Genomic DNA, 118,399 nt, shown 5'->3' with positions numbered 1-118,399 from the left:
ACTAAGAAAGCAAGTATTTAATTTTTTTTATATGTTTCATTTTCTGGTTTTTGGATTTTCTTTGCATTTTTTTTTTGAGGTAGATACTTCCTATCATGTGTGTCTAATATGAATGACAACACGCCAAATCAATTGAAACTTACTGTTATACTAATATAATCTAATACTAAATTAAGATCTTGGTATCCTAAACTCTAAATTTCAATCCCTTTTCTGTCATGTCAACTTAAAATTTCTGGTTAGATAAGATCCTCTACCCCAGGCTTCATTTCTCTGAATGGACCATATCCTCATAACAGGAATGTTGGTTCACAGCAGAAGTATTTTCAGAGCCAGATGTTTTTGATAATCCATTCTTTTGGTTAAAACAATAATTTAAAAAATATTAGTGGGATTTTATCTTAAACAGAAAGACTTCATGTTTAAGCTGATGATTTTTAACATCTCTTTTTATAGGGATGAATCAAAACTCAATTAACATGATATGCCTCTCAACTGTTTCTCAGGTAGAAAATGAGTATACAATGTACCCATAAATCTGCAGTTGAAACCCTAGTGATCCACATAAAGCATCTACAGGATTTCAGTTCACCTCTGGGCCATAGGAACATAGAATGCTTTGGGTTGGACATCTTTGCACTAGATCAGGTTGCTCAAAGGCCCATCCAGCCTGGCCTTGAACACTTCTGGGGATCGGACATTCACAACTTCTCTGCGCAACCTGTTGCAGTGCCTCACCACCCTTTCATTAAGGAATTTCTTCCTAATATCTAATCAAAACTTATCCTCTTTCAGTCTTAAGCCATTTTCTCTTGTCCTATCTCTGCATGTCCTTGTAAAAAGCCCCTCTCCATCTTTCTTGTAGCAGCCATTTAGGTACTGGAAGGATCCTACCTAAAAAAGGGCTCAAGCATTAACATAGTCTGTCCAGGTTTTCTGTACAAGGGTGACCAATTATTAGTTCACACATATTTATTAAAGTCTACCACTTCTGCCTTGTTGCACAATGAAGTTTACCTTAAAGGCATCTAAACCAGATGTTTAAAAGACAGTGCTGCCTACTCTGCTACCTCTCCAGAAAGTTCTGATCAGTCAGTTTCCATTTCCAGACTCCACTGAAACCCAGATTCCTCAACAGCTTTCCTTTGAACACCATTTGATGAGAAACTGTGGTTTTCTACAGTTTGACTCATTTTCAAAGTCTTCTAGAAATCAGATTTAGATTCTTAGGCCTTAGGAATGCTAGGTAGTTTGTGGACAGTTAAGTAATTTAGTGTGTTTAATTAACTGCACTTTTTGTGTACAAGGTAAACCCACATGCTGTACACACAAACAAAAACTATATCAGATCCTCACAGGGTCACTTGGCAATATATTTTTCACTTTTTTTGTTTGTTTGTTTGCTAAGCTCAATCCACTTCTCAGATATATTTCTGTTATTGAAATCAATGGAATTTAGGGAGGAACCTTATGGAACAGCAGGGGGACCAATGAGGTTAATTCTGAAGTGGAAAGTTTGGAAGATGGGAGCACTTGCGTATGGGAAGACGTGGACTAAAGCCAGACATGATGGATCAGCCCATGTTAGCACAGCAACTAGTGTGGCAAGAGCAGAGGAGATCATGGAAAGTTTGGGAGCATAAGTAGTCGCATGCTGGCTTGAGATAACATAACATACATGGTAAGGGGCAGCCATGTCTTCACTTTTCGTTTGATTACAGTATGTGCTTTCCCCTTTCCTGATTTTTTACTTTTGTTTGCTTGTTTAAATACCTATGTATTTTGATGGCTAAACCTAGTAGTGACTGCAAGGTCAAAGGGCACACTTAGTTTCTGCGTGTAAAAATATTTTATTTGCTTGCAACGGATGGAATAGCTGTGGCAGAAAGTAGCATATACTCCTGGACATGCATATGTTTTTGCTGCAGTTCTCATCAGAAGAACGGAGAACACCAAGGCTTCACTGTACATTACATCCTATTCTCATCCCATTTGTTCCAGTCATTGCTAAAAGTTATAACAAATATGAACCCCTTGCCCATCAAGCCTTTAGAAGAGGGCCATCATTAACCTTAGGCTACGTGACAGTTACCTATATAATTATTTCCAACGCAAATTAGCTGTGGTCACTGCATCATGATTTATGCATGCATGTGGGAGAGAAAACAAAGGTATGATGTCGGGGCATTCTGAATATAAAGAGTCCACTCAGATGTGGTCAACTATATTATTCTTCCCCTGCCAGTCCCCACCGGTGGAAGAAAAACTTCCATGGTAGAGAATATTCAGGCCAAAGATGTTTACACATGAGGCAGCAGCTTAGGTAGAACTCCCAATGAAATAACAATTAATAAAGGTGTGGGGGTGAAAACTGTTCCTCTGACAGGTCTATGATAGAAAATGTTTAATAGTATGGTTATGCTGGCAAAAATGGTTTTGGCTGTTCTTACTGCTTCCAGGACCATGAGTTTAATCAATACCAGCAAAAGCACTTCTGCCAGTTTTGTGTCACATTAGGGCTGTTGCCAGTATAAAACATGGCCAAAAATCACATTTTGAAGAGGTATTACTTATGCTAACAAACATTTCTAAAACAAAGCAGGCTTTACAAACACTAATGAATGCTCCACCCAGGCAGGAAAAGCCACTTTTCCTGATATATAGTGAACCAAAGCAATCAGAAAGCTTTTACCTGGTTTCCGGAGTGAATGATACAGTTCTGGGCAACGTTAAACACCAGAAAAACAGCTCTCAAAGCAGGCTGTTTATTAGACTTTAGTCAAGGTGAAGATTTGGTATAAGAAATGCAGCATCACATTTTAACAAATACGTAGAACTTGTGGCATGAGTACCACAGTACCATAGCAGTATGCAGTAAGATAAACTACAGCCAAAGCACAAGCGTGTACTTAAACTGCTGAAGGCAGCAGACCAAACTGAAAGAACACTGTCCAGCAATGAAGTTTGTAAGGAAGATGCTATATTGAGCAGCAGAAGCTATATCTGGACTTACTAGATCTGCTTCTGCTCTGGGAGGAAAAAAAAATAATTTCTCCATGGTAAGCTGGACCAAGAACTGAAATGTGGTTTTGTTTTGTTAAAAAAAACCAAAACCACCACCAAAACCAAACCAACAAACCAAACCAACCAACCAACCAAACAAACAAAGCACTCAGAAAGTCCTAAAGAAAAAAGTTTTTCTGATTTTCATATATCAACAACTCAAGGAAAATCATTGTTTTCCTCTAGTACTTATCTTAGTGAAGAAATGAGTATACCATGCCTCTATGTTGATTGAATATGAAGTAATATTAAATAGAGAGCATTTTGTTTTGTAATGAAAATTTTAAAGAGGATCATTTAAGCAAAACATTAGATGAATAGGTACCTGGCAAACTGGACTGAAGAATATCAGGGGAGGAACGTTCCTGAACAGTGAGCATATGGTTGCCAAAAGGGAATTGGAGAAAGAGCTCTGAAAGTGGTAGAGAAAGATCTCTTTCTCTCTTGAAAAGAAAAGTGGGTTGGAACTTGTACCCTAGGGAAAGACTCACAAGTTGTCTTTTGTACTATGAAAACATTTGTTTCCTCTCTGTAACTAAGGCTGATAGTTTGGTTAGTTGCTAGATTACTTTGTGCAAAGAGTGTTCATTAAACAGACTATTTATTTTTGTGTTTACATGATTTTTAATCTGTCGCTAGCAAACTTCTCTCTCCCACAGCTGAATCTGCTGTGCTCCGCAGGGAAGGAACACTTACTCCATTCCCACAGAGAAAAGGTACAACGAGACCTCAAAAGAAGAAAAACAAATTTGGCTTGAGCATACAAGCCTACTACCTCAGTGAGTAAGACACATGCAAAGACCCCCATGGCCCAAGCAGTGTTTTGCAGAGACTAATCCTGCAGTCCTTGCAGTGATGCCTACAGGTCCACGTACATTAGACTTGGCAAAAGAATAACATCTTTCAGGTTAGTAAAACCCTATTTTGGTCCTAGTTCCTCATTAAATCCTGCTTCGCTTATATTGCATGTCACCGAGGACAGTGTTCCATGTGACAGTAAAAAAAATTTCTGCAGGCGGGAGGAGCAAGGTAGAATAATGGGGTCCAGGCCAAAAAGTCCATGTCTTGAAGAGTAATGAGCAGCGAGGCAAGAAAAATACTGTTCTGTCTCAGATTTTATTATATTATATTTCAAGAAATTGTTAGCACACTGTACTCAGCCACATTGGCTAGAAAATAATTGGTTACTAAAGAAGCAGCAAATAAGATTCTTTTGTTGCTATTTTTAGCCTAATTTCCTCAGGAAACAAGGTCTACATGATTATGCTGTGTCTAAGACTCCAATTGATCCTCACTACCACTAGTTTGTGAATCCATGAGCCAGTTCAGCTTAATGAAGGGACAGAGAACTCAGATTGGGTATAATGCTGTAAGTTTCATGAAAAGGCTCATCCAAGTGAAAAAGAAAGCTGAGGACCTCTGTGGAGGAAAGGTTACCATATTATTAGACCGCAGAAAATCACAGCGAAAACAGTAAATGAAAGAGGGACTGATATCAAAGCACAAAATCCAGAGAAGGTTTCTTTTTTTAAGAGGTAAAAATCCAGTTCAAAACAGAAAGTTATGAGAAATTGAAATCCAAAAGGTCCTCTATTTCATACAAAAACATACACATCAAGAATCAGAATCTGATCTCATTGTAGATCCCAAGCAGCTTGTTGAATTAAGTAGTAGGTGGCTAGATTTGACCATATAGTTTGTCAACATGGACCTGTTCTTCAGCACTGACTATGTAAAGAACTTGAAAATCTGGCCACTGGTGCCTCACTGGGAGTCAGGAGATACCAGACGCTCTTGAAAGACAAGCCTTTATTTAGGTGCCCATATGGAAAGCAGCTGCTTCTAAAAATCAGATTTGAGGTACCAGGTAAGACCTGAAAAATACTTTATAGCACCATTACAGACTTAAAACTGATTGTCTCCATGTTAGACAGGGTTCAAAAAATGACATAAATAGCAAGAGTTTCATGTTCTTTGTGCCATTTAAAGCTGAAAGTAAGTATTTGCTAGCTGGGGTTTCTTCTTTTTACTTTGGGTTGATAAAAATGCAATTTTGAAAAGGCTCGAAGAAATTAAATTTTTCTTACTGACTTGAACAATTACTTACTAAATATCTATCAATTACAGCTTAAATATAACTTTTACTTTAAAACAAGTTATTCATCCCTTTAAGATAGATTGTATTTCCACTAACATAGGAGCTAATAAGCCCTGAAAAGCTAGAACCACAAATTCATTTCTTCTTTGTTATGAATCGAGAGTTAGTTTTTGGGTTTTATTCCTCCAGTTGAGAACATTTCCTCAGTTTAGTAGAAAACATTTGTCCTGTTTTAAATTTAATAACACCTTAGCCTGTATTAATAATAAACCTAAATGTGACTGATTTTCTAAATTGTGGTCTAAAAAGTAGCTAAATAAGAAGTGAGCAGTGAAGCTGTGAAAGGAGCTAAAGGCCAGTTTCTTATCCCTTCTCACAATCACCTGGCCTCCTTAATCCAACAGCATGATGCTGCTCACTGTGATGTATCCTTGAAATGTGGTCTGTTAAGCCAGGTGACTGCATATTTCTGCAGTAACTGAAGCAATAGTCTAAGCTTACTACATTTTTGACCTACCATACCCAGTACATTATGTCTAATACCTAAAGTATTAATTACTCATATTTACTGTGTGGTATAGCAGATAAAGAAGTGTAAAAGTTATCTTTTAAATGTTGCCTACAACTAGGAGTCAGGGTTTCAATAACATCTGTAGCATGAAAAACAATTTGTCTTTACAACTATGATAGAACTGTATGAGATAACTGGATTGATCACATTTTATTTATCAATTACTTACACATCATATTTGGAGATTAAAAAAGTACAGGTTTTGGTTGCATTTTTATCTATTCTCGTTAGATAATTTGATCATAATTATTTTTATAGTGACACAAATTAGTTAAGTTCTACTATGCCTTTGTCATATATTTGCGGTACAGAAATGTGGATCTGAGCTCTTACTGTCTGTGTATTCGTTACCTGGAAAAAAACACTCTGTTTCTCATCATCAGCTATATCAAGCAAAGGAAAAATCTTGTAACAATGGAAAGAAAAATACCCACACCACTGATAAAGAAACTATTCAGTTATGTAATCACTCAGGTGTTCAGTTGGGTTTCCGAGTCGGCAAAATATCAGTTAATCTTGTTGTTGTTGACATAATTCAGATGAGTATTTAACAATGTATTTTGGTGTTTTGTTCTTTAGGAATAGTATTATCATACTTACATTGCACATGTATATGTTTTTTTCTGCACCCGAATCTAAGCTGTGGAGTACATACCTCTCAGCTACACAAGCAACTGGTACTAACCAGATGCTATTACCATCCTGACAATATTGTCTCACCTTTTAATAACCGAAATGTAATTTTCCAAAAGCTCTACAAACAACCACCTGATCTGCAAAACACTGTTTCTGCAACTGAAATCTCTCTCTCCTATAACAAGAAATTTTGATGCACTATAAACCCATTAAAATTACTCCTAAGGTAGAGTGACCCCAATCCTTTCAGAAAAGGCCTGACGTTATCATCCTTACAACTGAAAAACAGGACCCGTCTTTAACTCCCAGGTGACCTCATGTGACTAATCTGAAGCACACACAAAGGCCTGGAGATGGTCTTTAATGTGCCTACCGAAAAGGAAGATCATTTCTGGCTGCCTTAGGAGTAATAGAGCTGGAACCCAAGAGTATTTCAGCTGAAAAGCCACTCCCAGACCTGGCCAGCTCTGGGCAGAGCTGCTGTTACCTCTGGGCCCCTGGTATTTAAAAGAGAACTTCTTATTCACTGATACCTCCTGTTGCCTCTGATTACCATAATGACTGTAATTAATGCCTACACCACCAGAGCAGTGTGTGCTGGTACAGCAGCCCTCCACCCATGGCTGGCACCTCCTGCAGCTTACGAGGTGGTGGCAGCTGAGCACTCCCTGTGTCTCCTGACATTTTTTACACTGAATTGCTAATGTGGGAGAAATGGTAATGCAAGACGATGATATTCTGATTTCATCTTCTGCTAATATCATTTTTCTTTTTGCTTTTAGGTTTTATCTTTTCGGGCTTTCAAAAGTTCTGACTAAAGATGGCTTCCCAGCTTAGAGAAAACCTGCAAGGTGCAATAAACAGTATGACTTAAGTACAGTGTATGTTGAGAATGCAGTTATAAAAAAGTAATAATGCTAGTTCTTCAGCTGTTAGTAATCAGAGCAACTCTGCTGAAGCAAAAGGAGTGGTTCCAGTTCACATCTTCTGAGGATCTGATACGTATCAAACTGTTAAACATGGAACATCACTTCAGTACACTAGGCCCCTGTTAAATGAAAGCTGTGGAAATAGGAGCATATTTGGTTTAGAGGTCTTTATGAGACCTGTTCTGGAAGGCAGGTCCCTGCAATGCACTGAATATTTTCAGCACTGACTGGCTCGAGGGAGTGCTCACTCAAAAATCTTGCAGGGTTTGTTCCTCTTGCCTTTATTTTGAATGCAATGATTTATCTTTGTTGACATGTACAGGAGCAGATAAGATCAAATAATGAACTGCTTTAAACTTCTTTAAATGACATGAGTGGTTTCAGTAAACATTTTCCAGCCAAATAATACAACCGATGCTTAATCTGACCTCTTCCAGTGTCCCACACATTTCTCTTTGGTTTTTAAATCCAAGGCAGTGAGGAAGCTGTGATTATTCAGAGGCATTAAAATTGCGGTTCTGCTGATTGTGGTGTTAGCAGCTGTGACTTTGATGACTTCAGACAATTCTGAGTTTAGACCAGCAGTAGTACTGCCTTGTGGCTGGAACTTCAAGCAGGAAAAATGAATAAAAAGCCGTCTCGAAATGGCAACAAAAAGTAAAAGTTACGTTTCAGTAAACACACATACCAAAGTTAGTTGGCCTAAGATGTTTTGAGCAACTGGGTCACAGAGGATCCGTGGAGATTCCCTTTGCATCCATTTCTTGCTGAAGGCCAAGATCAAAGACATACATAAATTGGGCAGTGATGCTGGTACACTTCAGCAAAACGTCCAGACTATAGTCATGCAAATGTATAAACACATAAGAAGTACTCACAAGTACTCACACATATAAACTCCTACATTTTTGCTTTTAAATTATTAGCTACTCCTTTCACTTGGTTAGTTTACTGGCACTGGACTTAATTTCTATATTAAAAAACACTTTTTGGAATAGGGAACCACTATCTCACTATTGATAGTGGAAAAATTTAATAATAGCAAAACACAAACATTAATCTTTTAAATATAAGGGAAAAGAACAACTTATAAATCTGAAAAAAGTTCAGAGAGTAGTCTTATGATGAGTGTCTTGAAATGGATTCCTCAAGAACATCTGGAAGCTGTAAGTCATAATTTTTTTCCCCTCATAAACATATAAAATTGTATACAAGTTCAGTCATGATTTTTAAATTGTGGATCAAAGCCACGGTTTGTTATAATGAAGAGTATTTAAATATGCCCACAAAGAGCATTAATTACCAGTGCCACCAGGCCTGTTGTTACTGCCTTTGCTGTTTTTAAATACAGACACTGTTACAGTTTGATTGAACAAATATACATATTTCTGATCTAACATTAACAATCTTGTTGTTACCTGACACTATCTTGCAACAGGTATGACCTGTCAAGCCTCCCACGCTGAGAGGTTGAGGCTCATGTGTGTGACTCCAGGCTCCTGCTCCCCTGTAGCTTGGGCCACATCTCACGCACTGGCAGTGCATGGCCTTCACTCTGGTTTCCTTACCAATGTTTATTTGCTGATCACCTGCACCTAGAGCATTTGATTGCATAATAGAGGAGTGTGCTGGGTTGCCCCTGCGAAACAATTTCTTCCAGGACTCATTTCTCTGGTCAATACAGTGCTACTTCCATGTCAGCCCCTTCAACTCAGATCTGTCTCACTTCCCCCTTTCCATTATGCAGAATCTTTTTCATGCATTGAAGCAGACGAATCTTGACAGGAAATATACTAATAAAGTTGTAAAATCTGTCAATCATAGTTGTATTTAAAACCATTCATCCAAAGCATGTCTGCATGCATGTTTCTATTAAGGTCATACAAATGATCAGATCTTCTATATTGGTGCATCTTCTGTTCAAAGTTTGATTGAGCACTGGACATTGTGAAATATATTTAGGAGCCAATTAAAAATATAAAATACTTTCATGAGTTTGAGTGTCTAGTTTTGTTAACCACACTTTCCTTGGAACTCTCTTCTTCCTTGGAACCTCAGGCACCTTCAAGAATTTCTAACTTCACAACTTTTTGGTGGATTTGCCCTTGACAAATCATTCCTGCCAAAATGTCTGTGGCAGTTCAGAAATTACACCCTTCACAGATTTTTATCCTTGCTTCTCTGCCAAGGATTCTGTAGTTAGAGCTCTCCTAGCATAACATATCAAATGAGTGCTCCTCATTGCATACATAATCTGAAACTGTACTTTGAAAAACCTAATACTGCAGCTCCATTCTGCCATTTGAATTACAAGCTGCTAAGCTTTGCTTGATATTTTATTTCTAGATTTCAGCAGTGTGAGTGGAGAGAAAGATTTCTCTTCTTTTGCCGCAACGTGAATTGGAAAGATTTACCATCTCTGGAATTCTTCCATGTAAATAGCATAAAAGAGGGGGATTTCTAAGGCTCACAACACTTTGCAATCAGTTCAAACAATCATTTTAAATTCTTTCTTTGCATGTCTCCCAGTTTTCCTATTGTAACATGTTCTAGTCAGTTCAGAAATTAAAATCCATGCATATGCTATCCTTTTGGTCAAAATCCTTATGATGACATCGTGACTTTTTTTATTTGGCTTGAAAAATAACATCTCGTTTGTGTCATTTGAATTAAGTTTTATAGTTTGGTAAACAACTACAGAGTTATCACATACAATATTATTACAGTCTGAAGCCATGTCACATTCCAAGTATGGGTATTACAATGAGTAAACAGAGCTCTTGCTCTCCATTTTGCTACCCAGGGTATTAAGCTCTCCATAGCATTGGAATCCTAACAGAAGTTTCCATGACAAATGCTGAGCCTCAGGACCAAATAAAATATTGTAACTTTATCACTACAACTTCTCCACATTGAGTAATCTTGTGGACTCTATATGAACTTTTTGGCATTATCCATGTGTGCTTCAATAAAGTCAATTACTTTTTCTTGGGGAATTTTGGTGTATCACAACCACTGGGTACTGTTTACAAGAAACCACTGTGAGAACAGACTTAAGATCCATGACTTCTCTTATCTCATTTTGAGTAACTGGAGTTGTGCATTTGTTTTGACCCTTTTCCAGTTGAAAAGTACCAGTATCACATATGCTTGCAAAAAAGCAGTTGCAACAAGTTGTACTTGGCTTCTGAGGGGTAGGCATGTCTTCAGCTTACTCGGTACAGTGATCTTGCAATGAAAATCTTTGCATTACAGGATGATTAATACAACTTAGAATTTTGTTATGATTTTCCTTTTTCCTTCTTTACCCTGTGAATACTGAAAGCTTACCAAGTCAGTGGCATTCTTTGTGGTTGCTTGAAGAGTAAGAGCTTTGGTGCATCAAACTTCTTTTCTGATTAGGGGACCCTTGTTAAAAAAATATTTCATCTCAGTAGTTAATCAGAAGTTATTCTCAATTAAAAGCTACATGACCAGAGAAATGGAGTGCGTGTTTACAGACTTAGAAATAGAAACCCTGAAAACATTCAAATTACAGTGAGCAGAGAAAGGGTTTTATTTCCCAGAGATGCACAGAAGGAAAGACTTTAGTGGTCTCTGATGAAATGTTTCAACTGTTTTCCTGGGATAACACGCATTTTTCCTTGTTTCAGGGGCTGATTAGTACAGGCAATTACTACACCAACAAAAAAGGTTCACTTTTTGTCAGAAATATAATTCCATTTTTCAGTTAAGGTGTTTAAAACAAATTCTATTTTATATGTATTTCATTTTATCTTCAGAAAAACATTAAACTTTGTCATTATTTTTTTCAATAAGTATTTATTACATTTCTTCAAATATATAGGTCTCCTGACATATGAAATTGTCTAGTTGAATTTGGGTTTATTTGTTAACTATTCTTCATAAAGTAATCTGAGACAGAATAGAATGTTGAAGGGACAGTCAAAAAGTTACCTTCATACTTGTCTACAGAAGAAGTGCCTTTTCCTGGTTCTGACCGGTTCTGAAGTAACTATTTGTGAACACTTTGTCAAAACAGAACTTTAGATAAAGAAAAAAAAGGTAAAAACATTTCCAGTAAATCCTTTTTTTCTTAAAAGGACTGTGAACTTCATAAAATACTTGTATTTAGAAATATTTTCAATAGCAAAAAAAAATTAGGCAGAGATTTTGACTAAAAAGTTTGATCTCTTCTTCCATTTAAGAAACATCCTAAAATCACACACAGATCTTTGGGAAAGTGATACAGATTTTTTAATCATAGTCGAACCCCACCACAAGATTCACCTTTACTTCAGTGCTTCATATGAAGTTCCCATATGACACAGGACAAACTTCTACTAAGTACCAGCCTTGCTGCTAATGCCACTTGCTCTTACTTTTTATTGGATTTTTGAAAAACAGGAAACCAAGAAAAGAGCTATATCTGGTAAAAATTTCCAAACAAACCTCCTTACTATTTATGTACTTTTGGACACATCCTACCAAATACGTCAGGTTTATTTTCATGACAAAGAGCAATATCACCAGAAGTGAAATATGTCTTTGTGGCTCTAAACATCAGCAAAACACTGATGAATCAGAGAGACAGAAGTAAGATAGAAGTATGCTGCCAAAACATAATTTCAACAGAATATTTTTGTGTCTTCAACTGAATATTTTGCTAGAGATAAAACATTATTTTGCCATATCAGAGGACTACAAAAAAGATTTCCATTAAACAAACAGAAATGAACTGTCCTTTCTTCACTCCATCACCAGGAACACACTGTTCTAGAAAGTAAAAAAGCCAGATCTAAAAATCTGGTTACATTCATGAAGTATAAAATGTATACTTTCCTCCCTGTTCCTTTCCTTCCCCTTTTGATTTATTTTTCAAGTATCCTTTCCTCAGTCAATGTTCACCGTGAAGACCAGCAGTAATACACTTGTAAAAGATAAAAAAACCTTTACATTTTTCTATAAGTTCAGGAGTTAATAGAGGTTTAGGTTTTGATTTTGAGTATTTCGATGCTACTGTCATGTTTAGTAATAAAACAAATGCTTATTTCAGCATGCATAATGACTTTATGTATACCTTAATGATGTTCTTAATATTATAAATTTTTTGGTTGTTATTTTTTCTATGGAAATTTTATTCCAATTAGTCATTGAATTCACAGCAGTACTGATAGCTTTATTATTAATTTACCCTTTGGGCATAAAAGTTCTTGATTATATATTTAACATTAAATGTTTCTATTCAATTGAAGTGCTTTTCTGATGTTGGATATTTAAACCAAAAAAAGTGGTTTTAGTCCAATTTATACAGTAACACACATCATTTTAAGAAACAAACTCCATTCTTTAACAGATATTATATGGAAAAATGCTCAAAAGATATGATGAAGTGATTTTTATCCACACTAACTTATGTTCAGATGGTTTGAATCAAGAGATTATTGAATGTGATCCGTATATAAACATTTAAAATCAGAGTTAACTGAAAATTTGAAAACAAATAATGCTCTTAACATCTTTTACAAACATTTCCACTGACAAAACACTCATGAGTCATATTTTAAAAGCTTTGCAATAAAAAAGCTGCTATAACAGGGCTCCATTCCACACGCACACACAAAAATGGTTGGAAACTCACATTAGTTTGATAGTGGAATAATTCTATTCCAGAACATGTTCTTTTGCCAGCTTCTCTTATTTTTTTTTCCCCTATGGAAACAGCAGAACTTTCCCCATGAAATACAAGGCTGGAAACAGTGTAGTAAATCACCAGAAAAGCATGTGTACTTCCATGGAGCCTCCTTGTAAAAGGATAATGCAATTAGAACTAAAAATACATTTTGCTTTTCTTTCTATTTTGGTCAATGAATTCATGTTTTAAATAAAAATGTTGTGCTTATCATTAGATATAGAATTAAATACTATTGAAGAAAACAGAAGTAAAAGAAATTTATAAAGCATATTCTAAAAAACTTAAAATTTTCAAAACCTAATGAAGCTTTGATTCAGTTTACATAAAATTCTTTTAAAACTCACCTATTAATGTACTAAAAAACCCACAATCAATCTGTCTCTGGCTTACACATTCCAATTTATTTGTAGACACAAAATTAAGAAAGCAAATGTAAATCAGGCATGTTTGTGCCTTCCAGCTTTTGTTCCAGGAACAAAGCTTTTTAAGAGTGCACAGACATGCTGCATGCTACAATTGCTTGCAGGTGATGACCTTCAGAGCACCCAGCAGTCCTGGCACCCTGCCACCATTGAGAAACCCTGCAATTTTCTACACAGATCTGTACTACTGAGATTTTATCAGAAACAGTGCCAGCAGACAAGAGCCCAGAAAGTGAAAGTATTCTATCAAAATATTTGCCTGGCATTTCTGGACAGGAAACCTACCTACAGCTGTGAGATAGGCCTGGGGCAGCTCCACCTAAGTGCAATCCTTTTCAGAGAAATTATGTGGAATGTTTTACCTGGGAGGGCAAAACAAATGACCTCAGCAGTCCATTCTACCTCTATGACCCATGAAAAATGAAGGATCCAATAAACTTCTGAAAAGTATTGAGACAAAGATATGGCCAAGCCTATGAAGAAAATGTATAGAGCCAAGAATGGCCTTATATACTACAAAGAGCAGGCCAGAGATGGTTTGTAACGCTGTGTTAACACAGCTGAACGGTTTGGGAGAAAGGGCTGAAAGAATTTTTAATGGGATGAAAGATGTAGAAAGCCCTGTTAGGGCTACGTGGTAACTTTAACTGAGTGAGATGCATCAAGAAAAGGCTTGTTATGGAGACTTCTCTTGATAACACAATTTTCATGCAGTGATTAATAATAAGGTAGTTTTTAATTTTATTTTTTTTTCTATTCAAAAGGGCCTGGGGACCCACTTTAAATCCTGTTGGTCTGCAGAGAACAATACACAACTCCAACAAATATTTGAAGGCTGATTTTTTTGCATCAGTATCATCCTGAGTATAATTTATCACTAGCTCCCACATATATCATTTGTTACCAAAGAGGGTGAACACAGAAGGCACACGAGAAGGTTTTTGCAGAAGTCATGACACTGCCATGGGCAAAGAGGTGTGGTCCAGGGTCTTGTGGCAGTGCTGAGTGGCTGAAGTAACCTCACCAGCTTCAGGAGCCAAGGACAACAAGAGCTGAGGCTCTGTTGCCATAGTACTCTCTTCCTATTAAATGGAAATGATCTGTGGGTTTTGCTAATGACATCACCCAATTATCCAAGTGTAATGTTGCTAAACATCTATAAGTTAGCAGAGTTTATGCATCTTTTGCTTCTTTTTGAGTAGTTGTCTTTGATGTTCAGACTGCATATTTTGTCTTAAGGGAGAAAGAAAATCTTTCTTCTTGTTCCAGAGCAGCTTTTCTGTGATTTCTTTTCATAATATTGACTGAAGATAAAACTCAAGGGTTCACACTTGATCATTGCCAGATACACTGCAAAAATCTGAAAGTGTTGTTCCAGAAAAACCTACAAATATTTGGGGTTACCTGTTTTAGATTTGCATCTGCTCTCTTGTCTAACAGTAATTCTACTCCAGAAGAAACCAACAGAAAAGAGGAGGATAATGAGGACACTTTTGGGGTTACCTGAAGTGTCTCTCACTGGAGGACTTATAACAGGCCCTTAAAGGAATTTGGGACTCATAAATCCCGTTGGTCAATAGGATCTGCAAAGAAATTGCCTCCTAGAACAGAGGTAAAAATTCTTTGAAATCATGTAACTGTGCACCGAAAGAAATTTAGCTGCACCGTTTCCTAACTTCTGAGCCCTTGATTTGGAACATAAATTTGTGAGTGAGCATGCACACAAATGGTCTTAATTAGGTGGAGGCAACACAGTTCTAATGAGGTATTTGCCAGGTCTCTATGGGATGTGAATTGTAGCATCTTTTCCTTGTGCTAGTGACCCTTGAGAGGAAAGTATCCCTTTCAGGTTACACTAAAGTTCTCAGGAAAATAGTTAAGATGGCTTTGGTTCTTGGTTATTCTGTTTATCCTCCACTGCTCTGGGTAAATAGAGCTTTCAAGTGCTGTTCAGGACAAGTGACTGCTGTCAGTCTGGCAAGTCTCTCATGGAAAATCAGCAGTCTTAGCACCAAAATGTGACTTGTATATATATATATATATTTCAGTGTTCAGTATGGACAGCCACCAGTAGTCTGTAGCCATAGTTCTGGAATCTGTGCTTTAAAATACTGGCAAAATTAAAAAGAACGGTAAAACTGGAATGTCTCTCATCATTATTGGCAGTAAAAAAAATGGGTTTGATTTTTATTAGAATAAACAAACAAACAAACAAAACCACAAAAAACCCCGCCTGGTTACTGTGTGCTCTGTAAGGACAGTTTGTCACTTAGAAATAGGAAGTGTTGGTCTTGAGAGCTTATGGTAACAAGTCAGGTGTACAATTAAAATGTGCAGTATAATTAACACTTTGAAATATCTCCACTTACAGGAAAATGATTCCACTTCTAGTCTTCATTTGCAGTTTTTCATCCTGCTATTTCCTTTTTTTTCCAGAAATCTCAGCCCCAAAAATTCAGTTGTCAGTTAGAGCTGCTAAAGGTTTTGAAGGTAGATCTCTGATTGAAGTATAATATTACTGTTTTGCATGAGGGCGACTGTGTTACACTTTTTACTGTTTAGAATCAGGCCACACATAAAAGTAAACTTGCTATAGACCCTGAGATTAGCTCAGTTGGTTAAAACTTGATTCTAATAACACCAAGGCCATGGATTCAATCTCCTTGAATGGGTCGTCCACTTAGGAGTTGGATTTGATAATCCTTGTGGGTCCCTTCCAACTCAGAATATTTTGTGATTCTGTAAACCCACTTTGACTAAGATTCTTACTTTCCTTTTCAAGACTGCATCAAAGGAAGTAATATACAAAATGGGTTTTCAAAGAGAAATTAAATTCCAGGTTACTTTTGTCATTGGAGTGCAAAATAATGCAGAGTGGTTTTACCTCGGAGAGAAGCTTTTGATGCTCAGGCTCCCCTGAGTGTACAAAGGAGGAGCAGTCATTCCCAGTCACCTGGATGACTACTCAGCCTGTAACATGGGGCAAGAAGAAAAGTGCATTATAATCATGAGAATGCATATTAGTGATAGTTTACAGTCATGGTGTCTGTCAACACAATGTACAATTCACAGGCTGTCCCTCCAAAATGAAATAAATGATACAAAAGGAAAGTGAAAGTTGTCCAGTCATTTGTACACAGCTTTGCACATTGCACGACCCCTGCTGCTCCTTTAGCTCAGCAGATTCAGAAGTGATAATAATCTCTCATAAGGTTTAAAGGAGCATGTTTTATAACAAAATCACAGTTATTGTTTAGAAACATAATCTTGTATATTGGGAATTTTATTAGGTTAGAACAGAATATAAAGTGAACATACTATTTACCTGGTGAATTAGCATTTGCCATACAGGTAATGTGCAGAATACCCAAGACTCTTGTGTAATTTTTAGCCCTAGAACAAGAGACTACAAATTCCCTGCATATTAAGCTTTGTGCTTTGGCCTACCATCAATATATCAGCCTCTCATACAAAAAACGGACTGAACTTCTGAGTAGTTATTAAGATTACTGTAAAAATATTTCTACTATTTAGCTTTATGTCTAAACTTTTGCATTTGCAAAACCTTGAATTCAACATTTATGTTTGTTGTTTCCTATGTTTGATTTGAACTTAAGAAAGAAAAAATGCAAAGTCAGTTTTTCTTTGTTTGTAACAGACTCAAACACATACATGTGAAAAATAGTGTGTGTAAGACCTGAGGAAGCTTTAGGATGGGGAGGCTTTGAAAAATTGGTCTATAATCAAGTGACTTGTCAAATTCTCATAAACGGTTAGAAAAACCTGGGTAGAGATTTTTCTGTTAATTTGGAAAAAATGCAATTCATATACATGAGTGACAACCTAGAAAAAAGAATGTTTGAAACCGTGATTACACTCTATAGCATCCATTTATTTGGCACAATAAAAAGCCTTTATATATTTCTAAGGACCAGCACAAGGAGTGAAGTAGACTTGTAGGTGAACAGTCCTGCAACATAATACATGCTTTCAATTCTCATCAAAATTAGTGGAAAATGAATGCAGGTTCAAGCCTTTATACACCTAACACCTTTTTTTCAAAAGGATATTACTTCTTTTCCTTTTTTTTTCCTTTTCCTTAAAAGGATTTCAGTGATTTCTTCTAGCAGTATATTACCTAGCATATTACACATTGTGTGGAGGGTACTAACCTGGAATTCAAGACCTTACTTTGCTCCAGATTCCCCCTATGACACTGAAAAAGTCAGATTTTTTTTTTCTTTTAAGGAAACTAAAACCTTTTGAAGATCAGACCTTAATCTCTCTTGTCTATCTTCTGTACTATTTTTTGGTACGTAGAGATAACAAAACTCTTCTATGTTACATATCATAACAAAAAAGAAATTAAAAAAATTAATGCAGTCAGATACTAAAGAACTTTTTTAATAAGATTGTAAATGAAACATTATACATGTAGTCTGCAGAGTTACTCTTGCTGGGAAAAAATGATGAAATTATACAAATTATAATTACAGACTTGTCAGTCTCTGTCTTTGAAAGCAAGACACTGCCAGTAAATTAAGATACTAACTTAGAATTTAATATATGATAGCCACTAAAAAACTATCCTACTTTTAATTGTCAAGATAAACCTGTTTAAACAGAACATTTTGAGAGATCTAAAGTACAATATAGGTCACTGTAAATGGAAGATTGAGAATATGTATGAAGGCATGAAAGAGTTTATATAGCTCTCTGTTATCATGGTCCCAACAGAAGAAAGTATTTTCTGCCAGACTGGCTATGGAAAACAGACATTTCGGGTGTGTGCAACTGGAATTGATTTTCCTCTGGAATTAATACATATATATGGAAAAGTAAGAACTATGCACAGACTTTCACATACTTACACTTGAATATAGAAAAGTATGCATAGGTATGTGTATTCAATTTATACATATTGAAAATAACAAAAAAAAAGCCCAAAAAACTAAAAAATTCCCAAGATTTAAAAAATGACAGGCAAATTAAAAAGATATAATTTCACAATTCAGGGAAAATGAGTCATGGTTTATTATTTTGAGGGCTTTGGTTTGACACTAATGACTCTGTAATAGAAATAACATCAGTAGTTTTCTGTGTCTTGGAATATTGCCTAGGACAAAGTAATTATGGAATCCACAGTTTGTGACAGCATTTTCTCATTTTTATGTAGCATAAGTTTAGCATTCATTTAGAGTTTACATAGTGAAAGAACAGAGCCATGTACACACGCACAAACATATGACAAAAGTATGCATGTAATATCTAGCAAGTGGAAGATGCACTGCAATTGATCCCCTGTTTCAAAGCTGTGATCCATGATGCAGATAGTTTATTGCCCTAAAAGCCCAACCCTGAATGGTGAAATAAAGGATGCCTGAAGGGCAAAAATAAGGATTTCTGATTCTAGTAACACAACATGCATTCTTTTACATACACATGCAGCACTTCAGCACTTTGCCGGCATCACACAAGAAAATAAAATACTGTTGTACCTCTCAAATTGTCAAACCTTTAACTCTGGACAGTGTTTTTTAAGTCTGATACAGCAATCTCTGATGTATCTTTTTTACGTACAGGGTTTCTCTATTTTATAAGCGTGGTTTCATAAACTGCAAAATATAATGGCAGGCACCAATTTATTGAACAGATACAGGTGAGAAATAAGAACATCTAGAACAATCAGCAGAATAAAACCAGTAGTAGAATGACCTATTACGACATGAACATTCAGATCGTATCATCTGCATGATTAGTCATTAGAGTTTAAAATATGTACTCACGAGTGAAGAATAACTCCCTTTACTCTGAAGTATATCTCCAATTAGAAAAACAAAATGATATCTCTATTTAGACTGTAAAGAATATTCCCTCTAGTATATGAAAGGGATCTTCCTCTAATGTGTTCAGATGTAAAAATAAATGTCTAAAAATCTAGCTTAAATTTAGAACTCCTGTATGATTTGTCCAGGGGTCATTTCACTTGCAAATTACTATGGAAGGGTACAAAATGGAAGGAATAGGGCAACTAAGTTAATCAAGAAAAGACAACATGACAATTTTTTGTGGAACATGAGAATAGTAAAGCTGTTGGAGATGCACAGAGAACAGGGCACGTAACAAGAGGAAGATTGTAAAAGACATTTGAGGTGTTTTCCATGAGAAAAATGAGAGGTGGAAGGACGAAAGCCACCAAAATACAGAGAAACTCTGGCTAAGAGGAAGCCACCTCAGAGTCAACTTTTCTACGTATTTGACATTTTGTTTCGTATTTGATGCTTTTTTCCATTCTCATATTTTCCATTAACTATATTTTACTTTGTGTCACACTGTGCCTTTTAAATCAGTTGACTCAATGGAGATATCCATTTATCTCTGATTTCAACCTTTCTAACCTTTCAGTCTCTCTAACCAGAAGACATATGTTAATTACGTGAAACTTAAAATATTGAAAAGGTCACAAAAACCTACAGAAGACTGAGATGTAAATTATACATCTTGGGACAGATGTGTGTGCATGTCAGCCTATCTGTATTCAGTCCAATGCCAAGCTTATATTCTTCAGACATGAACTTCACAGACTTCCATGTCACCCTTCAGCTCACTTCTCCAGCTCTTTTCCGGTCATTGCTACTTCCAGTTTCCTTTGAGTCGGTCTGACTTTTCATCCTTTTTCTAGACTATTCAGCAGACCGTGAAATAGGGAAGAAAACACAGCATAAAAATGCTAGAAAGGGATATGAAACTTGGAAAGGTTCCCCTGCAAGTGAGTCAACAGAAAAGGCAGAAAAGACATCCCCATGTTGTGTTGTGTGGGAGAATAATGACAGAGATGAAGGCAGGGTCTACTATCCAGGACATGAGGCTTGGCAGGTCAGCCCTGTCTTGTAAGTTTAAGTGCCAAGGATTCTCTCTTCTTGGCCCCTGGATCAGTTTTAAGTCAGATGGGGAGTGCCACCTGCTGGGTGACCTTTTGAAAGTGAGTCATGGACTTATGATTAAGATACTTGTAACAGGACTTTATATGAGCAAAAACACAGCAGGGGCCTAAAATTAAAGAATCAACTAATCAGATTCACTGAAAAGGACAAATTGGTCTTAAGTAGCTCCCCTACAGTTCCATGACCAGCTTGCTGCCACTTTTAGTAATCCTTTTCTGGCATGGTGGTCAAAAATCTGTAGAGCTTACCCTCTTTTAATTGTAATGAAGCTTTTCAAAAGGCAGCATGCAGATCCTACCTGTCTGCTAAATTTCTCACAGACCTTAGGGTTTGACTTAAAGGTGTGATAACATTGTCTTTATAAACAAAGGAAAAAGAACTGTCCATCAGCTCTTGACGAGGTCTTACATTTACACATATCAAAGTCAATAACAAAATATTCTGAGTCCTCCTAGAGATCCTGAAGGAATTATTCTATGGTTCGCTCAGTATAATGGATCAAAATTTTCTGAGCAGTATGTTTTGTGTACACACACCACTCTGCTCATCCTGCTTCCAGGATTCTTAAACTCAGAAGACTCACACCACAGACCAAGAAAGGCAGACTTCTGTCTTGGTTGGAGACATCAGAAAAGACTAATTTTATAAATTGTTTTAGGTTTTCCTAGCTATTTAGTCTCTTAAATATGTCTCAGAAAGCTGGCCTAAGGAAGTTTAATGAATAATTTGATGTCTAGAAAATGTTGCAAATGGCAGATAGAAACTGCATCTCTATTATTTTCCCTATTATGGGAGATGTTCTCAACTAAGGTGCTTGGTGCTTGGTTAGTTGATGAAGTCCATATTACACATGAAATCTCAATCTACATCTGAGATATTTTGGGAAAAAATATCTCAGATATTTTGGGAAAAAAAGTCAAAATAAAATGACAAAAAAATGTAATATTGGAAAGAAAGAGGGAACACTGAAGACAGATTTGAACTAAAACTGTGGTAAAGTCCAGAAGTTCAGCACCTGATGATAGAACTTAATAGGTTGCCCAGGAAAGCACAGCAAGGTCTGCAGTGAATGTCTTTGCTTCAGAAACAGAAAGGAGGCTGCCCAGAGAAATTCAGTTAGGGTCCAGTGACCGACTATTGCCGAAATACACATCATAAAGGGGGAGGTTATCACTTAATTAAATGAAACAACAGTGCCATCATTTTGCAATCTGACTATCTCCTGACAAGAGAAAATGGTCTAAAACATGGAAACGTAGTCCTGTGAGAGCTGACTGGAGTAAATTGATTGACTTCTGTCTGAAGCACAGGACACAATGTGACTGCAACAAAGGGTAAAGCAGCAGAAAAATCACACATACTGACATTAGGGTTTTAAAATGATGGTCAATGACCAAACAACACAAAGATTTTGGTTCAGTGACCATTTTTCTGTGGCAAATAAAAAGAAGGAGGCTATCCTGCTGAGAAGATTTTGAATTAATTACCTTAAAAATGATGGAGTGGAATTGAGAAAGTGGAGCAGGGCTGTCCACAGCAATATGGTGGTGGAGGGAAGATGAGAAATTATGGGTATAAACTGAAACAAGAAAAGTGCAGACTAGATAGAAATAAAAATGTTCAACAGCAAAAACAGGTTGCCTGGTTATGAGTAGGGTATGCTGTCTGTATCCTTTTTTTCAAGACCATGATAAAGCCCAGAGCAGCCTGGTCTGCCCTCATAGATGATGTGAGCAGGAAGTTGAACTAGATAATTCCAGAAGTTTATTTACATCAGAATTTGGGGTGAGTCAAAGATTATATTATACTATGAAAGTAAATAACTGAAAAAATATTTAGACTCATAAAAATCCACATGAAAAGAAAATGCTTTAAAAATCGATTAGCAGAAGAAGAATTATATGTTATGATGAGAAAAATAAAAAGAACACAGTAAAATTCAGTTATATAGAGATTATACAAGCATTCAAATATCTCTGCTGATGTATAAAGATCACACAAGAATTGAAATAGCTCAGCTGATGGGTAATGATTGTGAATAACAATGTTAGTTTAAACATTAATGGTCAGGATGCATAGAACATTAAGTTAAAAAATCCCCACAACGGGAATATGCTAAATAATCTGCAATGCCAATTGAATTTGACAATCATCAAGCAAGTCACAAAATACTTGTCAAATTGGTGGCCAGCAAGGAGGGCAAACAAATGACTACCGCATAGAATGAAAATGAGATTTCTTGGGAGAGTTTTGTATAAAAGGGCAGCTATGCAGAGAAATTTTAATCCCAGTCTAGGGAATAGTTGTGTGGAATGAAAGATTGCATAATGGTCAAAAAGAGCCCCAGATTATAAAAGTTTAATGAAGTCACAGGAAAGAACAGAAAGAACTGAAAGAAATTGTGGTCAACTTGAAAGTAATGAATGAGATTTGCTGACTCCAAAACCAGGATAATAAGACTATTTAATTCCATATATTTGCATAGCACTTGAAAAAAGAAAATAGAATACAATAATAGTCTCATTAAAAATAATAATCAGGGATATAAATCAAGCCAGCATTTCACCCCGGGTTTTCTTCCAAAATGCTGATAATTTTGAGATGCACTCTAGGGGGTCTATATTTTTGTAAGTAGTCCTGCTCTGGGTGTTGTACTAATAAATGCTATGGGAACATGCAGCTCTAGGCTGAATACAACAGATGACGATGCAAAAGGAAAAAGAAAAAGCACAGATGTGAAGATGCTCTTTTTACCTGAGGTTGTGAATATTTTAAAAGGTTTGCATTAACATACTAGTACTGACACATTTTATTGCATTTAATACCCAGCTCATCAGTTTTAATAATAATAATTTCCAGCTTGTCCATCTCCACTTAACTTTCCCATCTTTTGTCTTTGATATTGTTTCATATATTTGGGCTTCTTTTGGTTTGTGGGTTTTCTCCATTTTTCCCCATCATTCCTCTCTCATCATTTTTAAGGCAACATCTATTAATTTTTAAGCATCACAAATAAAAATAAAATTTTGAAAGCTGATTGTTTATTTTTTTAATGAGAGTCTATAAAATAAAATTTTTTAAAACCAAAACATTCCAAGGGCTAAGTCTATGTTTCTGAACCTGTCTATGTTGCCTGGGCTCTTTATTGGTTGGGTGATTAAGCAATGAGTTCCCAGGGACTCTGAGCTTCCCAGTCCTTTCTCATGCTGCATTGCAGTGTCTCGGAAGGACTGAGCTCTTGGTACTCAGGAGCCAGCACGTACCTGAAGAGCCAGCTGAGGAAAACTCTGGGATCCTGATATCTAGATCAGCTGCCAAGGTATAAAACCCACTTTGTGAAAAAGCCAAACAAGTGTCTAGAGATATCAACATTCCCCAGGATATTTCCATTTTCAGCAGATTAGTTTTATCCAACAGAAAAACTTCACACCAGAAAATATCCAGCTGTCATTCTCACCTTATTTTCATTTCTGCACAATGGAGACAAATATACAAAATACAACATTTTATCATGGCTCCTGATTTCAGCTTCAGAGATCATACATTGGCTCTTCGCAACATCCAATCTGTTTTTGGGTTTTGTGCTAATATGAGTTTCTTCTTATCATAAGATTGTAAAGCAGATATTCAGTAATCACACTGACATCTTGGTCTCCCCAAGAAATTCTTTGGGCAGAGCATCAACTGTTCATATTATATGTCATAGCAAATAGTATCATGCCCAATGGTGTTTGGTGGCAGCTTGGTATCAGATAACATGAAAGACAAATAAAAAGCCAACAACATCTATTCTCCTCCCCCTGCCAAGAAAAAAATATCAGCTTAAGAACTAGAGAAGAGCTGTTCAATTTTCTTGTATGACTACAGCATGTTTGTTCCTCAGCAGTAGAATAAAGAGTCTACTCCTGGGACAGAGAAGTTATGGTCTCATATTAAAAAACCGTGGTTTTCCTCTTGGTTTAGCAAAAAAGCTAAAGATTTTTACTGATGTCAAAGTTTCAGGATGGTATTGTGCCTGATTGATAACGAAACTATAACATATCAAACCATTAAACCCTAAAACAGACAAGATGAAAAGGTTATAATTGAAGTTGATAGGGAACAGAGAAGCTGAATGCAAAAATGGGACATGGGTAAGTTCTTGGAAGACTGGATGATTCTTTATGAGTGGTTATCTGCTGTTAGAAATATGCATAATGTGAAAAGATAATTACTTCTGATTTTCATATTTTTACACTCCAATCTGACATTTGCATATAGGAAGTCTGATTATGAAATAGCTGTTGATACATTTATTGTCTTCTGTTTGATTAGCAGTGTCTGGAAGAATGTTCTCAGTGGCTTCAATCCCATGCCCCTTTATTTAACACAGGAATTTATACTGCTTGACTTGACTCAAATCTGTTCTAACACTGGAGTCCTGCCTTGAAATAATACTTCATTATATGGCTTCAGACATTCACAGTGTGTTCTTGGTTGTTTTTTTGTTTGTTTGTTTTTAATTAATGCTCCCATGTAAGTGAAAGGGCAGCTGTAGGAAAATAACATCTCATAATTCTTTTTTATTTGATTAAATGATTCTGTATTGTTTTTATCACTCTAATAAAAGCTCAGTCTTAAAGAAAAGTGTTATCACTTAATTTGTTCAGAGTTTTCCTTATAGCCTCTATTCCTTGGGGCCCTGGAGAGAGAGAATAAAAACACACTCACTTCATTATTCTGTTGATAACATTAAAAATATGCCATAGTCAGTTCAGAGTTTCAGTATTTACATCTAGAAAATAGAGAGCATGTGTACTTGCCTTTATAAAATATTTGAACATCTAAGCTAATCAAATTTCAACAACCTGAAGTGTAGAATGGCCCCCCAGGGATTTTTTTTCATTATAAAATCATGCTCCAGTTACATTTTTCATGTTTTTTAGTTGCCTACATCTTGCTTTGCTTAGTTTTATTCAATTCCATTATTCTAAGCTGAACTAAAATTTGCACTTTTAACTTTAAGTGAATTGTAAACTGTTGGACCCCAAAATTATACTCATAATTTGGATTTTCCCATTAAAAATCTGAACATCTGCACAAACTATATTTTTCTTTAGAGTGTAATATGGATTCCCCCCAACCAATATTTGACATCATATTTTGATGGCAATATCTAGGCAAGCATTAATAACACTAGATGTCACTAAACAATCATTTCCTTTTCAAAGATTCTACTTAACAGTTTTCCATTTGGTAAGACATTCATATTTTATTAGCTTACTTTTCATCTCCAGATATGACTTTGTCTCCTATGATTGCTTTCCTTATCACCTACATTGTGTACACATGATTGTGCTGTATGCTTCAGTGTGGGGGAGCTTTTCTGGTCATTGTGTATAACTGTGTGGGGGGTCAGATAAAGCCGTCTTGTGTGCTTGTTTTTATAAAGTGCTCTGTTTTCACATACTCCAAGTAACACATGAACCCCAGTTTGTTGTACCTTAATGTGCTTTTTTGAACTAAAATACTAAAAAGTTTTTTTCCTGTTGTGAATATGTAAAAAGACTATTCACGCCTGGCTTTCTGGGAAACTTGCTTTGGGTTTTATATGTACCAAACTACATATTTTGCTGAAACTTTTTAGAGGAAGCAGAAAATGAATATGCAAGAGCAGAAAGGCAGCCATTCCTATGGTTATTATAGTCTAGTTTTCAACAAAAGCCACCTTGGCTCCTAAAGCGTACTTTGAAGGCGGTATAGCAGCTTACAGTTGTCTCTACCCATCTGCCTAGGAGGGACAGAGGGCTATGTATTTCAGAAAGCCTCTGTGTTGAGAAACAACTCAGGGAAGGTAAAGAACTATTCTGGCCCTGTTGAAACAGTACAAGAATTCCAACTCTGCCACTGTGCAAACATCTGGCGGGCTGTTCAGGAGGAGGGCTCACACTGAACAATTCAAGAGGGGTTCCAGCATTGCCTCTTACTTGACCATGCCTGACCCCTGGACTTCCACTTATCTTGTTCTATGTTGTAAATACCCAAATATCTCACTTTCATGCCATGCTTGACCATCACCACATCACTACAGCTTATTTAGAAACAATAATCTGGTTTTATGTCTTGATTTCTGACACTGAAAGCACATTTGTTCTGAATGTAGTATCTGAGCTTGCCCAGTGTAATCATTTTAATGCATTTCCTCTGCCTGAAGAACCTTGTCACCAGCCTCTGATTTGTTATCTATGTAGTGTGGAGCATGCATTCTTTCCTTTATGGGATTTTAATATAACTGTGACTCTGAAGAGTTCCCAGCGATTACATTTGCCGTGTTTCTTTTTGATCTGTGTTCTTCCTGTCTGTCAGTGGCATATATATACCTTTTTCAATGAAAGCAAAACTTTCAAACTTATTATCTTTTACAGAGCGTTAGCAATTTCCCTTCCTATTTAAGCTCTTAGTTACACCTTGGTTACAGAAACTTGGTAACTCTTTAAACTTCAGCAAAACTTCAGTCAATTCCTCTTCTGTTTTCAAGGTCCAAACCATTTCTGTCAGACACGTAAATTAGGCTGGTTCATACAGCACTGGGAACATCTGTAGATCTTGGAAATTAAGTTTCCCTCATGAACTTCCATGGGCATAAATATATTTCTTTTAAACCTGACCTTACTAGTGAGAGAGCTACTAAGATTGAGACCCTAAGAGTCCAGCTAGTGTTTAGGTGAAGAATAGGACCAAACAATCTGAACTTCTGAGGGCATTATTTTAAGAACCTACATCCTAGAACCGAATGAAGAGGTTGACAGTACTTCTTAATCAAACATTAGTGACTGTTTAAAAAAAAAATCACTGTGCTCCAAAAATGCATTTTTTAAAAATGAAAATGCAAGAGATCCAGAGAATTCACATTCAAGCATCAAGTTCTCAAGAAAGTCGTTAAAGAAGAGGTATTCGTGCATATACAGAAGCACTCTGGAGGAGGGGTTTTGGTGCCAATTTCCCATTTGATCAAGCAGTTATTTGGAAGGGTTTCCAAGTATTTCAGTTCTCTAATAAGACTAATTCTGAGCACAGATACACATCTATATTAGGTAATACATATACTATAGAGAACTTATAAAAAACCCCAGTCAAGTTCACTTAGATGCCTGGATGGTGGTCACAGCTGTAGAGAAATATTTAAAAATCTGTGCATTATTGTCTATAAAACATCCCTGAAGAGAAGTCCACTTTCTTTAATAGCTTCCAGATGTATTAATGAAGCTTCCAGGGTATCAATGAAGGTGGTCTACCTAACTTGTAGCTTGAATATTTTTCTTCTTCATGTTCCTAGAATCAGAGAATGGGTCAGGTTGGAAGGGACCACAGTCAGTCATCTGGTCCAACCTCCCTGCTCAAACAGAGTCATTCCAGAGCAAACTGAACAGAATTGTGTCCAGATGTTCTTGAATATCTCCGGTGGGAGAGACTCCACAACTTCTCTGGCCAACCAGTTCCTGTGCGTGGTCACCCACACAGTAAAGAAATTCTTCCTCATGTTCAGGTGGTACTTCCTGTGCATTGGTCTCTGCCCATTATCTCTTGTCTTATTGCTTGGCACCACTGAGAAGATCCTGACTCTGTCCTCTTGACACATTCTCTTCAGATACTTGAGACATTTATGGGGTCCCCTCTCAGTTGTATGTTGTTGGGGAACTACACAGTGAGGCAATGCTATAAAAGACTATGTATACTTAATTTCACAAGCTACTTGCAGAAAATGAGAGACCTATGAAAATAATGCTTTATAAGAAAAAAATACAGGAGCTGTTGCACTTCCAAAAACGCAGCGCTGACCTTGGCAGGAGTTTTTTCTTTCGTGAATTACTGCTTAGAGGTCCTCTTATCCAAAAACTTAATGAAGATTTTTTGCTTATGCCAAGTGGCAGATGCATGGTTTTCAGAGCAGAAGCACTCATCTTTTCTCCCTCAGAAGTTCCACATGGGCTCAGCATATTTTACATCAGTGAAGAAAAAGGAATACATTTTTGCACATTTGTTCTGAATAGTGAATTCTCAGCAAGCAAGATCCCTTTACATCAGCAAAGTCTTCACCACTGCTTTTTCTGCAAAGTTTTATCCAATTTATTGCTGATTTCCCCTTTTCTTTTAAAGCACTTAGGAAATATCAAAAAAGTTTCTTTATTGTCCTTTATAAAAAAAAAAATGTTAGAAGAATAGTTAATCTTTTAAAAGCTATTCCTAAAACAACAACAGATCATTCAGGATTAGGAATATTTTATTGTACTTTTGATGGAGAAAACAAAGTATAACAGGACAGTGTTTACACTAGTAAAGCAGTGTACTTATGCCTCAAATTACATTCCTCTGGGGAATCTATGTGTATCTGTATTTTGTCTTTGCTCTGGTCCATCTCCATAGCAACATGTTTGTTCTGATGGAGAATCTGGGTGAATAATTTCAAATTGAGCCTGAAAGTTTTAAAGCAAGGTTTCTCTTCTCTATAAAATAATTATGGACAAAAGCAGTTTTTAAAAACTAATAAAATAAACATAATTTTGCTGTTGTTTCTTTTACCCTACTCTAGGCATGATTAACTCTGAACAATCCTTTGATCTCTCTTTCCCATGATGTTCAGATTGGAAGCAGGCTTATCCACATGACTTCAGCAGCTGTTATAAAATCTGGGGGGGAATTTTTCATTTCAATTTCAATGGCTTACTGTATTCACTAATTATGTTGTTATTTACACATATTCTGAGTTTTTACTCAGAAACTGGGATCTACACTTAAAAATCCCCAAATAAGCAAAAAATCTCATGAGGAAAGGGGGAAGAGAACAGGGTAAGACAACTTTAAAATTACTTTTAGAATATTAAAGTTAATTTTAGAGGATCTCTTTAACTATAGCCAGTACCACTTCCTGTTCATATTTGTAACTGTTCACTCCTTCATCTCAGGGAAAGATTCTATGGCTGAAAATAATTTATTGCTAAAAGATAACAGTGTTAAAAATAGGGATTTTAAAAAAAGATAATTGTTGTTTAGCATTAACACTAATGAAACAATTGTTTCTTCATTTCTTTAAATGTAGGCACTCAGAGAAATAAAAAAAAAAAAAGGAGGGTATTTCCATGATTCTGGAAAATAAAATAAATTTAAAAAAAGAAACCTAAGAAAAAAAATATCCCTAATAACATACTCTGGTTTTTTTATCATAAATTTCCATAGATCAGTAAGTCTTTTAAGCCCAGTAGTAAAATGACCCAGGTAGTTTTTCAGTCAAATAATTTCATGAATTCTCTTGGAATGGTCTAATTTGTCTGACCAAAGTTAGCTTCCCTGCATTGCACAATACAGCAAGATTGAAAATCCTCTATGTAAACTGGCATAAAAGGAAGGACCCTTGTTTTGTTTTATTACTCAGATGGTGTCAGCCTACTGAACACAGCTCAGATAACGCCATTCATTCAGCTTAGCAGAATTATTGCTGCAAAGCTTGTTCCATTTTGCAATATTTTAAGGCAGACCCAGCATCTGCATCATCTGGAGATAATGAGGCTTTCATTCTCTATGCGAGCTATTCAAGCCTTATATCTGATACTCAGAAAGTTTTTGCAGATGGTCCATTCCAACCTGCTCTTTTTCTGCTTCCCCTTGGTTTGTACTTTTTTAGGCATTTCCCATCTGTCTGTTTTAAAATCTTTAAATAGGTGGAATTTCTGGTGAAAGGAATGAATACTTTTAATCTGCTTCCCAGTCATGCCACATGCACATTAGAGTTGGCATGCCCATACTTTGAAAAGCATAAGGTTAAGAAGCAAAATATGGACCAGTTTTATTTAATAGTGATTCACTGCTGCATTTCAGTCACAGACTACAGACAGTGAAAGAGAAATGAAGTGTCAATTATTTAATTGGCAATAATAGACTGTACAGAGACAGCATTATCTCTTTTCAACTGCAAAACAATGTTTATTTACAGGATGGGTGCCCTACATCACCTAAGTAAATGGGACATACAATTATGGAAGAGGTTCCTGAATATCACGCAGAACAATATGCTTGAATCATACAAAAATAACTGAGAAATAGCTACTGAGTAAGGAAAGATGGTATAATTAATTTTGAATATAAATACTGAAAGAACTAAAGTCATATTCCACGTGGTAAGAAAAAAAGAAATTAAGAAATATCTGCAAAAAATCATTTTTAATAATTTAAGACAACCTTTCCTAGTTCAGCTATGTAAAAAAGGGAACACATGAAAGGATGGTAGTTTTGTTTGGAACTAAGATTGGCTTTCCATAAGGCATGTGTGACTTTTATTATCTCAGTGTGTGTGCAGCCATCTTCAGATTTCAGGTTGCAATCCACTGGATTTCAGTGGAAACTGGAATGAAAACCAGCTCCTGCCTAAGTCAAATATCAAAAATTATGGTGCTCAGTTCCAAGGTACTTTGAATCCTGGGCTATTTTTGAAAATCTGGGTTCAGTATATCGCAGTCCACTCACATTTGTAATTCAATACTTTTGTTGGAAAACTGTAAGAACACCTGCAGAAAGAAAGAGGAGCATGTTCACCAGAATTGAAGGTACTGAAAGCAAATTATTACTCAGGTTTATGCAGTTTTAGTGTCTGTCCTAAAATTCAAATTGGTAAACATATCCTGTAGTGTAACAACCGTGTACCATGCCAGAGGGAAAACCATTCACCAGTTCTGTGGAATACAAATTTAAAAAACAAGGCAGCGAAGTACTGAAAGATGATTTTATGTCACATAAAGACAGAAGAATTAACAAGCACGTCAGGAATAAAACACTGAAACGTGAGAAGAAAAAACATCAGATTAATTTCAATAAATTATAGTGATTAGCAAGTATCACATTTAGCTTTTTAAAAGCTGGTGGATATTTCAATGAGATGCTATTAAAAGGCTAAAAGCCTTTCCCTACTAGAGTAATACTTGGAGACTCCCCATCTAACAGCAAACAGTCATGGATAAATAAGTCCTTCTTTCCAAATCCATGAACTGTCTCTAAATGTGTGGAGACATCCTAGAAAGCCCCTGGGAATACTGTGTGTGCTTTGGATCACATAATAACTAAATGACTTTTAACTGTGGTTGTACTATCTATCTCATACTGGAGGCTGTATGAGGATACATAAGTTAAACACTTGAAAGTTAAAAGTTAAACAGTAAAAAGTTAAAAGTTAATGAACTGAACAAAATAAACCAGATTACTATTTATCAGTTTTTGGGACTGCATATATTTTGTATAGCTTCATCTCATTCTAAATAAACACTACAGTGTCCTCATGAAGGACACAGTGGTATGTCATGTTGGAGCAGGTTCTTTTCAGAAAAGTCTGCCTATAAATCTGCTAAAGAAAGACAGGCCAAGGAAATGTGCTTTGCACTTCGAAGATAATATGGAAATATCTAAGATGTTTGAAAACTTGTAGAAGTCACTTCCACTCATCTTTTGCATATATTTTACCTCAAAATAATAAGAATTTTGTAAAGCCAGAATAAGGGCACAATACACCATACTATTTGTGTAAGAGACAGATTGACATTCCCACTCACCAAAATAGTAAGCTAAAAGTTAGGGTGCTTTCCCAGAATTTGAAATTTATTAATCCAGGGAGTGCCTTAACTAGTACATTAGCTTTTCCACCTTGGGTTGGAGAACTTTTCCCCAGTAAGATCTATCCAAGCCTATGCATTGCCAGAAAATATAATGGTTTCAGAAGAGGAAAAAAAATTACAGTTAACTTCTTGATGGTTCTATGCATAATGAATTAAGAACGTGTTATTGCCTGCTAGAATATGACCTAGCTTACTGGGGATAACATTAACAAGCAAGAAATACTGCTTTCTATGGAGCATCCATAAGGAATTGAAAACAACTGAGACACTACAGTATGAATCAGCCAAATGTAAATTGGCATCAATTAGCCAAAAAGATGAACCCTTTTGACGCCTTCTTTTTAACACTCTTTCAACTCTTCTTCGTTGGTTTTAGCACAGTCTTCTTCCAGGAAATATTCTTATCCAAGATTCAAAATCATCTTGTTGACAGCATGGTCTTAAGTGATGAACATTACTTACAACATTTACATTTCAGACTAAATATAGATATACTCATTCACATAAAATAAAATCCTTTATATGCATGGATTTTATGTGACAAATATATAAAAAGACAGAACAAAATTTGCCATCATAATAACAAAATTATCTAATTAAAATTTATGCCCCTGTCAACATATATGCCCCTGCCCCTAGAGCCTACCCATTGCACTGAGTAGGCCATGGATCATGCCTTTCTCCATAATGGTTCTTCCCAAGCAGTTGTTCCTGAAAAGGCTTACCTAGAAATATAGACATAATTTCTGTTTTTTCTATTTCATCACCTCCTCTGTAGCTCTGGCTCTCTGTGGTGTTTTGTTTAGAAAGTAAGAACACTTCTGCTTTAGTGTTTCCCTCTATTTAATACTGTTGTATAGCAGGCTGTGGGTGTTGCCTTATTTGAAAGCCTTGGCCACTTAAAACGTAGCTGTCAGCAGCAGTTGCTAAGAAACTACAACCTAACCACTTTCAAATACGGTTTTGCTAAAGTGCAATTACCCACACCTGCTATTATTATTTATATGAGCTAAAGTGTAATTCCTTCTTCACCATACTGGACACGTCCTCTCCTACCTTCCATTTCACTAAGCCCCTCTTTCTGGCAACTTGTGAGATCGTTTCTCATCTCATCCAAACAAACATTTCAAACCACCCCCATATCCTGAGTATTCCCTGGGCAGGGAAATGTGCCACAAAATTTCTTAGTGTAGCTTAGAATAAGACAGCACATGAATGCCCAGCTGATCACTGTTCCTTAGAAAACCCTTATTATGAGACAGAGCCTCCAAATAAATTTTCCCCCAAGAGAGACTGCATGTCTGAAGAGGAGTGGATGGGCATTTTTTACTCAAAGGAAATGTTTATGCAGTAATAAATTATTTAGCTAAAAAGTAAGTGGACCACTTAGCAAATCTGCCTCTAGTAAGTCAACCTCCAATGTTTTGTTATCTGAGCAAACAAAATGCCAGTAATAAGGAATATACACTCAAGATGAGTGGGTGCCTTACAGCAGAAAACTTTTATCCTTACTTTTTTTATCATGCAAACATCTATTGGTGCCTCTTGAATAACAAGGGCATCTTTTAGAGTATTTTGGCTGTATTCCACATCAGCTCAGACCATTCTGTTTACTAATTAATTTTAACCATGTGAATTAGATGCTTTCTTCTTTCCTTTCTGAATGTGAATGCAAAAGTCTTACAGCCAGTCAAGCGGGGGACCAGAAAGAGAGGAAGTTTGGGACAGATAATGGGAGTGAACAATTAAAATGCAAAGAATTTGTAAAGCTTGATGAGGTGAACTAGTTTGCAGCAATGCATGCGGTAATAGCCTTAATAAGAGAAGCATGGCACCTCTCCACAGGTGGGAAAAGACAGGCTTGCTTACCTCTTTCCTTCCACTCTGCTTCTACTGAGAGCTAACTAGACACAAACAAGAGAACAGGCTCAGCATGGAGGCAAATGTATTAGCCCCAGTCCAGCTGTGTTTTATAACAGCTGTACATCTTCTGAAGAGATGCTTGAGGATGAAGATTCGGAAATATGGGAAATGGGCCTTACATGTGTCTCCATTCATTCACATGGGCTCACACAAGAGAGAGAATATGAAAAAAAAAAAAAGGCAATATAAAGGGAAGACAAAAATAATCTTGTTAACTAATAAATACCCACATACTCAGGCACACCTTACTTGTTCACAAACTACTTAAAAGAAAGTAACATATTGTAATGCAAATCTTGTTAGTCACTGAACCACTAGTCATTAGCATTAAACTACTTGATTTTTAACATCTCGTTTGTAATCAGGGTACAATTTCTTGTCTCAATGCTATATTTGGATATTTGTTCTGCATATATACAGGGTTTTGGCATTGCAATGTTGAACACTTGGGCCTATCTGTGAGGTGATGAGGCGATGCACACTGCATTAAACTGCAGAGGTAAACAACATGATTTGTAGCTGCATGTAATTGTTAATTATGCAAAGAAAAAAAACAACTTTGGTAACAGTACAATTAACAAATGAGGCTATTTGTAAATCTCTCATTTTGTAGTTTTAACTCCCAAACCACAAATGTAGTCATGTTTTCTTGCATGAAAATGACAGTAAACTGACAAAAAGTAAGCTCTGTATTGCAAGATATTGTGCAGTTATTTGTAACAGCAAAGATTCATTTTTTCCCTAAGAGAGTCCCTCAAGACTACAGTTTCTTTCAAAGAGTTTTATTTTCATTAACAAACATTTTGATACCTCTAGATAACTTAATTGCACATTGTTAGAACATATTTCAACACATCTAACTGCAGTAAACTCAGGATTTGAACAAGTCTATTTTGTGAAAAAAACAACAACCCACCATTTTCACAAAACTGTGCTTTAGAGTGGAATGGCAATAATAAGCCAGAACAATAATTCCAGCAGGTATCATTTGAATGAACACCTTTGGAAACACAGTCTCACATGGCATGCCCCAAATTGCTCAGGAAGGTTGCAGAGGCATTACTATGTGGGAGAGGCAAGGGGACCAGCAGCCTCCACTGTTCATCTATGACAGGCCATGGGGCACAGGAGATACATGTCAGGAGACCACCAAGGGTTTCCAATCTCCAACCAGATCTAGACACACATTATCATTCATGTTCTGAGTGCAACACGAAGGCACTGTATTGAATAGCGGTTTATAATAAATTTATCGACAGGAGTAAGACATTAGGTTTCAGGGTGTGCTTTTAACAGTTCTTTGAAGGAGTTTGGTGGAAGGGCAACAGACCATAGAGGGAACTCCCAGGTGCATTCCTGTATATCTAGATACATCCAGCTTCATCTACATGAATTTTTATTGTTTTGCTTTTGGATGGATTAGAAATTCATTCCTCATCATATCCTTCTTGCCACCTGAGGCAGAGACCATAAACCACACTACTAATAAATCTAGGGATTCAAACTGCAGCCCTTGGCTGCCACCTAAAGGTTTCATATACTCCTTTAGAGGATACTATCAGACTCCATTCTCATGTTTGGAATGGAAAATGCTTGCCTGGTATTATTACAGGCAACCTCTGTGGTTGCTATTGCTAAAAGAGATTAAGGGGGGAAAAAATCGCTCTAAAAAAAACCAAAACACCAAAACAAAACAAAGGAAGTTAAAAAACCATGCTAGTTCAACAGTGCTAAAGAAAGAATGATTTCTTCTCTCTGCATATACTTTCAACTTGAAAGCCAATCTAAAAATAAAATAAGAAAAAAAGGGTCACATTGCTTGGTTTTAGTAAAAGAAGACAGCCAGAACAAAGAAACATACAAAAGAAAGCATAAACTGCTGAGCAATGGATGGATCAAGAGCAAAAAGAGGTGGTGTGCCCAGCCACCATTTAGGTAAAGCTGATGGAAAAGAAAACCCTGGCCATGACTCCTTTTGGCACCAACCCTCCATCTAGCTAAAACTATAATTCTCATCAATTAACTCAAAATTGTTGTTTTATCCACCCTGTCTGTACTAGATGGGCAATATTAACTTCTTTCACACATTTTTTAAATCTATTATAAAATTTTTTATTTCAATGAACTATCAGTTTTACATAACAAAATCATTTGTTGGGAAATCTTTTTCTAATATATCTAGAATTTCTAATATTATATGGTTAATGTTACCTTTTGCTCCTTGTATAACTGGATCTCCTCCAATTTTTTTGGCTGTAGAATATAGAGTATGGATCTGAATCAGAATGAGGGCTCTGAAGTGATATGGTCACATAGTATTAGTGTCATATTACCAGAGAATCAAACTATAGTTTGAAATGGATTTGTAGTCAACTTTTTAGTGTTAAAGTATTACTAATGAACAATCTCCTTATCATTTCTGTGATATGTTCATCAAATATGTATTACATCCTGGAGCACAAACAGCAAACAAAAGAGCATGCTAAGTAGGAGGTATTTCAAGAGGGAAAACATCCTTTTACCATCACAGACTCAAAGAATTTCTGGACAACGAAAAACTGTATTTCTTATGGTTTGGGTTTTGAAATTTAATCCTGATTTACATATCCAACTTCATTTTGATTCTCCACAGGATCTGATCTGTTTTATTTTCAGTTCATCCTCTCCTCCTACAGGAATGACACCTCTCATGTTCTCATAGGGAAGTGGACTGAACAACTGACTGTTGGTCAGTTTGTGATGCACTAAAAAATAAAACAAGAATCTACAGAGTGGTTTCCACCCACACATGGGAAGAAGCTTAGTGACAACACCATTTTGGCCCCCACTGTAAAAATGAAAACCCACAAACCATCAGTAAATTCATAACTGCATTTTCAAGCTGTGATCACTGTTATTTGCAGTATTCTTGGGGAGACAGTTAATGCCTAAGGGCAAAAGATCTAGTCATTCTCTTCTGTCCTTTTGAGTGGTCCAGGTGTCTATGTCTGTGGCACACATAGTTATATTCAAATTTATTACCGGGATTACATCTCTTGAGATCATAACCTTCCATGGCAGTTATTAGGATAGTTTCTGCATAAGTAAGGTACATGTCACTGGTATCCATACTGCCTGTGCTGTTGGCTCTTCTCTCTTTTACTTCAGTTTTGCACCTGTATTATTCTGTTGAGCGTGGTGAAATTTTAGCTTAATTTGATGCAATGTAATCCTTACTTCTTTCAGAGTCAACCAGGACACATCTCCTGCAAACTGACATCTTGTGTTCCATTTTCTCTTCCAAGTCCAAGTTATACAAGTTTGTTAATTGCCTGTAGAAGTGTGACATTAATAGAACTGATATAATTTAAATCAAGAAAGAATTATAATGGTCATCTTTTCTAATATCCTGTGTTATATAGGCTATACAAATTCACCTAGCAATTTAACATGAACACATCTGTTTGATCTATAGTCTCTCACTTATATAACCATTGAGTCTTGAATTCGAGACCACCCATCGTGGAAAATGGTGCCAAATAAGAAGTTTTATCAGAAATATTTTTCTTCAAACACAGTTAGGCTTACTAAATTACTTTGAAATCTCTATTTCCCCTCATTCTTCCAGTGTTCATTAATGTGTCATGTCACATGAGGATTATTTACCGGTACAGTATGACACTAACTAAATTCTAATGGAACAAATTACTAGCTTGTCTGTAACTTAATTAAGTAAAATATTTTCCATTTGAGATAAAAAGATAAGGTCTGTCAAATCCTAAGGTAGCTGTGTACTCTATTCAAGTACATGCTAAGAGTATGACCTTAATTTTGGTCCTTAGTTTATACTGACTCCTTATATATTGCTGAACAATTCAATTACTTCTAGACTGCCTCAACTCAGGTTGGAAGTATTTGTCCCCAAAAATGTGATGTCTGTTCCCTTGCAACACATGAATCCCACAGTCCCTCTCATGCCTTACCTTGACTCCCATCACAGTTGGGACCAGTTGCTACAGCAAAGGTGGAAATCATTTTAAAAGGAACACATCACTGTGGGGCCACAGGGGAAATTTCTCTGCAGCCACTGATAGTGGTTCTTGTTCTGAAGCACAGAAGGTTACCTTTGTCATGAACTTTTATCCCGGATAGTGTAAAAACACATAAAATTCATATAAATATCTCATCTATTTTTAAATCCTGCAAATTTCTTACCTGGAGCAAATGAATTCCACAACTTAATTATACTTTATTTTTAAACGAATCTTGGCTTTATTATAGCATAAAGGAAGAACAGTAAAACTAATAACTATAGCTCTACTGGAGCCTGGAATTAGACAAGCAAAGATTTACTGATATGAATTAAAAATACAGAAGTAGGGATGTTTTTCAGAAGTAGGGATGAACTTGTGTGAGGTGCTGCCCAAACATACATGCTTCTACGCCAAAATGAAAACAATCTAAGGATAAGCAGAATGTGGGAGGCGAGAAGATGTATATGCAGACACGTATTTGAAACAATTAGAAAAATCAGTAAGTAATTTTTTTTATTATTTCTAAATGTCCCCATCTGCCTTCATTCTTTCCTGATTTTCCCACTAAATGCTTCTTGATTTATTTTGGCCGCCATTTTAGCGGTGAGTCTTGAGCAGCAATCTGGTGAGAGAGGGGAGGGGATATGCAGGTAGCATCCAGGTTTTAATGTGCACACCCTGCTTCAAGACTTAGAACAAGTTCAGATGAAATCCTGTCAGGGAGGTTCAGAACCTTTGGTAATTCTGGAAAAACACACACTCCCTGTCCATGTCCACACACATACACACACTCGCCCCCTCTGTCACATGCACACAGAGTATGCCCATGGGATTTTTTCACTCATCAGCCACAGCTCAATGCACCAGCTTAGCTATGGGGAGGAGAAATGATTTGCACTCATCAATCACCCCATTACAAACTCCTGCATTGCAACTGTAGGATACTTTTGAGCTTGATTTATAGAGGTGATACTGAGCTATAAATGAACTTTAATTTCTGTAAACAATGCCAGTGCTGTTTCTAAACCACAACTTACCTTTCTTTACCTTTCAACCTTTAACACCTAATTTCCTCAACAGGAACTGTAGTCTTTCAGAAGTCCCGAGAAATATTTCCTATTAATTATCTACTATAGTCTACATTCTTTCTACCAGTTCCTTGTAAAACATTACAGAGGAAACCTCTGGGAAATAACAAGTGAGCTCATGGTGACAGGGGCAAATATGGGAATTTTCTCTGAAAACTTTCCAAAATGTTGTCAGGCCTGCTGTATAACTATGGAATATTTCATCTCCACCCTTGGTAACACAAGATCTTGGGGACAGAGAAGGCGTGAAATCACCATGGAAAGAGGATGAGGAAGAAGATGCAATGCTGCAGCAGCAGCAGTCATGACCTTAGAACTCCATTAGGGAAGTGAGACATAGGGAGGGGGTAGATTGGGAAAGCAAGAGGCCTGTAAAGTATCTGAGGATTCATCCAAACTGACTGTGGGAGAGTGGAGATGAGAAAAAAAAAAAAAAAAAGAAGAGAAGTAAAAACTAAATTTTGAGGAAGAAGGAAATGAAAACACCCGAGGTGTAACACCGTCATTTGATTGGCACCTAAGCTGGTTCTCAGCAGTAAGTGGAGATAACATACCTTTTACAAGTACCAGAGAGAAAGGCAGGAGACAGGCAACAAGAACAGAAGGAAATGGGTGGAGGTAAAGAAAGAAAAACACATAGAGTGCCAGTGTTCTGTGGACAGTTTGAACTTGCAATAATAACAAAATAATTCTGATAACAGTGTGTGATTGTTGCTAAACTGCACAGTGGCTGTTGCTCCTCTACAGAAATAAAAGTGTTGTTTATGTCAGAAACTGTTCTTTGAAATATGTATTTTCAGAGTTCAGCAGCTTCAGCGTCTGTGGACCTACACTTACATCTATCGAGAGGAAACCTGGCCTTCACCATCTTCCATTGAGCTGGAAAACAGCATAGCATCAAAATTGTTATGACTGTTTTTGGGTGGGCTGCAGTCCTTTGCAAATACAAAACTAAGTAAAACTAAATGCTCTTCTTTCTCTGTTAGTCACTGAAGGAAAACAGGAAAATGGCACACAGGTCAGTAACACAGATCTGGTCTTTGGTCCTTCAGGCAAAAGTGCCACTGAAATGAGGTTAATGAAGTAACTCATTTGGTCTATTGTTCTTGTATCTATTCCTTTCAGAAATCAAGCCATGGTGCCCATAAATATGTGATGTAATATCTGGAAAATATTAATGACAGTATATAGAAGAATCCCAGGTAAATTTTATTCTTTAAAATTTACTTAGGGGAGCTCAACTCTCTGAAGTCAGAAAGACTCTCAAAACAAACTACAGTAGTATTTGTCAAAAGGAAGACAACACTTCTATCTAAAATACCAGTTCCATCACATAAAAATGCATAGTGGAAGTACCAAAATATCTTAGTGTAACACTGTTCTTTAAAACTCTTCATGTGACAACAATTAAAATGTTCTTCTTCCAGAATACATCTGTTCAACTGAATATACTGCTGGGGTTTTTTAGTAATTACTTCCAGAAAGAGGTTTTTAGAGCATTTCAATAAACAATCTAAGCTTTGACCACTTGTTACATGCATATTTTTATGCTTTTAAGAATCCTAGTGGAATTTTATAGATAATTTTTTATGCTTTCTTGTCTCTAGAAAAGTCATTCTACTTAAATAGAGGAGAGGGACACCTTACTGAGACCCATCAATGCTAATTTACAGATCAGCTGTTTGCACTACAGATGTCCTAGGAAATGAGGGTCTGTATAGAGCTTAAAGCATTGGGTTTGACCTGGTAAACCCTAAACAGAATGATAACTTCTCACCTGAGAAGCCACTGCTGTCTCTGTCTGAACTGCTTGCTGATCATTTCTGTTGAAAAACTATCTTCACTGCCTTTTTTTTTTTCTTGCAATGGTCTGAAATATCTTAGGTTTTTTGTCTTATAACACAGACTTCAGCAGGCTTGTCGCAAGCACTGAAGTACAAAAGATCAAGATCTGGGACTTCTAGAGGATTACATACTCTATTTTTAATATAGAAATTTTAGAATTCAATTGTTTATATAAGCAAGGAAGAGAAGTGTACCACCGGGGTTTTGCAAGTAATTTTCTAAAGAAAAGCAGAAGGGAGGCACTGCTGCCATATAGATTGCCATAAGCAATTGTATCTGACAGACAAGCATATGATCCATTTAGCTAGTTATATAGCAAAGAAATACAATTTGCATGTCCGTGGGATCAAGTAAAGCCACCAAATCCAAAACAATTACTATACTCTAGCAGGATTTTATATTATTAAAATAGGGAAGTTGGGGGAAAGTACAAATAATTTAAGTACACCATAATGCGTTTTGCGGGGATTTTAATTGTGTCTAAGATGCCATTTCTAATGTAAGAAATCACAGGACCTCCTGATGAACACACAGTGCATTTTTTATTTTAAAAAAGTTGTGATATCAGAAGTTGTAAAACACCATCAATCTTCCCTTTGCAGCCTTGGTTTGGACTCTCCCCCATGAAATGGCACATTAAAGATGGTTGGAAATATTCAACCAAAAAAGGAACATGGGTTTTGTAAGAAATGTTTTGGGGTTTTTGACCAGCTCCAGTTAGCATTCATTGCAGATGCAATATTTTCAAAACTGTTTCCTGAAAAGAGAGGCTGTTCATCAACACTGTGATAGACAATTGTATTTTATTTTCAATAAAACAAATGTAAATACTGAAAAGAAGGCACAGTTATAACACTTCAAGAAATTTGTTATACATGTAATAAAAGAGAACTACACACTTTCCACCATAGAAATTCATAGAACAGCATAGGTTGGAAAAAGCCTCTTGAGGCACAATGAGCCCTCTGCTCAAAACAGATCTAATTAGTTCAGGTTGCCTGGGGACCTGTTCAGCTGAGTTTCAAATATCTTGAAGGACAGAGATTCCACAACCACGTTACTTCAAGGATTAATGGTCCTGTGGATAGGACAATGGATTGAGGCTGAAATCCATTTCCAGTTGTCTTAAACTCCTTGATTTGTGTCTGTTATGTGATCTTGGATGACTCAGTTTCTCCACTTGCAAAACTAGAATTATTATTCAAAACTCCTGCATAATTATATTATTGCATTATAAACACTGCCTGAACAACAATTTATTCAAAGATGCTATCACTGTAAAGTAAATGGTTTTAAGTCTTTAGATCCCACCATGGGAGGAATGAAGCTAAAGAAATAGGAAAAAGCTGCACTTTACATAAACCAGCAGAATACTTTACACAGTTACAGTGGCCTGCACACACAGAGGCCTAAACTATTGGCACCTTTAGCTCTTGGTTTGTTACTGCTGATCCTGGTAACTTTAACTATTCAGGGTGCACAGTTCACACCCAATACTGACATCCTTTTCATCATGTTCTCAGTGTTTAAATTAATGACTAGCCAGTTTTCACTCTGGTTACCGTATTCTCCGATTTTATATAAAAAATATCTGAATTTTTTTCTTCCCCCTTAAACTGCAGGTATTGTCTTTCTGCCTAGAATGCCAAATCCTTGGATGTCGTTCTCATCAGAAATAGGGCATGTAATGACTCTGATTCCTATCTGTATGATGAACAGCCTTTGCTTAGAAACCGGCAAGATAATTCATGCTGTTGAGGACAGAGCCATTTTGTTTATGATGCTTATGATAATTTACCTTCTCATCTGATAAAAAGATTCATACAGAATATATCTGTATGAAATATTAGCTGTATCCTTCCATCAGCACTATTTAGACTATGCAAGTGAAAAATCCCAAAGTAGAGAGATCTCAGTTTTGGTGACTTTTGCTTCTGTTGGCATTTTGTTTAAAGATATTTCCTTGAATTTGTTTTTGTGTTACCCTGAATCCCTTTTTTCCAGATACATTTGAATCACCATAAATTTGCAACATCATGACTCAGGAGTTAAACATTATAGTGTCCAACAGGAGTAAATTGAGTTTAGTTCCTGTGTTGCAAGTATATCTTATTTCAAATAGCACCTAACTGAACTCTCATGGAACATGTAGCTCACTACTTACAGTATTTGAGACTGTGACCTCTGAAATCATAGAACTTTTAGGTCAGGAATGCCACAATAATTGAAGTCCTGTAGACGCTACATTTTTATGTGACCATCACTGCATGTGACTTTCTCACATCCCATATCCCCATCTGGGCTGTGGCCACTCGAGGAATGACAGTCAGATGTCTGAAACGGGATTTTTCCAAGGTGAAGCAAAGGAGATGATAACTCCCAAGAGTGCAAGTATAGGACTATTCCATTGCCAACTCCTCCTTAGCAGCCTTGAACAAACCCAGTGTAGGTTCAGTTTCTGATCTTCAACATGCAGATGATAAATAATCCATAAGTCCATGAGGCTTAGCACAGGGTCTAAAGAGGCTTTCACAGACTTTCATAAGGACAGTGAAACAGCACACTATTTACACTGCTTGCATTTGCAGGATTTATTAACGTTGTACCGTGCACAGGCAGACTTGGGTGGTGCATCGACATGCTATTTTGGGATCCTGCGTGCACTGACATCTGTTCTGTCATTAGGATCAGAAATGAAGGGATGACACCGGCCTGGCCATAGCTGGCTCTGTGCTCGGCCCAGGGCCCCGAGGCCGGCACAGCTCCCCGGTAACCCGGGGAGACGGCGGCCCGGCCACCGGCGTGTGACAGGGAGAGGTGCCCAGGTGCGTTTCACCTGCCGGGAAAACGCCTCCACGCACTGCGTGCCCGGGGAGCGGAGCCCTCGAGAGGAGCACAGTGACACGACCGTCAGGAGGGCCGGGGAGCGGAGCCGGGCCGGAGCTCGCACCTTGGCCCGGCGGGGCTTTCCTGGCCCGCACGTCGCGGTACTTTCCGGGCATGGTAACCTTTGCTTTACTCCTACTGCGCCCGGAGGGGTGGAAACTCCGGGCAGAAATCACTCGGGGAAGGCGGCAAAGAAGGGGAGGTGTGTTTAGGTGACATTAAGTGATCGGGGGCGGTTTGCCGGCCCGCACCCTGGTCCGGCGCGCTGCACCCAGCGCGGCGCTCCGGCGGCGCTTGTGGGGCCGGGGGGCAGCGCCGCGGGGTGAGGAGGAGGCGATGGGGGTGAGGGTCGCACGAGCGAGCGGCGGCGGCGTCACACGAAGCGAGGGCCGGCCCCGCCGAGGGGCTGCCACGGGGCCAGAGCGGAGGGCGAGGTGCGGCAGCCGGAGGCACCGCTCTGTGTCCACGGCCTTCGCCCGCCTCCCCTAACAAAGCGGCGCGGGCGGACGCAGTGACTTCACCGCCGGGCCCGCCCCCGCCCGCGGAACCTGCCCCGCTGCCGTCTCCTGGCAACCGAGGGGAACCGGGGGGACCCTTGGGCCCGGCTCGCACCCGGCGCGGTGGGGCCGGGCCGCTCCGTGCAGCGCCGCCGGCCACCCTCCCGAGCCCCCCAACCCGCGCCAAACCCCGGCCCCGCGGCGCGGAGGAACAGCCCCGGCAGCAGCTCGGGACGGGGCCGGCAGCGCCCACCTGGCCCCGGCGGGGGCGGGCGGGGGGCGGCTGCCCGGCGGGGGCGGGGACAGGGACAGCCGCCGGCCGCCTGTTTCCCCGAGGGAAGTGCGGAGCCGCGCCGCCGCTATCCGCGCGGTGCCAAGAGCCTCCCCGCGCCCCCCGGGCAGGGCGGGCGGTGGGGCGCCCCTGGCGCGCCGGTCTGGAGGCGGATGGAGGGAGCTGCGCTCTGCGCTCGGCCGGGGCCTCACGGCCACCGCTGCCGAGGGGGGGCCGGCCCCGGCGGGGCGCGGGGGCGCGGCGGGCGCTGCCCCCGAGATGCAGCGGCCCGCGCCCGCCCCGCCGAGCGCCCTACCTGTGCCGGGCCCGCCGCCGCCCCTCCCCTGGCCCCGCCGCCGCCGCCGCCCCCGCGGGGGCCGGGACTGAGCGCGCCGCGGCGCCGAGACACGGCCCCGAGGAGACGGAGCGGGAGCGGTGCCGGCAGCGGCGCATGATGTGGGTGCCGCTGCTGGCTTGCCTCACCGCGGGGATCGTCTCCGTGCCCAGGTGCCAGCGCGGCCCCGGAGCCCTCCTGGGGGCGGTCCGGCTGCTGGCGGCCGTGCCGGGACTCTGCCAGCGCCGTAAGTGTCCGAGCGCCTGGGGCTGCTCGCCGTGCCCCGGCTGGCCGGGGTTGCCGCTGGGTTTGGTTCGGGCGCGGGGGCCGTGCGTGGGCGGGGGGCACGGCCGGTCTCGGCGGCTGCCCCGGGGCACAGCCCTGACAGCCGGGGCCGCCCGCCGCCCTGGGCACACGCCGGCTGGGCCGGGCCGGCGGGCGGCGCGTACCTGCAGGGAGAGCCGGGCTGGAGCCGCCGGCCCTTGCACAAACTTCACGCCGGCCCGTAGTTTAACTGTCCATCCTGGGGCGTCCACCCTTTAGGGAGCCGTGGCAGCTCCCGGGGAGCCTGCGGGAATATCGCACTCCAGGGTGCTGCGGGTCCTGAAAGTGCACCCTCCGCAAGTCTCCGTGAAGCGGCACACAGAACCGCCTGGGGATTCACAAGCTACGGATGGACAATGCTTAGGGATGGTAACGCTCCGTTTTACGTCGTTTATATGGCATGTAGTGGCAGGGTGAAATAGGGATACAGCTATGGGAAGATTGTCTTCTGTTTACCTTGGGGTAACCTGTATACTGACGGTTCCCCAGGAGCCACGGTACTGGTGATGAGAAAGGTAAATGTGGGTAACCCCTCACATCGTGGAATTGCTTCCCAAACCCCCGGGCATCAGTTTTGATGCATGCAGGTTGAGAGCAGTTTGTGCAAATGTACCTTAGGTAGCAACAGCTGATCAGACAGAGCAATCAGGTTAGTCAAGTATTTCATAAAGAATCTTATTTAACTAGCAGTTGTCAGAAAAGGAGTTCAAGTTGTCAGTCATCTTTCCGTGTTTTTTTGAGCTTGTGGAATAATTGCATTTCCAACTCTAAGCCTGGAGTTGATTTAAAATGTTAACATGTAACCTCTAAAAATAAGATTTACAATGGAAACGATGTATTAGCCTTAAGTTCTTTATTGCATATGTGACAAATTCATGCCTAATTCAGTAGGATTTGCCCAGTGCTATTAAAAACAATGGAATAATTTGTTAACTTTCATAGGATAATTTATTTTACTTTTTTGGCTTCGTGTTTTGAATTCAAAACCAAACTAAATGTCAATAGGAAAAATAAAATATATTATTAAATTTCTTATGAAACATGACATCTTGTATGTAGTGTCCCAGATTCTTTTTATGCAGTGCAATTGAGTTGAAAGGCTAATTGAAACTTTATGGAGAGGATGGTTCTGTGCCTGAATGCAGTGTTGTGCTTGCTCATGAGTGTAGTTCCTAGGAATGCACTAGGGCAAATAATGCATCAGAACAGAATGCCACAGGGGGAGGTTGTGCATGGGGCTTTTGTGCCAAAGGATACTTGCTGTCTTTGTTGTGCTTGATAGTGAAAATATACATGGGTGACACGTCATGGGTTATGTGTTTATTGTGACAACAGCTCTCAGATTGGGCAGACTGTAACTCTGATAGACCTTGTTTTTTCCTTTTCATTTGAAACCTCTGCTAATTCATGAAAGCTGAAAGTCACACTGAATTCCTTCCTTCATACATAATCACTTTACAGGCTAGAGCCACAGTTAAAGTAAGAAGAGTGTTTTGTTTTGTTTTTCTCTGAATGAACATGTGAATTTTTTTGTTATTATTGTTGCTGTTTGATTTTTACATTTGGTTGTGATAGCCAGTGCAGCACCACCTGGATTCTTTGAACGTCTGCAGGCCGCTCCAAGAGAGAGTCTGGGCAGCAAGTCCATGTACAGATATTTGGCAACACAGCTCTGTTGAAGCAGCCACTCCTCTTTGCTTCTGTACTGACAGTGCTGGGCATGAAGAACAGCATTGAGCTGTTCCTGTGCCATCAGCAAGTTCAGTTTATTTATGTGCAGAGTTGGCAGAACCTGCATATCTGTGTTGAATCTCCAGTTTTAAAAGCGACTGGAATTAGTATGAAATGTACATGGAACTCATAGTCTGTTCATTCTTATTGGAGCATTTGTGGCTCTTGTAGTTGAAAAATGAAGAGTTTAATGCTACCTGAGGTATTAGTTCTACAAACTGCAGTTTGAGATGTGAGTTACTGCGTAGGGATAAGTAAAGGTAGAATTTGGCCCAAGGTTGCAAGGAGCGCAAAAGGAAATCTCACAGTGCTGTAAATTTGGAAGTCCCAAATTAAAGGTTCTGTAAGCTCAGATAAAAAGGGCAGTGTTGCCGCCTTCTACAAAGGGTCTCTTGTTCAGTAAGTCTCACCAAAAGGAAATTTGCAGTTCAGTAAGCCAACTATAACAAATACCTGACATAAGAATGGAGCAAGTTCCATAGGGGTTTCTACAGGTCCCACATTTCTCTTTGAACATAAAAACCTGAAGATGTAAACCAGTGAACTGAATAAAAGCTGGATTCCACAGCGAGAGCATGTGTATGCATTGTGCTAACCAGTTGAGTAAGTGCTCACTTCAGTGAAGGCAGTCAGTGCCCTTGCCTTCTTCAAAAACTAATCTGTTGAAACTCTTAGTTTTTAGCTGTTGTATAAGCACATGGAATATGTGGAGCTTAAAAACTGAAGAATGACTGATTGGTCAAGGTTAACAGAGAACATTGGTTCAAATCTCAGCAGTGTCTTAAAACCAGTTATAATTAATATTAAAATCTGAAAACTAAGGTACTGGATGCTTTCTGAAATATCTAGGTAGTCATTCCTGTATGAAGCTCAAGTAAACAGAGTTTACTTGTGATGTGCAAAAAGGGATTGGATAGCATGAAAATCTTTATCCCTGATTTTAGAGTTGGAGAATAGTCACGCAATAATTCTGTTACATAGTCATGGTTGACAAGTCTCTAATTTAAATACCAACCATAAAAGTTGGCATTTTCAATGTTCCTGAGAGTGTCATTTGGAAAGACCAATTAGGGGCTTGGGGAAAGTGGAGGATCTGTGATCATGGCAGGGTCACTTGTTAATTGATCTGTCACATCAGATTCCCATGAGTGTTCCCTCTAGTTAGAAAGTTTCATAAATCATTACTGGGTTACTTCTCAAAGGAACAAGAAAAGCTATTCAAACCACTCATGGAAGAACAGTTTTTGAAGAGTGGTGGTCGGGAAATGTTCCTGAACACACAAAAAAAGTCCAAAATGATACATCATGTTAACTTTAACTGGTGTTTGTTAATTTCTTTTCCGTGCTGGCCCATTTTCTTTTGAGGCTCAATGGAAGAAGCTGAGTTGTATGGGGTACTCAATGCTGAGACAGTTCTGCTTTTCTTAAGGCTTAAAACAATCCAAGAAGAAAAGGAAAAAAAACATTTTTAATTTCCTGAGTCTGCGTGGGTGATCGGCTCCCTAGGGGTACTGGACCATCTTTGGGAAAGCCAACCTTTTGGGAACCAGCCTTTGGGAAAAACAACCTGGGTGTTTGGGAAGGCTGTAGGTTGCAGTTCTGAGGAATAGTGAGGGGGAGGTTTGTTTATCTGCACATTGCCCAAGGAGATTATGCCAGTGGTATGCATAAATTTGCTTTGCAAATTGTACACTTCTCATAATCTGTTGCAATTTCATGTCTGTTCAGGGATTTTATGTGGTAAGTTTTTTTTTTTATTTTATGGTTTTTACAAGTTGAATGCAACTGGTGTGGTTGCCTGTGTAGTATTTACAATGCTTTCCTGCCACAGATGTTTGAGATGGGATAAGACTGGGAAAAAAGAGGAGATGGGCAGCTTACCAACTAGAAGAGGGATAACCATGTTCTTGATGTTCTGGGAGGGTTGTCTTTTGTCATTTCAGATATGCTTTTGCTAAGGGGAGTTGTCAAGGCAGCCTGAAGATTGCATGCAGAAGGAATACTCTGTGTAGTTGGACGAGCCAGTTGCTTTTTTTCTGGCTGTTATGCTTTCAAGGAATGGAACTGCAACAACTGAGAAAGAAAGAATTACACCCCATTAGTCAAGAGGCCTGAATTAACAAATTTGATTTTCCATTAAAGTACAATCTAATTTACCTCCTCAGAGCATCAGAAAGATGTCAAAATATGATTTTCTGGAAGCTAAAGAAAATCTTCACCACATGACCCACATCTAGTTGTATGTTCAACAAGAGGACATTACAACATCAGATTATATTCTCCCTTATACTTTACAGCGGGCATAAATGCTGATAAATTTTTCAGGTGCCTGTGAAGAACTTGTGATGACTTGTATATGTTTTGTCTTGAATTTGGGACAATTTGTGTTAGTTACTAATCTACAGTAGGTGGTATGAGAAAAGATACATAAGATATTTTATTTCCAAATTGTGTAAGTTGACATAGGCTGCTGATATTTATCAAGACTTCTTCAGAAAGTCATCATCATCATCATTTCTTGGTTGGAAACTAGGAATATCGCTTCTTTCTGGGTCTCTTCTTCCAAGTAACAAGCAATAGGATGAGAGGAAATAGCCTCAAGTTGTGCCAGGGAAGATTTAGATTGGATATCAGGAAAAATTTCTTCACTGAAAGGGTTGTCAAGCCTTGGAACAGGCTTCCCACAGAAGTGGTGGAATCACCATCCCTGGAGGGATTCAAAAGACATGTGCTGCTTAGGGACATGGTTTCATAGTGGACTTGTGCTGTGTTAACAGTTGGACTCAAGGATCTTGAGGGTCTTTTCCAGCCTAAATGATTCCATGATTCAAGGAAGTACTCCTGACACACTCTGAGCCTCCATATGTCTTTTTTAGCCTCACCTCTCTGAAAAGTTCCATGAAGGTTGCACATCATTCAAGATGAAAACTTGGAGAACAGAATCATCAAAAAGGTGCATAGCAACTCAAGTTTTTCGTGTATGTGTATCAATTTAGAGGATTAGTGGTGGACTTGACAGTACTGGGTTAATGGCTGGACTACATGATCTTAGAGGTCCTTTCCAACCTAGATGACATTATAATTCTGTTCTATGATTTTAGGAACAGGTCTGAGGTAAGAAGCATTAGCCTTATTGTACAAATCAAATTTACGTTACTTACATGATTTTTTTTTCACCAATGTACTTTTTAAAAACTGCATATAGAAAAACAATAATTTTTTAGATCAGGAGAGGTGTATCTCAGGCAGTGGTTAGGATTTAATGAGTTCTGTCTAGGTAAGAAGGACAAGTGGAATAACTTGGTGTCCTGAGCTTTAAAGTTTGCTCGGTGTTCTTAAAATACATTAATGACACTAAAATAGTACGTTATATTTTCAAGACTTATGTATGTGAACTATCCTGTGCTTTTACTGTAACTGTAATCCAGATGTCTTGGTAGAAATTTGGCTTCTCATGATGAAGGTACTGAAAACAAAAAACTGGAGAAGAATATCAGTTCCTTTGTGTTAATAAACTTTTTGTCGTTTGTTGAGGACTTTTTTTATACATCAAATTCTTAAGGCCTCAGAGTTTCTTGTTCTATTTGCACCCTCCTTTCCAACAAAATCTTGTCTTCAAAGCTCCTGTATGTCCTACTAGTTGCTGACTTCTGTCTAACCAGTGGAAAGATGTAATAATTCTTTCTCATCTGCTTAAATAGGCGTGATTTATGATGGACAAAGTAGGATATGGTCTCTTATTCCTTTCTAAGCACTTGACCTTTATTAAAATGTTTTTTTTTCTTTTGGCAGTTTACAGAAATGGACTTGAGCTATTTAGTTTAACTTCTGGGAAGGAAGTGGGTCTCTAATGAATTAGTTCACTGTCCACTGTAATGGAACCTTTCTTCAAGAAGAAAAGTAAGCTGCTTGCCAGCCATTCAGGATTCCCCCTTGTTCTGGTGGCAGAACAAGAATAACCCCCTGAGCAAAATGTAAGTGTTTCAAGATTATTGGAATTTGCAGCATTAGAAAGCTGCCAAAAAACCAACTTCTAGCTGAGGCTAAATTGGCCTAAATTGAAAACTTTGCAAAGCTCATAATTGACTTTTTTCTTTATATGTTTCTCTGCTTCCCATGACTTCATTGTCATATGCCTGTGGTGACTTCTTCTGCTATTACCCAGGGTGACAATAATGAGTCTGAAGTATTTATGATCATCAAAAGATACTGAGACAAAGATTTTAACTATGATTATTGGAGGAGGAAACTTCTGTAGCATCAGGCAGGTGGAATGATCTTCCTGGATGCTCGATTTTTGTTTTTCTTCAGGCTTCTTCTCTGCTCACTGACTAGGGAGTTAAGTTGTTAGCAGCAGTATTTCACTGGATTCAGATCTTGAAGACTTAAGTGGTTTTGGTATTTTGCTGTTGTTGTAGCTGTGTTGTGAATACAGCTGCATGATGTATGGTGGCATCACAAAAGTAGTTCAAGTCTGATTAAACCATTAACTGCCCTTTCCAAAATAAATTCTGTTCCTTCTCGGTGTTCAGTGGAATTAGGCTAAGTGAATTCTGTTTGTTCTACTGTACTTGAGAGTACAATTTATTTCCCTGTTATCTCTGCAGGGTGACAAGGGTTGGTACTGTGCTGAGGACAACTTGCTTCTCTCAGATGGGAGCTGCTTGCTGGAAACTGAATCAAGTTCCCATCTTTTTGCTGAAACAAGAGTACCAGGAAATTAGAAAACTTGTGACAACTTACCCTCTGGTACAAATGGCACAAAATTACCTAGATAAAACTAATTACATAAGCAAGCATGCTCTTCCAATCTAACAAAAGCTGTTGGAGTGCATTTTGCTGACAAAAATGTTTTGATATTACTTCAAAACATTAAATAAACCACTACCTGTTTAAAACCTTAAATTTCTGGGTTTGAAGTCTGTCCCTTAGAGAGCATTTAAGCTGCACCTGCAGACCATACACATATGTGAATACTTCCTTGAAGGAGCACAAGCAGATTATTGCATTCAAACAGACTGTATGCACCAGTAGTTATAGTTAGTATGTGAGTCTGCATATTTTATAGCCTCAGTCATGTTTTGTGTAATCTTCAGCCCCAAATTATAAAAATTTAACAGGCTAAACCTAAAAGGAAGATTGACCAGTGTCTTTTCCTAAATTCCATTTTTCTCAGGGCAAATAACTATGTTTGGAGATTGAAAACCCTATTGAAAAGCAAATTACTGAAACAATAAATACCAAACACTTGGTATTCTAGAAGTCAATAATATTTTTTTAGATGACCCTCCTGAATAAATGCTCCTCCCAAACTTGTGCACTACATACAAGTCCTTAAGGAGTGGTGGTTATCCTCTCTGGTACTAGTCTTAGCTTTTATTTAATATTGTCGATGTTTTCTCATAGTGAGTATAAACTGTGCTTTACGTATTTAGTGTTTTGTTTAAACCCTGACATGCCTCCCTAATGTACACATGTGCACAACTTTTGGTTTGGGGCTTTTGGTTTGTTTCAGGAAAATCTTCTGTAGAAGAAGTTCATCATTTTGTGTACAGAATTGAGGGACTTGTTCAATTAGGTTTTCAGCTTTGAGAATTAGGGTCTGAAATGCAGAGTTAAGTTTGTTTCAAATCACAGTGTATGCAGATAAAAGAGAATGAAGTGAGCTGTTTGCATTGCTATGGAAAAAGAACCTGTGGATCAAGTGGTCTATGGTGACACTACATGGGAAGAAGTAGCTCTAAACTATTCTTAGCTGTTGCCCATCCTGTGCACTGCTTCTAGCTTTGTGAATGAAGACACAGTGTCAGAGTGAGTAGTGCTCTTATGGGGCAGAAAGCAACAATTTGGTGATATTAGATATACAATAAAAAGATAGATTAGGGAGGCAATTGGGGGTTGAGGGCCTGGTTTGAGGAGATGGAGCTATAGAAGATGGTGGGAGAAACACCTTGAGCTTGTCTTTTATTCAAGGTTGAACTACTTAAGCTGGCAAAAATTAGTCATTTGTGTCTAGCTTTTTATCCATCATGACCTCCTAATAGGGTAAAGGCTTTATAGAATACAGAGGACCATACTGACCATTCAGGGTTGTTGATGTGCAGCTTGCTACCAGTGCTTATTAATATACAAGAAATTAAATTAATAATGCTACATGGCAGTAGCCATTCCAGGCTTTTTTCAAGCAGAATGACTGTATAGAAGCTGGCCAACTCCATGGGAGGTTCTAGCAGCTGGAAATGACCGGAATACAATGATTTCTGTGCCCATGTTCCATCCTAGAAAACAAGAGTATTAACACAGCACCACACATCTTGAAGTTTCCTTGGAATCAAGGGATTTAATAAAAAAAGGTTTAGGGTCTCTGGTTCCATATGCTTTGCATTTTTATTGGTGCAAAGCTGTGCAATTTGGACCATCAAACCTGTGCCATAAAAGCAAATGACTGTGGGAAATGAGTCTCTTCTAATGATATAATCGTAGTAAATTGTCCTGTATGTTTTTGTTTATAAGAGAACAGGATAGGTTGGTTTCAGAAGTAAGTAGTCTTTGACTCATTGTTTGCAGGCATGTATTGCATCAACAAAATTTAACCATCTCCCGGAAAAGCAGGAAGTTTCATAGAAAGGAGAGGCTACAAGAAAAGTTGGCCAAGAAACAAAAATTGTATTGTGAAAAATTTCAAGGTTACATTGCTTGTTTTCATTTGGTGTTGTGGCTTGGGAACAAAGTCAGTCTGAAGTAGTCAATAGCTCTGTCTCTCACAGTCAAGGCCATGTTCGAGGCTGTGGTTTGAATGTTGTGTTAGTGAGTCCAAACTGCTGTACCAGTAGCTTCTTTGGGTAGTAGGGCCTTTTCCAAAATGCTGTTATATACATCTTTCTGACAAAATAATAATAATAATAATAAAAAAAATCCTGTGTATCGATATATATATGAAAAACTTGAGTTGCTATGCATCTATCTGAGGCTTCTGTTCTCCAAGTCTTTCTCTTGAATGATGTGCAACCTTCATATAAGTGATGGAAATTTTCAGAGAGGTGAGGCTAAAAAAGACATATGGAGGCTCAGAGTGTGTCAGGAGTACTTCCTTGAATCATAGAATCATTTAGGCTGGAAAAGACCCTCAAGGTCCTTGAGTCCAACTGTTAACACAGCACAAGTCCACTATGAAACCATGTCCCTAAGCAGCACATGTCTTTTAAATCCCTCCAGGGATGGTGATTCCACCACTTCTGTGGGAAGCCTGTTCCAAGGCTTGACAACCCTTTCAGTGAAGAAATTTTTCCTAATATCTGATCTAAACCGCCCCTGGCACAACTTGAGGCTATTTCCTTTTGTCTTATTGTTTGTTACCTGGGAGAAGAGGCCAACCTCCACCTGGCTGCAGCCTTCTATTAGGTTGTAGAGAGCAGTGAGTTTCCCCCTGAGCCTCCTTTTCTCTGGGCTAAGCAACCCCAGCTCCCTCATCCGCTCCTCATAAGACTTGTGTTCCAAAGCCTTCCCCAGCTTTGTTGTACTTCTCTGGACATGCTCCAGCACCTCAATTTTTTTTTTCTTGTAGTGAGGGGCCCAAAACTGAACACAGGATTCAGGGTGTGGCCTCACCAGTGTGGTGTACAAGGGGATGGTCACTGCCCTCGTCCTGCTGGCCACACTATTTCTGATACAAGCCAAGATGCCATTGGTCTTCTTGGCCACCTGGACACACTGCTGGATCGTGTTCAGTTGACTGTCGACCAACACCCCTTGGTTATTTTCCACCGAGCAGCTTTCCAAACATTGCCCCAAGCCTGTAGTGCTGCATGGGGTTGCTATGACAGAAGTGCTGGACCCAGTGCTTCGGCTTGTTGAACCTCATGTAATTGGCCTCAAAGCCCAGTGTCTGTATCATTCTCTAATTACAGAAGTGTCCATACACTTCTTGGGACCTCCATCTCCACGTGCCATTACAGAGCAGACTTATGATACATTTTCTTTCTCCAGCATCAGCTACAACTGTAATTTTCTGCCAGGGCTGTCCTAATGCTGTATTGACAGCGGTCTCCCACTTTTCCTCCTCCCCATTTGTCTTTGTGTTATTCAGCTGAAATCCAGTGTCAGTTCTCTCCACTGGTGTCACTCAGAGCTTGCACAATGTGCAAAAAAAGGGAGAACTCAGGGTTTTTTGCTGCATATTTTGCAAAGATGTAAACTGTCATGTGGTGCAGATTCTTGCATTATTTTTCATTTTGATGGCTTTCTAAATCATTTTTGTAGCTCTCAGTAATGACCCTCATTTTCACAAGACACTGTGTTCATAAAGTAATGCAGGTTAATTGGGGAACCCCAAAACTATTGGGGCAGGTATTGTCAGAGTTAGGAATGAGAAGCCTCTTCAGTCATCAGGACTTGTTCACTAGTGATTCTTTTCTCTGCATTTATCTAGATGTGCACATATACTTCTTATTTATATGTCACTTCTATCTCTTACCTTCTCTGTAACCACATTAGGGTTTCTCTCTTCCAGTATACTCCATTTTTCTTTATAGGAACACTGTAACTGTTTATTTTTTTGTTTGGCTTAATTGGATTTTTTGTGTTGGTTTTTTTTTGCTTGTTTGTTTTAATGGAAAGGTACTTTTACTCACTTGCCAGGTTTACAGAAGTATTTTCTCAGTGCTCAGAATTTGACAGTGCCAGTCATGTTTTACACCTCTTTTTTAGACATCTTCATTTGCTTAGCAAAAGTGTGTCTCTTCCATGCAGAGTTTTAGTTACTGCTGCTTCTCTTGCTGGTAAAAAAACATTTTCAAATCAGTGTTCAGCTTAGGTTCTATCTGAGTAGTGAAACTTAAATGCACAGCCATTAATAGAGAAGTGAAACTAATTAACAAAACCCATATGTAATAAAAAAAAAAGGGGAAGAAAAGTTGTTTGGTATTTTTGCTCAAGTAATCTTAGGATTTTATTATAAAGCATAATAACTGTACAGTATTCAAGCTGAAATCTCCTTTTCTGGGCAAGGCTGAGTACCCCTTAAAGCTGATTTTGAGACGTACCTTGTAATCTTCTTGGCAAATCTGGTGGTGACATAGTGTGCTTTTAAAGGATGGCGCAAAGGGTTAGAGAGAATTATTGCTTGTTTGGAAAAAAAAAAGGGAGAAAAATCCCTAATTTCAGGATTAGGTTTTTGGATTGGCAGCTAAGCACAGGCACTCCTTTTTTCCTTGTAATCTGAGCAAGTAACTGTCAGACACAATAATCACGGAAAAATAATCCCTCTTCTGTAGCACTTTTATAATGCTTTTCATTGCACCTGCACATTCAGCCGAAGTGAATTGGGAAGCCGTGTGTTAGCTGGGACAGTCACTGTCTGTCCCCTCTGCAGGAGTCATGTTGCTTTGCTCCTTGAAGACAGAAAGGTAACTGCAGTATACTGCATAAAAGCTGCAGCTTTCCTCATGGATGATGCTACACATGAGCTACTGAAGGCCTCATTATCTGTGGAGAAGGACAGCCTGGCTTCTTGCTGCCCTAGAACAAGATTGGATGCAGAATTTAAGGAGAAACAGCTCTGTAGAGGCTAGATAATTTCATATTTTCTTGCTTTAACAAACGTTCAGCAGTCTGAGGACCATGATCAAGGAGTATAAGCTGCTAGTTATATTTTGGCTCTTTTTTAAGAAAGCAAATGGTACACCCTCCAAAACCAGCACAAACGTGTACCAACAGTGCAGTTGATACAAATCCAAATTCTTGGCTGTACTTGAACGAAGTACTGACTGTTTGAAAACCTGTTTAACATCCCCTCTCAAATGGCAGTGTGCATTATTGTTATTCCATCTCTGAGATAAATACCCTGATTGTGATAAAGTTACTTTCATAATAAGGAGTCAGGATGTGATTATAACATAAATTATGTTTGTCTTGTCTTGATCCTTCTTGTTCCAGATAGCTTAGACTTGCCACACCTGTAATCACTGTAAATAGTTGCAGTCGTTGGAGCCTGGTTGTATTTTTCTGGAGGAGGCTGGAAAAGTGTATTATAACCTGATGTACTCACTTCTTTTTATATGCATATGCCTGTGCAATTCCCAGCACAGAATTTGGCCCTTGTCGAAAATACCTTTTGGCATACATCAGTTATAACTAAGCCAGTAGAAACTTGCCCTTAGCTTTGACTGAACAGTAACTCAGTCTTGTCTGGACTCTGTTTTTGGTGAAGTGGCAGGAAAAATCTCAGTTCTTTTTTGAGCCAACTCGTAAAAAAATGTTTCTTGCTTTAGCATGGTTTTTTAAAGGAAACTGAGAAGTTTATACTAGATCAGTTATGGTTTTAGAGTAAGCTTACAAGTAAATAATAAATATTTGGTGAATGAAAGCATGTCCATAAATGTTACTGCTATAAGGGTCTACGTACTTGTGAACCACAGTAGTAATGTAGCCAGAATAATAAAAAAGAAATTAATAAAACTTTTTCAAGTTTCTCTTTATTAAAAAAAAATCCAACTTTTTGAGCCAATGGTACCAAGCTTGTGAATTGCCAATCCATGACTTCATGGCGTGAAAATGGAGCTCTTGAGACTGGATAGTTATCAGCAAAGACATTTGCATCCAACAGTACTGTATATCTCATTTGTTAAAGCATTTCATCTGCCATGATCACACTGAAAACCCAAACTGGATTTTAAGATCTTTTCTTCCACTTAGCAGTTTACAAAGGCACACAGACACCCCTGTATTTTACCAGACAGGCTGTATTAGTAAACTAAATCAAGTCTCAATAGATTCAATAAACTAACCATACAGAAAAAAAAATAGGACCGTTATTTTTCAATCAGTTTTCCAATGCATTTGTAAATATGGCACAAAGATATATAGTGCATGTTACGTGGTAATGTTTTGTTACATGGTCTATGGCATTTAAAGTGTGTGTTTTGCAGATAGGATTACATATTTTAAGAAAGGAGTCTCAGATATTTTTGCAGGAAGTTAATTAGGCCATACTTATTATTTTGGCTTTGATTTACTGATTACAAAGATGACAAATTAATTTTACTTACTTCTTATCTGTATAGCAAGAAACACAGGTCTCTCATTTTTCCTGCCAACTATTTATTCTTATCAGAACAGCTCTGTCTATTGCAGTGAGTGTTGACTGAGTAACTTCAATGTTCATGTCATATCCTCCCTGTTTTGCCCCACGATCATCTTTAGCCACTATTATGCTGCCGATCAGCAACTTATATTTTATCCTGTCCTTTGACACTTTTACTGAATCTATCACTTTACTCGCTTTTTCTTGTAATGTTCTTCATCTCTGCTGAGTTTGATATCCAGGTGAAGATGGATGTTTGTGTGCCAAGAGCAATTACATTCCTTTTATTTTTATTCCTTCAACAACTTTTCGTTCTGTGTCTTTGCACTTTACTAATACTGTCTAGAAAGGGATCTGTGGTGAGCTCTACAACCCTGTGCATGTCAGTTCCTACCTGGAATTTTCATCCTTTTTCTCTCATGCAGTATGTGGTAACATTTTCTATGGCCTCCAGGTCTGCTCTTTCAGACTGCAGAACACAAAGTGCAGTGCCATCTTCTTGCAAAGAAGTTTTATTGTGTCAGTGGCAAATGATGTTGCTCTCATTTCACAGCCAAGTAAAACTTACTGTGTTTGTTTTTATAACCAAAAAAACAAACAAAAACCTTTTGGATTTTGTCTTGTTCTTTTCTCTCTCTCTAACGACTCCTCTTTTATTTATTTCTACCCACCTCTCCCACCCTGAAATCAGTTTTCCCTATGCTCCAGCACCCTACTGGGCTGCTTTTCAACTTGCTGTTTATATCATGCCTGTATCTCTCCCTTTCATTTACTTTTTTTTTTCTCACATTGCCTGTATGGCAAAAATTGTCAGTAGCAGTTGATATAGAAATATAGGTCTGAACTTTGAAATTATTTAAATTGTCATTAGCCTGTATGTTATCAGTATAATGCTGCAATTGTGCTGTATGAGGCTTGCTAGTACTGATAATGGTATATATGCTGTTGATAATAGTAACTTGAAAGCTGTGATTAGTTCCTTGGATCAGCAGTCATTCTAAGTGACATTTGAGGACTAGCTGTTTATGTGATACAGGATCTCATCTTTGAATCCATAGCTGAAATCAACTAAGTAAAGATAAAAAAAAAAGATATATTTTAGTTCCTAATACTTTTCACTGTGAGAAGTTGCTCTCATTACTCTAAAAAGAGAGATGATTTCCATGATTATTATTATTATTATTATTGCAGTTTGGAAAGAAACAATCTGTGAGACAGTACATGTAGCCAAAACTTTGGATGAAAACCAAACCTTTCATCAAACTGTTTTGATATGATTATACACACATTATCACAGTGGACCACTTAACAGCATTTTGCATGCAGAAATTAATTTTATTTTGTTCCTGGTATATTTTCTAATATTGCATGCCACAAAGCGGTGTTGTTAAACATTGCACTGTGCACTGAAGGGTCCTATTTTGTGCCTTATATATAACTCTTAGCAGGTGACTTCCACCTTGTTTAGAGGTGCCCTGGTCTACAGGAGACTTGTGGTCAGTGTGTGGAAAGGATATGCTACTGCTGGCATTCAAGTTGAGCTGACCAAATCCCTTGAAAAGACTCTTTTCTTCTCAACACTGACTGCCAAAGTTTCATAGGAAAGAGTAGTAACTTGAGCAATGAACTATAAAACAAAGATGTGAAAAGGATATAAAGGACTTTCCTAGTAGACTTGCAAGTAGGCACAATTTTTGCAGTTGTTAGTACAGAATGATGTGTCTTCAATCTGTGACACATGTAATGTTGGATGCATTTGTATTTGCTTCTGGAAAAAAAAAAAATCTTCCTCTTCTGGGAAACTATTCATTCCAGAAAATGCAGAGGGTAATATTTATAGAAGGTGAGAAAATATTTTGGGTTCCATGAGGAGTGAATAATGCATGGTTCAGTCAAGTGTAAATGACTTAAAAGGAAAATATCTGTGAGAAGATAAGCTACCTGGTAAATTTTTTCCCATTAGGCAGTAAATCAGTAAGGTACATGCCAAAGATAAACTTTCACTTCAGAATTATTCTAAATCAGGATTTTAAAAATTTGGCCTTGAGAATGTAGTTTATTTGATCTGTGCATATAGTTCTAGACCATAGATAAAAAAAATTGCTGTGAGTATTCCCTTACCGGACTGTCGTTGTTCTGTTTTACTTCTGTTTGAATACATTGTCATCACTCCAAATCTGGTGAAGTAATTTTTGAAATCTCGGTTTAGAATTACGTATTTTACAATTTCACGTATCATCATAAATCATTAACATTTGGGTTTGTATTTCATTGCAGCGGAAAACAGATGTGCCACTTCAAATGCAGTAACATGCACAAAGTGTCTTGCTTTGGGCCCTGAGTGTGGATGGTGTGCTCAAGAGGTATGTTATTTTGGTTACTTACATTTTACTTTATATTTTAGCTACTTCTGATCTTTATAACAATAAAAACTTCTAAACTGAGAAAATTATAGTGAGAAATAGCAGGAAAATCTCTAAATGACCCCTAGAGACAGAACCTGAGAAATCATGTGAAATATATTTTGTTTCCAAAGGAGAAAATGCAATCTTTTATTTGGAAAATTGCAGTAATTTTAAATAAAGTGAGAACTATTTAATGCATTCCATATGCTTTGTAGGCAACTCTGGCAGACTTAGAGTAGCTTTGAGAGTTCAACAGTTTTTGGCTTCAAAAGGAAAATTACTTATCAGTAATCTATAGTAAGTCCTCACTGTATATGAAAACAAGTCTATACATATATATCTACTGCATTTAGCAAAAGGTCATACTAACAGTGGAGCTGACTTTGACTTCACTGTGTATTATGACCCTGTCACAAATGGAAAAAGTGATGCTTTTCTTATTTTGACACTTGAAACTATCAGTTCTGAGGCTTAGCACAGAAGATAGATCTTAGGTAGCAAGAATTATTCTGAAATTGTTGTTGCTTTGCAAACTGTAAGAATATGGAAATTTCTGGTATTGTTTGACAGAAAAAAATCCCCACTCGATAGCGCGATTCAGATAAGGCTGGACCATTTTAAGTACTTCAGAGGAGCAAGGTTTTGAAGAATATCACTGACAATTACAAGCTCATATGCTCTTTAAGGTCACATGCAAATTATTGGTAGTAGCTTTCAAGTTAGCAGAGAATCTAGATAAGTTCCTAGGGTGTGTCTGGAGGAGATAAGGAGTGTAAGGCATAAGGCACTGGGTAACTTTATCTGAGATATTGTGTCTTGGAACAATTAACTTAATCTGCAGCAGGTATAAGGATAAGTAATGCAAGGATAAGTGGAGGCAGGAGGGCTTGTTTTCCAAGAGGAACCTTAAGGCATGTGTAGATGGCACAATGGATCAATGTTGAGAGGTTCATTATTGTGGTCTCATGTTCTGTCTTACAACGGGCTCAGTTTTATCCTCCTCACTCTGCATTTATCACAGAATAGCATTTGCTAATTTTCCAATGCTACGGAGCTGCAATAGGTCTCCTTCTAACTAGGTGCACAGATTTGACCAGGTTTCAATTCTGCTTCGCTTCTCTTGCATAACTTCTCAAGTCAATTCTGAGAGCTGTTCATGGAAGCCAGGGCTTTGTCGAAACCTCTTAGACAGCTGGTTCACCTACACAACATTCATGGTTGTGGAACAGCAAAACCCATGTTAATGCAGATAGAAATATTCCAGAGTAAAGTTACAGAAGCAGTTTTCAGCTTAGCATGCTTGCTTCATCTGGACAATATTTTTAGTGAGAAAAGAAGGCCCGAGTAACCCTTGAGATGCGTTGAATTTATACCCACACACAGTGGACTTCAGAAAATGCTGCAAATCTATCAGCCATTACTGATAACCATGAGAGTAGCTAAATTCTTTACATATTTAAAAATCTAATTTTTTGAAATATATATGTCCAAAAGGGTATATAAATAGCAGTAACCTAAAAAAAAAAATAGTCTGTTTTCTACAATAAAGAAGATTATGGAAAAAATATGTCAGAGGTAGACTACAAAAATCAGCTGAAACTTGAAAAACAAGATACATGACTGTCAAATCTCATTCTTCAGGGGCTTCTTCTGATCTTTTCAGGGCCTGGATGACTATTTATTATCTACATAGAATTGGCTGTAGGCATTTTCGGGTTGTTTATTTTACCCATTTGCCTCTGAAATATCGGAGATTGTCCATTGTTTGGTCTCCAGCTGTGGCTCAGATGGACCAATACTTTGAAAGAATACAAAGGATCTTGTATATTTTTTTTCATGGTCAGAATCATATTAATCATCAGATTTGTGATCAGGAAGGAATTTTGTATTGGACCATTCTGGCACAATTTTGGCAACTTTGTCCTGTCAATACAACAAAGGATGGGCTGCTTCTGAGATCATCCTACTACTAATCACTTTTCTGTTGCTACAAGGGCTTTTTGATATTGGTGGCATCTTAAACTGTCCAGTCCTGTAATCCACGATTTCCTTTTTCTGGGAATTGAAATGATGTAGTCCAGCAGGTCTTTGGATTTTGTGTAGTGTGATAGACAAACTCAGGTTAGCTAAATGTAAAGCTGGCTTCTGGTGCTACTAATAAATATTTGCCTGAGTAACATTACCAGTGGATTCCTCTGAACACTAACCTGTTTTGATGTCACGGAAATGACACTTTCTAACTACAGCAAATTCATAGCATGGCACAGAACATTTTTTAGAGACTTAGGAACAGTATGTAGTTTTCTTTTTCTCCAAAGTTGGCTTGTTCTGATTATGCAAGATCCTGTTTCTCTTAAAAAGTTTTGTCTTTTGTAGAAAAAAGTTATTGTGGCAATTAGGTTTAACTTCTAATTTAAATATGTCATCATTGCCCTTATTAAAAACATATGGCTTCATGAACTTGTTCTACACTTTTTGCAATTATAGTAGCATATTTTATTGTTTCAAAGACTATTATTTTGTTTTTCTCTTTCCTTTGAAGATATTACAGGGTTTTCTTCAGCTCGGACTGTTTAGTACTTTTTGTCTCTTATTAAACAGGATTTCATGGCTGGCACAACACAGAAGGGACGCTGTGACATTGTTTTCAACTTAATGAAAAGAGGCTGCCGATCAGATTTGGTTGAAAACCCCACAGTTCATGTCACAATACCCAGTGACCATGAAACAAATACACAAGTGACACCAGGAAAAGTTTCAGTCCAGCTGCATCCAGGTTGGGTCATCTCTAACACATTGATATTATAGTAAATTTAGACTAAATAAAATACTTTTAAGTACAGGTATTTTGTGAAGAAGCATCACAAATAGTTATTCTGAAGAATGGTGCTATAACAATATATTGTAGGACTGTGATGGTGTTGTTCCTATATTCAAGTATGGTCTTCAGCAAGAACTGTTTCTTTTAAAATAGCTGAAGATCAGAATAATGCAGTAAGTGGAGAAAGGATTTTAGTAGTCTTTTCTGTTTTCTGATGTAGTTTCTTGATTCTTTTTCTTTAGCCACTTACACAAACAGTTTTCCCTTACATGTGTATGAACTACTCCTTACTGAAAATAAATTGAGTTACAATTCCTAAATTCATAATTTGATCAACTTCTTGATTATTTGGTTACTGTTAAGTTCATTGATTAGACAACTACAGAGACACCACTGCCATTATATAAGAAAGGACTTCTTAAAGTCCTTCAAAGGAAGACTTTGGTATTCACAGCATAACATTTAATTTATAGAATTTGAGACACTTGGCCCTAATAGAAGTTCCTTTGTGAATCTGAGATTTTCTAGTAAACCTCTATTTGCTCTCAGCTGAACTCTAGTTAAGTCAGTGTATGTTCTCTCTCTAAAATAGCTGTAGCCAACAGCAGAAGTGGAAGATGATATAAAGGGATGCAGAGTTATCGTTCATATCATAAATTTTTTTACAGACAATAATTGGAGAAAAATAGTTAAGAGGATTAAGTCTTTGGTAGGAAAACATTAAGTGATCAGAAGTATCTTGATGATCTTCACTGATAATTTTGTCAGTGATAAAAGAAGATAATTTTCTGTCAACTAAAAGGGAAAAAGGATCTGCATGAGTATAAAGCACAAAGGAACTCTGGTTTTCAATCTTTTTAATAATAAAACTGACAAAGTAACATCAGCACTTTCTCACCTTTCCCCACCGTCCTTCCAAAGAAGTGATTGATACTCTGCTTCTTACTGACAAATGGTCTCAGACACTGAGCTAGCTCTAGCTCTATCTGTAATCACATTTATTTCCAAAGGCACAGTGGATTCATAGAAAAAAAATTGCTTTCTAAAATTTGGTTTCATTAACCTTTTTGCAAGTAAATATTGAAACTAAGTTTGGGGTTCTATATGCTTTGCAGAAGTTCTTACATCAGGGAGGCAGAAGAATGAAATTCCAAGAGCTCCAGAAGAATAGCTTTTTATATATAAATATCTTGGCCATATTTTCTGCCCCAGGGAAATACACAGATATGCAGCTATAGTTTTGCCTCAAAACAGACATTTGATACAGTGTAATCATGCAGACAAAGATGTTTTTGTTTTGATACTGTTCGGGGTTGTTTTGTCACTGTTTGCATATGCCCAACATTCAGGATTTATGTGGGAAAAAATAAAAGCTGCATTCAGTATCTCGCTATGTACAAACTGGAGACCTGCAAGAGTAATTTACAAAAAGTAATTCAATTTACTTTGGCAAAGAGGAAATATGTTAGTTACAGCACACTAAAATTGTTTTCCTCACTCAAGACCTGATACAGACAAAGCCTCACATTTTCAGGTGGATTGTGTTCAAAGACCATTGAAAGAAATTGCTTTGTATATTGGAAGAAATTACTTTGTAAAGATCTGGGTCAGATCTTTGTTACATGTACTCTTTGATAGTTTTTTTATTCAACACCTGCATAGTTCTATAACATATTCCTTCCTCCTACCCTTTGCTATATTTCATAGCATAATACTGAAATTAGATTCTGCACTCATCACACGAAGATCCTAAACTATTTCTTTTGTGAGCTCACACTTTAGGTGACATAAAATAATGACCAATTTGAAGTCTGCATTACTGTACCTACTCTGCCTATATTCCAGTCACTTCACTCTTCTTGCTGACATTACAGAATATTAGACAAGCAAAAATGTGAGGACTAGTTTTAGCAGCTTCCAAAGCATTAATGTTTTTATTACGTATGAGAATGTGATGTGGTTCTGCAGGAGAGACAGACATTTATAATCCTCAAATTAGAGTTCTGTTTTGAATGTACCAAGAGATGGAATTCTTTTTATATTAAAACCTATTTTTTTAAAAAAATATTTTGATCATACTGAATTTTCTCCTCAAATCTTTGGAAGTATATTGTGATAAACTTGAAACATTATTTACACGAGTTTTTCAGTCTGTGCTGTCTTTATGGTTCACATATAGTTTTAGATTCTGTCATATGACAAACTATTTGCAGGATACACGTACATACTTTGAAGTGTCAACCTTGAAGTGACTGACCCCAATTTGTATGCAGATCTGTATTCTTTGTGAGCCATAACTGCATTTTGGTATAATGCCAAAGGGATTGCATAACCATGAATTTAAAAGATAATGGGGAGAAGTCAGATTTTTACAATAAACCACACAGTGCTCCTGCAAGAAATAAAAACAAGATGTTCTACAAAACACCACTTTTTGGCTTATTTTTGAATGATTCTTCAAGGTTCTGTTTACTCTTGGGAGAGATTCTTGTTTGTTTGTTCTTCTGTTTGCTGGCACAAACAACTTTGTGCTGAGTTTGCTACAAACATAAATTTATTTTAATCATGTCCATTCAAAAATAGTAAATAAACTTTTTTTTTTTTTAATCAGGAAGTGAAGCAAACTTTATGTTAAAAGTTCGTCCTCTGGAGAAATACCCTGTGGATCTTTATTATTTAGTTGATGTCTCAGCCTCCATGCACAACAATATAGAAAAGTTAAATTCTGTTGGATTTGCTTTATCTAAAAAGATGGCAAATATTTCTCTTGATTTTCGACTTGGATTTGGATCCTATGTGGATAAAACTGTGTCACCTTATATTAGCATTCATCCAGGTAGAATCCATAACCAATGCAGGTATGTAGTCTTTTTATATTTACTGTAGCACTGAGATGTTATTTAATTGCATAAAATACATTATGCATATTTATTTTTAAAGTTCTGTCTTTGTTTCCTTATACATATGGTTCTTTGACAAAGTTCCTAAGGAAATGCTAAAAATTATTATACAATGATTACTTCTGAAATACCTGACGAGTGATTTGAGAAAACTGTTTCTGTATCAGAAAAAATGTTCTGTGTTTTCTTTAGCAAAATAAGCCAAAAAACATGCTGCTTTGGAATATTTGAATATGTTTTGCATTTTATTTTAAAGTCAACTGTTGTGGTTTTGGTTATTTTGGATATATGTTGCCTAGATTCATCACAAAGGTTCCTACTTTCTGACCTATGTACCTTCTGGTGTATGGTCATGTATTCATTAACTCTTTTCTTAAAACTACTTTTGTTAACATGGTGTGGTTACTTTCAGCTCATTTAATGAACAAAGGTGATCCTTTGATCTAATTCCACAGTTGGTACATCAATGCACTCCCATTTTAAATAGAAAGATGTTCTGGCCTGCATTTCTTTTTTCATGACATGCCTTATATACCTTGTGTTCAACACTTATATAAAGTAAGGGATCGCTTCCAAAACGCCCTGGAGTCCAAGATTATTCACAACAAATTCAAAACTGTGTAAACCATAATACTTGGAAAAGTGAATATTAATTCTTCATACTTTCTTGCTTGTTACAATCCTTCCTGGGAAGACATGATCCAAAGTTCTCTAAAGTACCTTTTTTCAGTGGTTTTTGAATTGGGTACTAGTAGTAGAAGTCATTCAATAGATATGAATATTTATGTAAAAGCAGTCCTCTAGACCATCTATACATGGAGATGGATTAGCATTTCAAGGTCATGATTCGTTTTGCCTAAAAGTAGACATCTCCAGAGGTATTAATCCTTACAATGCCAGTTTCTCTTCATTGACTGCAAATTGAGTTGGAGGAGGGCAGGTTACAAACTGGTTGCCTACACTGTAGGCAGCAGAAGTTAAGAGAGTTGAAACCTCCTCAGCACCTCTGAATCAGATGAGCACTTCAACTTGTGCCATAAATCACTGCCATAAATGGGTCCCAGATCAGTGACATGTCTGAGTACTGTGACACTGGCTTACTTATGTCAGACATCATACTTTCTCCCTTATGCATAATTTGAAAAAGTTTCATTTACAACTATGATGTTACTGAAAATGGAGTTTTGCTTCTCCTTAATGAGGTAACTGTTACTAATATCAACATTAATTTTATGTACATTTACTTACTATTAGTGGATGTAGGAACTTCAATTTTATTATAGTTTGATCCAGTAGCCTATGTATGAAGCTATTAAAGGATCTTAATGTTGTGGTGTGATAGTCCTTTCTCAGGATAATGAAAAGCAAAGCTGTACCACTGCAGATATTCCAAAATATACTCCGAGATCATACTATCACTCTCGTTGCATTTCTTTTTGTTCTCTACAGAAACACTCTATATATACTGTTACTATATTAACTGTTATATTACATAAAATTCCATAAAATAAAAAAATACATTTTTGTAGTAAATTAGAACTAATTTCCACTAAACTTAATCTTACATGCAGTTATTCTTTTTTTAAGTATTCCTTATCCAGTGCATATTTACATCTTCATTAATATCAGGATTTTATGGGTTAATGAAGATGCAATATTTTCATCTCTTTCAAATGGAAAATAAAGAATGTGTTAGACTTTTGATTTGTTTTGTTTCTATACAGTGATTACAATTTAGATTGTATGCCTCCTCACGGTTATATTCATGTGCTATCCCTGACTGACAATATAGCAGAATTCAGAAATGCAGTGAATAAACAAAAAATTTCTGGGAATATTGATACACCTGAAGGGGGTTTTGATGCAATGCTCCAAGCAGCTGTATGCCAGGTAAGGAGCTTATTTACAAAAAACTAAATAAATAGTGGTTCAGGCAATATACATACATATATATATATATATATACACACACATATAGGTACAATGGTGCTCAGTGTTCCTGAATTCAAAATGTCAGTTCTATGCCTAATGATACTAAGATTTCTTCCTCCTTTTCCATATTTCCCCCTTAGTTATAAATTTCCCATTGAAACTGGCAAAGAAGCGCATAAGGGAACATGTTTCAGTGTTAATGATCTTCAAATTCTGGCTTTAACCAGCCAACATGGGATGGAGGATGAAAGCAACTGCTTCTTGCTTGAACAGATACTTGTATTAATTTCACTCAATTACATAATTCGTTTCAAAAATCATTAAAGTGCTCCTTGTGTTCCTAAATGAAGACATACCATTTGACATTTCTTCTGCTTAAGAATGTACTTGAGAACTGAAGGACAGCTACATACCTTCCTGTAAGGAGAACAGAACTTCGATGTTATCTCAGCTTTTAAAGATTTTTTTTATTTTAAAACAATACAAATCAGCTAAAAATTAACTTCTGTATATTGATAAAATTTCATCACAGTTTCTCCCATGCAGAAAAGGACGGAAAAGATCTGCATCAGTAGTTCCCAAGCTATAAGCATACTAGATAAGGGGAGTTTGGTTTGCTCTAGAGAGCCATTTTGGATGTTGGTTTTTTCTATTTCATAGTAATGCAATAGCAATTTTGAAAGTTGGCTGGTAATGCTCTATATGATACTCTTTCAGTCCTCCTAAAGTAATCCAACTCCTGTTCAAATCACAGGCTTGGCATCTTTCTCATGTCTTGGAGTGTTGTCTGGACAATTCTTTTACCTTGTCCATCTTCACATCATTTTTTTTTTGGAGCAGGACAATGACTCAAGGACAAAAAGTAATCCAAGCTAAGCTAAAGATGAATAGTTGGTCCAATTTTTTTTTTCAGATTTTGATGAACTGTAAAGCAGGTAGCCACTCCTCATAGACACTGTGATCCCAGCTGCTTCAAAAAATTAGTGTAGCTTTAAAAAAATTCCTTAAAATCCAGTATTTCCCATTGGTCACATTCCACACTTATGACATGAGAATTCTAGAATAATGTATGCTTCTGAAAACAATAGAATGGAAACATTCATGAGAATAGGAAGGCTTTCCTGCTAACTGGATTGTGCAGCAAAATGGATGAGAACAATGTGCAATTCATAATGACCATCATGAACTATAAATTATGTTAATGTGCATTCATTTTGCCTACAATAGAGCTTTATAACTTGCTCCATCTTGCTTTAACCAATATATCCCCTGTTACAAGAAGTGGCAGGTTAGGGTATGAAGTTACTTTAAAATTTTGATTGCTGTGACATATGTAGATAGGAGTCACAGAATCACAGAATGTCTCAAGTCAGAAGAGACCTATAAGGATAGAGTCCAACTCCCTCCTCCTCACAGGACTACTGAAAACTAAACAAGTCTCAGGGTAACAAAGTCAAATGGTAGAGTCTTAGGAGCAAGAAGTTTCTACTTCTTGCTGGGGGAGAATTTGGAATTATTTAAGATAAAACCTGTTTATAAATAAAATTTAAAATACCCCTTCTTTAGATGAATGATCTCTAGGAGTGGCTGAGGGAGGCTGATGCCTACCCCATAAGGTGGAAAAGACACCACACCCCTCTGTACTTGTTATCCTTGCTTGTAGGAAATATTTGATCCCCATTCAGAGCTAGCAGGGAATGAGCCTGAGAAGGGACCTAAATCACTCTCTGCAAAGCAAAGAAAGGAAGGTAGAGAATAAGTCATGAAGCATGGCTGGCAGATAAACATTTCATGTGAGATGGAAGACACTTGGAAGTGCTAAAGGAAATGGTAGAGATGAGATAGTGTCATAGGAAGGAGGAAAAAGGAAGGAGGAAAGGCAGGAAAAATGTAAGTAGTGAAGAATGTAAGATGGAATAATTGAGAGAGGGAATAATGAAAAAGCATATTAAGTGTTTCATGTGTGCCTCAGACGTTTGATTATAAGCAGGGAGATAAATATTTTGGAAATACGGATATGGCAGCTAAATCAGTTTACACTTACTCTCCTACATCCTTCACATCACTGAATTTCTGAAAGACATTAAATTCACACTTGAGGGTGCAACTTTACTATTAATCCCTCAAGACAGTGGACAAATGTAGTATTTTGCTGCATAATAAGGAATTTCTCAATTGCGGGTGCATGAAGACATTCAAACTTCAGTTTATTGATTTTTAATCATATGCTAATGTCCTGTCTGGAAATTTATGTAGGAAAAGGAAATTACAGAGTGGTAAGAATATAAAGTAAATAAGTGCAAAGTAAAAATAGGAGAGGGCACCAAGTATCAGTAAGTATGAATGCAGATTTGCTGGTTGTAATGCTTTCTTGGATCCCAGAGAATTTTACAAATGCTATACATTTGCATTTGTATGTAATAGTAACCCACACAATGTGGCAGCTCTTACCAACACCCACTATATAATGCATAACTTGTATGTATTTTGGGAGCTCTTTCTTTAAAAAGCAAAGAAAGTCATAAGTGGGAAAAAACAAAGTGGTAAGTAGATCTCTGACTGGCAGTGGAAGTTTTCAGATGTAGAACATTATACCTATTTCCACAAAAAATGTTTTCCATAGCCTGGTTTAAACTCAGTGCTGCTAAGCAGTGTAATATCTGAAAGTAGACTTTCACATTAATATTTCATTTTGTTATTGATTATTTTAGAAATAAATATGCTTTCTTATGCCTAATTTTTTCTTTTTAGAGCCATATTGGATGGCGTAAAGAGGCAAAGCGACTGCTTCTTGTGATGACAGATCAAACTTCCCATCTGGCCCTTGACAGTAAATTAGCAGGAATTGTAATTCCTCATGATGGAAACTGTCATTTGAAAGATAATGTGTACGTCAAAGCTACGAGTATGGTAAGGTATATGCTATAGATTTTGCCTTAAGGGAAGCAGTGTAAAACTGTGTAAAGGAGGTTTTTTAGACTTCTGTTAAAGCATTGCTTTTATTTCAATCATTAGAATAATATTTTTCCAGGTAGACAAGTTTTGAAATGAAGAATCAATCACCTGGAAATATTGACATTCTTTTTGTCTGGGATAAAATATTTTGGAGTCTGAGACAACAGTACAGTGGAGGAGGATATGTGACTGGTTTTGGTCTGGTTTTTTATTAGCATCTCATAAAAATCACACATTTTATATACAATAAGAGTAAGAAGTGTCTGGTGTGATATTTTGCACAAATAGAAGCTGGTAATATGTAAGAATTGCACAGTTGTGCTAGTTACACAGAGGTAGTGCTTATGGTTTATGGTCAGAAGATGCAGAGTTGTATTGGTTGAAAAGGTTTGGTAAAGCAGGGGACATACTACAGCAATGAGCTACTTCAACCATGATGGACTAGCATTAAATTCATTTATATTTCACAGTATAAAGCCAATGTGGAGTAATACATACCTGTGCAAAAAGTTATATCAAATCTGCTGTAACAAAATAATATGCCTTCAACAAATATTTTTAGCTTTCAAAATATTGTTTTCAATAATGTATAAAGTAGTTGCAAATGACTGAAGACAGGAATTTTTGCCTGAGAATTATAGGTTTCAATTGCTCTGGTTATTTTCTTAAATAAATATTAATTGTTTCTTTTAGAAACGTGAATCACTACTTAATTACCATTTAATTCCCAGATAGCAGAAATATGAACTGTGGCATAATTAGAGCATCCTACAATCTTTTTTCTTGGTGCTAGCTGCACTTAGTTGAAGTATAGAGCCTGCATTCAGCTGCAGCCGGCAATGTGCTAGTGAGGTCAGTGAGGGCTATGTGTGAGTCTAGACCTGAATTTAATCCCAGCAACTGTTGTTTACAAGGATGATGGGGCAGCAGGAAGAGGCTGCTGAATGTTGTGTGATCATGAAATATGGGAGGCTTCTGGGAATTGGTGGGTGTTTGGGACCTTGCTGAGCGGAGGAGGGAGATGAGCGTGTGCTAACGGGAAGGTTGTTTGGATTTCCGATTATCTGACATTCTTGCGTCCATATTCTCTCACTGATGTCAGGATTTTTTATTTCACTCTAGTCAGTCTGTTCAGTGTCCTTGGGATAGAAACAAACCCTTCCCTTATTCTACTTAAAGCAAATAATCCCAAAACTTTCCTTTCCAAGAGCAGAGCATACTCTGTTTTTCTTTTTCTTTTTTTCCTCCTAGTTGCTGGGCTATAAATGAGAGTAATTTTGCTCTGCTTATTAAAAAATTGCTAAAGGTACAAATCTTTTTGTGATGTTCAGCATTCCTTTGGTAATAAAGACATTATCTGTTTGAGAAAAAAAAACCCCACACTATTTTTATTTTCTGTTGAACTTCGGAAATGAATTTCCGTTACAACTGGAGAAACTCACTAGGGTAAAATACAGACAAAATTAATGAACCTCTATCTAAGAAGCTGCAATAGATTGATGGCTGACTGAAAAAAAAGGTGTTTTACTGATATTCTAGATCCTGGTTTGAAAGAGCATGATTTTATTATCCCACATGGAATAAGAAATCTCCATGATTACTGGTATTGATGCATTTTATGAAATATGATTTTTTTTGTAGCCCCCCAAATTAAATGACCTTGGAAGATGTTTAGATCTGTAGTGGCACATTTAGGCCCATTTTCTGGCTGATAACCTTTTTTTTCTTCCAATATGGGCTAATTCTTGCATGCTCACATGTGGGCATGCACTGATTAATAGAAAAGGGTTATAATGGAAATCTTTCTCAGCACTGCATATTTTCTGGAGTAGATTTGATATGGTAACACAGTGGCTGTAAGGGAAGGTGTACTGTTTTCCTGCTTTTTTTTCTTCTCGTCTGTAGTATATGTGATTATTTTATTTATAGATATCCATACAGAAGCTTCAAATGAACAAATAAATTGGGGGGGAACACTATTTGGTGTTTAAATGAAATATCATGAAAGTCTGTCAGCCTTTTAGAAAATACATAATATGAAATATATTTTTGGGGTTTTTTCCTTATCAATACAATTTTGTTGGGCTATCGTAAATTAAAGAGACTTCTCTAATCACATTATTTTCATGCTTTGATTCTTAGCTTTTTGTAGTCATCAGAAGATAGCATTTTGGCACATTTTTATTTCTTCCTTGTGCCAGTTTAGAAGACTGTGCTTTATTTATTTCCATAAGCTTAGCCTTTACATCAGAAATGTTTCCACTTAGTCACTTTTCTGCATGTTTCTTTCTAACTTATGCTAAGCAGTCACAGAGAGGTCAGCAAAAAAAGCATAAGACAGGAAAGAAATCTATTCCATTTTAATTAGATCTGTGCTTGGTTAACTCCCTGTCTGAAGTACTTCACATCTACATTAGCTATCTTCTCAGTTTAACACAGTAGGTTAAAATAATAAAATGAGTGATGTAATTGAAACAAGAAAGATGATCTAAAATGAAAGTACGTGCATCTGAGCAGTAGTGGGAAGAAAAAGATAAAAATACATAAAGTATAGCAAGGTTTTCACAGCAAATAAAATGAGGATCCATGAGTGACCTCTGGTACCTTATGTCATCTCTTTACATGCTTAAAATCGAAGAGATAGTATGGGTCTGTTGATGCTTTGGGGTTTTTTTTAACTCCCCTCTAATAAAAGGAAACTATTGCTTTCTTATCCGAAGTGTGACTTTAACATACTACTTGCCAAGCTGGACAGTCTGACGAGTTAGAACTCATGAGTAGATGAAAATTCAGCTGTACATGGGAGCAGACTAGGTAATCTGAGGATCTGGTCCCTGCAACTCTTGCACATCTATGGATGTCATCTCTTGACTTCAGTAAGGTCCATTTGAATAGGTTTTTGTCTCATGAAGCCTTACAAAGCCGCTTCTGATACCAGTGATTCCAGAATTCTGCTACTAGCTGCAGAGATGTTGAGGGGCCTCTACTGGAGTTCAAACAGGTCTAGTGTCATGTGTCAAGCAGGAAGACTGACTTATTTTGCCACCATCTGTGATCCCTCAATACTGTTCCTGTAATTCACACATTTACAGTGGGAGGTATTTGCAGAACATGTGGCTTTGCTCGCCCGTGTCCTGGGACCAGTGGGTATCCGTGATCTGCCAGCCCGTTGTGTGTGGCCTGTAGGGTTGTGAAGCACAATGGAGGCCCCACCACTGAGCTCTGTGGTCATGGAGAAGGAAGGAGGGCTTAGGACTGTGCTGTAGACTACTGAAAATGCCAGTAAAGCTACTGATGCTGTAGTTCACTCACGACTGCTGTGTGGTGGGAATACATGCTCTCTCTCCAGTGAGCACAGCACACTCTTCAGCTCTAAGCAGGCCTGTTTTTTGCTGTGTTATCTGCCTTTTGTCAGTTATCTTAAGGAATATAATCTCTTACCAATGGGTAGAAAAGTTGAGAGAAGCATGTACGCCAGCAAAGATCAAACTGCTGGAAGAAACTCCTTTGTTCTTTCTGTACAAGGCTCTTTATAATGGTGCAATATGATGGAAAATGGATTTTGCCCCCTTGCATAACTTTGTCTCAGTTGTCTTGCTATTTAGATTACTGCTAGGAGAGGTGTTGACTTGCAGGGTGCCTTGAGTAACAGGGGCAATCCAAGGAGAAAAGAATGGTGCAGGGAAACAGACTGTGTTTGTGCAAGAGAGAGACAGTATGGGGCAGATGGTGAAAAACAACAGGAAGAGAAAGACAGTGGAAGTATGTGGGGGAAACAGATTGAAGTCACTGACATAAGTGAAGGTGTCCAGATGAAATCTCTGTAAGGGGAATTACAGGCCCCAGTCACCTCTCTCTGTTTAGTCATGAATTTTAAGTGTCAAATTTACTTTTTGAGAACTAGTCACTTATGTATGGTTAATAAGCAGTGATTTTCAGATACAGTTTGTTTTAGAGTACTGGAGCTGGAGAGATGTCACATAATCCAGGTGTACAAAGGCCACTGGGGCCACACAGACACCTTCGAGCTTCCCGAGTCCTTGGATGAAGAGATGCAATGCACCTCTTGTTCTCAAATCCGTGTCAGATCTCTCAATGAAAAGTGTAGAAGGGCAGATCACTGGCACAGGAAATGCTGTCATGGGTACTTCACCAAATAGAGCAATGCATTACAAGGAAAGATGTGAAACTTATGTCATCTTCTTCAAGCACAAGTGTGGTTAAGAAAATGTTGCAGGTCATCATGATGAGGACTGGAGACAGGTCTTGTGCATACAAAGGACAGAGCTGTCAGTTGTAAGTGAGATAACTATGGAATACTGACAGTGCTAGAACCGGACCCCGTGGCTGCGTTTAGCTGATGTGTTTGATCTCTGGTGCCAAAATCCAGTTCTGAGAAAAAAAATTTTTTTAATTACTCTCCTTGCTGTTCCCAAAAGTACACCTCATCTCAGTCCTTCATGTTGTATTTTCTCCCTGACTTTTGCTTGAGAACCCATCTGTCGTTCCTAGGAATCTTGTTAATCTTCTAGATGGACCATGGACAACATCAAATCTGTATTTCTTAAGCATCAGACTCAAACTAACAAAATAATACTGTGTAAGTTAGTCCTCCCACTATGCAGCAGACCTGCATAGCTGGTGACAGATAAGCCTGGCTGATACCCTGATGATTTTTTTTTTTATTGTTTATTCAGATGGGACCACCTTGTTTTGAATGTAGGTCTAGCATTTCTCTGTACATTTAGGAGTTAAGATTGGGGTGGTTTTGGAACCCTGTAATGTGTCATATGTGAAATATAAGGTTTTCCCCTACTAATATGCAGTCTTCTCTTTTCTCTTGTATGTTGCAGGAGCATCCGTCTCTTGGGCAGCTCTCTGAAAAATTGATTGACAATAACATCAATGTTATTTTTGCAGTTCAAGGAAGCCAGTTTCATTGGTATAAAGTAGGTTAGAAACCTGATTTCTTTTTCTAGTTTTGAAAGCACAATATTTATACTGAAAATTAAAACCATGCATAAATGATTGTATTTTTCATAGGATCTGTTACCTCTGCTACCTGGTACTGTTGCAAGACAAATAGAATCACAAGCAGCAAATCTCAATGACTTGGTGGTAGAAGCCTATCAGGTATGATGACAGTGACAATGGTGTATGCCATATTTGTACAGACATTTTTCACCTTTCATAGCCTGAATCTTCAATTTCCAGGCTCTTAGTTTCCATCCAAAGTCCACGAGGATACATTCCCTACTTTTCTTAGTGTCCAAGTTGATAGGTGGCATTATCTCACCATAGCTCTCAAATTCCCCAGCTGTTGGAGTCTCAAAGCCAAGAGCTAGTGCTTTTTTCTTTCTAAGGGTGCTTCTAAATATTCTGTTTGATTCTCTGCACCTGTTGCTATGTAACTTCAAAAGAAATGTCTGATTTATTTGAATTTTGGCACCCTAGATCTTCAGTTACAGACCAGACACCACTGTCTAGGCACCATATAAATTCAGAGCAAAACCACAGTGCAGTATCTAAAGGGTTTTGCAGTATAATCTTTAAAAAGCAGACAGCAGATGGGAATTTACGAGAAGGTAGTTTGGCAACAGTGGATATTGTGAAAAGCAATATTTACACTGCACAAAGGAGTGTAATGACTTGGCATTTTGAGGCATGGCATTGAAGAAGAGTTTTGATAGGGATTTGAGAGAGAACAATGGACATTGCTTTGTGAACTTGCCTGGAGTACTCAATTGAAAATAATTGTTTGGGAAAGAGAAAGTAATAGTATGGGAAAGAGCATAAAGTCATTTTCCACAAATGGTTGACAGAGAATGGCAGTTTGAAAGAAGAAATAGGCATCTTGATAGTGAAGGAAAGAGGAGGCATAAACAGCTTTGAAAATGACGCCAAGTGCTATATATTTGATGTACTAGAGCACAGGGAGCCCACAGAGCAATATCAAAATGATCATCATGATGGTTTAGATGGTTGAATGCTGTTAAGTAGTGCAGTTGCACAAACATGCAGGTTCAAAAAGTTGAAAACTCAGCTGCAAAACTATATGCAGTGCATCCTCATGTCACTTTTTTTTTAATTAGTCGAATTTGGAAGGCTGAAAATATCCATTTTACTCAGTTAATCATCAAAATCAGGCAGTTTACTTTCAGCAAATGGGTTATAATGAAGAGCCAGCCCCCGTGTCTGTTCCTAGTCAACAGAGTGCTTTTGCACACGTTTTTCTCACTGTCATGCTGGAAAGGCAGAAGGCAAAGACATTCAAAAGCAGAGGAGATTAGGTGTAGTCAAATTGCCGAGATGTTCTCACTGATATTGTGCTTCCTCTTATAAGGTCGAGAAATCTCATGTTAAATATGGAGGTTTGCAGGAAGTTGCTGGCAAAAAAATCTGAAGATTTTAGTCCTTTTGTATGGCACTTTTACACTGTCCATCCTAAATTGCAACACGGTTCTTACTCGGTGCAAGGCAAACATTCAAGGAGAGGAAGTAAAAATTTACAAAATAGCGATTTAGTTCAATAGGACTTCGGTGGGACTTTCCTGGTTCAGCCTCTCCCAGTTTGCTCTTGCCTTACTTTCATTTTTTAGACAGTGTCTTCCTTCTCATCCTAAACTTCATTGTATTTGACAGTTTGAGAATTTTATCATAGTTTTAGGGGCTTGTAATATACAAATGCATGGTGAACAGGACTTGAATGTATTGCTTTTTTGAAAGAAAAAGGACTTAGATAAGAAAATATATTTAGTGTTGATATTTGATGGCAGTGGGCCTCCTGTACTCTTTTTCTAGGCAGGGAAACCTTAGGCTTAGTTATGGAAAACCCTTGCTGAAAATCCCTGGCTATAAGGCCAAAGATGAGTCACTAATTTTCAAAAAGTTACTAAGATAAACATGTTCAGAATAATTTAATTACATTTCCATTTATAGCAGTAAAAATATCACATAAACTAATTTTTTAAGAGTAATATGGCACAAATTTAAAAAATCTCTTTGTGCAATTTTCAGTTCATAAGTTTGTAAGAGCTGTAATAAATTTTTAAAAGGTCAAGAAGCAATACTCCTTCTTGGAAGGAAGCAGGATTTTAGAGCGTGTAGTAAATACAAGATACAAAGTAGGTGGCTTTTTCATTGTTTTTTATTGCAAAATGCCCTAATGGGAATCACCCAGTTGTTGACTTATGTGGTCTTAGCTGACCCAAATAAATCAGTAAGAATAATCCCAGTAGCCTTTAGATCACTGTAAGGTTTGTTCAGAGGAAGCTTTTCCAAGACAGATGCAAAATATCAGAAGTTTATAAAGTCGTGTCACATCAATTAGGAACCTCTTTTGTTGGGTAACAATAGTTGTATGTATGTTTACAGTTGTATTTTAGATGTATGGCTAAAAGTCAGTGTAGACTCACACAACAAGCAGTTTTTGTTGCACACAGTTGTTAGAATAGATTTTCAAATTGAGAAAAATACAGTTGCAAAACCATTTTAGAAAAGCTGAAAACATTTTTATCTGCAAAACCTAATCCTCTTTATCAGAATTACCAGTTCACTGGTTGTGTATATTTGGAATGTAATCGGGTCTTTATACAGGAAACAATGCTTTAATTCATTCCTTTATTCACACAGACAAGCTTTCTTCATTTTTAGTCAGACATAGTAGCCATACTTGGTGGTAGTCACTAATGTACATTATATTTTGAGATGCAATGTGACTAAAACTTGTTTTCTGGTTACAGAAACTAATCTCTGAAGTGAAACTTCAAGTGGATAACCAAATCCAAGGTCTTAATTTCAATATCACTGCAATCTGTCCTGATGGAAGTGAAAAAACAGGCATGGAAGGATGTAAAAATGTGGGATATAATAAAGAAGTATGTTGATAGTTTTCATTCCTCAAGGAACTGGAATACTTATTTTTCTGTTTGGTTGGGTTTCAATGGTGTGAAATCTTCTAGGGATTTACTTAAACTGAAAATGGATTTATGTGATTAATGATCACAGACTCTCTATTATTCTCTGGGTTTATTTGTCCCGAATCTTATTTTAATTCTCACTAATCCCATGGAACTAAGGCTCAAAGCTTTTCTTGAAAGCTAACGTCCGTTAAAACTCTCCTTCTTTGTCCTCCACTGGGCACAACCAACCATGGTCATTGTGGTGAAATCTGTACGTAAAGAGGTTGAAAGATAATCACCCGGTGAAAAAGAATCACTGGAATTTGTGTTCCTTGGGTCTGTACTAGACACAAGCTTTCTCTCTTCTTGCTTTAGTAGTCTTCATGCACGATCAGGGTTGTGGATAATTAGTTTATTTTATAAATCAAATTAATAAAATTTTTATTCCCATTTGGATTTCTGCCACCTACTGAGTGAAACGGAGCATCATGCACCATGAAAATGCAGGGGAAGATGTCTGGCTAATGTAAAGAACATGGTTTTCTTCCCAGAAAAACTTCTCTGTGCCTCACATATTTATTTAATTGCTTGGACCACTGGAGTAATTCCTTTAGCTTGCCAGGAAAAGGTCTCTGTTTTCTGGAGGGCAGGGTCAAGGAGTTCTTTCCTGCTTGACATGTACATATGTCTCAGCTGGTGTGATTGTACTTACATCTGTGTGTAGAAATAGAAAAACAATTCAGTAGCTGAAATGTGTGAATCGTAATGTATATTTTAATGTATTTTATGCTCTTCTGAATTTTGTCTGCATGCTGGTGATTAACTTCTACAGCTTATGGGAGATTTGCTGTGTTTTTCTGCTTAACTCATCTCTTCTCCAGTGTTGTTCCCTGTGCATGTCATAAGAAATAGGACTGGAATTTGTTTTGTTTAATGAAAAGAAAAATATTTATATCTGTTTCTTTTTAATAAAAAGCCAAGCCAGTTGATTGTAAAAGATTGCATGTGGTCCTAAACCTCTACTGCTGTTGAAAATGAACCATCCTTAAGAGATTAATTTATTTTTACCATAAATCCTTCTTTCAGTATTTGTTTACAGGCAAAATGCTTTTCCTTAATTCTCACATTCCTTTCATTGTCTAATCCTTCTTCCTTCACTTTCTTACCAAAACACAAAGTGTATTGTATTCTGGAATAATCACGTGGCCTCTTCGGGATGCAAAACTAACCTTGGCTATTAGTGAGTGTCAGTGTTCATGATGTTGTAATTATTTAGTCTCAACAGGTATAATCTTTCTAGTGCTCTGTTCAGACTCGTCATATTTCACTACTAATATGCAAGACAGGATTTGCCCTTCCCTCCCATCTCCCTGCCATTCCTGCAGTACTGTGTTGAACATGAAGATGATGTTTTCTAGCAGGGCGCTGTGTTGAATAAAAAACATTCCCTAGCTGCATCCTGTCCTCCCTGTGTGATACGCACCTGCTGTATGAATTATTTTCCCCACAGCCACACTTTTGTCCTGTAACCAAAGGGAAGAAATCCCATGCATGGAGAGCGTAGGCAACTGAGGGGGGTTATGTGTGTAGTGGTGCGTTTGAGAAACAAGAAGAAAAGCAAAGGGTGAGATAAAGCCTGTGTGCCCCCTCGATATGACATTAAGTGCATGCTTCTGCACAGCATTCTTCTCCTGTTGTCCGTGTAGGCAGCCGCAGCCCCACCGCCACAAAGCCACCATTGTCCTCAGGGGCTCGGCTGTTCTCGTGTGGGGGCGCAGTGGGAGGGAGAGACAGTGACGAGAGATGAATGGCCTTAGTCTTTGCGGGTAGTTTCAACCTCATATGTAATCAGTTTCTCAGGGTTTCTCTTTTTTTTATTTGGAAATTTTTGGTGGTAAAGAGTAGAGATATTTGCTTCTCTTGGGTTACTTTCTTACCTCTTCTTCTTGGTTATATTTTCTCTGTGATGAGGCAAGAAAGAGTTGTTTTCCATCAGTAGGCTGCACAAATTTATAACCTTAGAGAGAATACCATGTCAGAGGCCTACTGGTCAAAAACCAAAAAACAATTGTGAAATAGAAGATTGGTATACAGTGGAAGTATCACATATGTCAGAGCTGTCAAAGAGTTTTGGTGGTGTTTGATGCAAACTCTGTGTCAATCATCTAACCACCAAAATGATCCGGGGTCCTATGCCAGGATTCTGGGAAGCCATGGGAGCTGCTGCTGCAGTGGGCACTGCTGGGATGAGGACCTGGAGCATGGTGGTAATGGCCATGATATGGCCAGGAGCTAGGCACCAGGTCCACTCTGAAGCAGAACTTGATCTGCCCAGGACCACAGCAAGAGCAGGAAGACTCTCTTTCTCCATCTCCATTGTAGGAACTGCAAAAAATAATTTGGTGCTAGGGTGTGAGCCAGTTTCTGTGTTTTAGTAGGAGTAGATAGGGCCATCCAAAAAAACCTGTGTGGTTTCTCTGTGCATGACCATTTCAGCAGAAGAACTTTCATTATAGATTTTTTTTATGAAGGGTATCTCTTTTTTTGTTTGTTTATTGTCTTGCTCAATCTAGTTCCAATTGTCATTAGAGTATGATATAACAGAATTTACACATTAAATAATAGCAGGAAGATGATGATGGTGATTCTGTGTCCATTGAACTTGTATTAAACTTGTCTTTTGCAATTATGCTATCTTAATTTGAAAAGTAGACTGCTATCAATCTTCTATTGTTAAGATTTTGACTGTATTTGTGATGCCTCCCATTACTAAAATATCATTTTTGACAAATGACCAGAGTGTACTTTGCTATTATTAACTAGTGCACATTCATATACAATCTGAGATTCTGCTTTATTTATGTGTTAAAAATTTAAAGCAAACTTAAACAAGGAAATAATAAAAATATAAAACCTGTCTTTATTTCTTCTTAGGTACTTTTCAATGTATCAGTCACAATGCAAGGATGTCATACAACTGGAGGGAGAAAATATGCCATACTTAAACCTATTGGTTTCAATGAAACCACTGTTGTTAATGTGCAGCGAAGCTGTGCCTGCCAATATGGAGACAGTACAAACCACAAAAGAGTATGGGCTGATGAAACTTCTGATAGCAAACAGTCCCATTGCAGTGACAATAACTGTAGCTCTAACAGAGAAGACACGCTTCCGTCAGAGAGGTGCAGGCAACACCAGGACCAACCTATCTGCAGTGGTCAAGGAAATTGCATAGATGGAAAATGTTTCTGCTACAAAAACAAGCTAGGCAAGGTGTATGGCAAGTACTGTGAAATGGATGACTTTTCCTGCCCATATCACCAGGGAAACTTATGTTCTGGTAAGCTGCAGAGTTTATGGCTATATTTTCTTGTTTTGTTTTGTTTTCTGAGGCTAATGTACATGAAAACAATGGCATAAGGCTGTCAAGTATGAGAATTGTTTGTGCAGAATTAGTGTGGGAAATGTCCTGAACATCGTGGTTGGAATTTACACTCCTGGGCTTTCTTCACCACAGAGATATGCACTGTCTCCTAAATTTCAGCCCTGCTTTTTAGGGGATACATTGATTTCTTTCTACATTTAGCTATTTTGATACTTAAATCACAAACTTTTTTATAAGTAATAATACTGATATCTCAAACAAAACAGTAACATTATTCCAGAAAGCAAGTTGATACATTTCAGTCTAATGGGAATATGAGATACTAAGAGATTAGGAAAGCATCATAACTTCCAGATGAAATTCTGATTTTCCAACACCCTAAATCAGTCCCGGGAGAAATACAGTGACACTTGATTTCAAATACTGATATAAATGCCAGCAGTGTTCCCAACCCACTTCGCAAATTTGCTATTTCTTAACCATAAGCAGACCTGTCTTACTCATAAGTTTCTATAGCCTGAGATGTGGTGCCCTGTTTGGCAGAGGAGACAGGGAGATACTTGTCCAAGACGTGTTGGAGACTGTCACCTGTGATGGAGTCCTGTCCCAGGGTACCACAAGGGGAACTTGCTGCCCAAGACCATGGCTGAGCAGTGGAATCTTTTAGAGTGCAGAGCCTTGCTCTGCTATCTTCTATGAGCCCCTTTCCCCCTCCATTTTGCCCAGCCCAGGCAAAAAGAGACCAGCCTATACCTTGGCCACACTTCCATTCAGAGGACCCTATCTGTTGGATGGAGCTGTCTCCCTGCAGGAACTTTGTGGATCCCTGGATAAAAAGAGCCATTGCAGTTTGTGTGAAACTGCCATCGCATAGATGAGGAGCCCTCATTAGATTTGCTATATCTGCCTGTGCTTTATGTGTTCTCTATTTCTATATTTCCTAAAGGTGCTTTCACAGGCTCTAAAAAACATGGCTAAACATTATTAGCATGTCAGCTAAACGTGCTACAACATGGAAAACATAAGGATTTTTCTCTACAACTTCTACTTCTTTACCTAGAAAATTATGAAGGCCAACAGAGGTTCTTCACAGCCTTTGAATTCTTGAGGCTGTGCATTTTAAATTCTTATTAAACAACATAGAGTTCATAAACACAGCATACCCACCTGTCCAGCTCAGTCATCTATCCTTAAGAAAGGAAAAAAAAAGAGAAGAGAAGAGAAGAGAAGAGAAGAGAAGAGAAGAGAAGAGAAGAGAAGAGAAGAGAAGAGAAGAGAAGAGAAGAGAAGAGAAGAGAAGAGAAGAGAAGAGAAGAGAAGAGAAGAGAAGAGAAGAGAAGAGAAGAGAAGAGAAGAGAAGAGAAGAGAAGAGAAGAGAAGAGAAGAGAAGAGAAGAGAAGAGAAGAGAAGAGAAGAGAAGAGAAGAGAAGAGAAGAGAAGAGAAGAGAAGAGAAGAGAAGAGAAGAGAAGAGAAGAGAGAAGAGAAGAGAAGAGAAGAGAAGAGAAGAGAAGAGAAGAGAAGAGAAGAGAAGAGAAGAGAAGAGAAGAGAAGAGAAGAGAAGAGAAGAGAAGAGAAGAGAAGAGAAGAGAGAGAAAGAAAAGAAGGAACAACTTGGCATGTGTGTATGAACTTGATACTCATTCCTCCACTGAATCTTGCCGTTTATTTGAATTGAATATTTTCTTATAAAAGAGAAGTTTATTTAGTTTGCCTGAAGACTATGTTCCAGTCATTGTGTAATTTCTAATCCCCACTCCTTTCATCCAAGACAAGAGGGAAAATTTTTAGTAAAAGGTTTTAGGATGACATGATAATAACTTTTGCTTAACTTAACAACCAGCATCCATAAATATATATCATGCTGGTAATTTCAGCCCAAGTTATTAACTTAAAAACTAACTAGAAAGTCAAGGTCTAAATTAGCTTTGTTTAATGTAAAGCACCAGTGAAACAAATGTATGCATCTAAAAATTGATTTTCTATGTTTTCATAAAAGCATATGACTCAAGACTCTCTGATGTTGTAGGTAATGGTGAATGTGAAGGTGGTAAATGCAAGTGCTTTGCTGGCTGGGAAGGTGATCGTTGTGAGTGCTCATCACAATCAGCAAAGCACTGCCTGAATTCAAAGGGCCAGATTTGCAGTGGAAGAGGAAAATGCGTATGTGGAAAGTGTGAGTGCACAGATCCAAGAAGCTTTGGCCGTTTGTGTGAATACTGCCCTACTTGTAACAAAGCCTGTGAAGAAAACTGGTATGTTTCTTGTGCTAGACTTGACTTTTTAACTCTCTAATGGTGAAACATGGAGAAATATTTCTGCTTGGCTAGATGCAACATTTCTTAGATATTTAGGCTGTAGGAAATTGAAACAATTTATACTTTTCTCTCTGTAGCTGAGGGATTCATACTGGAAATTAAGGGAATTACATGTCCACATCTATGTTCACCAGTCTGTGTCCAACTTCCAGCTTTCAGAAGCCAAAAAACTATATTTTTTCATAGTTTTATTAAAATATCGATCTTCATATGAAATCTTCTGGGTAGGACATAAAACCCATGAATTTGGAGTTCTAGAAATGGACACTAGATCCTGCATCTGAATTCCACAAAGTCCAGTAATATTTTCCAAATATGTTTTTGCACACTCCTTGTGCTTCTCAGTTGAAGGAGCTGTGTATTGTCATTGCCATTGGTCAGCAGAGCAGAACTCGTCTTACCCAGAGAACAACATTCTTCGTTACTGAGTTTTAAAACTTAGTCTTTGCCGTGCTAGTCTTAAAGCATGTCATTTTTCCTTACCTGTATAAAGGAGGGGACAGTGTGGAGGTTGAAATGAGCAACCCCAGGAGGAGAGAAGCTAGATCAAGCTCTCAGTGGCACATTGCATGGTCCTGGCGTAGAGAGTGAACGAAGGCCTTGGGCACAGCTTTTCTACACCCACTTGTCAGCACATAATGTTCTGCATCTCACTGTGGTGCAGAAGGTGAAAGATCAGCCTTTCATTGGAAAGGGCATTGTGCTCAAAACAGAATCATTGTTTATTTGTATTAATTTGAATTATAGCTGTTTGAAGGAAATGCTGGAGAGCCAAGCTTGATCACGTCCGAAAAGGTGAATGCTAAGATTTCACTAAATAAAATGCAGTTAGCCTTTCTGGCTTACACTTGTTCAAAATCACTGTGAAATGGATGACTTTAATAAATTCAGAAGATGGCACACCTTTGTTAAAAATTCGGCCAGGGCTTTTTCAGGGTCTCATGTGATATCCATCTTCTGCAAGGCTATACAGTGAAGATGGCAAGACTGAAAGCACTGCCTCCCACTGTGCTGCTGTCTCTCTGAACTGCCCAGCATTGCAAACTTACTTGGCTTTGTCTTAACATAGCATCCAAAAATTATGAACAAAGCTGTCTCTACTCTTCAATTCCAGCGTGCATCCCAATGAGTCTGATTTATAAGGAAAGGCTAGGACTGAACTGGAAGCTGAAAGCTGAAGAAAGGGTGGTAGACCCTTAGCTACACCCTGTGACAAACTTGCATCACAAAGGGTAGAGCAGGGACCAGATGAAGGTGGCTCAAAGCCAAAGACGTGTTACTTTACAGCTTCTGACTAGTTGGTTCTGAGAAGCATCAGAGAGATAAAACACTGAGAGAGGTATCACATTTCAGAAAAAAAAATAAATGTCGCAATGTTTTTACTAACAAGAGGAAAGCATTATGTGCAAGCAATAATATGTCAGCCTGTTGATACAATCTCTTTAAAGGGAGTGCAGAGAAAGACATAAGTTTTTAATTATATTTTTATTTTACAGGAACTGTGTTCACTGCCATCATTCTAACAATACATCTCAAGCAATACTTGACCAGTGCACAACCTCATGCGCTTACCTACTGCATTATGTTGACCATACTTCAGGTATGTGACATTTTCTAGGTAATTTTAATAAGAGATTAAACTATATTGGGATTACTAATTGAATTCACCACTGTTAGAATGTCTTTCAAGTGTGTCATATTATTACAATAACAAAGAAGGCAGGAAAAAGAGAAAACTCATTCATAGCTTCAGGGAAAGTAAAAGATAAATAATAACAGGAAATATGATTTCAAGCATTGCTAAATCAGATTTCCCAGCTCCTTGAGAAGTCACATCTAATAAAGATGAATCCTGCCTGAGCAATGCTTAAAGAAATATTTATAAAAATCTGTTATGGCATCTGTATGTTTTATTACTTTGGATATGCTTATATTATTTGACATTACCAGAAACAAGGGAAAAAGAAGTAGAATGCTTACCTCAAGTTCAGTAATGTTTGAATATTCCTTTCAAGTATAAAAAACTGCAGTTATGAGGGCTGTGGAAGAATAATTTTTTTTTTGTAAATAAAATCTCATAAAGCTTAATCACTCCACACAGCAACAAAAATGTAGGTAAATGTCACTTCACATTTATGTACATCTTTATATCCTACAGTTCATAAATGAGAAAACTAACTGTGAATATTCTTCTCATAACTTTAGTATTAATTAAGGAAAGCTTACCATTACCATGTGAGAAAAGTTTACCTGTGAGGACAATACTGGACAAGGATTCAATAATGTCTTTCATATTTCACCAGTGATCTTCACTGTCATTTTCTGAAGATTAAATTCTCTTCACCCCAAACATCTTTAACATTTCATCCTCTCTATTTCAGCTATAAACTCACTCGTCTACAGAGAATTTATGGAGGAAGCCTGAGTCTTAATTCTGTAGATTAAAGGAATAATAGTTTCACCAGTTTTTTACAATGGATCTTAATCTGAATTGCCTTTCTTGATATACCCCACTTTAAAAAGCCTACATATGGCAACTTTTCCTCTTAATTTCCCCTAAGTGATTTTCCCTCAATTTTTATCAGGCTTGTGTTACATTTATGCAGCGTTGCTATGCAGTGGTAGATATACCTGTGTTAGAGGGATGTGTCTGCTCCCTACATTAGGCTTTACCCTTGTGTTTTCCTTTTGTTGCAGAATGTTTCTCTGGACGAAGCTACTTTAGAGTCTTTTCCATAATCTTTATAGTTACCTTTCTGATCGGGTTGCTTGTTGTCCTTATCATCAGGCAGATCATTCTGCAGGGGAGTAGCAATAAAGTTAAGTCTTCATCTGATTACAGAGTATCTGCAACAAAGAAGGTAATTTATTTCAGAGCTATCATGTTCAGTAATCTTTTTCTTGCATATAAAATTTAGCTAATTGCTGATAAAAATTATATCTTCTCCTTCAAGGATAAGATGTTTTTGCCTACAGTTTGCACAAGAACAGTAACATACAGACGTGACAAACCAGAGGAAATAAATATCGACATCAGCAAGTTGCGATTAAACGAAACTTTCAAGTGTGAATTCTGAAGACTGTGTGTTTTCTGCAAATTCTATTTCCATCATGATCGACTTTTAAAAAGTTACCTTTTGTACTCTGTGGGAATCTTGACTGTTGCCATATGGTTTTGTTTTGTGCATTTTGTTGAATACTGTAACTAAGTGATCTGTAAACGGACTCACGTTATGTGATTATGTTTGAAACTATAGCTGCTGTATTTTTTTAGGTTTTTTTGAAAGAGAAATGTGCGTTACTACTGTTCAGAAACATTAGTGTTGATGTAGCACTTTAGCATATTCTAATTTATTTAGTTATGGCCTAGAATGTAGGTATGAACTGGTCTGACAAAGCACTGATCTCACTCTACATGTAGCTAGTACTGATGTGCTCTGTGGGAATGGACAAAAGCTGTGACTGAAATATTAATATTGCTGTATATTATAGCAATAGATGAAACTATTAAAATGCTCTTAAATAGAGTAAATGGTACTTTTATAGTTCTCTCAGTTGATAAATTCCACTGATTTGTCTGCTTTAGTGTCTTAGCTTTTCCTCATAAAAATGACTGGATTAAATAAGTTTTTAGTTACTGGTGTGGGTCTATAGTTGTGTGTGTATACACACAGCATGCACACACAGGTAAATTATATATATAGTTTTTTATATGGATGATGTCACTTAAAGATAATTTATATCTGATAAAGAGTAATTTTTAGCTTTTTTACTTGTTTAAACATAAAAAACCCTTTTGTACAAAATTTAAGGTATTTGAAAACTGAGTGGCTACAGAAAATGAGAGTTTCTCTGTCCAACAGCATAGTCTACGTGATGATCACTGTTGACTGACTTCACCTTTGGAGTCAGCAGCATGAACCCTGTTGCAAGTAGATGAATTACACCAGAGCTGTGTTTGGTTTGCTAGCTACATGTCAGTGTTTTGCCAAATAAAGGCTTTGATCTTTTTGTATGATGTCGGGAATGTCTGATTTTACACTTGCTCTTTTTCTTTATGTAAATTAGTTGATGGGGTCGAGTTTTGTGACTGATTTTTGTGACTGTGCCTTGAGAAATGTGTCCAGTGTGATGTGGAAAAGAACCTGCAATTTAGAAGGTGAGGAAAATATAAGTTTTTTTCTCAAGGGAACACATTAATTGACTTCATACATATGGGATCAAATTCTGCCTTCAGAAATGGGCAAAGCTCTTCTAAATATGGTGGGACCAATATAAGCTTATCTGAGAGAAGAATGTGAGCTACAAGGTCACACAGAAGCATTTTTTTTACCCCTGAAACTGACTGTAATGGTAGAAGACCATTGTGTTATATGCTAGTTGGAAGTGTCAGTCTGATTACTAACCCTATGCTGCCGAAACCCCACAGAAGTCTGATCAACCTCTAATGCTCTAAAATCTTGCTGGCAAAAAAAAAAAATTCATCTCAGAAGACAGCGTATCATTTTAGCAACATTTATTGCTAATATGAAATATTGGTCTGTATTTGTCATAGAGAAGAGTTACAGAAAAAAAGCAGGACCTCCTTATGTGCAGTTTTTTAGACATTAGTATATATTTCCTATTCCGTATTTCTTCTGTAAATTCCCACTAAAATCTGAGGAGTATGCGTGTGAAAAGAAGGCAAGATGCAGAACAAGTGATAAGTGTTATGTGAGTGCTCAGTTTCTTGAGTAATTGATCAAGTGGGATTGAGAAAAACAATATAAAGACGTTGGCCTTTTCATTAGTCATAAAAGCTCTAGACCTTAGGGATTGGGTGTTTTTTTGAAACCTGTAAACTAGATTATTAAATGTTTCTAAAGCAATCTCCAAAGTAGGCCCTGAGCTTTTTACCATAAAGGTAAAAGTTTAAAGAAAAGAGTATTTCCTTACACTGACCCTGACTTTTAGTAATAGCTTAATTGTAGAATTTTAGCTATAGATTAATTCTGTAATCTATCAAGTATACCTTAAACTTTCGTTTTCTTTTAAAACATGTAGGACCATTTTCCTTCTGTGTAAATTAGTAGATTCCAAAAAATTGGTTTCAGTGGGATAAAGATAAAAGATTGATAAAGGTTTACCTGCTATTACCCTTGTCACAATTCGTGACTATTTGTGAGTAGCAAACAGTCTCTGGTTGTCTCTTTCACTTAACAAAACAAAAAAAATTCAATGCTCAGTGATATTTTCCCACCATAATGCTTTAAAGCATTTACTGAAGTGGTAACTATTTTTTTTTTTTAGGAATTACTTTTCACTGTTAGAGGGACTTAAATTGTGTGGGTAGGGGACAACAGAGCTGAGTTCTCGATGGAAGAAAATTTGAGCTGTAACACCCATCTTTCAGACACATCACACTGCTACTGCTTTTCTTCTGTAGCACTTGGTTGGCATTGTGATGCTGCCTGTGAAGGGGCATGGCCAGTATTTCCTTATCAGACACCTGCCTGAATGTTTAAAATGCTCTGGTCAAATAGAGCAGACTCACGGGACCAATTGCACTGTAAGCAGCTTGCTGTCTTGAGATTAAAAAATGTACATTTTAAAAAAAAGAGTTTTTTAAGAAAAAAAAAAAAAGAAGAAGAATAAAAAGCTGTTTTGCATCTCCCTCATGGTTTTACTGCATTGTGGAGGAGGCTGGTGAAAGAGAATAAGCTGCTGCTAATGTGACAGGTCAAGGCTTTTAGAAGGCCCGTGGGGAGCTTATACAGAGCAGGATTCTTGGGAGGAGGCTTTGTTTCTAGGGATGGAATCTATCCATGAGAAACTCTGGCTTTGCTTGGTACTTGTTTCCCTCTGCCTTTGACCATGTTTTTCAGAAGAGCTGCTGCAGGAGATGAATAGCTCAACAAAAGCCTCACTATTTAGGGAGTTGTGTTCCCTCAGCACATGACCTTAAATGAGAAAGCAGCCTGTAATTCACAAGGAATTTCTTCAGTGATTGCAGAAGGACTCTGCTTCCTATAGTGCTTAATATGGGAGATATTAAAGACAAATTAGTTCACATTAGTTTTCAATGTATTGTGTGTCAAAGATGCTCATAAAAATAGGGGGGAAATATCTAACCTCAGAATAGAACATTCCAAACTACTCAAATAAAATTTCTTAGACTAGGCTCCTTCAAAAAAATTAAAAGGAAGTCAAATAATTCTACTGCATGCCTATATCCAAATATGTACCAGCAGATACTGTTGTATCTCATCATTTGTTTTGGGAATTGTTTTTAGATTTGCTCCCAGAGCATGTGCATGACTTTTTGCACCATAAATGTTAATGTTAAAATACATATGTATAATTTTCAAATGCTAATCTCCCTTTTTTTACCTTTGACTGGTTATTTGCCTAACATTTCAGAAGTTCCATGTTTATGCAATTAAAAAGCATGCATTTTACTTCAGATGTTTTTAAGTACTGTAAAATGAGGAAAGCTATGAAATGGTTATTTCCAAGCATCATGAGTACACTAATAAGATTGCTGAAGAAATGTGTGGGAAAATAGCTGTTTCATCCAGAAAACGTGCACATGGTATGCAAGGAATTTTCATTGTGCCCAGCTGAAATTCCCTTACATTTGTAAGGAATGTTAAAAGTGGACCTTTAAAAGGAAGGATGTTCGTATGGGCATAGTTTACATTTTATCCGTTATTCTCAACTGGATTTATTTTTTCCTCTCTATGATGTCATGAAAACCTGCTATGTAAAGCATTCTTCATACTGCCACGGAAAAATATTATTTTCCCAGTGTGATCATATATAATATTTGTTTCCTGCTTAGTGTGCATACCTAAATGTACATGTTTTGCAAACCATGGGAGTGAATGTATGAAACAGCTTCAAGCAACCTTCAGTCCTAAAACTAAACCTAAGGTCTGGAAATGCCCAGGGCAGAGAGATGCAAGGGCATGGCTGCCTGTGCAGGGACTTGAAGAGGGACAGCAATCTCAGTAGGTGCAATGCTGGGGTTTCCTACAGCGTCCCTACAGAGATGATGCTCCAAGACCTCCCTTCTCCTTTTGTCAGGGCAGGAAATCTCTTCAAAGTAGGTTGACTTGGCAGAGATGTTGTCCTAGGTTTGCATCCTAGGCACTTGTCCACACACTGGAACTGCATAATATGCAGTCTGAACCATAACACTGCAGACATTTCACATCTTTATTCATCCAAAATGCTTACACGTCACATAGCAAGGGATCACCTGTAAACTTGAATGCTGCAGATCTCCATTAAATCTTCTGGAGAGTCTTTGGGCACCTGCCCACTGTCTTTCCACCAGCCCTTGGATCTCCACCAGTCAACCTTAAGGAGTGTAAGCTGTAGCTGTAAAGGGCACTTCTCATAGGGGTATTTGTGCTGAGTCAGTGCTGGGTGACACCTAACTCTGCTCTGACTGTGAGTGATGAGTGGTGCCAGTGTTCCAGCTGTCCATTTGCAAGGGAGGGGAAAGCAGAAATGAAGCTGTAGTTAAGAAGAACACTACTTTTTAATTATATCTTGAGGCTGCTCTGATGCACAGACATCTCTGGGCTCTCATTGAGAGCCATCTCAATTCTCAGAGAGCCATCTCTGAGAATTGAAATGCATGGAGGGCGGGGAAAAAAGGTTAAAATTAACCAGTAGGAATGCATCTCTATAGTGAGACAAGTCAGTGGGGTTTCACTGAGAGCAAGCCAGCTCAGAATGGTTGGCCTGTCTGCAGTAAAAAAACATAAAGCTTCCCCCCCTCAAAATTACTAGATCCTTAGGCTTTAGAAGTGCAGCTCTGGATTGCATGTTCTCTTTCTTTCCTTTTCTGTACACATTTTTAAAGAAAAAGGTACCTACTTATTAAAAAAGAATTGTCTGGCATTTCTTAAATTAATTACTTCTGCCTAAATCTAACATTTCATTCTGATACCTATATTGTGTTTGGGCTGTTTCAGTTGTATTTTGAAGGAAGATGTTGAAAGAGTCTTTTGGAGAGGCATTAGTGTTGGATGAATTCACCATGCTAACATCTTCGCTCTTGCCTACTGCTGCTTCAAAAATAATGCTACTTTAAAGTGTCTTATTTAGCAATTGTGTCACAGCTAATAATAATACTACAGTTTTTAACTTTCTATTTAACATATGCTACCTTTTGTAAAAAAAAGTATATAAAGATAAATAATGTTCCTCTAGATTTTATGCATAGAGAATATTAGTAAGGGAAGAGGTTTTAAATTTTATAACTTCTTACTGTTCGTTTTACATTTTAAATGGTACTTTTAAATCACTACTTTTGTTTGTCTGGAAATATACTGAATATTTTATTATTTAAAATAGTATACTTTTATAGTTGTTTTATTAATTTCAGTTGACTACTAACTTCTATTTTGGTATTTATTACTGAGTTGACACTGTAGTATATTGAGATGTTTATTTTTCTATCAGAGCTGTAACAACTATGACATAGCATTATTTTAATGCAACATCATTGTACTTGCTCTCTAAAAAATAAAATCAATATTTAATCCATGTGGATTTTTTTCATGTGTTTAATGTGTCTGTGATAAGTAAAGGAAGAGGTGTTCACCTCCTTGTAATACTGTGCCCAGAATAATAAAATACAAAGAATACTGTGTTTATCAGATGGCAAACAGGGGATGCATGCTCAGAATGAACTTTGAGAAGGTAGGAAGGATCACAACAGCACTTATCAGTTCGGAGGTGGAGCTGGTTTACCTTGCCCAACCCAACTGGAACATGAATGCACCAGGAGATGTTAGTACGTTGTAGGGGACAAGAAGATACTTCTTGTATAAACATAATCTCTAGATTAATAGGTGGTTGTGATAGCCTTTCTTCAGCTTTGCTTTGCTGGGTGGTAGAGGAACAGGCTTTCTGGAAATGGGTAAACCTCTCTGTAACGCTTCACATATGCCACTCTCTGCAGGTTTAGGTCACTTTATGAGTACTGGTGAAAATGCATCACTAGGTGGGGAAGGTGACACACATTCTGTTCTTGAGCAGAATCAGTCATGGTATTTGCTATGCACAGTGCCATGAAATCTTTCCTGAAAAGGACTTTAGACATGCTCTGTGAAAGGACATTCAAAATTTGCCATGATGCCTGAGTAAGAGATATCTGTGGCACTAAGACACCTGTCAGACATCACAGGTAAAGCTATCTGTCCATGCTTCTAACATGATCCAGCTTTTGCTCTAGGAATGAGAGACAGAGCTAGAATCAAGTGACAACTGATGTGGACTCAGTCATTACGTAACTTAGTGTCCATGACTTAGCAATAAAATAGAAAAACCAACGAAAAGGTGTACATCGAAATTAGAAAAAAATACATAAATATCACAAGGATGTTAATCTTTGTTGCTTCTTTCATCAAAGCAAATAACATCATTCCAATAAATAACATCATTCCAATATATGCCTGATGAGGATCAGTCTGAGAAATTTCCTTTCACAATGCAGTAGTCGTCAGCCTTCAGTGACACACAGAGCAAGCACATGCAACCACTCCTACAAAAAGAAATACCCATTTTCCTTGAAAGCTCTTCAGTAAACATAAACCTAGATATGAATTTCAGGCATATAATTCAAGCATACAACTTGAGCCAGAGCCATAGACCATCATTTTGCCATTTGATAGTAATCTTGAGACTGAGGTTTTATTAACACTTAAGTCTCCTATAGACAGTGATTGTGGCCCCCAGCTGTGTTGCATATCCTGCATGTTGTGGAATGATGGTGATTTCTATAAAGTCTTTATTTCTTTCTTCCTATATCCTGAAATCCATCAATTAAGTCATGCCTATATATCTTTAAATATCCAGATAATGACAATTAGGGTTTTTGACATCAGTAGCATTTTATTTAGCCAATTTTAATCCATATCTACGAAGTTGTCAGCAAGGGCACAATAGTGCCCTAATTTGTTTCTAATGTAATGCAACTGCTATTTTGTTGCAGATGCCAATGACAAGGAAAAGACTTGCTGCTCAGACTCTTCAAAGGGGAAAGAAATCTAAGTTACAGCCTCTAAAGCCAGAGAAGGAAGGAGATCCTTATTTCAGCTACTTTTTCGACACCAGTCATGTAGGTGCATTTTATTACATAATTTCTCTGCCTACATGATTCCTTTTGTGGTAGGGGCAGAATTTGATTCACTACTCAGGATGACATTAGGGACAGTTGACTGAGTGAAGATCTGAATATGCATGATGACAACCAAAAGACGATCAGAATTAAGAGTAAAAACTGTTTACAGACTGATTTTGATTAGTAAGAAGTTAATCTGAAAAGTGGGTGGTTTCTTTTGCTTTCAGGTCAACTACAAAGACAAGAACCTTGGAAATACATTCCTGATACCCTGGGTTTAAAACCAATCAGTTTAATGTATTGTATGAATTAAATAAATATCTAGTTTTACAAAAGCCCAAATGGTGTGACCCTTTGATTAGACCACAGGTGCTGTCACTGTGGTGTAGGGGCTTCTGGCTCCTCGTCTTCTGCTTGGGAGTCTTGGAGTGGTCCAAGTTGGATTGGACTGTACAGAATTCATATTAACTAGACACAGGTTGACAGTCTGATTTATTAGCACTAAAGAGGCCCCAGCATTATCATCTGGCTCTTCATTCCAGGGAAACTGTGATGGATGGCAGAAAGCAGTATTTTCCTTTTTTTGCAAACCATTCTATCTCCTCAGCACAGAGCATGGTCTCTGATTATTTTCTTGGCCTTGAACTGCATGATGCATGAAGGATGGTTACTGTTTAATAAAGATGATGTGTATGCAAGCTGATAAAACTAAATGATTAACCACAAAAGCATAGTAATGCCAAGTTATGTCACATATACTTATTGGAATAAGTGCATGTGATGTATTTCTTTCAGTTCTGCAGCTTGCCAAGTCCCCCTTTGGGGGCTCTAAGCCTCATCCTAAGCCTCTTGTTTATGCCTGAGCAATCTGGAGAGCCCAGGACCTGTTTTTGAGTGGGGTTCCTCTGCTCTCAAAACTGCTCACAGGAGAAGCCTTTCCCACAAACCCCCTTCTGACTCTTTAGCCTTTGACCATAGCCTTAACACGTCCATTCTGAAAGCATCACTGAGGCTGTAAGACACATGGTTGAACTGCTGGGGAAACAGGGGATGTTACAGTGGATGGGTTTTTTATGGTATTTATAGACACACTTTTGCTTTACTCTGCTCTAGACAAATCAGGAATTTCAAAGACTTCTACAACTTAAACATGGTGCTCTGTAGGTTATCCTTGTCTTCAGGAATGTTTAAGGTTGATTTCTGTCCTTGAATCATTGTGCAGCTGCACCCAGGCTCCCATGAAAAAAAAAAAAACAACCAACAGCTAAAATAAATATTTCCTGTCTTTCTAAGCTTTTTGTACATCTTTCTGTATCTAAACTGAGCTTTAGCCATGCCTTCTTTGAAAATTGCAGACACTGAATCAGAGGGCTTCGTCAGGAAACAGCTGGTGAGAAAAGGTTTTTTATTCTTGGACAGACAAGAGCAAATTAAAGTCTGTAGTGCAAAATTAGGCAGAGCATCTCTGAACTTGGTCAGATACAATCCCATTGCTCTGCTCCTTTCCAGTGTTAAAAAGTCAGGGCTGTTTCTTGGTGAACTAGCTAGTCCTCAGATACCCACAGAAATTATCCTGCTTTAAGCTTTAAATCACAGCTTCTGCAAGGTGTATGCAACATACAAAACCCAGAGACACATTCCCCTTTCAGTATCCCCATTCTGATGACAATTTTATCATTTGGAAATATTTCTTTCTGTATAATTTCGTGTGTTTGTGTGTCTGCATATTCCATCCAAATTAACTTTCCCTCAACTTCAAGAAGTCCACCTCTGATTGCTAAACAGCCTGTCAGTCTATATATGGACATAGTCTCACATACCTTTTTTGTATATATTTAAAATGAGATTCCTTCCCTAATTTCGTATGCATAGCAGGATCTTCCTTTTAAAATTCCTGTGTATATTCCAGTTTCTGTTAATGCCTAGGCTACTGTCATATTGAAACTGTGACTTGACATGTATCCTAGTCTTCTTCTCCTTGATTCTTTGTGCTTTTATCTTTTTTGGCTGCTGCCTAACACATTAAACCTAAAACATGGAAGATATACACGGCAGCTTACACAAGGATTTTTGATTCATAAATAAGTCCTAATCATGATGTTAAAAATAATAAATTAATGTTTCTTTAGTGAGTTTGTTCCTCATGCTTTGAAAGTAAGGTCTTGATTTTTTCAGAGAAAATCATTGGACCCAAAGAAAGAAAAGATAATATGTCAGATCATTTTTCAAACCCAAAAAGTGTCATTCTCAGAAGGAAGATTTATTACCATATGACAGATTGAAGGTCTTTTGTTCTGTATAAAATGAAAACCAAGCAGATTAATTTCCAGGCCAAAAAGCAAACAGTTTTCAACAAGTTTGTCCCAGGTTCAATTCTGTGAAATTGCTGGACTCTTTTGGTTCAGCAGAAGACTATGTTAGAAGTGAACATACTGATCAACTTTGAATATCAAGTCCATAAGGTCCCTTTTATACCAGATATATAACAAATTAGGAATGATAACGTAATATGGTACATGCCTTCTTTGAAAAAAACCAGTCTTTTACAGAACCTGTTTGGCAAGCCAAAATATAAGGAGCTTCATTTTTTGTCTTACTGATGTTTCCTCTTGGGTCGCAAAGAATTTATGCTAGCAAATATTGTGGAGTACTCTTACATTTTCTATTTCTCCCCTATTCATTCACCAAAAAAAAATAGCTTGGATTTGAACTACCTGACCATATTGCAATGTATAATTTATTGTAAATTACTGTACTAGCCAAGAATTTTGTTTGTCTAATTAGCTGGCTTTTTGTCAAGTGTGTTTATGTACTCAGTTACATTTTTTGTTTGCTTTTTTCTTTGTTTTGTTTTGTTTGGGGGAGGTTGTTTTGTTTTAGTGGGGAATGAAAATTTAACGAATGGCTGTCAACATCACTTGAAGTGTCTCAAAGGAAAGTGTTTTACAGAGTCTAATTGCTATTATTTAAGCTATTTGATGCATTTGGTGACCTAGTTCCTATGGAATTCAAGTGGTTTTACCTTGCCAAATTTTACTCCCTTGGTCCTTGCCCAGTTCCTTCTAGTTCCCTTGGCCAATGCAGGTACTTGCCAACAAAGTGAAGTCTGCAATGTCCTTTGAGCCAATGAGATAAAGGAATTATTCTTCAGCAAGCTCTGGCAAAGAAGACAGTATTAGAATTTTGATATGATTACAACACCTGGGTTATTGAAGTTTTATTGGATATAAGATTTACAGTCAGTTTATACACAGCTACCTCTGAAGTCACCAGTACAGCATACTTGAAATCTTGCTGATTCTAAGGGGTATTATATGAGGGACTTTCTTGAAGTACCTTTTTTTTTTATTCAAATATTTTTGAGATCTCCCTTGAAATGATGTTTTTCAGATACTTTGCTTCCCACCATGGTGTCTCCCTAGAGGACACTAAAATAGGATGTAATTAAATTATTCACAAGGAAGGTGAGTGACACTGTCCTCTCCTTACTTGAGGGATATGAAAATAACAGGTGCTCTCACAGGACCAGAACCACGTTCCAACAAGACTCCTTACTTTTTATATCAGTCCTTCGTGAGAATGGGGGAACTGTTGCATGAAGAAATGCTTCCTCTGGTTTTGAATGCAACACATTGAATGCAGGAGCTATGGACCACCAAGCAAACAGGGGGGACACTGAAACCCAGCCACTCTCTTCTGTAAAACTCATCATGTGTCCCCATGTCACCTTTCCCAGACTGTGGAGTCCAAGCATATGTGCTCATTTATACCAAAGCCTGTCCTTAACCTTGATCACCTTTGTGGCCCTTTTCAGATTCTGCCTTACCACTGGCATCCTCATTTCCTTCATTAAGGATGAGGGAGTAAAGCTATTTTCAAAAATCAAAATGTACATGAACCACCTGTTTACATAGGCATACTGATGTGAGTCTTTTCCTATTCATTTTATAATACTTCTTAATATGTTTATGACTTCATTTGATACAGAATTTCCATGTCTTTCTCCTCAACAGAGGTCTTATAGTGGATTACCATTCTCTCCTGTTTACCTCTGAAACCACTGAATGAAGGAAAGATGATCACTCACAGCTCTCTTGAATGCAAATGCTAGCATTGGGCTCCCCTTTGGTTCAAGCAGAATCTCTCTCTCACTTCTTCATAGCTTCTGCTTAGTCTGCTTAGTAGCACCATTCCTATGAAGCAGAAATCTCTGCCAGATACCACCCTGATAGTGTTACAGCTCTGCCTTTCTACTTCTCTCTCCAGTTCTGCACAGGCTACAGGAAATGCTTCAGAGAAAGGCCCCACTAAAGCCTTGGTCTCCAGCTTTTTTTTCAGAGCATGAAAGTTCTTTCCTCCAGAATTTCCTACCTTCCCTCTTCTATATGTGAATGATGCTTACCTAAATAGTACCAGCTATAACCCAGTGCCTCTGATGTTTACCAGCTTTGCACTTAGTAGAGAAATTGTACTTTTGTCTGTATATCTGAACTCTTTGCTGGATCAGAGCATCTTGCTCCTCTTCCCTTCCTGCTAGACATCCTAATTCCAGAAGGGCAATTGTATTGAGAGGGCACATACAATCCAGCTAAGAGACACCTGTTACTGTAGTCATGTTTCCTTTCATTTGCCAATATGACATTGCTGGATATCTCATCTGTAAGCCTAGGTCTCAGCAGAAGTAAATGGCTTTTTTTTAAGACTAAATTTTCAGCAATTGAATGTCTTCATTAGCTCACTTCCCTCTTGGCCAGCTACCCTACCCTGATATCCATATACACATATGACAGCTTTCCCACAGAGGAAATATTTATATGTCTTTCTCTCTCCCTGCAGGAAAGGTGCTTCTATTGTTCTTCCTTTCTTTTGCCTTTCTGAACAGCTATAACATCAATTCCTAAAGCAGTCTCTTTGCCCAGCTGCTCCTTCTTTCATTAACCTCCCATAGTGCCACAGCAGTCAGGAGGGCCAACCGTGTCCTGGGGGGCATCAGGCAAAGCATCACCAGCCGGTCGAGGGAGGGGATTGTCCCACTCTGCTCTGCACTGGGGCGGCCTCACTTTGAATATTGTGTGCAGTTTTGGGAGCCACAATATAAAAAAGGTATTAAGCTATTAGAGAGCATCCAAATGAGAGCAGTGAAGATGGTGAAGGGCCTTGAGGGGAAGCTGTATGAGAAGCAGCTGAGGGCACTTGATCTGTTCAGCCTGGAGGAGACTGAGGGGAGATCTCATTGCAGTTACGACTTCCTCGTGAGGGGAAGAGGTGGGGCACACACTGATCTCTTCTCTGTGGTGACCAGTGACAGGACTTGAAGACATGGCATGAAGCTGAGTCAGAGGAGATTTAGGTTGGGTATCAGAAAAAGGTTTTTCACCCAGAGGGTGTTTGAGCACTGGAAAGGGTCCCCAAGGAAATGGTCACAGCATAAAGTCTGTCTGAGCTCAGGAAGCATTTGGACAATGCTCTCAGGCATGCGGTGTGAATTCTTGGGGTGTCCCATGCAGGGACAGGAGTTGGACTTGATGATCCTGATGGGTCCCTTCTAACTCAGCATATTCTATGATTCTATGATAGCACAAAAACCAGAGAGCCATCAACCTCTTCTGCTCCTATCTGTCTTGGTTTAAAGACAAATACTGTGGCGGGAACTCCAATAAAATGAACCCTCTCCCCTTTTATTCCCCCCCCTAATATAAAGAGACAAAAATGCAAAAAGGTGTAAGTGAAAAAATAAGAGTTTACTGACAAGGAAATAGCAGCACCACAAAGATACTAAGGAAATAGCTTGAATCAACAATGCAGGAATCATTTTCTAGCTCCTTTTCCCTCCAACCTCCAGTCAAAAACAAGAAACAAAATAGCTGGGGCTCCAGTGCTGGACTATATGGCTCAGGAGAACAAAGGAGACAATATGGTAAACTAGTTTCCACGGTCCTATGCTCTTCCCCCAGCCAGAATACAACAGGGGAAAAAAAACCCAACAGAGCAAAGTGAAAGCCTGCAGAGTTAGTCATTCCAGTCAGAGGCTGTTCTGATGAGAAGCTGACTTGACACAGCCCAGCCTATTACTTGTTTTTAACTTTTTTAACTTCCAGGCAATCCACAACTTCCCACAACAGGGAAAATGCTTATAACATCACAACAATTATCCAGCAAATCTACTACCTCCTGCCTTAGTTTCTGTCCATTCACAATACTTCATAGCACAATCCCTTCAATGTCTAAACTTGGGTTTCCTGAGCATTGATTCTGCAACATTTGGGATCTATCCCTTCCTATCTTCAGAACTTCTGCAATGTACTTCTGAATGAAGCAAAAACTAAAATCAACTTTAATCTGTGGTTGGATAACATATTCAAACTTGGTAGATCCTAGAGAAAGGGTCTAGAAATCTGAGGAGGTTCTAAGGTTTGGGGGTCAGAGTTAAGGGGTTATATCTGAGTTATATAGAAGATGAAAAATTTGTATATGGGCCATAAACTATCCTGCTGTAAATGATATCATCTGATAACAAGATCATTTGGTAAGCAAGGCTCTCTGAATTCTATGCTGAATTTTTAATTAGATACAACTATGGCAATAGGAAGGATTGTTTCTTTGACAAAAGTTAAAATGACACAGAAACAAGGGTGCATCTGAAAACAGTTAAAACAAGGATTTTCATGTCCTCTACTATGGTGACTGTCACCTTAAAAATAGTCTCTTGGCAGGAGTGGTAAATCACTTTTTCAGTCCTAGGCTTTATTCAAAGACTAAGGTTTTAAACTTCAAAATTTTGGCAGAGATTCCTCTAGCTTTTGGCACAGCACAGTCCAAAATGCACTCCTACGTTTGTAGAATCCCAAGAAGTGGAAAAATCAAAAACAAGTAAAGACTACTGGGATAACTCTGAAAGTAAGAGTCAGCACAGAGGAACTCTATTATGATACTTTCCACAGTATGAATCTCTAAGGCTTTTCCACATGTGGTGAATATTTTGATAAAGGTAGACATCTTGACAGGCTGAAAGAATGGACTGACAGGAGCCTTGTGAAATTCAGCAAGGACAGATGCCATGTCCTGCACTGGGACAGACTAACCCCTTGCACTAATTTAGACCAGGTTTTGCCTGATTGAGGAGCAACTCTGTTGGAAAGGATCTGTGAGACCTGGAGGGTACAAGCTGAATGTGAGACAGCAGGGGGTCCTGGCACCAAAGCATGCCAACAGCATCCTGGGTTCTATTTATAGCAAGTGAAATGATGGAAGGAAGAGATCCCAGTTTACTTAACACTCGTTAGAGCACATCTAGATACTACATCCACTTTGGGGTCTCAGTACAAGATAGGCATTGAGGACCTTGAACAAGTTCAGCAGAGGGACACAGGGATGGTTAGGGTTGCAGCACTTGTCTGGTGGGAAGAGTCCAAGGGGCCTAGGCTTGTTCAGCCCCAAGAGGTGGCTCCAGGGCACCAAAGCCTGCCCAGTGTGTATGGGGAGGTGTTTGAGAAGATGGAGTCAGGGTCTTCACCGAGATTTGTGGTGAGATAACAGACTTAAGTTGAAACAGGAGATTGAGACTGGATACAAGGAAAAATATTCACTTGGAGGGTAATTAAGCATTGTAAGAGGTTTCTCGAAGAAGCTGTGGGGTCTCTGTTCTTCAGTGCTTTTGAATCCAGCTGAACAATGTCCTGAGCAAACCGTTCTCATGCAGTGTTGCTCTCCTTTGAGCAGAGGTTGGACTAGAGACCTCTCAAGGTTTGTGAGCCTCTGAGATATGCAGAGCCTGATTAAATCCCAAACATACATTGTTGTTCCCCTCTGTATTATCTTTATAATAAATTACATTTATTTCCAAAGGCTTGCTGAATGCAAGTGATCAGTGGTACTGCTAGCAACAGTTTTCTAAGAGTCTGCTGGGAAGGAAAAACTGTGACTGTCAAACTCCTTTACAAAGCAGGTAGATACTCTTCATTGAAGAAACAGCTATATAAAGAAACTCCGAGCAGTGGTATTTATAGCATACATTGATTTTTGACTGTGAATTCCTTATCTGGCCATGGAAAATTTTGCCATCTGAAGTAAAAAACCATATTCAGCTCTAAGGCATATACAAATCCCTTTAGCTTCAGTGGGAATAGCCTGCACATAGCTGAGGGCATGGTTTGGCCCATGGTCAGTAGCCTTCTAAAAGCATTTTTCCAACTATTTTTTTTCTTGCAATATTCATATGTTTCCTTTCCAAAAATTCTGATGACATTCCTGTTGCTGAAGCTATAGAGTTCAATTTAGTGGGAACATCTTTGAAGTTTAATTAGATTTCTTGAAAAAGACCAGTGGGTAATCTGAAATACAAATTCACAAGATCAGGCCAAAAGTGTCATACAATAATATTAGACCAAATATTATGCAATTGTTCTGTTATTCGTGCTCTCTTCCCACTCATGAGTTGGGTTCGAAAAGCTTGTGGAATATATATGACATATCAGAGAAATGCCAAATGTTCCTCATATAGTCCATTCTCACATTTCCTATGGAAAATGTTCCTTCTCACAATCTACCCTTTCCCACATTAAGCTGAAGTTTGTCCATTACACCAGGGTAGTGTCATCCCTGTCCATGAAATTGCAAGGAAGGCCCCACATGTACATGCCATCTGTTCTGACTGCGGCGCCCAAGGTCAGGTACAGACTGCATGCATAGACCAAGAGAGATAAAAGATTATAAAATAGACACAACTGCCATCTATGCCCTTTTTCTAGAAATGCATAAGTGATAATTATTCACATATGACTATAAAATCTTGAAAATGAACCAGTTCTGGCCTTGTCTGTCTGCCACAGAGTTTGCAGTGGGTGTGATTTAGGTCTGATTTGCCTTTGGGGGCAGGGCAGAAAGCCAGGAGCCAGGAGGGAAGGGCATCCCCGTGCTTTACTCAGATGGCCCCTCACAAGTACTGGGGAGTGTGGAGAGATGCTGTATTCCACCATCTAGCATCTCATCACTTTCCTCATGCCCAACAGGCAAGTGCCTCTGCTTTGCAACAGAGAAGTGAATGCAGCATGGGCTAAAATACAGCAACATCTTGTTCACAAATGCAACATTTTCAGCACAGAAGATCTTGAAATGTATTTAAAAACTCTACATTAAAACTTACCTCTGGTAACTTACAGTCCAACCATATTCTATCTTCAGTGGAATAATGACAGCAAAGCTTGTGTCAACTTGTCCAGACATGATTGTTTCCATGGGCAGACCTGAAACGCCACAGTCACCAAATGCAGATGGGCACTGCTGTGTGTGAGGAGCAAGTGCTATAAAGAAAGGCTCTCCTGGCTGAATGGCTGCAAGAAGTTGATGAGGGAGACTGTAATGCTACAAGATGAAATGCTGGTGACATTTTCAGATTTAATAGTGAGGCAGATGAGGAGAGAGCAAGTCATGTCAGTGTTGGTAGCAAGTGCTTGGTTCATGTCTCTTCTTCACTGTCTCACCTGCTCTGCCAGGGACAGGGACCCCAGGGCCACCTCCTCCCAAACCCTCACTTTCCTTGGAGGTTTCTCACTGAGGCACCAATCACACATGACCCAGTTAAGATATTAGGAGGCTAGTGTTAATTTCCCTATGGCTTCTTAATTTTTCTATGGCTTGAATGGCCATAGGTCAGTACTAAGACCCAGTGAACAGACTAGGAAAATACAGCTGAGTTTTCCATGTAAAAACCTTCGATAGATACAACAGAACCCATAAAATAGGTATGTGTGTTGGTCAAGGTCATATAGAAATGTGTTTTTTTTCTTTTTTGGTTTGTTTTTCTTCCTCTAGGTATCACTAATATTGCCTAAACTATTGGGATGCAGCAGTAATATTTTTCTTATTAAACCATGATCGTAAAACTCTTATAAATTTTTGAGGTGAAAAAAACTGCAGGGATGGCTATAGCTGAGGAATAGACTTTAAGGCCTTAACTACTGGCTGAAAAAATAGAGTTTGGCAGAGGAAAGTGTGATTATGAGAAAGATTAATCCACTGTCAAATATTTTATTTCATTTCAGAATCAAATTGCAGCCTCCGAGCTATTTTGAATATTAAACAGAGTAATATAAGAGAGATTCTATAAACAAGAAAAAATGTAATACCATTCACAATAACTTTGGGAAGGCTCTCTAATAGTACAGCAGTGAAGGTAGATTGATTTCACAGGGGAAAAAAAGACAGAAAGACATTTTATGTATGTATATTTTTGTTAATGGTTTTCTTTTTCTGTCAAAAAATGGAGTGATTGACAGTCTGAAGTGAAACTGCAGTAATTTTGATATTTCAAAGGGAAAAAAAAGGGAAATAGATTCCTCAATCTGGTGTTAATTTCCCATTTTACATCATAAAAATGTCAAGAATGAGGCTAAAGAAAAGTAGCACTGTGTTTAACTTAACTTTCACATTTGTGCCTTCTCTGATGTTTTGAGATTGCTTTTTAACTTTTTTAATTAACAAGAAGGATAGAATTACTAGATTAAGACACAAACTGAATATTTTCTAAAAATATGCATTATTAATTTCATTTGTAAAGCATGCATTTTTATAGTTCCAATAAAATATTCTTTAAAATAAATTCTAAACCAATACATATTCATTTAATCTTCCTTGAAATTCAAGATATAATACAGTATATACCTGTAGGGATTGGAACTAATAAAACCAGAATTGCAATTAACTTTATAGCATTTAAAGATAAAGTAAACCAGACGCTTTCGGTTACTTTATGGGCTCTATAGAAACACATCATCAACTTACACTTTTATATTTTTCCCACATTTTCAAGCATGAGCTCAACAGCTACATCTGACAAAACTTGGTCTCTTTGCAAGTACTCCTGGTAATGGGTCAATATTCCTTGGGCAGGGTCTGCAAGGGCAAGACTTAGAGGTGACCAATAAAACACATTTTTATCAGCAGATCGTGATGATGGCAAACCACATGGTTGCAGTCCATAATAATTCCTTTCTTTAATGAATATGGGGAAGTTTAAGATCCCATAAGATAAGATTCCACCTCGAGGTAGGATGGCATTGCTTTAACGCCATTTTGAACAGACTTAAAAGTATATATGTATGGAGTTATTTGGACCTACTGAATCCATAAGCAAAATCTTTTTTCTGTACGTGTGTGTGTCTCTGAAATAAAAGCTTTGTGGATAAAAACATTCCATTCTGTATGTTCAGTACTTATTTCTCATTAAAAAACTTAAAGCAGCTGTCAAGAGAACAGAGCACATAGAAATTCATTGATGCCACAACCCGCAAACAGCACCAAATCCATTTGTGGATTAAAATTTATATCTGGTTACAACCATCAGTTTATAGCTCATAGCTTTGAGACCTGATTCATTATTGCATATAGTTTTATAAATGTCATTTAGAGTAACATTAGAATGATGCTTGGATGAATCTGGTTTACTAATGTTATAATAGTTTGTTTTCCTTGACAAAGTTATTATGTGTTGAAAAAGTAACAGTTGAATGTAACTGTCATGGCCATGTGTCCTCTAGAAGAAATGCACTGCAGAGACAAAGGTAGAGGTGCTTAATGCTTTCTTTGCCTCTGTCTTTGACATGATGACAGACCAAGGGAGGCTCAGTGCCCTGAGCTGGAGAACCATGACTATGAGAATGATCAGCTCCCAATCGATCCTGAAATTGTGCAGGATCTGCCGCTCCAGCTGGATCCCTACGATTCTGTGGGGCCTGATGGGACTCATGCAGAATCCTCAAAGACCTGGCTGAAGACATCGCAAAACCTCTGTGTCACTTTTGAGCTGTCTTGGGAATCTGAAGACGTCCCAGCTGACTGGAAGCTGGCAAACGTTGTCCCAATTTTCAAGAAGGGCAAGAAGGAGGACCCCGGAAACTACAGGCCTGACAGTCTCACTTGAGTGCCTGGTAAAGTTATAGAAAAGATTATTCTAGGAAGTATTGAAAAACACCTCTTCTCTGTAGTGACCAGTGATAGGACCTGAGGGAATGGCCTGAAGTTGTGTCAGGGGACTTTTAGGTTGGATATTAGAAAGAGGTTCTTCACACAAAGGATGGTTGGGTGCTGGAACAGGCTCCCTGGGGAAGTGGTCACAGGACCAAGACTGAGAGAGTTCCAGAAGTGTCAGGCACATGCTGTGACCCTTTGGGATGGTCCTGTCCAGGGCCAGGAGCTGGACTCAATGATTCTTATGGGTCCCATCAAATTTGGCATATTCTGTGATTCTACTGCTACCTAAGGAAAGCACTGTAACTATGGACTGAGAATTGGAATATGTTATAAAACAGAAGTGTTGGGCAACATGTTTGGGATAGCTACTATTTTTCATGGTGTGTTAATCTTTCATGTGAAGGCTTAAACATGTGATAGCTTTCTGGGAGGTAAATACAGCAGTTCATCAGTGCATCTGTACTGTCACCTTGGTGTCTCTTGGTGTCTCTCCTGTTTTGGTCTGAAGCCATGTTCTCCTTGTTACCCAAATGAAACACGACCAAATGAAACAAACCAAGCAGGCCCACCCAGCCAACCCTCCCAGCAGCTCACTGACCTGTCATGCTTTTCTCCCCACTTTTTGTAGCAGCTGATTTTTATAAACCAGGAGGGGGATGAGAGCAGCATAGCAGAGCTGGGGTGCTGTAGCCAGCAAAGGGCCAGCTCAGGAGGACCTCACAGAGGAATCCCAGCCCCGGCTCCGGATTTGGGCCCTGCAATCAGCACCCTATCCTCGCAGCCCCCCTGGCTCAGTGCAGCAGTGCCCGCACAAGTGCCTCGGCTGCACTCTCTGTTAGTGTATCACATTCGTCTTTGACTCTCTTTCTCCATGTTAAACAGTCTGAGGGGAAAGGATCAGGATCCCTACCTCATATGCCTTCTATAGGAAAAAAGACTTATGCAGTACAGACTGCTGGTGTGCCAGGACTTCTTGCAGAAAAGGGAGTTTTCCTCTCTGATTATGCACTGGGTTTGTGTAGGAGTCTTTGGTAATATTAAGTACATACTTTTTTCAGTTTTATCCAGTGGTTTTATGTCTCAGGGGTACTACTCCTTTCCCCTATCAAGGGGATCCCTCCTCCACACATGAACTGGTCAGCTATTCATACAAATACTGTTTATTCTTCTGGGATTGAATTATGCCTATTAAAGAATTTTCTTTGCTGCGAGAGAGGCGTCCCTGGGATTTGGAACTGGCCATGTGCCATGGTTTCCACATGCAAACCCTTGGAGTTACTCTCAGCCTTTCCACTGTGGCTTTGTGCTTCGACAGCCTTCATGGGTAATGTTACTTATTTATTTTCTCTTTTTTTTCTTTTTTATGTGTGTCTGAAACTAGGCATCTGATTGTGCCTTTCAGATGTTATAACAAGTAAAAAATGTTGCAGAATATACAAAACGAGACATGGATCTGATAAGGTCTGAAGTTGCTCTCCATCTACCAGGAGTCTCCCCATCTTTCTGTGATAACCCCAGAACACTCCTCATGTCCGTTTATTCAGTTGGCAGATCAGAGATCAAACCAAGGCATATGCCCTTTGTCAGGTTGGTGTGCCAGCAGGCCAGCAATAGCCAACTTTTGGAAAGGGTAAGGGGACACTGCTGTTTCCAAGTCTTGTGTCCCCAGGTACCATTTTATTCAACCCTAAACTGGGAGAAATTTATGCATTTAAGAACTGTAGGCTGCTCTCATCTTTTAGAAGTTATTAATGGCAAGTGGCCAACTGAAAAATTATGCGATCGTGCAAATCTCTCTTTCTCCTGCCTTTTTTTTTCTTAATTGTTGAAAACCACAATAAAAGTTAAATCAGCAGTTCTTAAATTTTTTTTTCTGTACTTGATTTGGGCAAACAATGGTGCCCACCCACTTTGCAGTTCTCACTGGGTTTATATCTCCCCATGAAAAAACAGCCAAAATTGCTGCTGAAAATGTATTTTGCGAGGAGAGGTCCCATATGGGTAGTAGGCTGCCAATAAGGTCTAACAAAAGAACTCTGCTGCTGTAACAGTGTATTATTATTGTACTACCAATGTTGAATATCAGCCTTATACGCTTTTTTTTTTAAAATACTACCTGTGTAACTAGGAACATATCCCACAGGAGGCAAAAAACATATGTCGTAGCCGTCCATGCTATGAATTATACACGTCTTCCCTACTTTTCCTCAAGGGAGGAAAAAAAGGTGTGGATCCAAAGAATGTCAGCAAGAAAAAACATTAAGTAATTACAATACACCTGACACCATGAGACAGGCCTTTTAATAGAATAAACAATGATATTCTGAAAAAAATCAACTGGGAAATTAGGGATATTTCAATAATTTCAATGTTTAAACCCATTAATTATAATTTATTTTTAAAACAATACGTATTTGATCAGGAAGCCTAATTTCATCTGTTAGGCCTTTATACTTGTACATTTTCAAGCATTTTACTATGTTTTTCTTTTCGTAAATTTGAAGACACTGGAGCTGCATAAACAGCACACCAAGCAAAGTTCAGTGTTGTAACAGTTGCTCATATAGTTGTTTTGGTTTGTTGATGCATTAAAGTAGTTGTGTTTGCAGAACATTGTAAATTGTGCAGTAACAAACTATATTTCCTAGTTGGTGTATGATGGTTTTCCAGCTTGGTTTATTACACTGTAGGTAGCTATCTTGCATCTGGGTCAATTTGTTTATTCAATTATATCTGAAGAAAAAAACAACCCAGTTTCGCTATAGTTAAATAGAGCAATTGTGCCATCCAGTGGCTAGGTTAACTCATTTCTTTTCCTTCCTTATGATCATTTGGTGTGTCTTGTTTCTTACTCAAAATATATGTGATTCTTGTAATTTACGATGTTGGTTCCATTGCTGCATCTCGCTTATATATGTAATAAAAATTTAATTCTATTCACATTTTTTTTCCTAATATGCTCAAAACCGAAGGCCCAAAAGAGTAAAAAAATGTGCCATATATCCTTCTGGATCAGTTAGAGATAAGTTACAGGTTATTACACATCCTATTGTCAAATATCATGGACTATTGATAACAACGAGTGAAGAAAAACATAGCACTTGACTCAGTTTGTCTACTGAGACCATGAACCATGGCAAAACCTTTAATGAAGTGTTCCCAAAATAACTTTTTGTAATAACAACTGTAACTGAGTTTATATATTGGTTCGTGAAATATCTCTCTGACTGTTGTAAAGACAGTGTCAGAGGGGGCAGACAAAATAATCCTATGGTATGATTACATTCTTAAATGTCTCACTCATTTCTTGACTATTATTTCTAAAGCAAACCTCTGGAGCATAACGTGAGATCTGGGCTTTGTTGCTTGAGTATAAACTGAATAGATTGGGAAATGTGGCCACAAGTCACAACTTGAAAATGTCTCCTCATTTCCAAACCAAAGTCTACTGTGATCACTTCTAAGGAAGAAGGACCTCCCTGATTGCAACATTTCGTTGGTGATCCAAAAGCCTGTTTTGGGGGAAAGCCTCATTGTGCAAATTAATTTACCGTCATCTGTGTGAAGCTTGTTCTTTGGACACATGCAACACTTGGGTGTGGAGGACTAGGCATAAGCACGTAAGCATGTTTTGTCTCAAACATTGTGACCGCTGTGACAGGAAAATTGTGACTGGAAGAGAGGGTCCCACGGAGGTGTGGCAGCACTGCTCTGAGCCAGCTTCCTTTTTGGCCTTGAGGTTCATGCTCGATGTTCCTGCATCAACTCCCGCTCTCCCCCAGTTCACTTCCTGGAGGGCTCCGAAGGCCTGAGTGCACATGTGTGAACAATGTGGCTGCTCATGTGCAACAAAATGGCACAAAAAATCTATTTTACATAAGGTGCGTGCACCAGGAAACTATAAAAGGAAGTGTATTGGTCCCGCTCATGCTTTCTCTTTTTCCTCTCTTTCTCTTACTCTCTACCCTAGATCCAGATCATCCACGTGGCAGGACTGATGCAGGGCCTAAGAACTGATCTTCTTGCTTCTCTTTCTTTTCCACCTTTATTTCTCTCCTCTCTCACTTTTCCTTGTCAAAGTACGGTTATCGTATTCTACCCCACACTTCATAATGAAGTTTGTTGTGGGAGTTGCGAGCTTGTTGAAGTGTGCTGTAAAAGTTAAGGGCTTGTTAGCCAACACTTTTGAGACTAAATAGTGGGCTAGTTGCTGGAGCTAATACGATTACACAATAAAGCAGAAAGGAGTCCCCTGACAAGTGGACGGATGTGTTTGTTCAGCCTGACAAGAATTTATAATGAACATCGTGCTCCCTACTGCATGGGTTGTGACAGTGGGAAAGAAAAAAGTGGGCAGAAAGTGCTCAGTGGAGGCAAAAGGCAAGGAAGAGGTTCTGACAGGTATAGTGCTACACAGGTACTACAGTGTAGAAGGGAAACATCCTGATGGACTGCTCTGACACCTTTTCCTGCTCAAGTGGTTTGCCATCACCTTAAAACACTAACCTTGAACAGAGGAGTTGCACACCCCAAAGGCTGTCACTAGGAGAAAAAGTGCATCATTAAAATAGAGTGAAGGCCTCATGCTGTGGGTATGGCTCAAAAAGGGACATCTCACAGTCCCAGCGTACAGGGACAGCTTCCTTCTCATACAGGAGCCCTGCACTCTCCTGACCCTGGCAGCATACTCTTTTAACAAATAGACTGTCCATTTTTTTTCACTTGGGTTTAATTGCAGGTTTCCAGCTTTCTGGGCTCTGCATGCAGTCCAGCTATGGAGTCCTTCCGGGAGCAGCATAAAACCGCGCTGTAATCCCATGCAAAGCTCTCTACTTCAGGCACAGCAGCCAATCCATCCCCCATTCCGGTGTGTCCTCCCCATCTCCCTTCTCTACAGTGCCAACACAGATGTGAATCCCTATAACTCAGTGTGATCCCCTGAGGATTATGTATTTCCCAACATATTTTCTTGAACACAAGCAGCAATTGCCCTATGCTAAGGACTTCCAGGGAAATTGCCCTGCCTTTCAGGGACATGAATCACCACACACCAGGGCCATATGTACTCCACCATGCTGTGGTATCAGAGACTAGTGAAGATGCTGATAATCCTGTTGCTACAGAGACACAGGAAGGCTCTCCCACAAGGAAAACCTTTGATCTAAGCAAAATTGTATCTTGACCTGAAGTTCAGAAGGTGGCTGCAGATTTAGAGAGTGTCTTGACTTCTAGAGGGCCAATCTAAGAGGGATTTAACTGGCAAGAATCCAGCATTTTTGAGGCTTCTTAAACATGAGGCAGCAAAATCACTGGTCACTTTTGAAAATGTTGCTTGAAATACTTTGTTCGTGATGCATATAGCTCAGGTTTACACAACAGCATTTGTTCACACTATGTCCACACACCTGGAAAGAAGATTCACACTGTTGTTTTTATTCTAGATATCACTAGCTCTTCAGAAATGAGATTATATATAATATAATATAATATAATATTTATGCTATGCTTTACAATATAAATTCTATCATATTATATTATTTATAATATATACAAATCTATTCTCAGAAAAGACAGGAATAACAGCTAATTGCAGACCTTCTCTGCCAGTTGTTTGTTGTTGTTTTTTTTTTCTTTTCTAAAATGTTATATAAAGCTAATGTTTAAAAAACAAACAAACTAAAAAACCAACAACAAAGTCCATCATCAAGATGTCAGGAGGAATGAAGAACCAAGAGCTTCTCAAGCCACATTTTTCTTAGCTCCTCAGCTGCAAAACTCTAAGGAGGCCAAATGACAATTCTGAATCTTTGCAGTGGGGAAAAAAAAGAAACCTCCTCAAGGGCAAGATCCAGCCTCCCAAGTCAGATAAATAATTCACTGCTCTGGAGCCCTTTGAAGAAGGAAATTGCTGACAGTTGTCACTATTTAACTCCCACTGCATGTGTGTCTGCTGGGCAGACCTCTGCCACCTCTCCTGCATGAATTTCGTTGATCCAATCCAGCTGAAATTAGGGCCAGGTGTGGGTACAGATTTGTGTAGGAGATCGGCATTGCTGCAATGACCATGGTTCAGATAGAAGGAGAAGAAAAACCCTCCGTTTGAGCCATCCTGAAGGAACACTACTAAATTTTTAGCAAAGAATTTATACTGGGCAGAGGACCTAAGGTTGTGTGTAGACTGTAATCCTCATATTTGGCACCAAGAGGAAAAAACAATATTAGTGCTTTAACGTGGCTAATAGCCTGTCCATGTAGTTAATAATGAGCCAAATGAAGGGAAGTTATGGTAGGGATATTTTTTTCCATTCTCACCACATGCCTAGAAGTTTTGGCACAGCTTTTTGAGTCATATCTCAGTAGCAAGGAGATAAGGCTGTGATTATTAGCTCTCTGACTCCTAACCCTGCCCTGCTGATGCAAAATTAGAGCAGGGCTGGACCTGCAAACAAGGAGGCAATCACTGGTCTGAACTTTCACTCCACTGGTGTATGTGTGGCTTGAATTATCTCTCTGTATTCAGATTCCTGTGTGCTTGATTTTCATGATTCCCTAATTAAATCACTCCACTCTTTTCCCATTCATTTTTGCCTCCCTAAGCCTGGCTGCCTATGTCAGTTCTTCTCAAGGAGCTCTTGGCTCTGCAGGCATGAACTCATATTACGTTAAAGCTAATCTCTGATAGTTTTGATATGCCTGGGCCACCTTCCAGAGCCTGCTTTGTTAATGCACAAAAACAATGCTGAGTTCAGCTCATCCTCTTTGGGACAGTGTATTTGCCTCATTTATGGCCTACAGAATACAACAGCCATGCCTCTGTGACCTCTTATGAGGACACTTTTATTGGCACAGTATTGGTCATTTCCACTAATCATAAAAAGCAATTTCCATGTTATCAAGTTTGTAAGGAAACTTTGTCAAAGGCAATCATCAGACATGATTCTCTGTCTTCTTCCAGCTATGAGTTCTTCTGCAGCAGTAGTATTTGTGAGCTACTCTGACATAAATTGCTCTCGATAATTAATTTCTCTCATAGTGATCACTACCTGGGGGAGGATGTGAAACCTCTTTTTGTCCCGTCTCATTAATCACAAGTAACGAGCATGTGTGCAAATTGCAACTCTGATTTCTAAAGCTTCAGGACGGGAGTCGGCATCAGAAACAAACTACCAGAAAGCAGCAACAAGTTTACTTTTGGCTGTGCTGTTTTGTGTTCACATCCAGATCTACACCTACTTGGTAATCTGTGTTTACTCAGCTCTGGTTCAGATGTGTGCTAGCACATGGTGCTGTGTGGCACATGCAGCTGTGTGAGCTGGATTGCCAGCAGGGAGGAGAGACCCCACGCCCCACAAACTGTGTCACACCACATACAGAAAGTTAAGGCTGTGTCAGGGCAGTGGCAGAGCAAGGTGAAAACTAGGCCTTTTTCTGCAGGTGTGCTTTAAGACATTAAAGTGCTTTAATTTGGGTTAGTAAAAAACACTGAGTGCACCAGCACTGAGAATATTCATCACCATGAATGATACAATGTGAAAATGAAGGGCAAAAAGATGAAGGCGTTCTGAGATGAGGTCAACAGAGTAGAAAGAGAAGCCGTGCACAAAGGAGCAAGGTTAATACTAATTTTAGCTTACCTTACTGTAGGAATTTCTAAGTCAATTAGTTTTTACCAAGAATCAAGTGAATTAAGATAAATGTAATCAAGCATTGAATGAAAGGCAGACATCTTCTGTCATCACACAGATATGCAGTCTTCTCTCTTGCAATTCCCTTGCAAATCATTGGGAGCTTCTATGCTTGGATAGACATTTCACCCTGATCCTGTGAGTTGTAATTGGTCTCAGTACATTTGCTAGACCTGATCATCACACCAGCAGTGAGATGGCAGAGTAAACCTTAAGGGCAGAGTAGCATTAAGGGCTCAGTTTGTCCATGATCTCTTGGACCTGCTGTCATGTCACTAGCACAAATTTTATGTGCAGGAACAGGCTGAACAAAATTTTGCTCCATGCAAATTTTGACTGCAAGTTCTGAAGGAGTTTTTAATTCAAAACTCCTTTTGTAAAATAAAATTGGCACAGAACCACTGCCAGATTTTTCTGAGATAAAATCACTGACTTAGGAACTTGCGGTGACTTAATTGGTTATTCATTTACTTTTTTATTATATTTTAACATGCTCTGTTAATTTCTTTTTAAAAACTAGAACAAAGGCTTTTGCTGAGTGTTATCTGGTAAGATCTGGGAACTGGTGACACCAAATCAAACTCTGCTCCTTAGCAGTCCAGTTGTCTTTTGCTGGAACAATGGAATTGTGTTACTAAATTGTCTTTACTTCTGTTAAAGTGGCACAAAAATGCTCTAACCTACATCCAGATTTTTCATGTCAGATGCAAAACACAGAGCTGTATAACTTAAATAAATCTGTTAACAGGGCAGAAAAAGAAAGTGCTTAATTTTAAGGAGAGAAAATAAGGAAATTAGGGCAAGACAGCAATGGAGTTTTGAGAGGCAAGATCCAAGAGGAAACACTTGTCTAAGATCAGCTGTAGGCACATGGCTTTGCTGGCAGTGAGTAGATATGTTCCTGCCTGCCTCAGTGTGGATTAAATGCTGAGAGCAAGCAGATGTGGAGTTTATTCTCACATCATTGCTGCTTCTTATTGCAGATATTTCTACGGTTGAAGGAGGTTTGCTTTGCAGGTTTGGGAGACCTGCTGTGCAAGAAGCCTTCCTCTCCTTCCCTGCTGACACTGAATTTATGAGCCCAAAAGAAAAATCCAACCATTCATACCAGACAGTACAGTCTGCTGTGCCTGCCAAAATGTACTTGCAGGTACCAGTGGCAGTGTTGAAAATGTGTCTGCTCCCAAGTATAAGGTGACATTTTCAAATGTTCACCACCCAGAAACCATTAGTCAATGGGCACTTAAAAAAAAAAACAGAAACAAAAACAAACTCACCTGTTTTCATGAAAAGCTCTTCTTACTCACCAAGTGCCTTATTCAACAACTAATTGACTCTCAGCCTTGCTCTCCACAATGAGTGAAAAGGTTTTTGCTAAGTTATTATGGAATGAATGCCAGCAACGGAATTCCTTTCCTTCTTTCCATTTTTGGCCAGAAGCAGAATTTGCTAAAAGCTTACAAACTGGTTTGTCCATCAAGAAGCTGCATTTTTCCATGTAAGTGGAGGGTTACTTTCAATCTGGATCCACTCTCAGTTGTGGGAGCGGCCCCAGCCATCCCTGCCAGTAAGGGGAGCATGTGAACTGCACCTCAGTGCTCCTCTCCAGCACTGGTATCTCCAGCTGTGCCCACAGGCTACCAGTGCAGGAAGGCAGAGTCTGATGGGCTATCCTTTGCTTCCAGCTTCTGCATTTGTATTTTAAGTTCAATCAGCAGATGAGGAGTCCAGAGCAGTGATGGAACTCCAAGACTTCAGTGCCACACAGCAAGAGTCCAAACCTGAGAGGGACAACACAAGGCTTGGTCCTCTCGCTGCTCAGATGCACAGTTTGCTTTCTAACCAGCTTCATCAAAGAGAACAAGTCCTGTCATGGTTTTTCATGGTTTCCCAAAGCTGGAAGGCTTCAGGAAAACTCCAGGTTTCAAATGCCACAAATACTTCTTCAAGAGAAAAGTACAAAACACCAGTGTGGGTGAAAAGTTTAACTTTTGTAATCCCATTTGTATTTTCAAGACACAGTTTCTGTTTATTGCAGTGGGCTTATTCATACAGCACTAGAAATTCTGATGGAAAATGTGTTTGTTTTCTGTACTTTCCCCAATACTTGGGCTACACAATTTTCCCCTTTTAGAGTTTCCACTTTTTTTCCATGTTACTTATCCAACAAAAGCTTGGTTATTTCGGCATATACTCGGTACACTCTTTCAGTGAATTACTTTATCAATTTTTACAGCCCAAAATCCAATCAACATAAAAACCTAATTACTTCTGAGTTTTACATAATACTTTATATGCCTATCTGGAGATCTTAACTCAACATGAAAAAATAAGCTTTCTATTATAGCAAACCTTCTTTTTCCCCTTTTACCTCTGGAGATCCCTTGGAGGCCTTCCAGTTAGTACTAGTCAAACTAATTTGACCAAATGATAGATTCTTTCTTTAAATATTTCCATACCGTAATGTCTAATTAAAAGCATTCTGTACTTTTGTTTCCTCATTAAGTGCTGATAAGATCAGATAACATGGAGTAAATATTATCTCAATCTAAGCAAGCCATGAAAGCCATCAGATCACAGTATTTTCTTTTTTTTCTGTCATTTTAATAAACTTTCAAAAGTGTAAAAAAAAAAAAATCTATGATGTGTGTATTTGGAATAGCTCAAGCCACACAAAACTGATGCTAAAGCATCCTTACACGAAAAGCATCCTAAGCATACTTTGCCTGCAGTGGGAAAGGCATAACCTGACAAAACCACTCATATGAAAAGGCAGCTGGCACAGTGACCAGCTGCCACTACCCTTGAAGCTACTCAGCTCTTCTCTCTGCACACCAACAGTGCTCCATTCCTCTTTCCTTCAGCTGTAATGCCCACCTTTTCCTGGTATTAGCTCTCTACAGGATTATTGGATTACATGGTCTGCCTTTTTAAAAAGAGCCAAAAAAATCATTTACAGAAGCATCAGTCCAAATATGACAAAGTATTTAAAAAATGTTCAGGTATGCTAATAGAATATTTTCCACCATATTAATAACCTCAACCTCTTTCATTAATCACATAGAGAACAGTATCCTCTAATACCTCGACTGCTGTCAGCTGGACCACTCTGCAGATACAAGCTCAACAATTTTTTTCTCCAGTACTGTAGGAGACATTAGTATTTGGGCAAAATGTATTATGCCATGGACTTTAGAGTCTTGGACCATTTAAATTATGAAGGAAGACCTTTTTTTTTTTTTTAAGAATATTCTATATTTTTCTGATCCACTACAATTAATGTCACCATAGGGTTTAATCCCTCCTAAATAATATAATTACGGAATTTTACCATGAGCTGTGGTGGAAGCTGGAAAGCACTTGTAATGGGACATCATCAGGTTCCAAATGGAGGCAACACTTTTCCAAGTCAATCTTCCTTTACAGAGTTAACTGCACTCAGTGATTCAGAAACACTATAAGCATAATTTCTTCTGACAGTATTTTGGCTTTTCTACTTGCAGTCCCAGCTGGGTCCTTCAATTTTTAGATAAGCAGATACAAAAAATAAACTTTGCTAAGAACAGAGCCAACTTGAGCAAACCTCCAAAACTGCTGGATACTGAGTTTGGAATAAACCCAAATAAATTCTTTTATGTTATTCAGTTCCATTATCTAATATTTGAATAGTACATCACAAGGAAACCAGCATTTCAGTGAAGGTAACAGCAGTAAATAGTTTACTTTCAGGAAAAGTACTATTTGCTTTAATGTTTCCTGGCCATTGGTTTTGATTTGTTTGGGGTTGGGTTTTTTTTTTCTCCTTTGGATATCAATGTTTTTAATTAGTTTCCTGAAAGTGTGCATTATTTCTTCAAGTTCTCTGAATTGGCCATCTCCTCTTAACATGACTTATACAGTGGAGTCTGTTTTCCATGGTTTTTATCTTCTTTCAGGTATTGGATACATAATAAATACAAAGTTAGAAAACCTTATGATTTTTGCAGTGCCAGTGCAGTCTCACGTGATTAACCTGCCGAGTAGGGCATG

General features: G+C 38.2%; 1 protein-coding gene and 1 long non-coding RNA gene across 10 annotated transcripts; one reads left to right on the top strand and one right to left on the bottom strand.

The window, feature by feature from the left end:
* Positions 1 to 43,568: 43,568 nt before the first annotated feature.
* ITGB8 (integrin subunit beta 8) lies at positions 43,569 to 93,124 on the top strand. 9 transcript variants are annotated; one of them, XM_051785925.1, is made up of 15 exons: positions 44,103 to 45,098; positions 45,395 to 45,544; positions 60,264 to 60,349; positions 62,993 to 63,167; positions 65,824 to 66,070; positions 67,837 to 68,002; positions 70,796 to 70,954; positions 75,853 to 75,948; positions 76,043 to 76,132; positions 78,742 to 78,876; positions 81,835 to 82,240; positions 84,313 to 84,538; positions 86,098 to 86,201; positions 87,299 to 87,462; positions 87,556 to 93,124. In XM_051785925.1, exons 1-15 carry the CDS (start codon positions 44,969 to 44,971, stop codon positions 87,676 to 87,678), a joined length of 2,457 nt encoding a protein of 818 aa, XP_051641885.1. In that variant the 5' UTR covers positions 44,103 to 44,968; the 3' UTR covers positions 87,679 to 93,124. The 9 variants fall into 9 exon arrangements, with proteins under 9 accessions (XP_051641884.1, XP_051641881.1, XP_051641885.1 ...); XM_051785924.1 differs by lacking the exons at positions 44,103 to 45,098; positions 45,395 to 45,544 and adding an exon at positions 43,569 to 43,866; XM_051785916.1 differs by lacking the exon at positions 45,395 to 45,544 and having other exon boundaries at positions 44,104 to 45,098.
* Positions 79,225 to 114,731, bottom strand: LOC127470442 (uncharacterized). The gene is made up of 4 exons (XR_007904301.1): positions 114,320 to 114,731; positions 87,354 to 87,448; positions 86,582 to 86,640; positions 79,225 to 79,614 (listed from the first exon to the last, which is right to left on the bottom strand). It is a non-coding gene; the product is annotated as an uncharacterized LOC127470442 (long non-coding RNA).
* Between the last annotated feature and the right edge of the window lie 3,668 nt (positions 114,732 to 118,399).

This window comes from Manacus candei, unplaced genomic scaffold (genome assembly GCF_025592945.1).
Source record: "Manacus candei isolate 608988 ecotype Guabito, Panama unplaced genomic scaffold, ASM2559294v1 h1tg000021l, whole genome shotgun sequence".
Classification (NCBI taxonomy): Eukaryota; Metazoa; Chordata; class Aves; order Passeriformes; family Pipridae; genus Manacus; species Manacus candei.
This window is presented reverse-complemented; position numbering and strand designations above follow the sequence as displayed.

Coding starts and splice junctions, on each gene's coding strand:
- ITGB8 (XM_051785925.1), top strand. CDS start 44,969: ATGATGTGGGTGCCGCTGCTGGCTTGCCTCACCGCGGGGATCGTCTCC. Junction 75,949..76,042: donor GCCAGTTTCATTGGTATAAA/GTAGGTTAGAAA, acceptor TATTTTTCATAG/GATCTGTTACCTCTGCTACC. Junction 78,877..81,834: donor ATGTGGGATATAATAAAGAA/GTATGTTGATAG, acceptor ATTTCTTCTTAG/GTACTTTTCAATGTATCAGT.